At 37.1% G+C, this 144,179-nt stretch overlaps 2 protein-coding genes across 4 annotated transcripts in view; one reads left to right on the top strand and one right to left on the bottom strand.

Annotated features, from left to right (window-relative positions):
• Positions 1-46,492: 46,492 nt before the first annotated feature.
• On the bottom strand, positions 46,493-108,075 carry GABRA4 (gamma-aminobutyric acid type A receptor subunit alpha4). 3 transcript variants are annotated; one of them, XM_035004413.1, is made up of 9 exons: positions 108,047-108,075; positions 107,456-107,574; positions 93,129-93,196; positions 91,912-92,132; positions 91,663-91,745; positions 89,000-89,143; positions 88,001-88,153; positions 81,491-81,750; positions 46,493-47,026 (listed from the first exon to the last, which is right to left on the bottom strand). In XM_035004413.1, the coding sequence occupies exons 1-9, from the start codon at positions 108,073-108,075 to the stop codon at positions 46,493-46,495; spliced, it is 1,611 nt and encodes a 536-aa protein (XP_034860304.1). The 3 variants fall into 3 exon arrangements, with proteins under 3 accessions (XP_034860304.1, XP_034860303.1, XP_034860305.1); XM_035004412.1 differs by having other exon boundaries at positions 107,979-108,064; XM_035004414.1 differs by lacking the exon at positions 88,001-88,153.
• A 33,160-nt stretch (positions 108,076-141,235) lies between these two features.
• GABRB1 (gamma-aminobutyric acid type A receptor subunit beta1) overlaps positions 141,236-144,179 on the top strand; it is a 380,597-nt gene continuing 377,653 nt past the window's right edge. Inside the window, exons 1-3 of the mRNA XM_035005044.1 lie at positions 141,236-141,539; positions 141,705-141,796; positions 142,215-142,282. Coding sequence (XP_034860935.1) covers positions 141,460-141,539; positions 141,705-141,796; positions 142,215-142,282 — 240 coding nt within the window. The 5' untranslated portion in view covers positions 141,236-141,459. The remainder of the gene's footprint in view (positions 141,540-141,704; positions 141,797-142,214; positions 142,283-144,179) is intronic.

Raw genomic sequence — 144,179 nt, 5'->3', positions numbered from 1 at the left:
ATATTAAGAAAGTGAATTCAACAGTACATTAAAAAATTATTCACCCCAATCAAGTGGGATTATTCCTGGGGTGCAAGGGTGGTTAATTATTTGCAAATGAATGTGATAAATCACATCAATAAAGGATAAGAATGAACATATGATCATTTCAATAGTCACAGAAAAAGCATATGACAAAGTACAATATCCATTCATGATAAAAACCCTCAACAAAATAGGTTCAGAGGGAATATATTTTAACATAATAAAGGCCATTCATACAAAACCTACAGCTAATATCATCCTAAATGGGGAAAAACGGAGAGCTATTCCCCTAAGGTCAGGAACAAGACAAGGACATCCACTTTCACCAGTTTTATTCAACATAGTAATGAAGTCCCAGCCACAGCAATCAGACAACAAAAAGAAATAAGAGGTATCTACATCAGCAAGGAAGAAGTAAAATTTTCACTTTTGCAGATAACATAATACTATATATAGAAAAAGTGAAAAACTCCACCAAAAAACTGCCAGAATTGATAATGAATTCAGTAAAGTCCCAGGATACAAAATCAATGCACAGGTTTCTATACACCAATAATGAAGCAGCAGAAAGAGAAATTTAAAAAACAATCCCATTTACAATTGCACCAAAAACCCTTAAGATATCTAGGAATAAACCTAACCAAAGAGGTGAAAAACCTGTACTCTGAAAACTATAAAACACTGATGAAAGACATTGAGGACAATAACAAAGAAGTGGAAAGACATTCCACGCTCATGGATCAGAAGAACAAATATTGCTAAAATGTCTATGCTACCCAAAGCAATCTGCACATTTAATGCAATCCCTATCAAAATGCCAACAGCATTTTTCACAGAACTAGAGCAAACAATCCTAAAATTTGTATGGAAACACAAAAGCCCCCAAATAGCCAAACCAATCTGGAAAAGAAAAGAAAAGCTGAAGGTATCACAATTCCAGACTTCAAATTCATTATAAAGCTGTAGTAATCAAAACAGTATAGTACTAGCACAAAAACAGACGCATAGATCAATGAAACAATAAAAAACCCAGGAATAAACCCACAATTACATCATCAATTAATCTGCAACAAAGCAGAAAAGAATATCCAATGGGAAAAAGTCTCTTTAACAAAAGGCATTGGGAAAACTGGACAACATGCAAAAGAAGGAAAATGGACCACTTTCTTAGAGCATACACAAAAATAAATTCAAAATGGATGAAAGACCTAAATGTGAGACCTGAAACCATGAAAATCCTAGAGGAGAACACAGGTAGTAATTTTTTTGAGATCAGCTGTATCAACTTCTTACTAGATATGTCTCCTGAGGCAAGGGAAACAAAAGCAAAAATAAACTACTGGGACTACATCAAAACAAAAAGCTGCACAGCAAAGGAAACAGTCAACAAAACTAAAAGACAAGCTACAGAACTGGGAGAAGATAGTTGCAAATGATATATCTGATAAAGGGTTACTATCCAAAATATATAAAGAACTTATACAACTCAACACCCAAAAAACTTAATCCAGTTAAAAATGGGCAGAAGACATGAACAGTCACTTCTCCAAAGAAGACATACAGATGGTCAACAGACACATGAAAAGATGCTCATCATCCCTTATATAACATCAAGGAAATGCAAATCATAACTACAATGAGTTATCATGGCAAACCTGTCAGAATAGCTAAAAGCAACAACACAAGAAACAATAGGTGTTGGCTAGGAAGATCTCTCTTGCACTGTTGGTGGAAATGCAAACTGGTGCAGTCACTGTGGAAAACAGTATGGAGGTTCCTCAAAAAGTTAAAAATAGAACTACCTTATGATCCAGCAATGGCACTACTGGTTATTTACCCAAAGAATACAAGAACACTAATTCAAAGGAATACATGCACTCCTATATTTATAGCAGCATTATTTACAATAGCCAAGATATGGAAGCAGCCCAAGTGTCCATCAACTGATGAATGGATAAAGAAGTGATATATATATACAATGGACTATTATTCAGCCATAAAAGGAGTGAAATCTTGCCATTTACAGTGACATGGATGGAGCTACAGGGTATTATGCTAAGCAAAATAAGTCAATCAGAGAAAGACAAATACCAAATTATTTCTTTCACTCATACGTAGAACTTAAGAAACAAAACAAACGAGCAAAGAAAAAAAAATGAGAGAGAAGTAAAGCAAGAAAGAGACCCTTAATTGTAAAGAACAAACTGATGGTTACCAGAGGGGAGCAGTGAGGAGGGATGGGTTAAATAGGTGATGGGGATTAAGGAGTGCGTTTGTCATGATGAGCACAGGGTGCTGTATGGCAGTGTTGAATCACTATATTGTATACCTATAACTAATATTACACTGTATGTTAACTGGGATTAAAATAAAAACTTAACAGTAATCGTAATAATAAAAAGGAGCATATACTTTAGAAATCAGAGATCTGTGTTCAAATTTTGAATCTTACATTCACAAGTTCTTTTTTTTATATTTATTTTTTATTATGTTAGCCAACATATAGTAATACATCATTGGTTTTTGATGTAGTGTTCAATGATTCATCAGTTGAATGTAACACCCAGTGCTCATCACATCATCTACAAATTCAATGCCCTGGAGAAGATTTTAACTTCTCTGAGCTCTAGTTTCCTCATCTGGAAAATGGTGCTCAAGAAGGGGAATAAGTAAAGACATTTAATTAAATATGATAACCTAAGTGGTCTGTCTCGTAGCTATAGCTATTATATTTTACATGTTTAATGACATTTTTATACCCTCAATTCCTCTATCTGACATTTAGGAATACATACCTTTTTTCTCATTTCTATTTCAGGAAGGCAATTCCTCACATATTATGTCAAGAGAGCAGTTCTATAGCATAGGGTTAAGGAGATAAACTGAAGTCAGAATGTCAGAGTCTGTGTTCATGTCTTCACCTCTTTCTAGCTGTGTTACTTTGCACAATTTACTGACTTACTCTGTGTCTAAGATGGGGATAGCAATGCTACCTAACCCATAGAGCTTTGGTTAATTAAATGTTAAGTTAAATAAAGTAGAAAGCACTTAGAATATGACAGAAGCTCAATAAATTTTGCCATTATTTGTTAGTAAAGGTATTATCATGCCCTTCATTTAAAACCACAGTCAATTCTGTTTGTTGAATTATCAGGGGAAATTGATATCCAGTGGGTAAATGGATTAAAACACTATAAACCATAAAGAGAAAAATATATTTACTTTCAGATTACAATTCACTTTGTGTCTCGAATCAAATTGAAGTAAGGCTTCTCTTAAGTTTATGAACTTCAGCTTATCGATCTCTGTTTTTTTAAAGCATGGACATTTGGCTTAGACTTCTGTGAAATCTAAATCCAATGCATAATTTATAACATATGATCAAACTCCAGTATTTAATTTTATGTTTTATTCAAATAAGAGCAACATATCTAGGAGGGGGAAAAGGTCAGAATTCCCTTAAATTCATGACATTTTTAAGATTCACAACATACTAAAGTCAAAGCTGAAGTGTTCTTAGTTGCAGTGAAGATACAAGAAGATCCCAAATGAATGAAGTGATGAGTAGAATTTCACCACTGAAATCTTCACTGGGGATATACTTTTTCAACTGCAACATCTAATGTGCAAAACTAAAAAACAAACTGACAAGCTGAAAGCAGTCTAGTCTTCATTTCAGATTTCATTTCTGAAACTACCAAAGAACATATGGCCCGTCACATTGATTCTTTGACGAATATTTTTTGTTCCAAGGGCAGAATATATTCTCAGGTATTATCTATCATATTTCAAAATCAAGTTTATGCTTTGATATGTAGGTTTTATATAGTCCCTGATGCATTTTAAAAGTATACAATTTTTTTTGTCTGTGTATACCTAAATATGATGCTTTAAAAATACCCAGAAAATCCTAACTTGGCCAAGTATCTGCAAATCTAGCACATTACTAAATATACTTATTAAAAATACTTCACGGGCACCTGGGTGGCTCAGTCAGTTGAGCATCTGCCTTAGGCTCAGGTCATGATCCCAGGGTCCTGGTACTGAGTCCCGCATCGGGCTCTTTGCTCTGCGGGGAGTCTGCTTCTCCCTCTGCCTGCTGCTCCCCGTGTTTGTGCTCTTTCTCTCTCTGACAAATAAATATTTTTAAAAATAAATAAAAATAAAAATACCTTAAATCTTCCTTTTGTTTCTAGGACTATGGCTGAGAACTAAAACTAAGTTATTCAGTCCATGTCCCTGCCTATGGGTTAACTGCCATAGTGCAGAGATACCTTCTGCACATGTGTTCCTAATCATTCATTACTAATTCTTTTTTTTTCTTTCCTTTTTTAATGGGCATCTTTTAGATTTTCAGGAGACTCACAGAACAAAATAATTACTGAACAGGGAGATCAATGAAAGGCATTTTAAATCCAATGGCAAGTGCAAAATATTCCATTTTAATGTTTCTTTCAGAAAATGCACTGCCCCCTCATTTTGCCTGCTATCTTCTAGAGTCACTTTTAACCTTTTACTTTTTTTTATTTCCCTGTGTCCTCAGTTGTCTTTGGCAAGAGCTCAGAGTTTTTCCATATTTTCACTCTTCAGTATAATACCTCAACTCTAGGCCGTGAACACTTTTAGCTCATTTTTAAACTGCCTAAAAGAGTTTTTCCTACCTCTAAACCACACTACAAACATCCTCTAGAGTAAACTTTCTAAAACACCACTTTCATCATGTCACAGTGTTGTTCAAGATCTTTCTGTGGTTCTAGTAACACGGGAAAGAGACCACACTTCTTATGCTAACGGGTTCCCAGGACCGGGAAACAGTATTACATTTTAGTTATCAATTTAACCTCCTATGACTTCCCAGCATACTGTTGCTCCCATCAGGATGAATTCCTTTCATTCTCCATGTGTCACTGCTTAGTCTGTCTCAGTGATTTTCCTGATGTTCATCTCTTCTTTTTTTTTAAGATCATTTATTTATTTGACAGAGAGGGAAGGGGAGAGAGAGCACACAAGCAGGGGGAGAGGGGGAGGGAGAAGCAGGCTCACAGCTGAGCAGGGAGCTCGATGTAGGACTAGATCCCAGGACCCCGGGATCATGACTTGAGCCGAAGGCAGACGCGTGACCAACTGAGCCACCCAGGCGCCCCTGTTCATCTTTTCTTTTTCCCTCCAACTCTTCAGCTGTCCAAATCCCATCTATCCTCCAGGACAAACTGAAGTGTCATAAATCCTATAAAAAATTTCAACTTCTCCAGCCCCAAGTCATATTATTCTCTGAATTTACATTATACTTAAACCTTCCAACTATGTAACTCAGTGAATAACTCAGTGAAGTGTACATGCTGCACTGCATTGTTTCTGTTTTGAACTATTGCTAGTCCAGGCAGATCATAAGCTGCTTGAAGTCATAGAATTCTCTATTCTGTTTCCTATTATCCACTGTGCTTTTTTCATTGCTGAAAACACACTAGATACACAAGAACACAAAGTACACTCAAAATGATAATTAAAAAAAAAGTTTACAAAATGCAATTCCACTACTTGTACTATTACCCAATGATTGTCTAAGAAATGTGAATGGGGCAAAGCTATGTGCTATGTAAAAGATTAAAGATCAAATTTTCATAGCTAAAATAATAAATATACTCGATAGTAAGATCTAAATAATCTTGTGGTGACTCTCTTTATGAAGATAAGAGGACCACCTGATTTTCAAAGTTCCAAACACAGGTTTCTGTCCTGCTCTTTTAAGAAAAAAAGCTTTTTGACTTTCTAAAATAGAAATTACAAAAACATGCAGGGGAGAGCAAAGCAGACCTATCTGCCAGTTGTGAGAGGGGACCCACAAGAACCCAGAACAGAGTATCGGAGTCCAAATTAGAGGAAGGAGGTGGGAGGTAGTCACAGAGAAAGGCTTCCTGTGACAGATTGTCGAAGTCGGAACTGGGTGAAGAAGGCATCCTCAAGGAAGAGCCAACTGGAGTGAGCTGTGAGTTGGGAAAGCATCTAAGCAAGAGAGAGGAGGAGAAACCTAACACAGGCCCTCAAAACAAGCAGAGGAAGAAGTGATCCCTGTGGAAATGTGGCTTGACATCAGATGTCAGCACCTAAGCAAAATGAGCAGAGCATCCACGCAGGGATGTGGTCTGATACGAAGTGTCAGAGCTCAAGCAGCTGAGAAGGATCTTCAGGAATGTAGGCTGGTCCATCAGGGAGAATCAAGATCCCAAATGGAGTAAAGAGGACATTTATAAGTTAGGAAAGCCTAGCACTGGGTATCACAGTCCAAACAGGGTGAGGAGATATTAGCATAGTGCAGAGGATCCTGAGTGAACATCCACATGTGGAGAGTCAGAGTTGGAAAAGGATAAGAAGGGCATCTGTGTGGGAGAGGAGTTGAAAGGGAACACATATAAGATAATGTATTTCCTGAGAGAAATTTGGAAGACAGGTTTCTCAAAATCAGAGATGAAAACTATAGATATGAAAAGGAGAAAACTAGAATGAATCCTGTGGTTTGGAACTGCTATTGGTTGTACTAATGAGAACTTATGGTTTTCACTACACAGAGAGAAGTAATTATTGACATGATTGAGTGTGTGTGTATTATACATATTTATATTCCCTAGATCTATCCACTGTAAGGCCTGGAAGCAGCGTCACTCCAAAAGCTATTGGTATATACCTAAGTCCTGGGTTTTAGCTTCTACCATTCTCCATTAAAAAAAATTAGGCTACTTCAAGAAATGGCTGATTCTAGGCCTGAGACAAAGAAAGTTTAAGATAAGCTACAAGTATCTGATATGGGGATATTAATATACAAAATATGTAAGGAACCCATACAACCTAATAGCAAAATAAAAATAACAATAGTTAAAAACAACAACAACCCATTCAGTCATTTTTCAAAAGACATACAAATGGCCACCCAAGAGCCCCAGGTTCTTCTTATTTTTGATAGGCAGTGGGAATAAAATCTCTACTTTAAACTTTACTTTTTGGTTTTGGGTTTTTTTTGGCTTTGTCTGTTTACTGGGGTATACTAAGTATATAACATTATGTAAGTTTCAGGTATATGACATTATAATTCTATATCCATATACACTATAAAGTGATTACCACTGTAAGTCTAGTTACTTTCTGTCACCATACGGTTGACCACCATCACCCATTTTGCCCACCCCTCTTGTAACCCCCTGCTTTCCGTATCCACGTTTGTTTTTGTTCTATTTTGTTTTTTAGATTCCATATATGAGTGAAATTACACGGTATCTTTCTCCTTTTGGCTTATTTCATTAAGCATAGTACCTTCAAGGTCCATCCATGTAGTTGCAAAATATCAAGAGTTCATTCTTTTTTAAAGCTAAGCAGTATTCCATTGTATATACACCACATCTTCTATGTCCATTCATTCATCAACAGACATTTAGGTTGTTTCCATTTCTTGGCTATTGTAAATGATGCTGCAGTGAATACAGGGGTGCATATATCTTCTCAATGAGCATTTCTGTATTCTTCAGATAATACCCAGAAGTGGAATCGTTGGATCATACAGTAGTTGTTATTAATTTTCTGAGGAATCTCCATACTGTTTTCCAGCCTGGCTGCACCAATTTACATTCCCACCAATAGCATATGAGGGTTCCCTTTTCCCCATATCCTCTCCAACACTTAGTATTTGTCTTTTTGATAACAACCATTCTAGCTAATGAGGTGATCTCATTACGGTTTTGATTTCCATTTCCCAAATAATTAGTGATGCTGAACATTTTTTCGTGTGCCTCTTCTACCTTAAACTTTTGATTAAAAAAAAAAAAAATCGGGTGCCTGGGTGGCTCAGTTGGTTAAGCGACTGCCTTCGGCTCAGGTCATGATCCTGGAGTCCCGGGATCGAGTCCCGCATCGGGCTCCCTGCTCGGCAGGGAGTCTGCTTCTCCCTCTGACCCTCCTCCCTCTCATGCTCTCTGTCTCTCATTCTCTCTCTTGCAAATAAATAAAAAATCTTAAAAAAAAAAAAATCAAGGTGCATTATATTTGCATACTTGACGCTGAATCCTGGGTAAGGTTAGTACCAATCTGGGGCATAATTAAATCAAAATCACATCTGGATTAAATTTTTCAACTCTAGAAGAAAATGTTTAATCACATGAAGAACATTATCAATTCCCTTCAATTGCTTTAAAAAATCCAATTGTTTAAATCAACAAAACCAAAAGGCAGCCTATGGAATGGGAGAAGATATTTGCAAATGACGTATTGGATAAAGGGTTAGTATCCAAAATCTATAAAGAGCTTATCAAACTCAACACCCAAAAAACAAATAATCCAGTTAAGAAATGGGAAGAAGACATGAATAAACACTTTTCCAAAGAGGACTTTCAGATGGCTAACTGACACATAAGATTTTCAACATCACTAATCATCAGGAAAATACAAATCAAAACCATGATGAGATACCACCTCAACCTGTCAGAATCACTAAAATTAACAACACAAGAAACAACAGGTATTGGGGAGGATGCAGGGAAAGGGGAACCCTCACGTACTGTTGGTGGGAATGCAAACTGGTGCAGCCACTCTGGAGAACAGTATGGAGGTTCCTCAACAAGTTAAAAATAGAACTACACTATGATCCAGAAATTGCACTACTAGGCATCTACCCAAAGGATACAAAAATACAGATTTGAAGGGGTACACTCTGATGTTTATACCAGCATTATCAACAACAGCCAAACTAAGGAGAGCTCAAATGTCCATCGACCGATGAATGGATAAAGATGTGGTGTGTGTATAAATATATATATGGAATATTACTCAGCCATCAAAAAGAATGAAATCTTGCCATTTGCAATGACATGGATGGAGTTAGAGTGTATTATGCTAAGTGAAATAAGTCAGAGAAAAGACAAATATATGACTTCACTCATATGCGGAATTTAAGAAAGAAAACAGATGAACATATGGGAAGTTGGGGGGGGAGGGAAATAAACTATAAGAGACTCTTAGAGAACAAACTGAGGGTTGATAGAGGAAGGTGGGTGAGGGGATGGGATAGATGGGTGAAGGGTATTGACAAGGGCACTTTTTGTGAAAAGGACTGGGTGCTGTATGTAAGTGATAAATCACTGAATTCTACTCCAGAAACCAATACCGCACTGTATGTTAACGGAGTAAAATTTAAATTTTAATTTTAAAAAAATTATTTTTTAAAATCCAATTATTTTCCTCATGCTTTCTTAAACTATTTTGTAAATTTGATATTTTAATATATGGCTTGACCATTTGACTTAATTTAGAAAATAATCTCTCCAATGTGGTCCTTTTCAGGATCCCCATCTTTGCACATTATATTTGGCATGAAAATTTTCTCATTTAATTACACTGCCTGAACATCAATTTAAAATTCTTATCAGGGTCTGTCTTAATCCATTCGGGCTGCTACAACAGAATACCATAAACTGAGTGGCTTATAAACAATATTTATTTCTCACAGTTCTGGAAGCTGGAAGTCCAAGTTCAGAATACCAGCATAGTCAGGTGGACAGAAGCTCTCTTCTGGGTTGCAGACTTCTGTTGTATCCTCATGTGACTGAAGGGGCCAGGGAGCTCCATGGCACCTCTTTTATAAAAGCAATTAATCTAATTCATGAAGAGTCCACCCTGATGACCTAAGAATCCTCCAAAGGCCCCATCTCCTAAAACCTTCACACTGGGCATTAGGATTTTAACATACGAATTTGGAAGGGATGCTAACATTCAGACCATATAGCAGGGTCTCAAAATTTAAATCAGCTTTCAGAATGAGGTTTCAAGCACTACTATCTTTTTTTCCTTCCTGTATCATCCTGGAATGGGATGGATCATAACTAGTATGGAGAGTTTGAATTCCTGTCCTTGCTCTGTAAGTATCTAAAGTATAAAATGGTGATTTCAGTGTTATACAGTAGAAACCAGAAGAGCTGGGTTTGAGTCTTCAGTTTTCATAACATACTACTGGATAAATTATATAATATTTTGTCCTCAATTGTTCCTAAGTATTGCTATTCCCACTTTAGAAACTGAGAAACCTGAAGTTCAAAGAGATTTAATAATTTGCCCAAGGTCAGACAGCTAATAAAACAGTCATGATTCAAAACTATATCTACCTGTCCTAAATGCCTGTGTGTGCGTTTTTAAAAAAAAAAATTTGTTCTATAATGACATCCTTAATTATTCTGTTTAATAGAAGGTTCTAATCCAAGTTATCTCAATTTTTGAGGTAATGAATACATTCTGTTCAGCTATGCCTTCATTTTTGATATCAGATAGTAGGACAATATAACGTACAAACTTTTCCTTCAACAAATGTATAATCTAGAATAAAATCACCAGTGGGCGCCTGGGTGGCTCAGTCGTTAAGCGTCTGTCTGCCTTCAGCTCAGGTCATGATCCCAGAGTCCTGGGACTGAGCCCCGCATCGGGCTCCCTGCTCTGCGGGAAGCCTGCTTCTCCCTCTCCCACTCCCCCTGCTTGTGTTCCCTCTCTCGCTGTGTCTCTGTCAAATAAATAAATAAAATCTTTAAAAATAAAAAAAATTAAAAATCACCAGAAACTGGGGCTTGATAACACAGAAAAAAGATTGCCCCTTTTTTCCCTCCATTTGTCTCCATATTTAAATCTTCCCCTGGAAGTAGAACCTGTAATATATCAGAAGACATGAACTGTTGGAGAAATTTGATTTCGAGTCATGTGCCATCATCACTGGCCTAGTCACAGAAAAATAGCACATAAAGGTCATCTAAATGAGGCTTTTCCTAAATTGGGTTCCAGATGGAGAGTTATTTTTCATATTGGAATAAATGTATTGAATCAACCACTGAAATTTTCACCATGCAGACAACGTCTCAGTTTCTATAAGCCCACAGTAAAATAAGATTTTCAAAGATTAAGGGTGAAAGGTAACAATTTAGGGACAAAGGCGGACTGATAACATAGAATGAGAATCTGCACTTGTCCCAGTGACCATAGAGAAATTGCCAAAGACACTACTCGACTTCAGGTGACCCCAGGGAATTGAATAGTATAAGTAGCAAGGACCGGCTAACAAATGACCCATGTGCCAGATTCCTTGTTATGTAGTGCATTATAAAAATCATTTACTATGGAATGATATGAAGAAAACAACCATGGAGACTATGAAAAGATCTGTTCTCACAACAAATATAATTATCCGTCCTTGGTGTCCTTATATAAATTATAATTATTCACATATTTGTATATTACAATGAATATAAGTTCAGAAATGCAGTTTGTTTTGTAAAACTCCAAATGGCAAATTTAGTTACTGAAAAGGAACCCTGATTTATAAATAAAAATGTCAAGATATAAACCAAAACAAAAATGAAATTAAAGAAAAAAGTAACTAGGGGCAGCTGGGTGGCTCAATCAGGCGTCTGACTCTTGATTTCGCCTCAGGTCATGATCTCAGGGTCATGAGATGAAGCCCTGCATCGGGCTCCCCACTTAAATTCTCTGCTTGAGATTCTCTCTCTCCCTCTCCCTCTGCCCCTCCCCTCCCCCCAGCATGTGTGTGTTCTCTCTAAACAAATTAAATCTTTAAAAAAAAAAAAGTAACTAAAGATGAAGTTATTTCTCAAACAGGAATAGGCAGTATCCTATTTTCAGCCTCAGATAATAAATTGGTGAAACCAAAAGTTCAATATGGGGAAAAGCCTTTTCACAGATTTAAGGAACATTTGATTAAAGAATAAAGAAAACTCCTATGTGGGAACATGAAGGAGTCCACCTACTGGACAGAACTGTTAATTGATACAGAAAATAAAATCACAAACAGGTGTTTTAGACTCTAAGCAGAAATCTCAGCAACATGAAAACAATTTTTTTTTAACAATTAGCATTATGATTCTAACAGGAGGCAGGAACACCTAAGTGTGCCCCACATCTAGAAGGACTTAATACAAATCCAACTGAAAGGAAGGAAGAGAGGAAAAGAGAGGAGGAGGCAAGGAATGAATCCCATCTCTTCCTAATCTTCCTGTTTCATTTCGTTCATTTTTTTTTTTCCTGAGAAGCATTTTGGGAGACAGATCTTCATGTGATTTTCTAGAACACTATGTTGCCTAGCCTAAGGGTATTAACAAAACGAACAAACAGACAAAGGCAACCAAACAAAAAGCAAACAGACTAAGATGCAAAACTTCATTCTAATCCTGGCCAGTTTGACATGTGTGAAAACCAGGAAAGGTTGCCTTATATCCTTCATCTGCACACACTGCCTACTATCTAGGGCTGGCTCAAAGGCTTCCTCTTAAATTATGTATATAAAACTTTATAAAGTAAATATCCCTTAAGATATAAGGCAATGAAGCCTTATCTGGCAATTCATACCAAGTAGGCAAGCAGTCTCACTACTTGACTCTTCCCCAGTTGCCTCACCCCTGCAGAAGTAGGAGACTTTACCCTGCAGGCAGCTTGGAGAATGAAAACAAAGGCAGGACTTGGCCTAGGCCAGGGATTCCTCTGCCACCTCCTGGATAATCGTCCCTCCTACCAGGTATATCTGATATATCAGGCCAGAGCCAGTAGGCTGCCAACCCCTGCTGAAGGCATTGATGCCCAAAACGGAAGGCCTGCTTGCTGTGCTGACACTACTCTTAATGACTCAAACATCTGGAAAACAACATTGCACAGTGACTATCAGAACTTCCCTGATAAGCAATAACTCACATGCTGCGTATTGTGCGTTAGAAGCAAAATGGGAGTAGCAAAGTGATGTCCCTTAGAAGGTGCCACAAGAATTTAGTGCTTTCCTTTGAGGCAGAGACTTTGGTTCTCAGAGGGGTGCCGTCAGGTAATAGACACTGCATCCCACCAAACTTCAATGAATTCCTTTAGAATTATAGGAAACAAGCCACATTTAAATCCTGGTCTATTTCCAGCTTGTTAACACCAATGTTAAGAATTTAAGTATTATTTTTAAGTAATAGGTTTGTTTCAAATCACAAACACAATACATAACAAGTCAAGTAACAGTGATGGACAGGTTATTGTATTTCTGAAGAGGACACATTACTACATTTCTTCTTGAGTAATTATACTGCCAAGATACACCTTCCCTATTCATCTCTTGTTTATACTTCCTTCAATTCCCAATTCTATCTCTTGCCCTAATCCCTCACCCTCAATACCACCAATACCACAAAGCAAGCACCAATAGGTTTTTTTTACAGTAAGTGGGCAGCTACTTATCTGTATTTTCTAGTGTTCCCATAATGATGATATATCACTTAATTAAACAAACCTGGGGGGAAAGTCCATTTGGTAGAACTAGTTAAACCATCCTTATAAAAAGTCCCCCTATTTCCATCACCAACTATGCTTATTTTTATTTTTAAGATTTTATTTATTTATTTGACAGAGAGAGGCACAGCAAGAGAGGGAACAACCATGACCTGAGCCGAAGGCAGATGCTTACCGACTGAGCTACCCAGGCGCCCCACCAACTAAGCTTATTATCTACCTTCTCTTCGGCTAGGACTTAACATCGTCCTTGTTAGGTCTGGCCTTGGATCTAAAAGTGTGGTCCTATTAGAGACTGCCACCTGTTCCCTAGATTTAGGTTCTGTCACAAACGGTCTCAGCTTGGAATTCTTCCCCATATTCACCAGGCCTAACATCACAGTACCCTATCACTTTTCTTCAAGTCAGGGATACTTTCAGACACTTTAACACTCCTTGTTTTACTCACCGAATTCTGTTTCCCAATGTTGCTTTGGTGCATCCAAGCAGGCTAGGTACTGTGTGTGTGTGTGTGTGTGTGTGTGTGTGTGTGAGAGAGAGAAACAGACACAGAGAGACTAGATCAAAGGACAAATGTACATTCAAGCACAAGGTAATGGTAACATAGAAAGAGTGAAGTCTAATTTTATGTGAAAAGCATGCCTTATGAGTAGTAGTTAATGAGGACAAAAGTCAAATCCCCTCGTCTTTTTTTATTAAGGTATTTTAGGACAGGAGCAAAGGGCTCTGAACACAAATACTGCTCAATAAATATTGTTGGCTTACCCCAACTATGTAAGCACATACACATGCCCACACACTAAAATAAAACTGGTATCATGATGTTAATAATGGATGATTCTGAGGAGTGGAATTTTAAAAAACTACTACTCTGCTTTTTTCTGCAATATTTTTTTGTTTTTCCAATATTTCCTCATTAATCTAGTATATGTTACTAGAAAAAATGACTTATACAAAGGAATAAATGCCAGCAGCATGAGTGCTAGGAACTTTACCTAAGCATGAAAACCTCTAACTGCACAGTCAGCTGAGCTCAGCTCTAGAAATAATGATCTAGCTGAAGGCAGTAGGACAGCCGACTTAAGCCCCCACTACACAGAATCTGGAATGAGTCCTGAAGCTTTATGTTACTGTGGTGTGTTTGAGTAGAAAAGCAGCCTAAGTCTAGGTCTTCCTTAATATGTGGCATATTTTCATAATCACAGGGACTTGGCTTTTATTCTAGTACAGATTAGCTGCTAAAAGCTGGGTCTGGCAACGGCCTTGAAACTAAAATGAACTTGACCATGGATATACTCCCTTTACCTATCCCAACAGAAGGATGCTGCTCTAAAGCAAATGGAGCCCCTAGGACATTAATAATGCCTTCTTCATTCATTCACTAAACATTTACTCAGTGACTACCCTATGCCAGGACATTTTAGACTCTGGGAATATAAAAGAGGAACAATCAGACCATGTCATGTCTCATGGAGATCTTATATTCTACTTGGAGATAGAGGCAATAAACCAAGAGATAAAGAAAAATAAAGGAGAAGGGTGCTACTTTGAGCAAAACAGGCAGTGAAGTTTTCTCTGACAAACTGACACTTAAAGAGAAACTAAAAGAAGTTCAACAGTAAATCATATGAACATTTGGATAAAGATCACTATGGACAGAGAGAACAGTAGTTCAAACACCGAGGTGGAGTCCTTCCAGTGTTGAATAGCAAAACAGTGGGAGAATAGTGACTAGGGATAGAAACTAGTTAGTCTGGAATCAGATAATATAAGGTCTTTAGGCCATAGTAAGCATTTTCGATTTTACTGAGTGTGATGGGAAATCATTAGAGGGTTTTATTCAGAGGGTAATTGCATTTTTACACTTTAAATGGATCCTTCTGACCACATGTGAAGTATAGCTTAATGGAAGCAAGAACAGACATATGGGTAGGAAGATAAAATAAGACTCCAGGCTAGAAAAGATGATGGCTTGAATGAAAGCTGATGACAACAGAAATGGATAGAGGTAGTCAGATTCAGAATAAATTTCAAAGTGTAGAACCAACAGTTTTGCTGATGTGGGATGTGAAATGAAGACTGGCGGGATGACGTCAAAATTTTTGGCCTGTTACCATTTACTTGAAGAGGAACACTGTGGGAGAAACAGATGTGGTACAGAAAAATCAAGAATTCAAGTCTGGATATGTCAGGTTTAGGTACACAGTTAGATATGGGTCTGAAGTTCAGGGGAAAGATTCAGGTCACAGAATCTGGGGAAACTTTAATATAAGGATAGTAATTTAAAAACCACCTAGAAAGTGAATGTATCTGAAGAAAAGGAAGTGTCCAGGGTCAGAGTCCTGCGGTATTTCAACATTTAGGGTCAGAATGAGGTAGGGGACTAATAAGAGAGGACTGAAAGGACAATGAACACAGAGAGATAAAAAAAAAAAGATGCCCCCAAAGCCAACTGAACAAAGTGTCTAAGAGAACGCACTGTGAGTAACACAACTATAAAGTTTCCTTGTCTTCTCTCTGATCGCAGAGCCCTGCAGGAAAGACATTAGCTTACATCAAATTTAAGTTTTCCCCATCCCTTTGAAATGTATGTAGTAAACTAGTGAATATAATGCCATCCCATTATGGGTTAGTTTGTTTAGCCCTCTTGCTTCTTCCCCTTCTTCTCCAGCTTCTGTCACTAGCGAATGACACTGGATTTACAAGCTAAAGAAACCACAGATTTTTCAGAGTCATACGTCCTAAAAGCTGAGTTTGACTGTGAGCAGTTTGACTGTAAAACGAAATTAAATCGCAGGCATGTTATTCTGATTCAGTGAAAACGAGTCTCACATGTAAATAAGGTCTCTTTTGTTCCAGCTCTGTGCAAGGGACCTCTTATATGTATTTGTTTATTTCCTTACTTTCACCCTGTTCAGTTAAATTTATTTTTAGCTATTGTTGGACATCATTCAGGAGAGGCAAATACTAAGGACTATAATCGAGTATAACCCAAAGGTTCCAAAGAACAGCCTACTTGGGGCGCCTGGGTGGCTCAATTGGTTAAGCGACTGCCTTCCGCGCAGGTCATGATCCTGGAGTCCCGGGATCGAGTCCCGCATCAGGCTCCCTGCTCGGCGGGGAGTCTGCTTCTCCCTCTGACCCTCCCCCCTCTCATGTGCTCTCTCTCTCTCATTCTCGCTCTCTCAAATGAATAAATAAAAAAATAAAATCTAAAAAAAAAAAAAAAAGAACAGCCTACTTAACACATCAGTGTCAAAGAAAAAGCACCTTTCCTCCCAGGAGAATCAGATTCCCTCTTGTTAACTCCAGTAGCTTGTGAGTCTTCCTGACTTTGGTATTACTTGCAGGGATTATTGGTATTACTGTTATAGATTATAGTATAGACTAAAAAGAAGAGCAATATCACAAGTGTTCTTTATCAGACTTCACTGATATTGTTGCAAATGTTAGTGGGACAAATCTATCAGGAATGTCACATGAGTTAATATAGGTAGACAGTACAAGTGTACATCTTTTAAATCAGTATCATGTATCTTTATTTCTTGATGGAATTTATGATGCATCTTAAAATAGGTATTTACTGGCTTGCCATGATAGAGAAACTGAAGCACACAAGGGCATGCATTCCTTGTATATGAGTTACTTTGGGGACTTGCCATCAGTTTGTACAGAAGGCAGAGCTCAGTGCACTTAAAGAGGTGATTTACTCAATGGGGCCTGACTCCTTCACCCCAAACCTTGGCCTTCTTCCTCACATCCAATTTCATTAGAAAAAAATGACTCATAAGGAGACAAAAATCAAAAGCTGTCCCACATCTTCAAAAAATAAGGACCAAAATAGGTCACTGTATCCCCAGACCACTAGCTATTTTGCTAAGATTTTATTGTTGTTGTTGTGGAAATAAGTTTTTCATGGATAAATAAGGTTGGGGAATGACTAAATTTTTTTTCTAAATTTTGTTGTATTTGTCATTTTTAATGTATAATTATAAATATTTACTTTCTTACCTAAATTGATATACATAGCTTCCAATTTTTTATAAAGGGCCCCCCAAATTGTGTATGCTCCTGTCTGCACCAAACCCTCAGTTCCCTGAGGTAAAATGTATTCATTAAAATCACATAGCTGGAAAATGATTATAAGTGGACTTTGAAGCTAGGGCTGTTTGGGCTCCAAGAGTTATTTCTATAGCACCATTACCACCTTCATCATTTAAACCTCAGTGCAAATGAATTTCATCTTCTCTTGAAAATAAATAATTTTGAAGAAGAGAGAAAATCAATGACGATTTTAGAGATAAGGATATTATCAGGCACATAAAAGAGGCTAGAGGTACCTAAAGATAACCTACTCCCACTTCACAATTTTGCCTAGACGTGTGCTATTAGTCTCGTGTTATAGGGCTGGCTAAAAAAAGAATTACTCATCAAAGCTACAACAGTATAAACTTTTATTTTGTCCTTACCCTTGCATTTCTAAAAATTTGACTATGGTTTCACAATTGGCATGCCCATGAGATTGTCTGATTGAGAAAAAGAAAAATCTGCCATATACCCTTTATTTATGGAAATCTCTATCTCAGAGGTACCAACCTACTTTTATTTTTGGATGCCTTGTATTATCGTGGTGGTTGTGCTACTACCGGCAAATTGCACACCCAATTAATAAAATAATTGAAGCTAGCATTAAGCATGCTAATAAGGCTGCAGGATTATTTCCTAAAACAATTACACCAGTAATGTAAAACGGTTACAACAGGCAGACAGACAAACCAATTATACTTGATTTTTTTTTTTTTTTTTTTTTTTGGAAGATTCACAGTAGCTCTGCTATTAAATAAGCTGGTGGAAAAGCCTTCCTCTGGGGACTATTTTCCTAATTCATTTCATACCATGCTAGCACTGACAAAGAAAAAAATGGACTAAAAGTACAAGGTTCTATAGTAGGAGTAAACTTCAACACACCTAATACACAGTTAGGGCAATTGAACATTGTATTTTTTGCCAATAGCAAGCAACAGGCACCTTTTTGCTTTTACTAATGCAGCTCAGCTGATATGAGCAGACAGAATTGAAAGAACTGAAAGTGCTTTATCATTCGCAGCCAAATTTCAATTTTCTCTTTCAAGTACAGTTGAATGCATTTTCTTTGCAACCCAAAGACAGAAGATCTTGATTACTATTGCAAAAATAATCTCAGCCTTTGTGTGAAGAATACAGGGAAAATAAATAGTCCCTCTGGATGATGTGTCAGCCTGTGAACTTACAAAACAAGATATATTCTTAGAGGTAGGAAAATTAAATTAAGGTGAAATGGTACACCCATTAAAATGACAACCGAAGGCTTATTTTTGTAGGCCATAGCTGGCTTCCCAATTGTCCTTTGTCCTTAGCTTCACCCAGGCGCACAAACAGAACCAGGAACAAACAGGGTCAAGACAGGGGCAAGTGTCTGGAAATACAGGTCCCTCAGACTATGGACCCTGCCATGCACTGCTACTCTTTTGTAAAATTAAGATTCCAACTCCCTTATCCCCTGCCTTCCCCTACCACCACTCTTATTTCAAGTCTTTAGGCAGAAACGAAGTTGGTATCTCTCCATATTTCTTATTTTCATTCTCGTAAACACTATCAATCCAACACCATCTCAGTTGGTGTCTGAAACAGAAGAAGGCTAAGCATTCACCCAAGTTTTAGGAAAAGCTCTATTTCTTGGTGTTACCTTTGTTTGATCCCCACTCAACAGACAAACATCACCTGGGATTCTGCTGAGAAACAGAGTAGTAACTGCCTGCAGTAGCAGAAGACATAATATAGGAACTAACGCATTTTTGTCCTCTCAAGTATTCTCTTTCCTCAGCACTGCTCTCCCATCACCGCACACACTCCTACCCTCCCCACTCTACTGCTCAAATTTAATTGTCTATTCACAATTCAGCTGACAAATCACTCTGCAATAATGGGTGACAGTGGTTTAATGTGCAAATTTACATGGATATAAGAGTTCAAGCTTCCCAATTTCACACCCCACCCCATCCTGGAAAATACTTTAAACCAAGAGATTAATGCGGATTTCTCAGACCTCATTTTCTTTCACCTCCCATCAAAATCTGGTATAGTTAACATGTTGTTTAAGCCCTGACAGTTGGGTTTTTTGTAATTCAAGTGCCCGACTTAAGTTCTCATTGATGAGGCACAGGCTTCAATGCGACATGGCCTTCAAAGACTGTGATCTTGAACAAACACACTGTCAGCCACAAAAGTAAAAGAGCCAGGCCACTCCCTAGGCTTCTTTGTTTGAGAGATCTTGGCTGATTTCAGTAACTATCCATTTGGGCTGCTTGTTTTTTCTCTTCCTGCACTTTATTTTATTTACTTATTTTTTTTTTTTTTAAAGATTTTATTTATTTATTTGACAGAGAAAGACACAGCGAGAGAGGGAACACAAACGGGGAGTGGGAGAAGGAGAAGCAGACTCCCTGCCGAGCAGGGAGCCCGATGCGGGACTCGATCCAGGGACTCCAGGATCATGACCTGAGCCGAAGGCAGTCACTTAACCAACTGAGCCACCCAGGCGCCCTCTTCCTGCACTTTAAATTCCCACTCCTATCTTGTAAATTCACGAATAAACAGCTGGAGAAACCCTAGAACCCCCACCCTCAATCCCAATAAAAGCAGAACCCCAGGCCCACACTATCTTCCTCCTTCCCTTCCTCCTCCTCTCCCTCCTTCCCCTCCCCCAACTTGACCTTGCTGTGTGACCCCAAGTGTGCCATGTAATTTACAAGACTTATAAGTAATAAACCTTTTTTCAAAGTTTCCTGATGGTTACTGCAGAGGGCATCTTGCAACCATAATAAGAACCATTAGGGCCAGTCCAGCCACAACACTGGTTATGACAGGCTGAGACTGGCATACACCACCACCTTAATTTGACATTGCTATTTCTTCAGCTTCCCTAGCTATACCGGCTATGTTCTCTGACCCTCACCTCTCTGTTTTTCCTCCTAAATCTCTTTGAAGTATTTCTCTAAAATCTCTTTGGACTTGTAACTCAGAAGGTTTACTCATTCTGGTAACAGCTATCACCTTTAGACTGATGAATTCTAAACTTTTATCTCTTAACTAGAATTCCAGTAATATATGTTCAATGTCTATACAGGGATTTTTCTTCTGGATATAGTCACCAGCCAATACCCAAATATGCATAAAAATTAATTTGCTGCTTTCCTTTCCAAATTTATCTTTTTTTCCGAATCCTTAAGTTACCTCTAAATTACCTCTCCCTTCCATTCATAAATTAAGTCTAGAAAAACTGTTGATTCTTCTTTTGAATTCTCTGTTCCAAAGGCCAAAATTAAATTACATGTTCTCATCATTTATTGCTTAGGTTATTCCAGTATTTCCCTAATTGTTCTTCCTGACACAAATCTCTTTCCATTCAATTTACCAATGACCAATTTTCCTAAAATACTGTTTCTCATTCTTTTGCTTTCCTGTTTAAAAACTGTGATGATTCTACATTGCCCGTAGCATATTATCTTAAACTCTTTGTTCTAACCTGATAGGTTCATTGCTGATGGCATATCTCCTTCTGTTCCCTAATTACAGAAGTAACTAATGAATCACAGTGTACTTTAAAATTATCTTATAAAATCATGAAGAAGGGTTGTTCCATCACTTCTTGTTGATCACTGTATGTCACTAGAAAAAAAAGTTCATTTTAGTTTCCACCCCTGATATACTATTTTCTCTCTTTACTTCATACAAAAAGGTCCAACTCATGTACCATATCCTCCACCAGATACTATCAGTACTTCAACCTACACTGACCCTTCAAATACTGCAGATTCACAACATTCTGTAGTATACTTCATCTGAAGTAGCTTTGTCTTTCCAGTTAGGTATATAGTAACTTACCTGAAAAACCATCATAGTTTTAAACACACAAATTTAAAAGAGTTTGAATCCTTATAACTAGAATCTAAAAGATGAGTTATGAAAGGCAGCAAATAAGAGATTATCTCCCAACTACTGGGTTTAGCTACTAGTAGAGAATAAAGTCCCTATGCCTTAGTAGGCATAAAATCCATTTTTATAAAGCTCTGGAGAAAATGGAAACCTAAGGGCACTTCAGGAGGCACGTGTGTGTTTGTGATATATGTACATAAATGTATGTGGGGGGGGGTACTCTTTTACCAAGGAAGGTAAATAATTTGTGAGCTAAATAGCCTTCTATGAGGAAAATGCAGACTCCTCTCTGTAGATTTCAAGGCTCATGACAGACAACATCCAACCTAAATTTTAGCCACAAATTCATTTCATAAGTGAAATAAATAAGTATAGAAGTAATTTCCATTTTATTCTTTCTGCAACATGGACACAGGCATTTTTTAATATCTTAAAATAATAAGCATAATTATTATTACAATGAGGATCATTTGTGGAGTGTTTGCTATGCCCCAGGCATAGTATTAATATCTTTATTCAGCAGAAATGATAAAAATGATATCATCAGTGTGTAGGAAAATAAAACAGTCTTGGATTTTTCATTGTTCCTATCAAAAGTCCAAGCCTCCTGCAACATGAAAATGTATTTAAAGTTAGAGAATCTTTTCATTTCTCCTAGAAAATATTTTCATATATTACAGGATTGAATCTGTAGCCATTTCTTCCCCAAATTAGAGTGCTAACTGCTCTGATCCAAAAGGATAAAACTTACCTTCCTCGAAGACAAAAGGTTACATTCTGGGACAGGTACCTAGGTACCGGGTAAAAGTGCTGGGCAGACTATTTCTAGGTATTCACATTTCATGAAGGAATGAGACCCAGGACTTGGAGACATCTCTAGTTGTGAGACACAGACACACAGAGCTATCTGAATTCTGGGGAGATCTTACTTACAGACCAAAGTATTATAGTTAGGAATCAGGCCCATAATGTTTCCAGTTTCAGAAAGGGAGAAAGATAGCTGCCTCCTTACCGCATAAAAAGCAGGGAAAAACTGTTTTTTCATGTTCTTCACCTGCGGAGAGTTTGGCCAGTTGAGTAGAAACACTGATCTAGCTCTTATTGTGTCACCACAAAGGTAAAGCTGGAGGCACGGATGGTGGTGTTTTTATTATTAAAGAAAATCTGTCAGTGATACAAAGCGCCTCGTGTATGCCTTCACAATAAAATAAAGATGAAGATCTCTAACAGAAATAAAACTTTTTAAAAGCTCCCTAGAAAATGGGCAAAGAACATGAAAGCCAATTCACACAAAAATTCAAATGGCCCTTCAACAAATGAAAAGATATCCAACTCATTCATATCTTATTATGAAATAATAAAAATTAACACTGAAAAAACATTTTTCACCTACAGACTAGCAAAAACCTAAACATTTCTGTTAATGAGGCTATGATGAAGCAGAGTGAGAAATGGTAAGAGTCTTACGGAATCTGGCAATATATAAACAATACTACATACCCACTCATATTTGATTTGGCAGTTCAACTTCTAAGAATTTATACTACAGAGACACCTGCCAAGAATGACAAGTATATATGTTTATTACCACACTATTTGTAATTGCAGAAAAATGGAAGTCACCCAAGTGTCCACTAACAGGAGACTAAGTAAACTGTGACACATTCACATAACACTATTAATACTATGCAGCTGTCAGAAAGAATGAGAAGCTCTCTATATACTGGTATGAAAATATGTCCAGAATATGCAGTTAAGTGAAAAAAAAAAACAAGGTGCACTGATTAAGTTCTTTTCTTTTGTAGAGAAAGGGAAAAAATTAAGAAAATTATTCATATTTGAATTCATTTGCATTTTAAAAAATGACACAAGAGGCATATATAGTATAGGACCTACTAAATCATTTACCTAGCTAGCCTAACTTGAGCCAGACTGCCTGGGTCTGGTCTCTGCCATTTACAAATCAATTAACCTCTTTGGGCCTATCTATAAAATGGGAATTATAGGAATTCTTACATAATAGGGCTGATACCAAAAATAAATGGGTTAACATTTGCAAAATACATAGGACAGTACTAGGCACTTAGTAAGTATCATAGAACTGTTTGTTAAACAACTAAGTAAAATGTAGAGTAGATAGATTTGTCAATGTAGAGTTTTTTTATATCACTTCAGTTTTTATTTTTATTTTTTTTAAAGATTTTATTTATTTATTTGACAGAGAGACAGAGACACAGCGGGAGAGGGAACACAAGCAGGGGGAGTGGGAGAGGGAGAAGTAGGCTTCCCGCAGAGCAGGGAGCCTGATGCAGGGCTCGAACCCAGGACCCTGGGATCATGACCTGAGCCGAAGGCAGACGCTTAACGACTGAGCCACCCAGGTGCCCTCACTTTAGTTTTTAAACGGTTTTTGAGTTTTGGCTATATGGTTCAAAAACAGTAAATGAATACATAAACTTAAGAAAACTGGCCCTACCCCATGAAGTGTAAATATAAGCCATTCTCAGATCTTAGATTATTCCCCAAACACTCTGTTTTTAGAAACCAGAATTGAATGGCATCTAAAGGAATAAGGGACCTGGAAATATTTTTAGTTTCAGCTTCCCTGGAATGCTTGTCAGTTTGTGTGAGTAGCAGACTCCAGAAAACTTCTATTAAAACATTAATTCTGACACTATAGATTCATCATATCTAGGAACAAAATGCACTTAGCATACTGCTGTTTCTCTCACAGAATGACACTTGAGACATTCCTGCCTTCCAGAAAAGTTTAAAAGCTTGCAACCAGAATCACCAAATTTTATTTGAAGTACAATATTTTCCTCCGCAACGTATTTTAAAAACCTCTTCGTCTCCAGTCCCTCCTTTAACCCCCAGTTTCTGGCACTCTGGTACTGCTGGAAGTGGATTCTATCTTACGAAACAGGGGCTACTATCTTCAGGAAGCAGGTATTTTCAATCCTATGCCACAAGTGGCTCTTTCCACCATCTCTTGTTAGGGAATTGCAAAGCTAGTGAAGCCTGCCTCTTAGAGAGGGTTTCTCGCTTATTCCATTTGTTTCGGCTGACAAATCACTCTCAACCGATTCCTGAACTGAAGCCGCAATTGATGTTTCTGAAGCCTGAGTCCCTAGAGGCCCAATAAGAACCAATACCTCTTCAGGTGCTCCTCTGGGCACTGTCTTTCATCATTGAATTGTTCAGACCTTGAGTAGCATTTTTTTCTGCTACATATTTTTCTGCAGCAATGAAATATGCCTCTAGTTTTTATTTTCTTCTATTCTCTTCTACACTTTTCAGAAAGTTTTCATTTTTTAACTATTTACTGTTTAGAAAGTTAAGTTTCTAACTGCTTAACCTGCTATTAATTTGGTCTCTTCTCCAAAACATATAGGATTATTGCTGATTGCTAGAAATGAGTACTTGCCTTCCTTTTTATCTCTTTTAGACATTAGGTTTTTTTCCTAAAATAATCCTTTATTTCTTAAATTCCAGAATCATCTCCATCAACAATAACGAAATCACTCAATTCTGAGTTTACTAAAGCATCTACTCTTTAAAAAAAAAAAAAAAAAAAAGTTCTTGGGCGCCTGGGTGGCTCAGTTGGTTAAGCGACTGCCTTCGGCTCAGGTCATGATCCTGGAGTCCCTGGATCTAGTCCCATGTCGGGCTCCCTGCTCGGCGGGGAGTCTGCTTCTCCCTCTGACCCTCCCCCCTCTCATGTGCTCTCTCTCATTCTCTCTCTCTCAAATAAATAAATAAAATCTTAAAAAAAAATTAAAATTAAAAAAAAAGTTCTTTTTTTCCTTCTCCATTACCCTGGGATGTGTAATTCGACACAGGAACTTTTCTCCCATCAGACTAGCATTAAGCCCATCCAAGCTTGGACCTAAGTTATCCTCTTGCCTGGCTCTTTTCAATATGCCCCATCTTGCCGAAACCTGAGTCCTAATTCCTGGGCATGCTCCCTCTAAGCACAAACTATACTTCTATACAAACCTACAATTACTGTATCACCTTAAAAATCACCTAATGAGGAGCTCCTGGGTGGCTCAGTCGGTTAAGCATCCAACTCCTGATTTCAGCTCAGGTCATGACCTCAGGATCATAGAATCAAGACCCCTCGCAGGCTCCAAGCTCAGCCGGGAGTCTGCTTGAGGATTCTACCCCTCTCCCTTGGCCCCTATCCCTTCACACCCTGACAGACTTGCAAGCACTCTGTAAAATAAATAAATCTTTTTAAAATCACCTAATGATACTTTGTGTATTCTACAGGTCTTTCCCAATCTCTAAGATGCTGTTCTAATGCCTTTTATATCACCCCTTATCTGTGACCCCTCAATAGTTTCCTGTTTCCCGACTCTTTCTGAAGGTATTATTCCATTTGATATCCTGCCTCTTTCTCTTTTTGATTACTTTTACACCTAGGCCCTTATTTCAATCTAATAGCTGAACACCTTTCCCTTTTCCAATACTCTGTTGAAGAGAATTTAGATCCCTTTGAATCTCCATTTCTCTTTCACAGATGTCTACTTGAACTTCAAATTATTTTCTGTCACCTTTGTCCCATTCGTCCCCTAGTTTCTCTATTTTCTTAAAGTTTTATTTTCCTCCAGCAAATTGTTTTTTGTTTCCATTCTTCCATAACTCTGTATTAACCTGAAGCACAAGTTTTAAACTACCCTAACACCTTAAACTCCAAAGCGAAATCCATTATTAGAGCCAAAGCATTCCAACAAGCCCTTTTTCGTTTGCTTTCTAAGCCACTGTTTTTCCAATATTTTATTAAGTTGTTTTTCATCCTCAATTTAAGAAGGTATACGCCCTTTACAGAAAGGGCCCCAATTCTTCTTTAATTTGATAGCCATCAACCTCCTACTATGAGTCTGAATCTCAGCAATCAAAAGTCCTAGTCAGACAATATGGAATAATCAAATTCAGAGCCACCTGCAATCAAAAGGTAAGAGCACCGTTTAAACCTACAGACAAGTCATGTGACTCCTAGATTCGTCCTTCCAACATTCCTTCCCTTGCCTCTGAAAGGGGGTCAAAACAACCTAAGAGTGGATCATAATCTGAGAAGACTTTCTACGCCGCCAGCCGAGGCCTGGCACTAAATACTTCCAGCAGGCACTGCTGGATATAGTATGAACACCAACGCCTAAAAAGGGCTGGTCCATGAAAACACTCGCTTTACAACCTAAACTTTGTCTCAGACAAGGCTACGTAGGAAAAAATTACGTGTTCAGTTTAAGGTCAAGCAGTAGCAACTGTTTGACTAGGATGCTTTAGTAAGGACGTCTCAGCACCCCTAGTCAAATTTTGCTTGCTGCGTCCCTCAAAGGTTGCCTGCCTTTGCCTACTGCCGAAAGCATGCTGTTTACTTTTACAAAGCCAACCACTCTCCCGTGGAAAAACTGCCATAAACTGTAACAGTCCACTACCACCGAAAAGATGTGGTTAGTGCCTTGTCCAGGATCATCAAAGTTTAACACCTCCCACTTCAGCCATGCCAGAAGCATGCCTGAAGCTTTCTCCACGCTCTACAACACAGAATTCCTTTTTCATTTTCTCTTTACTCCCACTCTGTATCCTGGATGTTGGGGTGCGAGGAGATTCCGATTCGTAATGCCTCTCTTTTACCCTGAGGGAACTAAGAGCAAAGCGGCAGGGAAACCAAAATATTCCTTTATAACTGCTAAACAATATACTGAAGACCGTGGCTGGTATGTTGCAGGTTGACTGACCCTGAACCCCAGCATGAGACTTACCAACGACGCCACAGACGGCACCGACGCCACAGCACGCACGCAAGATGGCGCAGAGGTAAATCACCCAACAACGTTTCAGCCCGGAGGGGCGGAGCTAAGAGGGCACTTCCTCTGAGCAGCTCCTCCCTAAGAGAAAAGGAAAGGGCGGGGCACAAAGCTAATGCCCGCTTTCCAAATTGACCAATCAGATCACTGATTGCCACCACCGCCACAGGAAGAAGAGACAGAACCGTTAGGCGTGTGGTTCTTACGTGTGTACCTCCGCAGTGGAGGAAACTGCTTTGGGAGGTAAGTGTTCCCGCTCCTCACTGTAATCCAATCTCTCATGTAGAGACCTTTAACTTCCGTGTCACAGCAATCTTTTGGCAAGCTCACTGGCTCTTTCAGATACATCTTCATCCCAGTTGGTCACAAGGGAACTTGGAGTTGCCGGTAACCGCAAATCGAGCTGTTGTAGTGTACCTCACCCCTCCTAAACGTGCCAACTATGTGTGGACAATATATTATATGGTAACCGTATAAGATATTGTCCAAACTAGGCCACTTGAAAATAAAAGGAGAATATAAAGTTAATTACGATTATAAACTTTATATTGGTGGACTTATAAATGGTATAATTCAAAATTCATTTCATAAAATGAGATTACTTCTAAAAATTAAAATAACTGCGTTCAAGCAAAAACTTTAAAAATGTCTTTATGTTGATAAGATGAACACTAAAAATAACGGAATGATAATTCTTGGCACATATTAATGTATTTTAGAGTTTCAGCCTTAATTGTCCGTAACACTGGGTCACTAATATTTTTCTGAAAACTACATTTTTAATATGGAATTATTGTTGTTTTTAATTTTTTAATTGTTTTCTCAAATATGTATTTTATGTTTGATATATGGGAAATTTTGACACCTTCAATTTGCTCTTCACTGTAGATTCTATTTTATATTAAAGAAAATAAGCTAAGAAATTACACTAGACAGAAAATATCCCTTCTGTTTTTTCATATTGAAGTATAAATTTTTCAGCCCAAATATTTTCACAAGTACTATCTTTTTTTGCCTCTATTCAGAGCACCAGTCTTCAGCAAATATTTGACCTGAGCTTCATCAAATAAGTTTTCTGTTATTTATGATTCTTTTGAAGGTTTTGTCAAATTTAGATGATGCAAATTAGAAAGCCTTTTAAATTTAATTTTATTTCTCTAAAAATGTAAATTTATTCAATTATAATGGGAGATACATCAAAAAATTTCTCATATGGGTTAAAATATTCCAAGGTATAATTGCAGAATTTCAAGGTTAAGTCTTACATTATACATCATCTAAAATCCAATTGAATTCGTTAAGGTTATTCCTTGATCATGTAGGGGTAAATTTAAATGTCTTTCTGTGTTGCAGTCTTTTTTTCAATAACTGTAATCTGCAAAAGCCTCAAAATCTGAATTTTATCAGCATAAATTTTTTGAATTGTTTGATTAAAAATTTCTAAATGATTTTTAACACAATGCAACAAAACTTTATAAATTTTGTTTATAAAAAGTTCAGTACCTTTGTAGACCATTTAAATTTATTTACAAAGTGTATTTTTTAAAAAACAAATACTTGCACAATTTTATTTAGGAGCAACAAAGAAAACACGTGCTGTTATGTTTGAGAATCTTTTGTTGTTGTTGTTGGTATTCAATTCTAGTTTTAGCACAAAAAAATTTATAGTTTGAATCATCAAACTTATATATAACAATTTTATGAATTTTCATTATTACAGTTTATATGTCAATTGCAGTTTGGTTGGATTTATGAAATATGTGTACCACACAGACAATTATAGTTATTCCATAGTTTTCTTAATTTAATAAGAATTTATTTTTTACTATGATTAGACTCTATCCAATTTAAATTCCTACTAAACTATGAATAGTTTTATTTTAAATATAATCCTTTAAGTACTAGTAAATAATATTTACAATAATAACAGATATTTTACTTTCAAAAAATGAATTTTCAAGCTTCAGTTTGGTTTCATGAATGGAACAGAAAAATATAAAAACACTAAGTTATTTAATTGATTTACTATATGAAGTATTAGCTAAAAATGATAAAAGCTGGCCTTATGTAACAGCCATCATGACAGGACATACATGCACTGAAAAACTTGGGATTAAAAAGAGGAAAAACTAATTATATGAATTGTAATTTATTCTAAAAGAAAACTTCTGTTTCACAGAGTAATATGTACATGTACTTTCTGCAGCCATGGGTTAATTTCTTATCTCTCCATACAGTCCTCTTAAAATAACAACTAACCTTTGCAATAGATACTGATGGTTCTTCTGTGGGTCTATGTCTTCTGGTTTTCATAGTGATATCATTAATGTTCTCATGGTGATGATAAATATTGACACTTTTACATATTATTTATCAACTTTCTTGAAAACAAAAATTTAGTATGTAAAATCTCATTAACATTTTCCTTTGGCATCTTAGGCCTAGAGGCCCCCTGCATCTGAAAGCCCTGTACATGGACCAGACCACAATTGGATGATACCCCAAGTCAACAGCAGGGGGACCAGCAACAGATATGTTGCCTACAGCCCTCCTAAGACTAAGAGCTATCTTTCCTAGCTATCCTGAGTTGCTAGTGACCCAGATCATCTTGCCTTATTAGTAATTGTCTTGTATAGTACTCGTAATAGAAAAATGTTGGTTATGTTGGATCTGGAAATACCAGGACCAGAGATAATCTACTGTTGGTTGTCTTTCAAGTTTAACCAACTGTTAACATCAGAATTTTGTTTACTACATACTGTTTATGCATTTTTAAATGACATCATGGCAGAAGACAGAAGCAGAAGGTCAAGATCTAACAAACTCACCCTGGTATATTTTAGTATAAACATAAAAATTAATTTTTCAACAAAAATTAAATATCTGAGCTACTGTATTGGACAAGATGCCAAGAAATAGGATATACATTATTTTGTCTGGCATGCATCTGTGAGCCTGACACCTTTAGCACTCTCTAGATGAGTGGAAGCAAGTTCCCTCTGAGACAATCTTCTGTAATGCAACTGCATATATTTCGTTTACTTCCCTGCCTTTATAGCTACATCTAACTACACATATTTTGTTCACTCACAAAGCTTAATCTCAGAAGTGAGAAGGGGCACAGTGTGCTTAACTCTCTTCTCATAATTCTGTCTCCTCTATCTCTGAATAGTGATCACTCCACCCCACTTCTTAGTTTAGATCCCACTCAGAAATCCAAGCTGGGGAGAAGGGGAGATTGGAACCCTCTAAAGAAGATTTTGTCAGTTGCCAGATTGGTTCTTTTCTTCATAATGGATTATGATGAAAAATTAAACTTGAGAAGAGGAAAAGCAGTAAAGATAAAAAAGATGAGAGGTACACGGTATAAGGTTCAGGGAGGCATTTATGGAGACTTTTGGAAGCAGGGATATGGAAGTAACAGTGGAATATGGGGAAATGGACAAGACGTAGAAGGAAGAAGTGTTAAGAAGTGTTTGTATTGTATAAATATACTTTATAGTATCTAAATTAATTTATCTATTTGGAAGTTGATTTTTTATTGCTTTTAGATGCTGACACCATACTTTGTGACCCTATGATTTCAATAGGGTAAAAATAGAACAACCAATGGAATTTAGGATAAAATTTCGTAACATTATATGCCCTGATCAGGAAATGTTTCAAGCTAAAATAATTATCTAGCTATATTAGCACTTATACAACATGTTTGATCTATGGTACCAGCCTACACAGCCCTTCAGCTTGACCATCTTCATGATTTTTTGAGAGGCTCTGCTTTATGCTTCCTGGCAAATTTTTGGTTTTGTTCCCTTTTTAAACTAATGGTTTTCAGGTTATTTGACAGAACTGACATCTCCATTTATTTCTAAGAACTTCTTGCTTAAGTCTCAATTTGTGAAATTGCATCCCCAAAATTAAAATTTCCCTTGTTTCAATTTCCACTTATTTGACTCAATTGCCAGCTCACTATCAGGCCTGGAGTAAATTAGGTAAATGAAGGGACAATAAATGGGATGGTGTAATATCAGCTGAAAGATATGATATCTTCATTGTCACAATCCCAAAACTCAAAGTCCCGTTACTTGATTGTGTTGCTATTTTTATTTTTATTTTTTAAAGATTTTACTTATTTGACAGAGAGAGAGGGAACACAAGCAGGGGGAGTGGGAGAGGGAGAAGCAGGCTTCCTGCTGAACAGGGAGCCCGACGCGGGGCTCGAGCCCAGGACCCTGGGATCATGACCCGAGCCGAAGGCAGACGCTTAAAGACTGAGCCACCCAGGTGTCCCTTGTGTTGCTATTTTTAGCTAAGGTTTAGGAAGAAGCTGGTCTACCCTGGTCGTTCTTTTCCCTGGAACCTGAATGACCTCTAATTTTTACACTCTGCTGACAGAAACATATGTGACCCAGTTCTCTCAAAGTCCTGTTTCATGTGTTATAAATGTAGAGATATATATTCTCTATAGATTTTATTGAAGGATAAATGATTCTTCTCCTACATCTTGTCCTCTGGATTGGTGTTTGACTATTAGGTAGTAACAGTGCATACAACCGCATAGCAAATAACAGGTGAGAGGGAATAGTTTCAACTATTTTTCATAAACTGAAACTCTGTATTGATTAGAAAGCAAATTATGCAAAAACCTTTTTTTTTTTTTTTTTAGTATCTCAGTGTGGATACTCTAGGGCTGATACAGCTAAATGGCATAGAGGTTTTCAACTACTAAGAAGGCATGAAATGTTGACACTAAATAGGCCACGAGTAATGTTAATACAGGTGCAGATTAGAGGTGGCTACAATTCTTTGACATTCCTCCTATTGAGAGGTAAAATCTGTGTTACCTCTACTTGAATCTGAGAGGACTCTGCAACTACTCTGACAAATATGGCACTTGTGCCGAATTTGTGACAATTTGTAGGATGGGCACTTAAAGACTTACCATTTCCACTTCCTATATCTTAAAACGCTTGCTCTGGGGAGAGCCAGCTGCCCTGTAAGAAATCTGATCTAAGAGACTTTATGCCATGAGAAATCCCAGGATAGCCACGTAAAGAAAGAAATTCTCAAGTAGCCACCATGATTTGCGGCCCTCTCAGTCCAGGCATCAGGCCTGTGAGTGAAAACACATTCTTAGGACTCCATCCTCATCTGCTATTTGACGGCAACTGCATAAGAGACTCCAAGGGAGAGCTACTCAGAGGTGCCAACAGAACAATGAAACAAACAAATAAGTTGTTGTTTTAAGCCACCAAAATTTGAGGAAGTTTATTAAGTAGATCAGACATATTTCCGCCCTCAAAAGAGAAAAATAAAGAAATACTAACTCTTAAATAAGATTCAACTTGCATAAAGTCTCCTATCCATACAATATTACCAGCATACATCATGTGGTTTTAAGAGTAACATGGAAACATTAAAGGTAAAATAAAATACTAGATTACATGTAATCTGTTCCTGAAGTGCTTATGGCCAGGAATAGTTAGGAATTCCCAAAGAGAAGGCATGTTAATACAAAAGCTACAAAATTGAAAGTATTAATTTTGCTTTTACGCTTTATATCTTCAGAGACTTTCTGAACTTCCTCTATCTTTACTTTCACAGCGTCTTTTCTATCTTTAAATTATTCTTCCATAATAATATAAAGATCAATTTGGATTCAAAGGAAGTCATTTCTTGCCAATCAGACATCAGGTAAGAGAAATGGTTTTAGTTTTGTATTTATATCCACAAAACCAACAACCGTGGATAGGGGTGGCTAGAACAGCAACAGCAATTTATGTGCACAGTAGAATTATACTAAGTATCTATGTTTCTGGGCAAACAATTTGGAAATAGGAACAACAACAAGCTTAAATACATACCACATTGTATTAATTGAAAAAGACTCATCATTCTGTCCTCTCCATTATCTAAACTTATTTTCTGTCCCAAGGTTAACTTTGAGTCGTACAAATTTGAAAATTGATCTAGAAATAGTGCAATGGCATCCCTGCTTTGTAAAGTATTTCATTTCATTGTACTCCTTGCCAACTTTAGAAATCATTGTGGAACTTTGTTCAAAATACCATTGTTTCATTTTTTCTCACCCTTTTATTTCCTTGATACCATATTTTTCTTCCTACTCTCACTATGGGAGGGAGTCTGGTACAGGGTAGCATGCCATTAGCAATGCACTACTATACTATTACTAAAATAAGATTTTCTTTTTTTTTTTTAAAGATTTTATTTATTTATTCATGAGAGACAGAGAGAGAGAGAGAGAAGCAGGCTCCCAAGGAGCAGGGAGCCCGATGCGGGACTTGATCCCGGGACTCCAGGATCATGACCTGAGCCGAAGGCAGACGCTTAACCATCTGAGCCACCCAGGCGCCCTCAAATAAGATTTTCATAGAGCAACAACGTAATGTCAATTCTGACACTAGTGGAAACAATTCTATCCCACAATTACTTATCTGAACATTTGTTTCAAAACAATTTGTATGATCTGAGTAAGTCATGTTTTGTAATTCAAAGCATGATTATTGTCAAAGAATGACAAATTTATTTGAGTACTTTAATGACAGAATTTCTCAAGGGTATAAAGAGGAGTTTTCAACCATACTATAGTGTGAGGCTGAACCTTTTTATTTTCTATATATATATACATGTGTATATATATACATGTATATATATATTCTCTTATCAAGGGTATGTGAGGAAAGCACAGTCAAGAACCATAAAGTTATATTTATTATTTAAAAATATATATACAATCTTAAAACAACTTTGAAATATATACATCTGAATCCCCCCTCCAATTTCTATCAACTAAATGTCAGAATTATGATTATAGAGTCACAATAATACCTTCAGTTGGAAGCATTAAAAGTGGTTGTTTTGGCCATAGTACACAATCTTAAATTGGAATTGTACAAAGTTATTTGTTTTGCCTCCTTCTTTTAAATAATTAAATATTATTTTACCAAATGCATAAATAAACTGCAGGCTGTTGTTGGCATATTGTCCTCTTTGACACTCAACTAAATTCAAATTGCCCAATAAACTAAACCTACGTGTGATCTCAGGGTCATGAGATAAAGCCCCACATCAAGCTCTGTGCTGGGCATGGAGCCTGCTTAAGATTCTCTCTCTCCCTCTCCTTTTGCCCCTCCCCTCCTCCCCTCTCTCCCTCTCTGGAAAAAAAAAAAAAGTTAAATAAATAAATAAATAATAAAAGAAAATAAACCTACAAATTGACAAGCACTATGTTAGGAACCTCAGTTTGTCATCAGACAATGGGCTTATTTATTTTAATCTTCTTAAACTTATAAGACTGAACTTTTTTTTAAGATTTATTTATTTATTTATTTGTCAGAGAGAGAGAGCACAAGCAGGGGAGCAGCAGGGAGAGGGAGAAGCAGGCTCCCCACTGAGCAAGGAGCCCAACACGGGACTGGATTCCAGGACCCTGGGATCATGACCTGAGCCGAAGGCAGACACTTAACTGACTGAGACATCCAGGCATCCCAAAATTGTGAACTTTGGATCAAGGAGGATAATCTATTCATTTTGTGCCCAAATATATTCAATACATATTTTATTTATTTTACAAATAAAAAACAGATCTGTTACCATAATTTCATATGAAAGATATTACAAAAGAGTGGTAGGAGAAATGGGAAATTGCCATGGATTAATTCTGCTAAGGAAAATCAGAGATGGCCTCAGTTAGCGGAAATATTAGTGCTGTGATTTATAGGAAGTTGTCAACAAGACAAGAGCAGGAAAAAGGCAAGTGAGGCAAAGGATTTAGCTTGAAAAAGCACAAAGAGAATTTCAGAGAATGTTCAGAGCATTTCATGTAGTCCTGGGTGGTTAGATCACAAAACAGATGGAAGGAGAGGATGAAGGTGACATTAGAGTTGGGTTGTGTTAGGCCCTGAATGTCAGGGTAAGGAATTCCTTTTTTATCCCAAAAGTGATGGAGAGCCAATAGAGACGCTAAGGCAAGTGTGAAATGCACAGAAATATTCTGACATCAGCGTGTAGAATGGGTGGGGCTGAAGAGATGAGACCAAGGAGCTGGAAATAAGGCCACCACTTGAGCAGAAATGCAAGGAGTAATTGTGTAATGGAAAATGAATTACATATCACTCAGCCTTTATGAGGAATGCCAACATTTTAGATCTGCTCTTTGAGGGATGTATTTGAATAATTCAGTTAGCACAATCTCTACAGGGCATTTTCAATTCTATGTATGGTTTATTCTTACAGTGGTCAGAGGTATTATTCAATTCACAATGCAACCTTTTCCAAAATAAAGAGTAATAGCTTTTTACCTCATATTTGCTTTTCTGCTAAAGGAAACATTAGACCTAGTCTTACTTATGAGTGAAAAAAATTTTGTTCTCATTTATGGAAGAGTATTATATATTATATGATATATTGGTCTGAAAATTATGCACTTGAAAATATACAAAAATAAAAAATATATACAAAAATAGAATGACGCCTTTACCTTTTCCACTTTGCAGGCAGGAGAGAAACGGATTTGTGTTCTCTCCATAGCACTGGTAGGGATACCATAAACTATGAGGGAAGGAGGGGTGCCTGGGTGGCTCAGTCATTAAGCATCTTCCTTCAGCTCAGGTCATGATCCCAGGGTCCTGGGATCAAGCCCAGCATCGGGCTCTCTGCTCGGCTGGAAGCCTGCTTCTCCCTCTCCCACTCCCCCTGCTTGTGTTCCCTCTCTGGCTGTGTCTCTCTGTCAAATAAATAAATAAAATCTTTAAAAAAAAAAAAACTATGAGGGAAGGAGTTTTGATACCATACCACATTATGTTTACACTAAGGACTAGTAGGCAAAATGCAGGCAACTGAAACCAAGGAAGAAATAGAAATGTATCAGAATGTTGGAGTAATGTGCCAATTGAGATGTCTCCCTCTGTTAAGAGTACATATGTATCAGTCTGTTTAGTTTTCAAATGATAAATGCACGTGGGGCATCTTGACAATAGTATTATTCCACAGCAGATATATGGTCCTTACTTAATAAATGATGCCACTGATTAGCATTTATCTTAACACTAAATGATACAGATTCATGAATCCGTTTGCCTAGAATACCAAGCTGATGAATGTTACCCTGAAGAGTTTTCAAATGAGAACATTATCCAAGCCAATGTTAAATAGATAACATTATTTTATATTTTCCAGAATAAAAAGAGAGGGATACCATTTAAGTACTCACACGATGGATGTTTATTTGACTTTAAGAAAACATAGTCTAATATAATGGTAAGACTTTCACACAATTTTTCTTGTGAGAGAAATTAATTTTCAGAATGCACAGGGGATGATAATATAGGTTAGGTAACATTTTAAACAAGTTCATGATTATAAAACCACCTCAGTGTTTTTCATAACCAAGCAGCCAGCAGTGATCTCTGGCTTCCAATTAGTCAGAAAGAAAATTAACTTTTGACTATTTTACTTCTAACATAACATAATAAAAAAAAAAAAAGTTGGTGAAAAAATATGGGAAAAAAAAACTATTCTACTTCAAAAATGAGCCATGCAGAAATTATTCACCAATGATTAAAACAGATGAAATTAGCATAATATAAACAATTGAAATAATCCAATTTGAAAAGTCATAATACCTCTACATGTTCCATTACCTTATTTTTCCTACTTCTCTATTGATACTTGTGTTTGAGAATAGTTTTTTTTTTTTATATTTTGACTTCATCTTTCTTCTACATTATTCTACGTTCTGTATTATCAATATTGAAAATAAAAGGCAGGCACTTTCTATCTAGTATTCAGTTCAGTTGGAAACAGGATCTGGTGATCAGTGAGACCTATAGAAATTAAAAAAAAAAGCATATCAGAAATCATTACACAACAAAGGTGCTATATACTTTAAATACTAAAATTTTAATAGAAATGTTCTCATAGGAGTAAGGAATTGCCTTTAGTTTGGGCTGCTATAGCAGAATACCATATTCTAGGTGGTTTAAACAACAGAAATGTATTTATCACAGTTCTGGAGGCTGAAAGTCCAAGATTGGGGTGCCAGAGTGGTCAGGTTCTTCCAGGTTGCAGACTGTCAACTTACCAGTGTATCTTCAGTTGGCAAAGAGCAGAGAGAGGAAGCAAGCTCTAGTGACTCTTATGAGGGCATTAGTCCTATTCCTGAGGGCTCCACCCTCATGACCTCATCTAATCCTAATTACCTCCCAAAGGCGCTATTTCCTCATACCATGATATGGGGGTAGGGTTTCAACATACGCATGTTGGGGAGACACAAACATTCAGTCCATACATGAACAAATACAATTAAATATGGAAGGGACTTAATATGTCATAAAAATGAACAACAAAAAAAAGAATACTGCATGTACTATGTAGTTTTTTTTTAAGATTTTATTTATTTATTTGATAGAGAGAGACACAGCGAGAGAGGGAACACAAGCAGGGGGAGTGGAGAGGGAGAAGCAGGCTTCCCACTGAAGAGGGAGCCCGATGTGGGGCTCAATCCCAGGACCCCGGGACCATGACCTGAGCCGAAGGCAGACTTAGCTTAATGACTAAGCCACCCAGGTGCCCCTGTGTATTTTATTAGTATGTACTCATACAGGAATGTGTGTGTCTAACTGGGTGTGTGTTGTGGAAAATCTGTCAATTTTTTTCTTTCAGGTACATTCACTTTTTTAAAAGGTACAAATCAAAAGCCTGAATTTTTCTTCAGAAAACAGTTGTTTCAGAACAAGGAGGGTTACATTCAAAATATTTCATGGTACATTATAAAATATAAAAACAAAAGCAAAACTTTAATTAAAGGCATCAGAGTGTTCAAAGCACTTCATCTCAACAAAATAAATACAGCTACTATGTTGAGCTAGATATTGAAAAGCATAAGCTCACATATTTTTATAAGTTAACCTCATTCAGCTTCTCAGACATTTACTTTGGTCTCACAAGTTAGAATTAAGTCATAGATTGCTCTACTTTATTCATTTTGATGCATCAGAATAAAAAAAGGCATATATATACATTTGATACCCCTTTGATCAATCAAAATCACATATGTAAGGTTTTCATTGCACCACATCAAATATAATGGGTCCTATCACTTTCCATCATCCATATCACCCACAAAGAATTTCCTGACCATGAAAACTTGGCAAAACTACAATCTGGATGATGGTATTGGTCATGCAGGGAACTAGAGGTAAGTGAAACCTAGGAATACTAATGAATGAGGCAAGGCTTCAAAAGTGAAATATCAGGGACGCCTGGGTGGCTCAGTTGGCCAAGCCTCTGACTCTTGGTTTCGGCTTGGGTCATGATCTCAGGGCCGTGAGACTGAGCCCTGTGTCTGGCTTCATGCTCAGCGGGGAGTCTGCTTGAAATTCTCCCTCTCCCTTTCCCTTTGCCCCCTGTCAAATAAATAAATAAAATATTTTTTAAAAATAAGTGAAATATCATGTCCAAAACAATACTGTGACCAATTTAAAGGAAGTATATTTATAAACAGAAAAAAAGTTCTTAAACCAAAAAATTCCAAAGATATTTAAGTTTACTGTTTTAAATTTAAATAGAAAAAAATGCATTAGATTTAATGTTTGTATTTTAGTGATCCCAGAGTTTAGCTCCAACACATTTATCTTAAAATATAAGTATCTGTGATAAAATTTTGTAGAAATTTAAATCCTTTTTATTTTAAATACTCATCCATTAGTGAAGAACTGAAACCTGAATTCCTGCGGATGTTATGCTCAGATATAAATTTTTTTTAAGAAGCAAAGGAAGTTTATTACCACGAATAATAAGTTTAGCTTTGAAAAGCAAGAGAAGTTTGCTTAAAGGGCATTAGAAAATCATTTTCTGATGAATTATTTTAAAATACTAAACCAATGTTTCCACCTTTTTAAAACAAATTGCAAAAATGTGGGGATTAAAGAGTATACTTATCATGATGGAAAAACAAATAAAATGATGAAAAAACAAATTTGCAAAAATAAAATCATAATGACTATGTGTTCTTTACTGTAACATATTGTGGCAATAATCTTAAATAAAATAAAATCATCAGTTTCAGGGGGTCAAATGTGATTTCTATAAGCTCAGGAAGTATGTACTTTGTAAGAAAACTGTCTTCCCATGAACTGAAAACATTTGTATCTCATCCAAATTTTAAACGGTTTAAAATAACTTGCTTTATTATTTGCTATTCTGATTGAGCAAGAATAATAAAGCTCAAGGCATAACAAATTTAGTTTTCATGATATGATGAAATATGCATTAATATTTTTCTTTACTCCCATAATGAGGAATATTTTTAATTGTGTAATTAAACAATTTAAAATTATTCAAAGAGCAGGCAGGTAAGTTTTTATTCCTCAGTTTGTGCAACACTACAATTGAAAAACCAAACAGAATACTTTATTCCTTCTTCAATTCTCAACATTTCTAGCATAAAATTGTTAAGGAGTTTTCATCATTAAAGGATAAACCAGTGGAAAATTTAACCTCCTATTTACTACGGCCATTCAATGTCTTATAGCATAAAGTATGGCTTCAGCTGAAAACTGGATTTTGATTCATTTTCTGATAAAACTCCCTTAAAATTATAAAACCCTATTTCATCAACCAACAATAATTTTACATATCTAGAAAAATGAAAGTTCTGACTTATTGTATATTTGAAGTAGGAAATGGTATACATAATCAGTAAAATGACAACAAACATGCTCCACCATATCAGCAAACATCTGCAAGGACGGAATACAGCATACCGTTCACAAATACCGGAGTGAAAAAAGAATATGTCAGTCAAAGGTTAATTGCAATAATATTTATTTCCTACTATTATAATTTCTTTTTCTCCCCTTAAAGGGAAATGTATTCTATCAACTGTGTTATCACAGATTTAATCCAGGTTTCTTACCTGATTCCAGTAACACCTGATATACAAAAGGGAAAAACCACAGAGCTTTGGTTGTCAGCAAAAGATACTCTGGGCAACCCCCGGCGTAACAGAAATACAAATGATAGATGGTGATTCAGTTGAAGATGGTGAAATAAAAGCATTTACAATTCACCGTTCTCCTATGAAATCCTTCCAAAAATAACATAAATAATGAAAGATTGAAAAAAAATACAAAATGAAACCACATCTGTAATTATAAGTAATCGACAACAAACGGTGATAAATAGCTTTTGAACAGGGACACATTTTTGCACTAATGGAAGAAATGACATGCACTGGCACATATCTTGGAGAGGATCTAGATTTCACTCCCTCCCGAGACATTCTTCAAAGACTGTTCGAAGCCACCATGAGATGGAAAGAGGACAGGCAAGAGATAAACAAAGTCTGTCTTTATAGAATTCCAGGTACATATCCCCAAATGGTGGAATATGGAGATAAGGAAAAAGTTGCTGATAGACTGTATTTGATAGTTGTGAAACCGCGTGCTGGGTAAAACAGATGACTAGTGTGAACGCGGGAGACAGGAGGAAGGGGAGAAAATCACTAGAGTGCTAACAACACCGAGAAAGGAAAAGTAGGAGGTTTTTACACCGTGAGCCACGTGGAACACCAAATGTCAAAAACAGAGAAAAGTATGGTCCCTGGGCAGAAGTTAAAACAGATTTGGGGAGGTGGGCTTGAAATCTGAAATTTAAATAGCTGCTGTGGGCTGCTCTGATTCATTCCCTGCCACTTCCCACATAGAGTTCAGTAAATAGCTGGCTTCATTCAGTGATTAATAGAAAGAAATCAACCTGAAACACAGGCAGAGGAAGCAGAACACAATGAAAACGCAGGGGGAGTTCATACCAGAGAAAAAAATTTTTTTCAGGAAACAGACGAAAAGTTTATATAAAGAGTTATTTGTAGTCTCAAATTACAGATATGATCTCATTAATAGGAGAGTGAGAGGCTCAAAGAAAAGATAATGTTTTAATAGATTCTAAAAATAGTAGAAAGAAATGAAACAAATGACATGGCACAGAAAGCAAGAAGAAAGCAATGGAAAAGAGTAAAACCATTATGAAATCAAAAATTACATTAGAGGTTACAAACTAGAATAAACACAACTGAAAACTCACTTGGGTTATGGTTAACAAGAGTTGACGACAAATTTATAAATACAAAAGTGATTATAAGAAATATTATATATAGTACAGAGGCAAAAGAGATTGAACATAATTAGCACTTAGAAAAATTATTTAGACAAACTATAGGGAAAAAGCTTTCCTGCAATAAAGACTGAAATGTGGAACAAAAACACACAGAGTCCCCAGAATCTCTTGCTTTATTCAACACTATCTAAATTGCAACAATCTCTCCAGTTTTACCCTAGTATTTTTAATCTTAAATTTAGACAAAGGTAGAGTCAATGTTTTTTTTTATTATTTAACAATATTCATTTATGAAATATTTGGCTCCTAAATTTATAAAACTGCCTTTTAAACAATCACTCACTCTACTCTTCTATACAACCATATCTATACAGAAGTATCTGGCCTGATATTCATGACATATTAACATTTTCTTGGGGGTGGGATTTTGAGATTGTTTTTAAATTTCTGCAATGCCTATCTTCATTTTTAACAATTATGTATCATTGTAACAAATGACAATGAAGTCATTGGGATTTAAAAGAAGAAATGAAATGCCAAGATTAACTGAGAGAGAAAAGAAAAATGAGACATCTCGATTCTTGTATGATCTCCAGATTTGTGGCCCTCTGTTCCATAACTCATACAGCAATCAAGTGAGTTCTCTAAAACAGAAGCATAGCATATTCATTTTCATCTTACTATCTTGCAAGATCTTCAATAAATTGCCACTAGTCCAGGATCAAGTCCAATTTCTTTAGTAATTTACACAAAACTCTCTAATCCAGCTCCAGTAGGTCTTTCCAACATCACCATCTTTCACTTCCCTGAATTCACCTTCCCTCCTACTGCTTGGAATAATTTGTAGTAAGAGTTCTTCATGCTTCAGGAGGTGGTAAAAATGGGCTCTTGTTTGTTTGTTTGTTTGTGGAAGTCAGCAGAGGGGCTGAAACTCCAAATTATTCCATACAATTCAGTTCAAAATCATCTCTGTGAAGCCTTCCCTGCCATCACTCTTTTTCCTCCTCATAAACAAAGTTATAAAATTACGTGCATCATTTTCCACCCTCTGTATCAGTGCCAAGCTGAACAATATTAAAGCCTGATGCAAAAGAAAAAAATATATGAATACTAATCTTATATTTATTTAAAATGTAGGTACTTTGTTAATCATAAATTTTTGTGTGAATTTTGATTTTTAAAAATATTCCTTCATAATATTATTTATCTTGATTACTAAGGTTTTTGATGCCCCTCTATATTGTTTGTGTTTTAGGTGAGGGTTCACTCGTATCACCCTAGTTTTAGTCTACTCTGTAGTGCTGGAGCACTTATTACACTCTATAGTTACCTTGTCTACACATCTATTATCACTACCAGACTGGGACCACATAAAAGGAAAGGAACCAGTTCCATTTCTCTGTGTATATCTAAAAATGAGCATAGTACCTAATATGGAGCAGGAACCCAGTTAGTAAGGATGAATAAATACCCAGAAAAGAGAAATAACCAAATTCTTCAAAGAATAAAATCTTCCACAAGGAAAAAAAATATCTAATCTAAATGGAGATGGGTGTTTTTTTGTTTGTTTGTTTTAGCTTTGTTTTCTTAAGGTTAGGGAACCTTAGCTTGAGTCAAGTCATGAGCTTAAAGTAATTAAGCAGTGAAAATAAAATCAGGTTTTTTTCCCCATGAACATCTATTTGTGGCACAAAGTTTTGCATGTATCTATTCTAAAAAATGCCTGTATTTAGTCTACTATGAGAATCAGAAAATATTAAAATTAAAAGAAAGCTTAGGTAATATTTAATCCTCCCATCCTCTTAAAAATAAGGAATCAAGCCTAGCAAGGTTAAGTGACTTCTTTAAAATCACAATAGAGTCAGAACTTGAAATGAGGTCATTCATTTCTCCACCTGGTGTTTTTCACTGGAGGTTACTGACCATTCTAGAAGAGGGGACCATTGGAAAACAGAGAGTGAGGAGTGGGGATTTTTTCTAGGTCAGGCAGAATTGACCAGCTCACGGGTAAAATAAACCACAAATTTTTTACTTATTGCTTGAAACATGGTCACTGTTAAGGTGAAGTGATTGAAAAATGACCTTTCAAAGTTAATTCTGGCCCCTTGCTTTTGTCTTTGTCACCCGCCTCTCTGTGATTCATTTTCATCGGTAAGAGAGTGGCTCTACTTTACGCCGACTCTAATTCAAGATTTGTGGGGTGCGATATAAAAGATACACTATTCGAATACTCTGTATATGAGCAAATGCAAGTCATTTTTATCTGCAGATTCATCATATAAATACACTATTATACTCGGTCATGCCTGGAGTAAATTGGAAGTAATTACGTATAAGGTCCAGCTTGGAGTTGAAAGCTAGGATATAGATACTGGTACTGAAAAAGACAGTTCTGAATTTCATCTTTAAAAGATAAGACATACATAGTTACCATTCTCAGCCAGAATTATTCTTCACAAATTGTCAAGCCTTTGAGCTCTCCTAACGACTCTTGTAAGATTTGCTAATAGTAAAAAGTGACTGGTTCTTCACAAAAGTGTTTTATTTAACATAGCTCTAAGTTATTGGGAAGACAGCAATGATGACCAAAATAAAAAATAAAAAATGTAGCCATGACTTGATTTGATGAAACTCAGTTAGGGAAAATAAACTGTGCGCGATTATTATTATTATCACTTTGTGCAAATGAAATAATCCTTTTTTTACTAATGATTAGACTTTCTGGTCAATTTATTCTTCACATTAACAATTAAGAATTCCTTAGTTTGCCCTTTCTCTTTATTTGGCCACCGGATTTATTTTAAAATCTTCCTCATATGCAAAGAAGAAAACTATAGGTTCACCTGGATCCCTAGGCTGCAAATCTAATATCATTAATTTTTACCCCTTTAAAATCTGTAAAATTTATAGGAGAAGAATTTCTTTTTTAAAAAGTAAAGAGGGCGCCTGGGTGGCTCAATTGGTTAAGCGACTGCCTTCAGCTCGGGTCATGATCCCAGGGTCCTGGGATCGAGTCCCGCATCGGGCTCCCTGCTCTGCGGGGAGCCTGCTTCTCCCTCTCCCACTCCCCCTGCTTGTGTTCCCTCTCTCGCTGTGTCTCTCTCTGTCAAATAAATAAATAAAATCTTTAAAAAAAAAAAAAAAGGAAAGAAGCCAATAAGATATTTCTTAAGAATAGGCCAATGGATAAGCAAGGAGTATATTCCTCAGGAAAGAAATAAGGTCATTTCATTGGAATAATAAGCAATCATAGCTTCCAACAATAATTTCAAGCATTGTCCTCAAGGCTAGAAATCTACTCACATTCATAAAACAACTTATGATAAGCTTTTTTGTACAAGTACTCTTTATTAAACATATACATATATACAAATTTTATTTGGCCTCATTTTACTAGCATCAATTTATAAGTGAGGACTTGGATTGGATGATTTTAAGAGCATCTTTCAGCCTTAAAATTGTTAGTGATTCTAGGACATACCTAGAGTGATAGCCAAAAAGGAATTCTCAGATATGACTCATAATTAATATTTGGCATTTGCACATTTTATAGTTCTCATATACAACCATTCCAAGGCAATGCAATAACTGAAAAACTAAAGGCAATGATTTAATGTCATTTCTTTTCTAAAAAATAAGAGATTCTGCTTAGAAGGTGGTCATTTTTATCAAAACGTTCCCCCAAACATCCAGAACACATTCATTCACACAACCCAGATCAGGAAGAAAGAAATATAGAAGAAAAATCTGGAAGCAACACAACAAAAAACTAGACCTAGATTTAATGTCATAAGACAGCTGCAAGAAATTCAATTAAGTTGTTAAGCCTACGTAATGAAAAAGAAAAGTTAGTACATGAAATCCCTGATAAATTCTTTACCAGAGTCAGCAGAATCTTACCCCTTGGCTATGATCTTCCTTCTTTCCTCCATTCCTTTGCTGCTCTTTTAATTTTAAAATACTCACCTTTGTATGAAACCGTACAAAAATTGCCCTCCCCCAAAACATTTAACTTCCCAGAAATACAAAACTACCGACACAAAAACTTTCCAGAAGATTAGCATTTCACCAGCCATATAGATCTATGTTGGGAAAAACATCTAAAAGGCCTTGTATTGAGTTCCTAATTCTGATGGTTTAACGGTTCTGATCAAATTCTATCCTACTATTCTGATCAAATTTGAGACAGATAATTTATATGATCTTATAATGCCCAGATTTCTTCTCTTAGGTACACAGTGCTTCTTATTTAGAGAACAATCTGTACACATTTTCATTATATTTTGAAGTCAATTGCTGAAGCTGTGCTAATGTGTTACCCTCTATAATATAGGAGAAACAAATATTTTCAATATGCTCTCAGACTCTAATTTCTTCCATTAAAGAATGCAACGTCCTCTGCTAGTTTATGGTTCGTTAGCATGCACTGATTGTTCTACTATTCAAGTAATAGCGTAGGTAAAGGTGAAAGAGCTTTCCTAGAGAGACAGTGTCTAGCTTAATGCCTGGAACACAGTAGGCTCTGAATAACTATGTGTTAAAGAATACATAACTGAATGAACTACTGTCGAAAAGAATTCATACGATGAGTTAAACTTTGGCTCAAAGCACAGATTTTCAAGTCAAGTGTTAAGTCCTGTTTGGCCAACATAAGACAGGGAACACATCTTCCCTGGTCTCTGTTTTTGTTTTTGATGCAGCAGAGGTTTCACTCATTGGTCAGTATTTGTTCTGTTCCATTTCCTTTTAAAAATGTTTCATTTAACAAGAAAAGTCCTTTCCTTGCAGATACTAGAAGGATCTCCAAAGGTCACCTCATATGATATCCGATAAACAATTCTGATTAAGGACAATGCCACTGGGAAATTTAGGGTGATTGGTTGATATTCATAGTGTATATGAAAAAATGTCGTAGTCTGTTTTCAAATTTCAATGCATAAGTATGTACCACGTCCCTCTAGTAGCCCTATTTCTCTCGTCCCAACTTTCCAGGATGGTCTGCAATTCATCTAATTTGAATGCTGAACTGACTCTATTCAAATCATTTTTCTGCAATGAAAGATGGCTCACTCTCTCTTCACTGAGGAATGAATTAACTCTCCCAATAACTGGCTTGAATTTTTTAAATGTAAAAATTACGTAGACTTTTTATTTTAATAAAGAACAATGATTTATCTTTAAAAACATTTAAAAAGGCATTCTGCATTAAGTTCATCATCTTTTAGGAAACTACTCTAGCAACACAATTACATTAGACTTTCTGATTTCTCCATAGTGTCCTTAGATAAATAAACAACCCAATAGACCATGTTAAATGCCCCGAATGTTACTGGAAAGAGAATGCGGGCATATTTGTCTATTTTGCTTGTGCCGGATCCAGGCGGTGGTGGAGCAGAGGGAGGAGTGGTGGCTGACAACTTCCCGGGAGCCCCTATGGTATTAACGGTGGTCTTAATTCGCTCCAGTCTCGATCCGAACACACGGTGGGTAGAAGCAGATCCAACGGAAGCCTGTTGGGCCACAGACCCAGTTCTACGAGGAGTAGAAGGAGGAGCAGATAGAGGTGCTCTTGCAGCAGATATCGTTTCCGCTGCATTTGCATGGCTGAATGGGTTTGGACTGGAAGCTAAGTAAGACTTCGATGTGGCTTCGGAAGATCCTTGAAGAACTGTGGAAGATTTGCTCGAATGGTTTCCCACCTCAGTTCTGTTGCCAACATCAGATTCAGAGTGAACTGAGGCATTTGATCTTTTCCTCATGTTCAGACTGGCATTTGTGTTCTGAAAGGGTATATTAAAAATTACATTGATTATGTCATTTTATGTGGAAAATTTAAAAATTTAAAGGGATCAAATAATTAAAATTCATTGCTTCTATAAAATAAGCTGTTATTAATATGCTCTAGCTACTCAGCTTGATGTAAAAGCTTAAAAATACCTAACTAAAAAAGAACATGAATGTATTTGGAACACTGAATCAAAAATCTTCTACTTCAAAATATTGTCCACTTTTATAAGTAATCAGAATTTTAATCTATAGAAAGATTTGGCTTTTAGAACTATAAACTAGACTTATGCTTGATTTAATTTTAGGAGTCCATGATGATAGCAGTACAACTTCTTTGTTCAGTTTTATTGTAAATCATATTCTGTGACAGGTTGTATACCCTTCAGTGAGTTTTACATATGTTTTTTTTATAAACAGGAGGAACCTTACTTAGTCTTGTGCACAGAATAACAATAATAACCATGCATATGTGCACGACATTCCTTAAAAAAAGGAAACTCCAAAACCTTAAATTTCCAAATCCCTGAAATTTATTTTCATAATCTTACATAGGCAATAACACACATTATTATAAAATCTGGAAATCCTAATGCATTTTATCTTTTCACCACAATAACAAAAATGCAAAGGAGCATTAATTTTAAATAAATGTTATATTAGACATATAAACAGCATCACCATACCATTGAATAAATATCTGAATTCAAACCATTTACCAAGAAAGGGTGTTTAAATCAAAATGGAACTATTTTCCATCAAATAACTTTATGTGTAGAACAAGACTATACTTGAATACAGATGCATGATAAAGATTAAAATTAATTCTCCTTATATTCTGGCAGGCATGATAAATAACTGGATAGCTAACTATAGATTGTCCATGCTAATGAAGGAAAACAATGCTCAAATGATTCCCCAAATAGTCATGTCTGTCTTTAGAATATACCATGATTTTTTTATAAAAACATTTCTTCCTTAATTATGTTTATCCTAAACTACTTTAGGATAGTTGCCTTCTATGCCCTCTCCCCTTACCATTTTATGAAATAGATGGTAAGTGAGGAGATGAAGAAGGAGAGGAAGAAGACCAGCGCACAAGTGGCTGATTAGAAGGAGCCAGCCTACAGGAATATCACAGATAAAATCATATACAATTGACTGACAGCTCATTTTACAGAGACATGTTTATTCTACAAATATAATCCTTTTTCAAAACCACACCCATCAAGTAGGCTGAAAGTGTTTAATCCGTATCTAATGTATTTGTGGATTATGACTTCAAATTTGCTAAGTAGAGAAAGAATAAAAGCCTCACAAAATATAGAGCCAAAGTAAGATCTGAGAGGTTTAGGAAGTATTCTTTATGTCAGTCTGGAGTATTCTTCCAGGCAGGTTCAGTTGAACTCATGAGAAATTGTAGTCTAACATATGGCACCTAATCTTGGTGGAGACAATTGAAACCAAAATTGACATCAACATAAAAGCTGAAGATACCATTATTTACCCTGAAATTTTCCTCTACTAAGCACATTGTAAATGTCAATTAATCCTCAGATTTTGAGTCCTTTTTTACAGAATGGAATAATAGTTAATCGATTAACATTAATTTTGAAATGTCATACACACAGTGAAGAATATAGACAATAAGGTATATCCACATTTAAAGAGTTTACACTATCATTGACAAGATTCATACCCACACACATGATTCAATCAAAAATACAACAAAAGTAAAATATAGTGAATGTCAAACTAGTAAAATGCTCAATATACTAAGAAGAGAAGGGAAGAGAGGAATAGCAGACCAATTAAACAAGCAGGAAAGAAACATATGTCTTCAAATATAATCTTATATTGCATACTGCTTTCTTCCACAAAAAGTCAGGCTGCCCGTAATCTTTAGAAACTCATATTTTTCCCAAAACTAAATTCTAAGAATCAGAGGCTTCCACTTCTGGCCAAAATGGAGTAAAAGGGACTAAATTTACTCTCCTGTATGAAATGACAGGGAAAAAAAAAACTGGACAAAACATGTGAAGCAATTGTTTTTTTTTTTTTTTTTCAAAGATTTTATTTATTTGAGAGAGAGAGCACACAAGCAGGGGGAGGGGCAGAGGGAGAAAGAAGCAGACTCCCCGCTGAGCAGGGAGCTCAATGCGGGGGTTGATCCCAGGACCCTGTGATCATGACCCGAGCTGAAGGCAGACACTTAACCAACTGAGCCACCCAGGCACCCAAAGAAATTGTCTTTTGAAGACACTGAGCATTAGACAACATAGAACCATAATCCTTGAGAGAAAAGAATCAAACTTGAAAGCATTTCCATGCTGTAGAACAGGAAAGGAGAATCCAGGAGAAATATGACAGATTCCCTGAATTGAGGACATGAGCTGAGAATCTGGGGAAGTCAAGGTGGCTAGCATTTATAGGAAAAAGTAACAGGCAAGTGTATGCTAAAAAAAGTGAGAGAGAGAGAGAGAGAGAGCACTCCAAAAATCTGAAAGAGTCTCCATTGACTATTTTGCTAAGCCCAGATCAGTTTATGAGTATGAAGCACTACCCAAGGCTGCAAAAAGAACCCCCTAAAAGAATTGGAAGAAACAGTACCTGGAACACACAAAACTAGGGATAATGCATTTTCCCACCAGCCAGACTGTAAAATCTCACCATTCGTGTAGCGTTTGGTAGAGTACAAAGAAGGACCTTGCTTCAGTAATATGGAATAATTAGCCCTAACACAGCTCTAGAGTCCTGCTGAATGAATTTTAAAAGTAAGAACTGAAAGGGTGAAATTAACTCTAAGTGACTTAGGTAGGCCCCAGAAAAAAGCACAAAAACATTTACAGGATTCTGTCTTCTTTCCCTCTAGGTCTGCAACTTTCTGCAACTTCCTGAAATCCCAACTGTGAATCATGTTCTATATCGTTGATTAAATACAGAAATTGCAACAAATTTTCCTCCTCCTCCATATTCATATTCATGCCCCCTTGTGATATGAATGTCCCACTCCTGTCCCATCAAGAGATGGAGTTTATTTCCCTACAGGCTTCCTTATAACTTTCTCTGGCCAACAGTATGTGGTGCAAGTGATGGGTGTGTCATTTTGTCTTAGCCTTAAGAGTTCTTGCTTGCTTCCACTCTCTCTCAAAACACTGCCATCAACACCACTAGAACAAGCTAGGACTAAACTGCTAAAAAGATCCTTTGGAGCAGAGCCAGTCATCCCAGTGAGGCTATCCTAGGTCACCCAACAGTTAGCTGATCACTAGACACATGAATCTGTCCCAGCTAAGAGAGGATGAACTGCCCAGCCAAGCCTAATCAAGATCAACAGAACTTCCCAGTTAACCCATAGACTTGAAAGCAAAATTAAATGTTTATTGTATGCCACTGAAATTTTGTACTTGTTTGTTATGTAGTATTATTGTGGCTCCAGATAACATATATAGTCCAATTAAATCAAGGGTCCTAACAGAAGATACTGCCAAACTTACTGTGAGGGGGCTAGTTCTCAAACATTCTGGGGTAAGTAGAAGGCTGACCTGCCCAGAATTCATCGAAGACCATTAGGAGGCCCTGTTGCCTAACTCCACATACTAGTTAAGGACCAAGATATTTTGCCCTTTATAATCCATTCTTAAAGAGTAACAGTATTTTAAAACCAGGAGAAATTCTAAAATTCCAGCTCCTCATTTTAGGTGTAGAGAAAAGTAAGAACATAGAGGTTATGACTGGCTTGAAGTCATACAGCAAGTTACTTACAGAGGGTTTTGCCATGTTACATAGCCTCTTGATAAACAAATGCGGAGGAGCCATTAAAGAACTTAATGAACAACACCTATCTATTTGAGGCAGCTAAGCACTCGTAATAGTTACGTACATTGTTAGAAACTGATTAAAGACTTGGAAATCAGAAAAGAGTACAGCATGTCCTTTCAATGTCACAGTGGGGCACTGTTTAACAAGTCCACCCAAGGATTATTAAGCTTGTAGGGAAACTTACTTGAGTGTGATTTTGCTATTTAATATTGGGTTTGAGGGCAAACACCATGAAGTTACGTGTTAACTCATAGCTTCCTGTCCAGTAGGAAAGACCACCAAAGGTTATGTTATGGTTTGGTTGCCCTGTAGGATATTAATCACTTCTATATCATACCTAGTATTTATTGTAGTACTCCATTTTTTTAAATGGCTATTTGTAATCATTAAGAAGATTTTGAACCTGTTTTACCATTTATGTGGTTCCCTCGTTAATTAATGAGCTGGATAAAACTTTGGCAGATGTCCATTTCATATTTGTATGACTTCTCTTTTTGATGGTTTGAAAATTATGTTCTGACTGGATATACTATACATTCTCACAACATCTACTATTAGACAAGTTATAAATATCAAAGAAATTAAGCATAGACTTGAATATACCTGGAGAAAGAAAGCGATCCCAAGCCAAAGAGATAGGATCCATCTAAAGTGATTGGAAAAAAAGAATCAAAGAAGCAGGAGACTTCATGAAAATGGAGGGAGTGGTATGAAGTGTGCCACTAGGATTACCATTCCAAAAAAGATCAAATCTTTTTATTCTTGGTTTAAAACTATTAGTAAGCTTCTAGAGTACAAATACGATCTTATTAATCACTGTAGGAGAATGCACACACCAGGCACCTACTTCATTTTTTAATATATTTCATTGAAACAGATATATTATGGAATCAAGATTCTTTTTCAAATTAAAAAAATTGAAGAGAAAATGTCAAAAATCTGGCATCCAGATAACCATTCCTTTGTTGATGGGGCAGATTTTTAGAATATTGCAGGCAGTGCCTAAGTGCATGTTACCCTGATGCAATCCTAAGTCTGACTAAAAATGCCTAACGAGTCTCAATACTCTATATATCAGAACCCACTTAAAGGAAAGCAGAATTAGACTGATTTGGGGCTTAAATCTTTGCTTTCTGTCAAGTAGCCAAATGATAAGATATTTTGTACTGATGTCCCAAAGACTACTATGTAAAAAGTAGTTGTCATTTTCCATGGTGACAAACCACAAAAGAATTGAAAAACCTGCTGGCCCACGTGGCACAGGATTCACTAGGAATACTATTCACACAGACCTCGAATTTTGGAAATTTGGAATTTTGTGTCAGAGTGATGCAATGTTGAGACTTGAGTGGCATCATCAGTATTCAGCAGACACGCGGTGGTTACAAACAAGAAAAGCACCTAAGCTTCATTTGAATTATAAAAAATGACTGAGTTTGAAATCATTTTGTCACTAGTCACAATAGCCCAAAGCAAGGAAACTGGTGGGATAGAGACACGAGGTGGCAGACTCAAACATTGCCAACAAATGAAAGCAGCAATGGGCAAACAGGAGCACATCCAAGCAATTCGTCAATCATGACTGTGATCTGACACAATTTCCAAAGAAGTATTATCAACTGCAAAAAGAAAATTCATCTCCACTTATTACTCCAGCAGCAGTGAGATAAAGTGACTAAGATGAGCTTTGCAGAATACACGTTACATTCACATTGCTTGCTTGAGAAGCTAATGAAGTTTAATAAAATGTAATTTAACCCTTCCAAATTAAAAACAAACAAGGCTAATAATGAACAGGTTTTTCCTCTAGAATATCAATGAGTCAAATATTTAAAAAAAAACCCCAATAACGTAAAAACATTTATTCCAGGCCATTCTGACAGGACTTCAGCCACACATCTTATTTAATAAGGAAACAAACAAGTGCGGTAGAGCAGCTGAAACTGATCTCCAAGGTAATGATTTACTGAGGACTATCAGTAGTGTTTTTAGAAAATGCTACCACATAGAAATGAAAAACATCCCCTCCAAATAAATATGCTAAGTATTTCATAAATAGTTACCAGAGGACTCAATCATACATTGAACAACAAAATGTATAAATGAAAATGCTGAGTTCTCTGTTTATTGTATTTCATTTTCTCCCAATGTTAGCATTTAATTCAATGTTTGTATTTCTATAAGCTATGAAAATACTACTTTCAATAACAGGCACTGGGATAAAAAAATTTATGTCTTCAATTTGAAATTACCAGAGAACAAACCCCTACAGAATTTATTCATTTTGTCTTTACAGGTTTAGAAGCCGAAAGTTTAAAATATCAGGATTTCGTGAAGACATGCAATGTGGTGGTTAATTTTGTTTCATAGCGATTGCTAGTGCTTCTTTTTATTTGCCAGTTAAATATATGGCTCTAGCAGAGGAAATCTCTTTGTCCCAGCTTTCACTAGTCAGAGCAGAAGCTCTCAATTTGATCAAGTGAACTTGACTGAATGCTACTGCAATTGCTCTGAGAACCGCATTCACCAATGCTCCCAACATAACCCTGGAGACGGTAGAGGGCAAAGGGCCCTCTACTCATTTTATCCAAATGCAAACACAAACCTGGATGAATCTTTTCTTGCTTATTAATGAAAAGCAGCATTATAGTCATTCTAGGTGTTTATAAGAATAATCTGGGGGGCCACTGGGGGAATCAGCTGGTTAAGCATTCGACTCTTGGTTTCGGCTCAGGACATGATCTCAGGGTCGTGAGGTTGAGCCCCATGATGGGCTCCATGCTCAGCAGGGAGTCTGCTTGAGATTCTCTTCCTCTCCCTCTTTCTCTGCCCCTACCCTGCTCGTAGGTGCACGTGCGCTCTTTCTCTCTCTTCCTCTCTCTGAAATAAATCAATAAATCTAAAAAAAAAAAGAGAAAAAGAATAACCTGGGAGCTAGTTAAAAATTCAGTCTCTGGCCTATTTGCAGGAAGCCTTATTTATCAGTTATGTTATTGCTAATCATCAGAAATCAGAAATTGGGAAACACTGGCTAAATAATTAGGATTATGTACCCCCAAATCAGACAGACCTGGATACAAGTATTGAATTTGCCTTTTACTAGCTGTGAGATATCGGGCAAGTTATTTGACCTCTTGAAACTTCAAAAATCCTTGCCAAAACAGGAGTAACAACGGTACCTTCCTCATAATGAATAAATAAAATAATGCATGTAAGGTACTTATAATGTCCAGCACATAGTAGACATCAAACAAACATTATATAGACATAATCCAGCAGAAGGCAGATAATGAGATTCTGTCCCCAAAAGAAAAAGGTATATCACTCTTTATAAATCCCACTATGGTAAATAAACTTTTAGAAGATATTTTCTGGGTTTCTATAAAAATATGGCCACCATTTCTAATAATCAGAAAGGTGAAGGAACACTGAAGCAAGGGACAGTCTGTGGTATAAGAGGAAGTCGTCCAGGAAAAGGATGTTGCTGGCTGAAATGAGAAATAAATATGAGGAAATATAAAATGCAATACAAAATTAAAATGTGTATTTGACACAGTAAATGGGAGAATTAACACTATAGTAAATCCTGTAACTTGTGATGTAAGACAAATATAAAAAGCTCTTCTAGGAAGAAAACAACAACAGCAGCAGCAATGGTTAACTTTTGCTCAGTGGTTCTTCTACAATTGGCACTCAGCTAACATGCTTTTAACTAATTAGCTGCCCAACCATATGTCATACTCCATATAGGAAAAACTATAGCCACGGGTATTTCAATGTGCAAAAATGTTGTGGGTTATATAACAAAGGAATCTCATGTATTAGATCACTGGTCTCTTTCTGGAACCTTCCAACTGTTAGTAAAGTCCAAAAACTAGTCATCGGGGAAACAGCAAAGACTGGAGGAATTGATGTAATCCAACCTCGAGGAAGATATTCACACCACGCTATGCCATGAAAAGATACACAGAACATTGGCTCAAAATGAGAACTTTGGCAACCTAGTTTGGCTGGCCCACTTTCTAAATGTAATGGAATATTAAAAAGAATTGTATCTGTGGATATATTGGTTCGGCACTATAATATCACTCTCTTTTCTCTCTTATTTCAATTACAGAAGTCAAAAGGACTTTCTTCCACATTTAAGTTGGATGCAGGAAATGGGGCAGTGAAAGCACTAGACTTGGGATAGTAGAAGGCAACAAATGTCAAAGAAGGTAAAATAATCAAAACATAAAGAGGTTTGAATCATTACTATAGACTGAACTGTGTCCCACTCTAAATTCATATGTTGAAGTCCTAACCACCCACCCTGGGGCTGTATTGGAGATAGGATCTTTAAGGAAGTGATTAAGGCTAAATTAGGTCATAATGATGGAGCCCTGACCAGATAAAACTGGTATCCTTATAAAAGAAGAGACACCACGGAGCTCTTTCTCTGTGTCAAAAGAGGATACAACAAGAAGGCAGCCATCTGCAAGCCAGAAAGAGAGCTCTCACCAGAAACCAAACCTGCTGGAATCTTGATCTTGGATTTTCTAGCCTTTAGAACCACGAGAAAACACATTTCAGTTGTTTAAGCCGTCCAATCCATGTTATTTTTGTTACGGCAGCCTGAGCCGACTAAAGCAATTCTCTAACTTCCATAAAATTAAATTGAAGGCACATATATTTTATGATTTTTAAAATAATGAATATTAACTAACCTCATAAGAAAAAAATAAATAAAACCTAAACAAACTTGCAGCTGTCCCTCTTTTCAGATTTTTTCTTTGTTTCTAGTCTGTTCTCTTCTCTCTTCTCCACTGAGTATACCTTTCTTTTTTTTTTTTTTAATTTTATTATGTTACGTTAATCACCATACATTACAAAGGGTATTATGCTGAGCGAAATAAGTCAATCAGGGAAAGACATGTATCATATGAGCTCACTGATATGAGGAATTCTTAATCTCAGGAAACAAACTGAGGGTTGCTGGAGTGGTGGGGGTGGGAGGGATGGGGTGGCTGGGTGATAGACATTGGGGAGGGTATGTGCTATGGTGAGCGCTGTGAATTGTGCAAGACTGCTGAATCACAGACCTATACCTCTGAAACAAATAATACATTATATACTAAAAAAAAGAAGAAGATAGTAGGAAGGAAAAAATGAAGAGGAGGAAATCAGAGGGGGAGACGAATCATGAGAGACGATGGACTCTGAGAAACAAACTGAGGGTTCTAGCGGGGCGGGGCTTGGGGGGATGGGTTAGCCTGGTGATGGGTATTAAGGAGGGCACGTACTGCATGGAGCCCTGGGTATTATATGCAAACAATGAATCATGGAACACTACATCAAAAACTAATGATGTGAGTATACTTTTCTGATAACCCCAAGTCCTGGATAGAGTTAAGATACAAGACATACAGAGAAATAGAGATGCCTTTGACAGGAATTAAGCATTGGTCTCTTTGTAATATTCTTAGTTGTTCTTGATGAATACAAATACTTTCATATATACCAGGGAACATCTACATTCTCTTCCTAAACTGTCCCAATTGCCTAGATATAAGATTCCTCCAGGATACCTTTTGAGCTCCTTTCATCTTCTCTTCACTCAAATCAGAGGAATTTGGTTAACTGAGGCTTTTATTTATCCTTCTAGTTTAGACTTAGCTCCAGATCCTTCTTAACAACCCCATACTTTTCCCTAAATATTTTTTCCTCTCTTCCTATTATGACTCTAATGTCTGACTCTCTCTCTTTCTCTCTCTTTCTGTGTGTGTGTGTGTGTTGTGAATTTCGGGGCATTTATTTGTTTAAATATTGGGAAAATGTCATTAATAACATAATTTATAATTTTTCTTTTCCACATTTTATATTAAGATTTTTTTTAATCCTTAAAAGTAGAGTTAATATATGTAGATATCTGGTTAAACATTGCAAAAGAAATCTTTCCAAGTTTTTAAATCCCTGACTTGGGTGGCCAAATGAATTTATTTTTCAAAGCACGCCCATCATCCTATGGAAATGATTTGCTTCAACTTCAAAATATTCAGAAAATTACATTTGAACTTAGAAAACATTTAGACACTGTTTTTTTTCTTCCTATAGACTTGATACAATTTGATCATAATGAAACTGTGCTATGATAAATACCCACCCAGAAGGATTCAGGTTCATGCCAACCAAACAGGAGGCTGATATACCGAGTAGTCTGAGTCACAATTTTATCTACATCAGCAAAGGCAACAAGAGCACTATCCAAAAAGCAATAATTTCTCAAGACCAGCTACTCAGTAGACTTCTGCTAGAAGGAAACATTTCAAAGCTCAAGCATTATCAGTTACATCCCTTTGTAAAATCATAGCTATGCAGTGTAAGAAAGCCTTTGATGAGCCAAGAACCTTACCTAAGACAGCCTGAGTTTCTTTACAATATTAGACAATGTTTGCCTACTGAATCTAAACATTTATAATAGCTTCAATAGATTTACTTTTAGGAAAAAGAGTTCAAGTGCCAGGCTTCCTCTCCTGTTGGAAGTGAGCAGTAGAAGATCCACAATTCAGCTCATAAGCAATAAAGGACTTATTAAAGACATTGATTCACCCCATTATTAATTTGTCCAACATATATGTATTGAGTGTCCAATTTTTCAAGTTATTTTGCTGAGCATTGGGAGTATGGAAGTGAAAAAAATACAGTCTTGGCAACTTCTCTCAGGAATTATAGAAAAATTATAATAAACAATAAACGCTATAAAGGAAAATTAAAGAATTAGGGAGTACATTACCTGAGAAAGCTTCTTTGAGAAAGGGAGTGAAACCTCAGGGATGAGTAAGCCTTAACCAGGTAAAAGAGGAACTGTGGGGGAAAGGAAGGAAGTGCCTTATGGTAGCGGGGACAAATTCTGAAGATTTCTCTCAGTAGCATAAGGATAGGAAGGCTGAGAAACTTCCTTGTCAGTTAAAATTTGAGATCCCTTGAGGATGTTCTAAAATCTTCCTTTTCTTTTCTTCCTCTTATATTGTTTTGAAATGGCAATTAAGGCAATGCTTTACATTCAGGGCTACTCTCACATAATTAATGTCTCATACTAGGACTTGCCAGATGGAGATCATAAATCTCCACCAACATCTCTACAGTGTATTGAGTACTTGCTAAGGACCAAGTACTACACTAAATGTTTTTCACAAATAACCTCACATATCTCCTGCAACCACCGGGAGCTAGTATTAACATTCTCAGTTTTTCCAGTGAGGACACTAAAGCCTAGAAAAGTTAGGTACTTCTCCCAAGGTCAGACAATTAAAATGGGTCAGAAGCATGATTTGAATTCCAAACCCACACTGTTAACCACTTCAGGATGCTGCCTACAACAGCAAATGCATATGTTAATGGGACTGAAGGGAAGCAGAAAAGAATTTACCTGAAATATGTCCCCAAAACGCAAAACCAGGTGAGTGACAATGCTAAACGGTTTGGCTTTTCAGAATTAATTTTATTGATATTTATTTGGTTTCTATCATAAGCTAAACACTGTACTATGCTTTGACTCACAAAAGAATCTTTCTCTGATTAGTCCTTCCTTTCCAGTATATGTGAAAATTGTTCTAGAGTTCTTACAGGTTCCTCTTTCTCCCATTCTTCCTTATATTCTTCCTATTCCTTTGGTGCTCAGTTGTCATAATATGCTTATAGACATTACTCTGTATCTCAGCTATCCTGTACATTTTGAACTGTTTTAAAAATGAATCAATATTACCCCTCAAAATCTCTGTCTTCTTTATGATGAAATATTTTGATGATGATCTTCTGCAAGAGGGAAGGTTTGCCCCAACTTTCTTCCACAAACTTTCTCTTAAGTTAGAATATAGCACACAAAAGATGTTTAAAATTTTACCATTCGGGAATGCAAGCCGGTGCAGCCACTCTGGAAAACAGTATGGAGGTTCCTCAAAAAGTTGAAAATAGAGCTACCATACGATGCAGCAATTGCACTACTGGGTATTTACCCCAAAGATACAAAAGTAGGGATCCGAAAGGGTACGTGTACCCCGATGTTTATAGCAGCAATGTCCACAATAGCCAAACTATGGAAAGAGCCAAGATGTCCATCGACAGATGAATAGATAAAGAAGATGTGGTATATATCTACAATGGAATATTATGCAGCCATCAGAAAAACACGAAATCTTGCCATTTGCAACAATGTGGATGGAACTGGAGGGTATTATGATGAGTGAAATAAGTCAGTCAGAGAAAGACATGTATCATATGATCTCACTGATATGAGGAATTCTTAATCTCAGGAAACAAACTGAGCATTGCTGGAGTGGTGGGGGGTGGGAGGGATGGGGTGGCTGGGTGATAGACACTGGGGAGGGTATGTGCTATGGTGAGTGCTGTGAATTGTCTAAAACTGTTGAATCACAGATCTGTACCTCTGAAACAAACAATACATTATATGTTAAAAAAAAAAAAAGAGGATAGTAAGAAGGGAAAAATGAAGGGGGAGGAAATCGGAGGGGGAGATGAACCATGAGAGACTATGGACACTGAGAAACAAACAGGGTTCTAGAGGCAGGGGGGTGGGGGGATGGGTTAGCCTGGTGATGGGTATTAAAGAGGGCACGTACTGCATGGAGCCCTGGGTGTTATACGCAAACAATGAATCATGGAACACTACATCAAAAACTAATGTAATTTATGGTGATTAACATAACATAATAAAATTTAAAAAAATACCACTTAAGTATATGATATGGTAAAGCCGAAACATTTCTCCCCCTGGTGCATAAGACACTGCAATTTCAACTTTAACTGTAACCCAGAGAAGGTATCAACATAAGTAGTAGCTCTAGTTTCTGACTTGAGAATGATTCTTCAAACATGTAATTATCTACAAGTAATTAAAGATAATGAAGTTCAGCAATCCATGTGCCAAATTATGTATAAAGTTAATGTGTATACACATGTGTGTCTAGTAAAAAAGGACTCACTGAGCCACCGATTGTGTATGCTCTTATATTTCCGAAATCAATTCCTTTCCCTAGTTTTAATGACTGGAAGCACAGGCAATTGGTCACAAAGCCTATGTTGAATTATCCTTTTAACACAATTCATTACAACTTTATTCCATCTCGGTAAAACAGTGCATTAAGTCAGAACAAATTGATAGTGTACCATGACACCACTTGGTAGCTCTTACATTGTCAAACAGACGACCCCCCAAATTGCTGAAGCCATTTAGATTTTCTCCAGGAAATAATTTGACTTGTCCTGAAGAGTAAGTACCATGCTATCAGCTATAGTTTCCAATGGGGCATTATCAAAACCATTCAACATTTAACAAGGCTCTCATGCTGAAACAGCTGTTCATCCAAAGTGAAAATCTTAAAACTTGCTCTGAGCTTAGATAATCTTACTTGAGCTAGAAAATAAGGTATTAGACTATTTTGCATGTTCTACCACTTTATGACAAGAAAGACAATTTTGCACTTCAGTAAAGGCAGATTGCAAATTTAGCATGAATTGAACCAGTAGCTGAGTTGCAATTTATGGTAAATGGCTCATCAGCACATTAATGTATACCACCAAGATAACCACTTCAGCCAAGCAGGCCAGAAACTAGATGGCCCAAATATCTGGTAGGAAGCAAGAAAAATGTGCCCTCTAAAAACATCTATAAAATGAATCTTAAAGCCAAAAGCTACCAAATATCTATCTTCATTATCATTCTTATTGGCAGTATGTTAGAAGTTAAAAACCAAAGTCAGAACCATAGGTTCTGAAATCAGGTAGATTCAAGTTTCCATAAGGGTAAGAACCTGCTAAATACTAGTTATGTGACCTTGGGGGATGTTACTTAGCCTCCCTGTGCTTCAGATTTCTCCTGAGTAAAATGAGGATAAGAACAATAGTACTTAGAGTTACTGATGGGGTAGTATTCATAAAGCACTTAACACTCTACCTAGAACACAGTAAGCAAACAGTACTTGTTAAATATTAATATTACATTGTTATCACTTCATATTCTAAAGCATAAATGTGGCTAGTCCCTATGAGGTAAAATATTACAATATAAGCTTCCATTATTTCTATCCTCAGATATTCACTGTATTTTTTCAAAAGAACTAAATATTAAATGAATATTGTACACCTCAGAAAGTGTTGGAAATATATGGGAACTACATTCTGTGCTCTGCTCAAAATTCATCTTATTTCCTATTTCTAGATGGAGATAATCAGCTCCATTCCTTGGAGCTATGTTAAGAACGAGCTAAAACCCAACTTGCCCAGATCTGTCAATTGCAGGAAGAGATAATTAAAGGCTCCTGTCTAAAAGGTCTCCTTCTGGGCTGATGGATGTTTGAAGAGAGACATAAAAATCAGGAATCCTGTGATCTGGGTCTACTTAATTATATTAGCATTTAAAAAAATATTCACACTTTCTCAACATATAACATACTAAAATTTTTCTTATATTACGAAGAAGAAAATGAAAATATCAACTTCCTCAACTCCTCAATCTTTTGACCCCTTCCAGCTACTGTTCTTTCTATCACTGCCAGTTTAGAGAAAAACTGTCTACATTTACTATTCCTGATTCTTCACCTGTCATTTACTCTTCAACCCATTATTATTTTATATCCTGTCCTACCTTTCCCTTAAAACTCTTTGTGGATTATCTCAACAGGCATTTTTTAAAATCTGTGTCTTACCTACTAACTCAGTAGCATCTAAAACTGTTAATCACTTCTTCCTTCTTTAAATTTTTCCCATAAACTCCACAGTCTAGTCACGTTCCCCTTAGCTTTCTTAGTCTCTGATGTGGGATTCTCTTCCTCTGCCTAATTCTAAGATGCTATCTTTCCATAGGGTTCAACTCTCAGACATCTCAATCTTTGGGTAAATAAGCCTGTCCAGTGGCTTGGATTACCACCTTTATATCAATATTATAAAATCAATGCCTACTTCCCAAATTTCTCTCCAACCTGAAGACCCATATATTCAGGAGGCTATCATTCAGATACACGAGAAGCATACTAAGATTTTAATTTATTCATTCGTACGTTCACTCACTTATTCATCCAATTATTCAACACATGTTTATTGAGTGTTTATTTATATGTCAGGCACTGTTCTTGGCTCTAGTGATACAAAAGTGGAGGAAAGGCCCAAAATTCTTACCCTTATGGAAATAACATTTTTGTCTAAAGTCAAATCTATATACAAATTTATTCATATCCAATGAATCCAAGGTACTTATCCCTCCAAACACATCCCTCCTGCTGTATTCTAGATCTTAAAGACTGACACACTATCCAGCTAGCTATACAAGCCACAAAACTTCAACTATTCTTGCCCACTTCTGCCTTATTCTTTTCTGTCCAACTTCTCCAATATTTTTCCAATATGCCTAGTCTTCACAGCCTTTGTAAAGGCAATCAACATTTCTCACCTGGTTACTGCATAGGCTATTAACATTCTCAGACCTAACATGCTTATGAGTCTTCCCTCTCTCTACTCTCCACTAAAATAATATTTATGCATTGTAAATCTGATCACATTACTTCCTTGTTTATATTCTTTCAGTTGGCACTCTACTGTTTTCAAGAAAAAACTTAAATACTTACAAAGCATAACACTCTACATTATCTGGGCCCTGCCTCCCAGTCCAATCTCATCTTCCCTATTATTCTCAAACCCTCCTCATAACGATCCCAGTTACTCTAGTGTAGCATATGCTATTGGTGCCTTGTCTATTTTTATTTGGTTTACCCAGACATTACTCCAGACAAGATGATGGCTTACTGCCTTTCTCTGACTAAAGGGTACTCTGCCTACAGGAGGTTGATCTGGGGGAGAGGGTTTGACCAAAAGCTCAAGAAAGTTAACATCCCTTGAGTAATCCTAATTAACAAGAGACAAAAAAGTTGGTAAATAAATATCCCACTTCTTTGTCAACCAGTGGGACAATTCTGAGGTGTGTTCCACACATACTCTGAGAGAATCTCTAGATGATTACACAGTGGTAAATCTGCTCATTAATCATACTTTACTGGATTGTCTTATTTTCCATCTTAATTTCCTCACAGCACTTCTTGGGATCACCTCAAAAAGTAAAGTGCTTGCACATAAATCCTTGCAGCAGAGTTCTGCTTTTGCGGAAACCCGATTAAAACGGAAACTTGGCCTCTAGCAGGATGTCTTCATTTAGTTCTACAAGTATCAGCTGTATTGTCTTGCTTCCAGATCTTTGTACATACCCCTCACTGCCTTCTTTCCTCCATCTTCTTTGCCTCCCTTTTATGTTTTCAAAGCTAGTACTTAGCTATTGATTCCTCTGAGAAATTCAATGTGACCATCCACCACCATCATCAGAATACCCCACCACAGAGATGCTAATCTGAACTGTTGTATCTTCACACAGCCTTCTAGGTTTTTTCCTAGCCTAGCGTGTAGCATACTGTGTGAGTGTCCCTTCCAACTGTGGATTCCTTAGGGCTGCAGGGTTCTTATGTTTTCCCTTTCCTACTAACTAGCACAGTACCAAGCACAAAGAGGTAGTCAATAAAAACAAGTCAAATGAATAATAAATAAATGATGAGCAAACGGTATTGAAATAAATCAACAACAAAATCATTCCCTCCTGTACACTCGGAACAGCAAAAATGAGTCTCACACAATGTGTCTCAGGAGATAAGTAGTTGGCAAAGCTACATAGCCAAAAGCAGTGCATTTAAATCCACTTGGAAACCAGATTACAGTCATTTATTCTATCCAGATTATACTTCCTGGGCTTCTACAGTAGTTAATGAACTGTTTAATGAGTCAGTCCTGTAATATTAACTGATAACCAGAATTAAACGTCTTTCCTCTCCCATTTCATAATCTGCTTATTTAAAAGTAGGACTGGATGATTGCTATTGGGCAGAAGAGCATCACCTTCTGGATCAACCTTCCCCTTCCCCTCACCCTCTGCGGCTACACAGGAGAAGCATGAGGCTCACAGGCACCAACCTGCCTCTACCCCAGGCGCAAAGCAATGGGAAACGTGAGTCTCTCCTTCCAGCCAGTTGAAACATGTAGCCAGTGGCTGAAATAGCTTGTTTAACAAGGACTGGATTTTTCCTCTCAATCATAGTTCTAAAGCTATCAGTTATTGAAAAGCTGATTTTCAAAGCACACACTAGAACAGCTTTTCTGTACAGCTGCAGTGCTATTTAAATCTTCCATGAATATATCCACAAACCCAAGAAAATTCTAAGCTGAAATACTGCTCTTAGAAAGGACATAGTAAAATAAGACCCTATGGGGGAAAAATCCAGGAAGTGGAATCTGGTCGTTAATTTTAATATTGAAATGATAAAATCAGGCATATGGTTTCTACTCCTCCAGGCTGGAAGAACACTTGCAATCACTATTTGGAAGGTCAGCCTAAAAGGTTCTTTTGTGAGACTCTTTGGTGGACAGTAGCAGTCTGCCTCCCACTTGTTCTTTAACGCGCCTCGGAAGAGTGGATAAATGTCCCACCTTCTGCTGTGGTGAGGCTGGAAGCTGATGTAGAACAAGCAGTAAAGGCAGTGGTTTGGAGACACTAAACTGATCAATGGGAGGCAAGATCATTCTTGGAAATTACCGATCCTGTACCCAAGTTTCTGCTCCACAGTAAATGTCAAGTCCTTATCTGCCATGCCATTGTAAAAGAATTCCCAGTACCAGTCACTATTAGAAATATTTTAGAGCCATTCATTTGGAGGCTGTTGATGAAAACCAGCTGACACTATACCTAAGAAAATTCCCTGAAATCACCGACCAAAGAAAAGCCATGATGAGAATTGTTCTGTGTCCCATCAAGTATTATGCAGCCCTGTGGCTCACATCTGCTATCTCTGAACTCCCAGTATAATGGGATCTTCAGACCAGGGCCAAATGAATGCTTGCTAAATTATGGATTCACTTCAGATAAGGAAATGCCATGCTATCCTATGAATATGCCAGGATGATTATAAGAAATAAGGCAAAGGGTGCACACAGCCTCAACACCTAGCACAATTCCTGGCACAAGATGACACTCGACAATGATTTGTTGAATTAACAGATAAATGAACGTGCATAAGCTGAGATTCTGATGTTTAAGAAAGTCTTACTAAACACCAGTATATTCAAAGTTCCATACAAATGTCTTGAGTCATCATGTGACCATAAAGCATGAATAGAAAGCTCAGCAGGGCCGAAGAAAATTTGGATCAAGTCCATATTCTAAAGCATTGTGGAATTAATAAATGAAAATTTAATGTCATTTTGAGTTTTTGTTATGCCATGGAAATCTGCTGGCCCCTTGGTTTTAAAATAATTTTCCAACATACTAAAATCAGAACTTTTTTCCCATGTTGTTCTTTCCTTTGTTTCCATAGGAAACAGTGACTTCCAGGCATCCGAGATGACACAACATAGATTGCCAAATTGCATGCCACCCTGCAGTTGCCAAGGAGATAATGTATGTCATCCCTACAAATAACATGTTGCTCACGCCTTCATTTCCTTTATCTAGCTTTTTAAGATATTCTTTGCCTGAACGAATTCAGATAACGTTCACTGGCAACTGATGGAAACATTCCTTTTTTAAAAATGTGTTTACCCCATTCCCCCAAGACACTTGATAGCATCACACATGCCGTCTGTGGAAGGTCTGAGCATATTTTATGCCGATTTTGGAACCAGTGATTCAGCAGTTTTTGCTGGAAAAAAAAAAACATGCATCCTGAATTCTGTCTGCTTGCATTCTAAGTAAAGGTTCAATTAAATCCACACCTGGCACTAACATATTCCAGTTTGAAATGGTCTACCACAAAAGCAGCTGAACTCCGTTTAATTTACATGGGAAGGAAAAGAAGGAAAAGTTAGAGCAAGCAAAGGGGGGAAAGATGGATAGAAGGAAGGAAGAAAGGAAAGGAGGGAGGGAAGGCAGAACAGTGAGAGGAAAAGAGGAAAACATTTACTGAGCACCCACAGTATTCCAGATTAAACATCTGTAAGATAAACAGAATTAGAGAAATTAAAGATCTTGGCTAACATCATCTTACTAGCAAGAGGTTGAGTCAGTATTTGAATTCGAGTATATCTGACTTTTTAAAAAGCATATGCTTTCCAGTTATCGAGTGCATAACAGATCCCCCCCAAACAGTCCCTTTCATGGCTTTGGAGGTTGACTGGGCTCAGCTAGGCAGCTCTCACTCAGTGTCCCTTGGGTGGTTTTAGTCAGAGTGGCTGGGACTGGAGCCACCTTGAAGGCATCCTCATTCCCATTTCTGGGAGTTGGTAATGGGGTTGTCAGCCGAAACACCCTCCCTGTGATCTCTCCATGTGGCCTGGGCTCCTTACAGCATGATGGCTGGGTCCCAGTAAGGGGTCTCAGGAGACTCAGCCTCAATGTCACATAGCACCGCTTCTTTGGGCTCACAGCCCCCGTGCCCCAACCAGATTCAAACGTGAGGGAACAGACTCCATCACATTGAAAGAAATGCATGGCAGACGACCAGTGGGGGAGGAGGTCTTCTCAAAACCATCTCGAAAAATGTTTTCTGTCACAATATATTTTTTGCAATACCCCAAATGCCTCAAGCCTGAGATCCAGGCTTCAAAGGCTCTCTTTATCTGGTTGGTAGAGTAATTGGTGAGGGAACAGTTAAAATGCTCAGTTTTAAAAGAGGAGGAAAGCAACTTTTAATGTCAGCTTGATGAATTGTGAAAAAAAAACTGAACATTGAAATTAAACTTTGGAATGAGTTTCTGATTAATTTTTTTGTGTGCTTAGCAGAATCCCTTTTTACTCATGCGTTGTCAATTTTCAAAGCATTTGGTTATCATAAAAACTAACTCTACACTAAAATTATATTGCGGCATACTCGTACATAAGTTAGCACTATATAGAATTACCAAAAAGTGCTTGTATCTAATTTAGCTTTTTTGTACTTTATCTGATTTTTAATCTAATTATCTTTTTGTACTTAGATAAATGGGAATTTCCTACATGAATTATAGGTTATACCTGCTCAACATGGGGCATGCATATGTAGAAATAGTAACACCAAATGAATGGCTGTTACAAAGGGTAACATAGTCTACGTGGAGCTATGTTCTTGTCATCTTAATCTATCATCTATCATGAATTTATCAGGAGGCTTCTGGCTGATGTCTTTATCTTCTCAGCCCTCTTTAAAATTGTTCTAATAGTGAACCTACCTAGGCCTACACCATGAGATCATCCAGGTGATCCGAAACAGCCATAAACCCTCCATTGACCATCCAATTTGTATTTTAGCCATTAAATCACATTTATTTATCCTCTGGAAATCTATCAAACTATTATCATAAATAAAGAGAAAGTAAGATATTAATGACATGAAGAAAGAACACCATGGAGTAAACATAATAATCAGATGGTGGAGCACATTCAAACTGGGGAAGAACATTGTGGTGAGCTAGTGAAAAAGCAACAAATTCTGTCTCATTGCTTACACTGCTGAGAGTGTATGATTGTGCTTACTCTACTGTGCTAGGAAATTGGTCTGGAATAAACATATATAATGTACATATTTAATGTAGCTATTTCTGAAATGATCAGCTCTATCATGAATCGGGCTGTACTACACAGTGCTAAATCAGGTCTCCCGAGCAGAGTACCATAATCCCAAACAACAGCAGAGTTCTTTCCTTCTTCCTAATATAAGTCTGGCATATGCTCTCATTCAGACCAACACATAAGATGAAATCTTAGGGTATCCTCAATTAGGGCTTGGCAGAAAAAAAAACAAAAAACAAAACTGAAGTGCTTAGATAACACACAAGGCAATGACAGCAAGTGCATGGAAGAAAGGACCTCTTATTCAGTATTTCTCTTCTTATTTTCATACTTCTGATTTCAACCCACATGTTTGAACTCCAAATTTTACATCTCTTTGTATCTTGGTTTTGTTTTGTTTTTCCACCATGAGGAAGACCATTTAATAACAAAATTCCTGAGAATAAAGCAGTAGTATTGCTCTGTCTTACATGAAAGAACAGTTGACCTGTACCTTTTACCAACACTACCTCAAATGAGGAGCTGCGAGCCTTTTGACTTCGATTTTGTGTGTCTTGGAACTTAGAAACGTCATAGTGCTATGCATACTAATACTGTGAGTAGCTAGCTGCACTTACTGGCTGCAAAATGACTGGATAGTAACCAGGAAGTTAATTGTAGCCAATAATTACCTTAAATTGCCTCATGAAATTCTGAAATCCCCTACTGATTGTAATTTTAACCTTTAACCCCATTATAAGATGCCAATTAAAGTCATATATATCTAGATTATAATTTGAAATAATTAACTTAAATCCTTTAGCAAATTTTCTTTGCTGGAAAACTGCTTTTTACATTTCCTCCATTGTTAGGGTGACTATCTAGTCTATTGGTCAAGCCAGGACATTTTTGTCCCAAAAAATCCTAAAATGGGTAGACCACAAGGGCAACAAGCAAACAAAGTCAACCTACCCGTTATACATTAATTGAAAAAAATAATAAATAAAAGTTTCCAATTTGCTAGGAATTTGAAGATCACAGAGGAAAAAAATGTATGTTTCATTCAATATATGATTTTAAGTCTTTCCATATTCTATCTCAATGACGCTTCAAAACACTTCTTTGAAGCATTTTTAGTAATGAATTTGATAAAATAAATTTGGCTATGGGGCAAAGGATATTACCCATTGCAAATGTGCAAAAATGAACGATTTCCATAATTTTGAAAGATGAGTGCATTTCATAAAAAAAAAAAAACACTGTGGGAAAATAAGTCTAAGAGAAAAAGAACTTAAATATTGGAAGTACTAAAGAGAGATTCATTTTTTAATTAACCAAAAGCAAACAGGAGGGGCGCCTGGGTGGCTCAGTTGGTTAAGCGACTGCCTTCGGCTCAGGTCATGATCCTGGAGTCCCGGGATCGAGTCCCGCATCGGGCTCCCTGCTTGGCGGGGAGTCTGCTTCTCCCTCTGACCCTCCTCCCTCTCATGCTCTCTGTCTCTCATTCTCTCTGTCTCAAATAAATAAATAAAATCTTAAAAAAAAAAAAAAAAGCAAACAGGATTCACCACATAAAATCTAATTCTGTTTTCTGAATCGCTCAGGGATACTAATATAACTTCTGTCCGCAAGTCAAGTCCCCATTGACCATAATCTATTTCAGTCCCGAAATGTATTCTTGTTCTGTGGATAATAGGTAACCTCCTTGGTGCCATTTTTAGATCAGCCCATCGGCAAACGTCAAGCAGAAAGCATGTTAACATTTTTCAGGATCAGCTAAGCCTTTAGCAAAGTGAGTTTCTTGCTTGCAGAAGCAGGCATAGTGAGCTAAACACAGGGGAGAGTGCCTGTTGATGCGCTATGTCTGGACAAGCCTTAGCCGCTTCAAGCCAAAATAAAATAAATAAACTAACAAAACAATCCTACTGGGAGTATTAAGACGCCCATAGAGGATAGGTCCCCATCAGCCCCCAGGCACACTGAGTACAGGTCCAAGGTTTTGACATTCTCAGCTCCAACCTAAATCTTTGTCTTGAAAACAAACTACTACATTTTAAAAATGCTAACCACTATAATCACTAGGACAATTTATTTCTAATTACCTGTTTTGCTGTCAAAAAGAAACAGCTGATAAAGGAAATTATAAGTCCGATCTAGGCCTCATCTTTGCTTCAAAAGACTGTTTTTGACTTTTTAAAATCATTTTTAACCAATATAAATAGTATTTTCATATGGTTCAACCTAATAAAAACTGGCTTTTGTCAAAACAAATCACAGGTGCATTTGGCTAGTGAAGGTCAAGTGCTCAGCCCATGCTCTTCATTCATCACTGCGGTCACATTTTTTTAGTGACAGATCTGCTCTAAGAATATAACTATCAAATTACTATAGGGTTGCCCAGCTCTTACTTGCTTTCTGTGGAAACAACTTTCAAGCTCCACAAGGCCTCCTTTTCTTACCTTCCAAGCAGGACACCCTTCTCAGTGCTTCTCCATTCAAACCAGTTCTCAGAAAGGTATCGATTATATCCTTTTTTCACACACAATCAAACAACATTTCCTTGTGTTCCAGGTGTAGCCTGAACAGCACAGTTGAGCATGACCGTCACTTCCAGCTAGTAGCCTGTCTACATCAGGAGCCAGAGTAACCCAAACAACACTGAGTCAAAGGCACAGCCAACGAAAGGGCAGGGATAATAGTTGCTTCATATGAGATACTTCCAAAGAAACCAGGTGGTTTGGGGTCAAGAAAAGAGTCATGCAGATTTCCTTCAGTAATCCCCAAAGTCAGTGTGGGCCTTACAAAGTAAAAAAGCAACACCGGAATGGCCATATGGGAGTTTTCTCTATTTTTGTTGTCATCCAGGACTCCTCCTTCCTGTCACTATTATTATTATTATTACAGAGACCACATTGCATTCATTCATTCTCTGATCCATTGACTCAGTCAACATTGAATTGGCATTTACTGGATGCCAGGCTCTGTGCTAAATATTGGTCTTAAAGTTCATATTCTTAAAGACTTAAAAAAAAAAAAAATCCACCCAGATGTTCACAAGTGTTCATAGTTGGTTAAGCTAGAAACAATAGTATGCCCATTTTGTATGTGAATAGTTGGCTTTCCATTCCTTGGATACAGAGTCCATACCCTCTTTTGCCACATTCTCTTTGAAAATATCAACCCTCAAGTGCCGAAGACGCAGCTGAAGAGAAAGTACAGATGTACTAAGTGATGGGGATTCTTCTTCCGTCATATAGCTGCCTTTCATTTTAATAGCATAATTTTGCACTTTCAAGGGCCCCCCTAATGTCCCCATTAAACTGATTTGGCTTAAACTTTTTCAGGAGGTAAAGAGAGAAAGTGCTCACAGAAAAACTAAACCACACCCTCATCCTCACACCCCCATTCCTTTCTTTGAAACCCCTAAAGACAGCTTTTTCTCTGACTATGGAGCCCACAACTGTTTTCAGTTAGTCAAGCAAAAAGCAAGTAAAAATAATCTTTAACCAAGTTTGTTTTAGCCAAATTTCCCCCAAAAGAGAGAGAGAGAGCTTGAGAGAGAAGCCAAAATCACTGGACTGCGTGGTTGGGAGTCATGAGACTGGAGAGAATAAGTAAATTCCCACGCTAGTCATCACTATGACCATGTTGGAGTTCTAAAAATTGAAGTCGAAGTACAAGAGAGAGAAACTGAGAGAGAAAGAATAGCACCTTGCAGAATAACTAAGTAAGAGGGATATGAAAATTCAGGAGGCTTTGTGAGAGAATAAGATGTGTTATTTAGGCAACAAAGCTAGACAGGGTAAGCATCTTGTGAAATCTGAAATTCTAGAACAGAAAACCATATCATGCCATACAATCTGAGTAGAAACTGCCCTCTCCTTAAATTAACCAAAATACATAATAATCCTCTACCAGAGATTTTTTTATGCATAATATCCTCTAATTCATTTAAGTGAAATGAAATAAGTAATACGCAAACTGATAATTCTTGAAACTTCTAAAACATCTGAGGCTGAGTGAAAAGCTAGAGATTTAGCTATGTATATTATGTTGTGAGAAATTAGTCCCTCAAAATAGCAAAAGGGAAATTGGCAGCTTAGCCAAATAAACCAGAAGGAATGAATAATCTTACATAGTAGCTTAGGGAAGAGAATTTGCTGGAAAATGTAGCTAAACATTGAGGGAATTTGTTTCAAGCAGCTGTAATTTTTGAAGCTGATTTTTTTTCCCACTCTTAAAAGAAGGGCTGGTTCACTCATATTACTAACATAGATGGAAAAAGATCACCGAATTAATAAAAATTGGAAACACCATTTAAAAAAAACCTTTTAATAAAATTTCACTGATGGAACTATGTGGTTCCTTCATACATTGCTATCCCTGGCAACTGAGCCTATATCTCAGTTGTATGAGGACTGAAATCAATCAGTAATTATTTCTTGAGCACTTGCTAGGTTCTTAGCAAATTTGGGCCAGAAGTGCTGGCGAAATAATGGAGTAAATGGAGAAGTAATAAAAATTCCAGTAATATGGTAATAGTTTATTAGTCGTATAGCAATGCTAGAATGATCCTTAGGCTGGTCCATGAATATCACAAACCAAACTAACGGTATTTACAGTAATGAGCTAGCTCATTTCCTTGCCATTCTCCTGCATCTGCTGCCCATCGGTAAAATACACGTCACTGCCAGGCTGAGTACTCCCACCGTGCCCTCTCAAAGATCAGGATGTTTCTTCACAACATTCCTTGATCCCTACAGAATATTTGCTCCTCTTGATAATTTACATCCTTATACTCTGCCACCTGACATAGTACAAAATTCATTTAGGGCAAAAACTATCTCTTGAACTTGTTTACAATTTTCCCTACAAGCTTTAAAACAATTCCTCTGAGCATATGTTTTAAGTAAATATTGTTAATTAAATATATCAACACATGTAAGATAGGTTACTTCAAATAAAAAATAATAGTAATACTTTTGAATGTTTTTTTAAATGTTTAAAATGCCAAATATTGGGAAAACGGTGGACTGCTCTAAAATTTGTTGAAATGACTGTGCTAAATCAATTTATAATTTTTAGCCTTGACAAAATACCCATGTGTTTTATGCAAAGCTGGAGATTTGGAGTGTGACTAATTTTCTATGATTTTTGGCTTCTATGTAAACGAAACTACTAGCTAATGGACAGGGCTTATTTATAAACAGGATAGAGTTCCAAAGTATGGCTTACACTTCCAACAATGTGAACATTAATACAGCCTTCAGGAAACCTGGAATTGGGATGGGGAATGAGTATGTGGTGGTAAGGCACAGCTGAGGGTCAGCAGTGGTGCAAGCAGGTTCTAACTGTGGGGCAACAATTCCTAGGGGTTGTAAACCTAAACTTTGCAGCCAGATTACCTGGATTTAAATCTTGGCTTGGTTACTTAGCAGCTGCATGATTTTGGATAAATCACTTATGCCTCTCTATGCTTCAATTTCCTCATCCGTCAGCTAGAATGAAGATAGGACAGGACTGCTGTGACAATTATATGTGTTAATATATGTAAAATGCTTAAAATACTCTCTGGTACTTGGTATAACAAGGTATCAGTTGATTGTTATTGGAACAGTATGATCTTTACTATAGAGGTGAGCATAAAATTCCCTGAATATTTATTTTGATCTGATTCAATGAACCCAAAAAGAACCATCCTCCTTCTAATCAGGTTTACTAAAGTAAGCACATGTTAAAGAATATAAAGCAAGCTGGCATTATTTATAGAGAGTAAATGAGTTTGTAGGAATGTCAATTTTTCAATTAGAAGGAAATTTAGGGGCACCTGGGTGGTTCAGTCGTTAAGCATCTGCCTTCGGCTCAGGTCATGATCTCAGGGTCCTGGGATCGAGCCCCGCATCGGGCTCCCTGCTCAGTGAGGAGTCTGTTTCTCCCTCTCCTTCTGCCCCTCCCCCTGCTCATTCTTTTTCTCTCTCTCTCTCAAATAAATAAATAAAATATTTTTAAAAAATTAGAAGGAAATTTAGATATAATCTTGCCTAACTTCACCATCTAACAGAGGAGTGCAAACCCAAACATTGGCTTGTGTGATTAAAGCTACACTGGAGAACTGAGAGTAGAGACACAATTCCTTTATGCCTCCTTGTTTTCTCTAGTGAACTGCAGCACCATGCACCTGAAAGTCTCCAAAACATCATTTTCCTCAACCATAAAATTATGTGTATAACAACACAACAATTCATCCTGGGACTCACTGTAGAAATTAGAGATATCCCATATAAAGCAACTAGCACTATATATTATATACATACACACACACATATATGGTAAATACACACACACACATCTATATGGTACATAGTAGACAGTAAAAACAATGATAATGATGGTAATGACATGCGATGTCCCCAAATTCCATGTACTACATAAATACATTTCACAGCTTCTCCCTTTGCCATGATATTTATAAATATAGACCACAAGAAAATAAAAGAATGGATTTACTATTAATCTATATCTATACCACACACACACACACCCCCTACCCTTATAAACCAAGGTTTATAAGATGCCTTACTTTTTCCTTGAACACTGGCTAATATATCTAGCCTTCCTAATACAGCATCAAAATTATGGCATTTCCCATTCTGGAGGAAGAAATAGACTACATATTTCATTATGATGCTAATGTTGGCATTTTTCTTCCCATGCAATATTATTACCAATAATCATCCAATATGCACAATATGGTTTTGATAAACTATTAAAACTGATTGCTTCTCCTCCTTTTGTCATTTTGAGTGATGTCCCTTAACTTGTCACTTTTTGCATTTCAAAAAAATAATGTGAAGTCTCAGTGTAATTCTCTGTCATATAACTTATCACTACCCTCTCTGCTTCTCCACAGCATTCTGCACATTAATCATCATTTAATTATTTGAAATTAATCATTGAATGTTGGTCCTCCCTACTATCCTCATATCTATGAAGGGAGTTAGCACAGTATTTCTAGCATACTGACACTTAATAGGTATTTCATAATATTCATAAATATAATAGGTTCCCAATATGTAATTGAATATAGAGATTGGTATTTCAGCAGACAGGTCTGAGGTAGCAGTGAAGATTCGAGAGTAATTTCCCACTACTAAAAGTATGCTTGCATTAATCTAAAACCAGGACTCAAGACACACTTCTATATACTAAGTATACTAACTCACAAGACTACTTACTAACCTCTCTCCTTCACTAGACAATGCTCCTTAGTTTTGTCTTTGAGTCCTCAGTGCCCTGCATGGTGACAGGTGCATAGCAGTTGCTTGGTAAACACTTGTTAAATGACTAGATTTGCTCTCAAGGATTAGCAACATGACAATTTCTCATGAATCTACAGAAGACAGGTAACAAAACTAAAAGATAAAAAATGTGGCTGAAAATGAAACATAATTCTGTTATTCTTGACATAAATCATACCGTTTAGTAATTGTGCAATTAAGCAATTACTCATTGCCTAAAGAGCATTACTAACTAAAGAACATTCTGTACTGAAACAAGGTATGGGCTTGGGGAGGTACAATTTATGTAAAATTTAAAGAATGTCATTAAACTACTGTCACAAACACATGTAAATGTCAAGTGAACTGACAGCACTTCTTCATGTCCTTTTTCAAACTGCCAAGGAAAGAGATTTTTAAACTAAGAAATGAAAGAAATATGGACAAATGGAAAAACGAAAGTTTTCTGTGTGTTAGCTTAAACTATTTAAAGAACAGCATTTCTAAGAGGAGTTTTGAGAATGATTAAAATGAAAATCTGAAACTGACCTAGTTTGTACACCCTGTTGCAAAGGAATGAAGCTTGTGTATTACCAACTGCTAGGAAATCATTGTATTTAACACTGATGTTGCTAATAGTCATTGACATCTGTGTAAGTGATATGATTAAAATGACCAAAGGAGAACAAATGAGGCTTTCCTCCTAATGCACAGTTGCATTTGTGATTTACTGAGATTTTTGTTTTGTTTTATCTGTTTCAAAGCATCCCTCTCAGTTCTTCATTGCTGCCCACTAGCTGAGTTCAACTGTTAACAGTGTGTCTCAGAATGCTAAGACTGAATATTCGCTGTTCTAGATGCTCCCAGCGACTCAGCTCTAGCTCACTACGTAACATCTGTTTGATGTTCACATTTACTTTGGTGAGAAAGAATTTTACATAAAATACAATTGTTTTTGGACACGGTTGATATTTATGTAATTTCAGAGGCACCACATTTCCCGTTGTCCAATTCCTAGAGTTGACTCATTATAATCCATCAATAAACTGTAACTATTAAACACCATTCAATGTGCTGTGTGAGGAAACAGAATGAAACCATAATCACTTTTATTAAGGAGCTCGCCACCTAAGCTAGGTAAATATAGCAGTAATATATGAAACAATTTACTTATGCAAAATACTTCAGGATATTATAAATGATAAATTTTGTGATACATAGTTTAAATGTTGAAGATGCTTCAAGAAATAAAGGATAATAATAATCACACAATTATTTACTGGGCATTACACTTGTACTATGTACTTGACACATACGATGTTATTTAACCCTCAAGATAAGCCTTTCCAGTAGGTTCCATTAGCACCCCCATTTTGTATATGTGAATCCCTGAGACCATGTCCTGGAGATCCTTAAACCCACTCAGAATGAGTCACACATGGGAAATAAGGCTTGAGTTTGACTTTGAAGAATGGATAGTAAAAAAGGAGATTCTCATGAGTGCACTTAAATTATTGAATCCAAGAGGCACCTTGAATTGTTTATATATTTATATATCATCTTTTTCTTAAGACTCTAAGTAGAGCAAATAGCTCTTTAATTTTACAAATATCCTTGTAAGAATCTACAAACATTTTAAAATTGAGAAGTCCAGGAAGAATAGTTACAATGAAAAGGAAACAAAGAAATTAGGTAGATGGGAAAGGAAAGGTATGCAGTGGAGAAGTATGCATTTGCAGCTTGAAAAAAGAAAATCATCACTATTGTGGGAAGGGAGAAAATGTCCTGCTATGGAAACTGCCACTATCTAAACTTGAACTAATTAGCTTCTTTTTTTTTTTTTTACTAATTAGCTTCTTAATTAAAGGTGGTTCACTGCTCTTCTCTGTTCTAGAGAATGATGCCACTACCATCTCACCCTCCATTTCCATCACTCAACATTTTTAATCCATCATTAAGGCTTGAATGTCTGCAAAAGTTCTTGTTAACTGACATGTTAAGAGTGTTCAGAATATTTTGCTATTGTCATTTATTTATAGAAATATGAACAAGACTGTTGGGCTGATCATTTTATGCATGTATATAATATACACGTTCTACTCTCTATTCTTTATAGGTATATCATAAATTAAATACTATAAAACAGAGTTCTAATAAAAGAGAACAAGTTCTGCATTCAGATACAGCTGAATTAATTTAAATATTGGGTTTACCATTTCTTGAGTACATCGCTTAACAACTGCCAACCTCAGTTTCTTCATTTGTGAAATAGTTATCATGACCTTGAAATTAAGTAACGCATGGAAAGCATATCACATAGTACCTGACACAATTTAAGAGACCAATTAACTTTAGTCATTATATCACTGGATTTTTTTCACAAGATACAACATACACTCATAAATGCATACTTTCTAACTGAACAAGGACTGTAAGATATATTTTCAAATGATTTTTTAAAATATGATTTTAAGAAATATTCCTTTTTTTAATAGTTATTTATTTTCTAAACCAGCCTATTAATCCAAATCACCTGCATCAGTGAGAGAATAGATACTCTCAAAAGTAGTAAGTATATGGAAGGGTACAGCCCCAACAATGAAGCTTAACTCAAGTGTTGGAAGGATAGAATCAAAGGCAGAATTAAGGTAATGCTGAGTAGAGAAGCAGAACAGCTGCTTTGCCTCTTGAGATGCCCAAAGACATATTCAAGCTGCCCACAGCTGCCCTTAGATTCTGCCAATCCGCCTTTTCTCCTCACTTCATGAATATTCCATAAACCATAAACATTCCAATTCCCAAAGAATACAAATGGTCACCATAAACCTTTGCCAGGCCATTAACAGTCCACAGGTCACATATGGTGACAATGAATCAAACCACTAGGTACCTTACCCAAAGGACTTTTGAATTACCAAATGTCATGTAGACTCTCAGGGCAATTCCAAATAAGGAGTTTAAGCACATTTTAAACAAAGGCAGCACCATTCAAATAAGTAAACAGCCATACAAGCTGGAATACATATTTGAATAAGCAAATTTCAGCTGTCTGATTAGAATCTCTACTGAAACTCCAAACCTTATATATTCTTAGAATATTTCCTTCCAATAATATGTTTTAAAATTTTGCTCTTAACACAATCTTTCCCCTTCTAAATTTCCTTCTCCCTATCTCTTTCTCTCTCTCTCTGTCCCTCCCCCCAAATCCTCCCTCCCTCTCTCAATTTTAATGTGTTCTCAACCTTCAAAGTTGAACTTGATACTGAAGCCATTCACTGACAACTGACACTCCAAAGCCAGCTATGCTCTGGTGGGAATCTGGAGTTAGGAGGATGGGTGAGCTAACCTATTAATCACTGTCTTTAGAACACACATAGTCTTCAAGTAAACTGCTGTGGAGATCTGAGTTATTATACATACATAGTCAAACATTGTAGAGGACATGAAGCCTCTGATGTATATTTTGACTAGATTTCTTTCCCACCCTTAAATACTATGAATCTATGCCCTCATAAACAAATTAATTTTCTTGACATTGGGTTATGTCATTTGCACACAGGTTGTGCCCCATCCTGCCAAGAGGAGTTACTGAATCAGAGTGGACTTAGCCCATTGCATTTGTTCAATTGAGATTTACTGGCAATGGCAACAGTTCCATCCAAGAGATACGTTTAAAGGAGCGAACAGAAGATTATCGGTCCTCTTCCCACCTTTGGACATTAGCTTTATTCTGATTAAGTGGTACTTTTAAGTATTTATAATATTCCATTACAGCACTAGTGCAAGTTCACTTTGCAAAAAAAATGAAAAGAGAACTATAACAACTCACTATAAATAGAAAAAATATGTATATAATATGTCTCCAAATCCAGAATCTCTGGACTTCAGCAATCCTGGGGTTGGGAGAAGTTAATAGCTACATGGGAGAGTCGTTATGTTTTTATACTTTTCAATGTTATTAGAAAATCATTAGTAGAAATATGTTGTCTTAAAACTTAAAAGTTAATCACTAGTGAAATAAAGATATGACATATAGCTTCTAAAGTCCATGAGAAAATAAAGAATAAGGAATTTAGTAGTAAAAATATATTACAAAAGTTAATATTAAGAAAGAATACAAAAAACATTAAAATCAGACCAAAGAGAATTCAAAGGAAAAGGTATTACATGGGACAAAAAAAAAGGTTATTTTATGATTAAATACATAGACTAATATGAAAACAGAGCAGTTATGAATCTTTAGGTGTTGCATATCGGAGTATCAAAGTGTATAAAACAAAAAAAGTCAAAATATGAAAAAAATTTAACACAAATCTCCTATCAGTGGGAGAACTCTCTGTGTCTTTCTTGGTGTTTGAAAGATCAAGAAGACAAGAGGTGATTTATTAGATGGATGAAATAATAATGTTTTAAGTAAAATTGATTTAATAGCTACAAATCAACTTCTTTCAAACTGCCATCAAACGTTTATAAGCTTTTAACATAATTCACAGCACAATGAAAGTGTGAATAATGTTTACATTTGTGCAGGTAACATTTCTGAATACAATGTGATACAACTAGAAATACAGTGGAGTTAGATAAACAAGTCAAATCCACTTTCGAAATTTTAATATTATCTTCCAAATAATTCTTAGCTTATAGAGAAAATCAGCCATGTAATTGTTGAATATTTAGCAAATAATTATGATAATATGTATCAAAAGTTATGAACTATGGCCAAAGCTGTATGTAATACAGCTCATTGCAATAAAGGAATCTTCATTATTAAATAAGAAACAGTGAAAACAAATTAGAGGAACTAAACTCAAGAAACTAGAAAAAGAGTAACGTAATTAACCTGCAGAAAGAAATAAAATAAATCACACATCAGTAATTAGAAAACAGAAGCAGTAAAATAAATAAATAAATAAATAAATAAATAAATAAATAAATACCCAAGACTTAATTTTTTTTTTTTTTTTTTGGAAAGGAGCAGTAAGTAGAATGTTTCTACCAAGTTCTCAACACAACAGAGCAAAGCAATTAAAACGACAATCAAAGGCAGAGGGGGCATAAGTTTATCCATAAGGAACGGGAAAGGAATAAAACTGCAGATAATCATTTTTTTTCCCACTGAAAAGAGTGTACAAAATCCTTTCTAATGATTTTGAAAATCTTGTGAAATGGGTTCTTCTAGAAGAAAATGTAAACTATCAAAATTGACTTAATGGGAAGGGCAGTAATACCCCTACCTGCTCACATGCTCTTCTTGGAGAACCAGTGCCCAGAGCTCTGCAAGAGTTGTAGACTGTTGAACCCTGACCAGTTAATTCCCGCGGGCGTGAGCATCTAACCTAATCTGTTCTGCTGCCATCTTCCTGCGGAGGAGGACGTCCCACACCACCTGCCTCTCACAACCCCCAGCACGTCGGTCCTTCCTCTTAGGGGCTTCAGCTCTACCACCACTACCAGCCCTACCACTGTCACCATCTAACACGCCACGTGTTTCATTAGTTACGTTCTTTAAATCATCTGTCTCCCTTTCCTCATCCTACACGCTTAAATGTAAGCCCCACAGAGCAGGATATTTGCTGCAGGGCAGGGCCGGGGATGGGGGTATGTACACTGTGGATTCCCAGCCCATAAACAGAGTCTCTTGCATGGTTGGCATTGGATGTGTATTTGTTGAATGAGTTTAACAAAAAAAATAAAGGAATGAGTGAATGGTTTGACAAATAAGGGCATGAGTTATTATCTACAGACAATAAAGTTGATCATTTATATATACTTTGATTTGGGCAAAAGAGTGTTAGACCACAACTTGTGGCAACTACAAGGCTCTGGATTAGGGACCACAGACACTTGTCTGCTGATTCAAGAGGAAGCTGAGTAGAGTGAGATTAAGAAAGAAAGAGATAGTGGAGGAGGAGGGGGAGATGGAGGCGGGAGAGGAGGAGGAGTAGCTGTCCGTTTGCTTACCTGTTTTCACATGAAGATCTTGCTATTTTTGTACAACTGGAGTCCATGAGGAAAACGTTACTTTAGAACTTTTTTTCTTTAATCACAGAATCACTGATGTGCCCAACGTAAATTACAGTAGTCTTAGATTTTTACATCCTCTTAGGTCTGTCCCTTTAGGACAATAATGCTTCATCTTTGGTGTACGTCAGCTACAACTATGGGTCTTCTTGTTTATTGGTTTCATTTCCTTGTTTAATACAAGGGCTCCACCAGGCCCCATGGGATAGTTCTAATGTGGGATCACGTCAAGAACCACTGCTTTACTTTGTTCAATGAACTCCACTAAAATGACTGATCAACCCACTCAAACTTATCCACAAGTTCCTCTTAATAGTAGACATCAGATTTTTCCCCAGTCAAAAACTCTTAATTCTGGGGCGCCTGGGTGGCTCAGTTGGTTGAGCGACCGCCTTCGGCTCAGGTCATGATCCCGGAGTCCCTGGATCGAGTCCCGCATCGGGCTCCCTGCTCAGCGGGGAGCCTGCCCTCCCCCCTCTCATGCTCTCTCTATCTCATTCTCTCTCTCAAATAAATAAATAAAATCTTTAAAAAAAAAAAACCTCTTAATTCTGACAGGAGGTTTCAAACAACTAGTTCCACATAAATCTAGCTCATCTGGACCCATTTGATTTTTAGGTCATTAATCATAGTTTTAAAGTTTACATTTACAAGTGTCCTTTTCTATTTTTCTGGATTTTAAATGACTTACAAATTATTATTGGGATTTTCGAATTCTCAGTGTTTCCCCTGGCAATGCAAATCTGACCAAAAAGCTGAAATCTTCAACTGAAGGAGATTAAGTCAGATACCTGCAGAGGTGCTTCGGGAGGCTTTTCTCTCTGCACGGGAGCCACTGGTATTTCCTGGAGGGCTTTTGAGGACTTCCTTTTGGCTTTTTCCATTTGAATATTGGTAAAATAATTGACAGCAGCAAACTCAATAAGGGCGGAAAATACGAAAGCAAAGCAGACGGCTATGAACCAATCCATGGCAGTAGCGTAGGACACCTTGGGCAAAGAATGCCGTGCGCTGATGCTCAGTGTGGTCATGGTGAGGACTGTGGTTATTCCTTCAGAAGCAAAAGAGCAAAGAGACAAAATGCTTTACCATTACTTCTATGCAAACAAACCAACAAACCTCGGGACTCGGAGGGGGAGGGGTAACAAAGTTCACAATATCTCAAACCATCTTTGATGGAAGAGTCAAACCCTAGGGGTTCAGTGAAATTATCACAGGTTTTCAAGTAAGAGACAGATATCATTAAAATCCTTCTAATCGTTGGCTCAGTGTGACTTGGACCAAGTGAGGAAAACTCATTGGGCTTCATTTGATACTTACCTATTGGGTTTGCTATAAAGATTACAAGTATATGCAGCACCTATCATATATTGGACTGGTGTTAGTATCTGAGCCAACATACCTGAGAAAGTCAACACATACACCTAACAGGAAGTGTGACTCATGAAGCACTGATTCTCAACCAGGAGTGAGAGGTTGATAGCACCGTCATTTGGATCATCAGAATTTCTGGGATAGGCATGGCCCATTGCTATGGAGAATCGTGACCAGAAAAATCATGAATCATAGATACTTATAACTGAATATTACCTATTGAATTAAGATAATAATAAAATAATAATCTAGTTGTGAAAGAGCTTCATTTATAAAAAGCAATAGAGGTATATTTCTGGAAAAAATAGATTTCTAGAATAATTTGGTTTTAAAAATACTGGACATCTACCGTGCATCAGTTTGTGGTAGGCAGGAAAATCTTTGCAACAAGAATAGAGGTACTTCTCTTTCATCAATAGGTTTCTGAAGAATATCATCTCTGGGGAAGCCTTCTCTTCCACCTGAAAAAAAGGTTAGCCCCCATTCTCAGTGGAAAAATTCCACTTGCCACTGGAGCTATAGAGAACTGTTATTTAAGGATGCTAATAGTTGTCTCTTTGTGTATCTTTGTCTATCTGCATATATAATCTATGTTATCTAGTTAAGCTTTGGAGATTTCTGTGAGAATTTACTATATCCATTTAAACTCATTCTAGGGGCACCTGGTAGCTCAGTTGGTTAAGTCTCTGCCCTCAGCTCAGGTCTTGACCCCGGGGTCCTGGGATGGAGCTCTGCATTGGGCTCCCTGCTCAGTGGGGAGTCTGCCTCTCCCTCTCCCTCTGCCGTTCCCCCTGCTTGTGCGTGCTCTCTCTCTCTATCAAATAAATAAAATAAAATCTTTAAAAAAATAAATAAAAAACTCATTGTATATAATGTCCAGAATTGTTCCTGAATTGAAGATGGTGAGGATGATGATGATGATGATGAAAAAGGCACCTAAACTATATACTCCAATCCATGTCAATCCTTCACCAAAAGCCAAATAATAACATGTCAAACTGAAGAGATAGCGAGCCCCATGCAAGACTAATAGAATAATAATATTTGAAATTAGGGAGAAATTATATTGTCTCCTCAACTCAGCATTTAATTATATTCTGCCTTGTTCCCTAATTGTTCCATGCATGTAGGCCTGTCTCCACAACCTAATTTAGTGTAGCTTCCTTGAGGGCAGAAATGTCTAACACTGCTTCAGGATTTACCATACTTCATATAATGCTGGATACATGATAAATGCATAGTAAATAAAAACTCATTTTTTCACCTCCTCACCAATCCATTTCTTCTCCAGTCCCTTCTGAATTGTCAATGTTTAGAAAATAAAAAATTAGAGCAACTGTGCAGTGTATAAGCTATAGATCTTTTAAAAATATTCCATAAACTCTACAGAGGAAGAAACTTGAGGATTTGGTTGTATTCCCTTTTTAAAGAAAAAAAGTGTGATGTTTTAGAATTTATTCATCTAAAACAGATTTTTAAATGTTTGCTGGGTCAAATATGGAGATATTGAAATAGCTACGAAAATGGAGTACTGTGAATTTATTGGACTTCATTCCAGAAAGAAATCCTAAAACTTTTAGGTCTCCATTTGATCTCAGAAAAATGGCAGCATTCCCATACTGCCTGTGAGATGTAAATTAACTGAAAATTCTAGCTACAAAGTTTGAAGATAAATCAAAGTTTTTCTTCTTATTCATAAAAATTAAGGTTTAATGGCCTATTAAGAATTCAAAACTGTTCTACAACTTCTTTGTGTATATTTCCTCTACTATCACAGAAATTATGCTGAAAGCACTTGGAAATAAAATGTGAACAGTGCAGCCTAAATAAGAATACTACTCAGAACTCAGAATAATGTGATAACCAAAAAGGAAAACTCAAACTCAAATATAAGCGATTTAGGATTTCTCAGGTTGCTTTGAACATTTTTTTTTTTTGGTACCAGAACAATTTCTCCTGCAGACTTGAAGTAGTGGTCTTCATCTCCTGCTGTCATGTGAAGAAATTCCCTTATCAGTGCTAAGCAAGCAGGATATTAATGCAATTATTGAGCCTTGAATCCCAAAATTACTTCCTGATCACTAAGGAGGGTAGATCACCAAGTTCATGAAGATGTTAAATGATGCTACGGACATAAATGCAAAAAATATGTGGCCACTTTCCACTTCTCTTTCACTGGTTTGAGTCAATTTGATTTGAAAGTTTGTAAAAGAGCCCTTCAAATATTATGGTTCATATCTTATGACTGTTGGCAAAGTTAGGCAAGTAACCTGTATAAACAATTGGCTAAGTGTTGCCGTCCTTTTAGACAAAAAATTTTCTCCACCTTGTGGTCAAACTTAAAGAAAGCGCTAGCATGACAGGAATGTGCTTCTTACAGCTGTTTTTAGACAGAGCATTTGGTTAAATAAACACCAAAAGAGTAGCAAACAGAAGCCAACCCTTCAGATAAGGAGACATGCTTCCTCTGCATCTAGGAAGACAGTGCATCTGCTCTAAATGGCTTAATTGGCATCTACCCTGAAAACATTTCAACAACCATAGAATTTTTTTTGACATGTTCAAGTATTGATGCCAGTACCTGCTTTTATAATGCTGAATATGTACCATATTGGCTGGCCCAGGAGCTGGGAGAGGACGTGTAAGAGTAGGCTAAGACTGTGCTCAAGAGTAAATTTTTGGCTGGCCACTCCAAGAAAATGAACTAGTAATGATTTAGATATGCCAGCTGGCATTTACTCTGGTTTAACATTTTACTATACTGGAATAATTACAAGACTTAAAGGCATACAATTTTGCAGATAGAAGGCCTTTGGAGAGAATTTATCACACTCTGCTTTTCATATTTACACTAATTAATTTGGGGGGGGGAGAAGAGGAGAGTCTATTTTTCCATGATCTCTAGTGACATCCCTGATCCAACATATACTCTCCCAGAGTGAAGAGGGAAATGAAAATTAGGGAAAAGAAATACTAGTCCAAAATTAATTTTTTACTTAAAGCTCATATGCAATAGATTGCTAATGTTCCCCAAATACTTAAAACTTAACTTCCTTAGGAAAATGCCATCTCAGTGCCTCAATGAACAGTTTAATAATTACCATTCTGATACATCTTAGGTCTTTGAAGACTCAATTGTTGTGCATAATTTCCCTGGTCAATCAAAACCAACATCTTGGCACACGAGCACAAGATAGGCAAATGTCACAGTTCAAATGGAAAAAGCTACCCACGAATTATCTTCAGCACACATCCATCAATCTCACTCAGAAGCTCTGGAATACTCCACAAATGCCCACATCCTCATACTTCCTGTGAAGACAGAACGGCAGAGTAGAAATGGCAGGGTTCTCGAAGTTAGACAGAAATTGTCCTGGGTCCATCATTTGTAAGTATGTGACTTTATACAAGTTTCTTGATTTCTTTGAGTTATTTTCCTTATCTGTGAAAAACTAATAACACCTACGTTGCTGAGTTATTGTGAAGATTACATAAGATGGTAAATCTTATCATCATTATTAGTAGTACTACCAGTATCCTTGCTACATGCCACTTAATTTCCTTACAGTGTCTTAGCTGTTGGAGATGTTGGTGGGTACTAATGTAATCAATGTTATCCTTCTCCACACCACTGGAAATTTCTATTGTTTGGGGGACAAGTGAGATAGTACAGTGGCTACCGGTTTGTATTCAACCAAAAAAGCTTTTGAAGCTTATCAAACAATCACAATAGCTATAAAATACAGGGGACATTCATATTATAGTATCAAGTAGTGATTCTTGGTAGATGGTAGCACGGACTATTATAATAATAAATACTTAAATAAAATGTATTGTGTGATAGGCTTTGTTCCAAGTGCTTTATCCAAATTAATTCAGTTTAATTCTCATAGAAACCCTATGAAGTAGGTACAACAATTCATCCTGTTGCAACACACGAGGAAATGAGCAGAAGTAACTCATTGGCGGTTTACAGCAAATCGGTGGTAGACCTTGTGGTTAGAACCGAGGCTGCCTGGCTGCAGAATCTGTATTAAGACACTATTGCCTCTTCATCAGATGCACAAAGGATGGGTCAATATTTTCTGCTCTAGATAGTCTTTAAGGTCATGGAGAAAAGATGATAATATGTGTATCAGCGGTTTTATTTTTATTTTCTGATAATAATTCCTGAAATATTGGTATGATTTGTGCCAGGGAAAGTGAAGGGAGTTTGGTCTGTGCTCAGCCTCCGCAGGGACTTCCTGCCCCGTCAGGCTGACTCTGAACGTGATATGTAAAGACCCAAGTCTACTATACACACTAGATGAGGTAAGGAGCATAAAGGACCTAGCAGAGTGCCAGGTATTATGCAATAACAGTAAGTGTTTTCCTTGAAAAGCAATTAAAAATCAAGGAAGCCAAGTCGCAACAAAATAAATCTCCTCCATGTGAGAGAAGTACGAGAGAGAGTAACGAATACGTACTAAGTGCACCATGTGCCCTGGGATAAGTACTGAAAATCAGTCTAACTCCTCACCAGTCTATGAAGGAGAGATGCATTAAGATGGAGATGTATACGGATGGAGAAAATAAGTGCCAGATTCCGGTTTCAAACCCCAATCTATTATAGTCCCAAGCTTAGATTTGTTATTTGCTCTTTCATTTTTACACCCATTTTTATAGGTAAAATTTATTCAACACTTGCAATGTGCAGTTATTCTTTAATTGAACCCTCACAACTCTATGAAGTAAGTAGTGCCATGAGACCCGCTTGCTGCCCTCCTGGGGTCATACCCTGCCCCCAGCATTGACCCTTCTGTAATAGTTTCCCCAGTAGGGTTCTTGAGTAAACCTAAGATTAAGGGGGGTGGTGCAGATGTCTATGGAAAATTTCCTCATGTTCAGAGGCATTGAGGACACTAAAACACCTGATCAGTTCTCTATAAGGATGGGGAAGCGGGATGAGAAGTTCCCACTTCCCCCAGTTTCTTCTCACCAGCATCCCTCCTACTGTTGTGTGAAAATGGATATTATATCATGGCTTTGATCCTACCAACTAGAAAAAGCAAAGGAAGAGTAACATCTCTTGTGAGGATTGTACCTCCAGTCCAGACCAACTGTGAACATTTTCCCTCTTATCCTACTACTGAATGCTTTTGCTACTCACCATCAATAGAAAAAGAATAGAGAAATATGTTAAATTGAATAAATACCATTATAACAAATTGTATTATTCAAAAGCATGGCTGATATACAGAAGACTTGTTCACAGCTAAAAATTTAAAACTGATGTGCTCTGGACCTCATATAGTTAAGAATATGATATATAGGAAGCCACTATAAAAACAAAAAGAAGAAAATATGCCTGTGTTCAGAAAAGAAAAGATGGAGATAAAATATAACAATGAGCTAATCAACTAAGCATATAATGCCATCCAACTCGATGCATTTAAACCACTGGCATTTTGTTCCTCTTCATTAAAAGGTAAATTATTCTAAGGCTTTCATATTCATTCAGCCATGACTTTTATTTGTTTTATTTTAAGTTCCCAGTGCATTGCATTTTAACACCTAGATATGATTTTAATTCAACTACACAGCATTAAGGTAGGAGCCCAAGAATATCACGAAAAGTGAAATCATACCCAGATTCCCACCTGGTCTGATCTGCCTGGTCTCAAGAAGGGAAATACGATGAGGCCCCAAAGGAAGGGATAGCCTACCTATATCCCCTCAAACCTTATTTGTATTGGCTGGGTAAAAATGAAAGTTTATGAAAAAAAAAGAAAAAAGAAAGAAAGCTATGTGATTCTTTTCTCCATACAGCTTGACATATTACTGTTTAATATTTTCTTAGAAAAAAAATGACGTCTAAGAGCTATTCCTGTGCATCGTGATCAAAATATAACGCAAACAAAAATACCCACGAAATGAATTGCACTTACCAAATACAGTCCTAGCTGGAACTGATTCCTTGTTTATCCAGAACGAAACTTGAGAAAGAATCACTGTCATAATACATGGAATGTATGTCTGAATCATAAAGTAACCCATCTTCCGTCTGAGGTGGAAATAAACTGTCATAACAATATATTCACCTACAAATAAAACACGAGGAAAATGTATTATTGGTTACGCAGGCAATTAGTCAATGACTTCATAATCATATTTCAGACTAACAAACAGTATTTCAGACAAAGAATGATCTGTTGTGCATTGCAAGCAAGCTGAGAAACATATAGCTCCTAAGGAGGAAATGATATTGAACATCATTACGCAGAAAAACACTTTTGTTCTATATAGTGGTTAAGCAATTTAACAAAATTAAGCTACAACTTTTTAAAAATTCTTGCAGTGTTTTCTATTTTAAAGATCTGGTACTGTGAAAGCGATTAGCCTTCAATTTCAGCATTTTGTAAAAGCAGAATTTAGACCTCACTTTTATGGAAAATCACTAGAAAAAATGGAGATACATACACTTGAAAATCTAAAGCTTAATTTTGGAAAGAATTGAAATACTCAGGTATACGTTACATATACATATATGCTTTGAGAGAGGCTGTCTTACTGCCTTAGTTTTAGGAAAGAGCTGTATTTCTAAATGTTATACATATGAAGAAAAATACAAAGAGAAACGTATAACATAGAGCCATTTATAACATCCCTGAGTTCAAGCATCTTTTATGGGCATTTAGACAAAAATCTAAAAAGCTAATAAGGGAAACAAACTATAAGATTTCTGGGAACTATTGATAAATATTTTTAATGTGACATCTGAAAGCGACATATTAAGAAAGTTACTTAGGAAAGCTGTGGCCTTATTCTCAGACTGTGAAGTCCAAGATTCAGAAGACTCAAATCCCAAAACGTGGTTTTCAATCCCACTTGCAGGCTAGAAAATTAATGCCAAGTAGCATATTGACTTTAATCGTTAAGCATCTCACCCGTAATGGACTTGATAGTTTCACTTGATACAGTTTGCCCCACCAAGTCATATTGGACTAAGCTGGAAGACTCCTTTGGAACTTCCACTGATTTCTCAGGACCTTTTGTCCAGGTATAAATCATCTCACTCTTCGGATATGCATCTGAATGAGAGCCCAGAATGTGATTAGACTTAATGGTCCTTTTTCATCAGGACTGACGGTCAACACTTAAGAATATTACACATGTTCAAGAAAGATGGAATAAAAGGAAACAATAATCATTATGATTTACTCAAACATGCTTAATATTTAGAAAACTGTAGAGATTAAATGAAAAGCCTTGCAACTCAGCATATTTCTTGTTTTTATGTCAAAGGATTGGAGAAGGAGAGACTAAAACTAAGGCAACTTAAATGTTATATATGCATCAGTGCACTTGGATGTGCTTCCATACTAATAGGATAAGCAGTTGAAAAACAGAAATCATGCTCCTCCACCAAAAAAAAATATTTCCTCCCACTCTAACTCAATTCTAATGCTTGACCAATACTGACTTCTTCCATCCCAAGGCTGTTCTGCCAATTAGAAATGTACCAGATGCTGTCTATAATAATACAACAATAAAACCCAAACCCAAACCAAATCCTACTGTTGGGAGAGCTCTTCCGGGGTCACCTATTCCAGGCTGCCTCTGGGCAACACCCATGTTGTTTGGGAACCATTCTGCAGGGACAACTGGTTCTGCTGTTCGTAAAGCTCTCCAGGGAGTATAATTACACAACCAGTTCCGCTACCTTTCAACTCTTACAATCAGGACATTTTCCCTTCCGTCTTCAACAAATCCCTCCCAGCGGCAATTTAAGCCCATTTTCTATTATTCCGTGTTGAATTCGAATGGAAGCCAGCTGCTTGCCTTACCAGTCTACCCACAACAGATAGCTTGGCTCACACACAAGGAAGCCCAAAAGAACCATGATGAATTGGTTCCCTCCACAAACCTTCCTAAAATGGCTAGAGCACAGTAGGTCCTCAGTGAAATTGCTTAATTCTACAAAGGAGCTGATACCTAGGGAAATCATTTTACAAATGATTTCACAAAACGAACTCTTAGGCTTGTTTTGCCATTTAGCAGTAGACATTTAAAAGACCCCGAATACTATGTTCCTGCCCTTGATATTCTAAATCAGGTATCCTTCTCTTGGCTATTCTACCTTGATAAAATAACCTTGCTCTTAACGATTCAATATTTCAGGCAGGAAATGGGGGCGTGGGCAAAATGGGTGAAGGCAATCAAAAGGTGTCTCTCTTCTTAATTCCTAACCCCAAAATTCAACTTCCAAAGAGTGATTTCTTTATTTAGCACAAACCCTGATTGAGTATCAACTATGTTCAAGTCACTAGGAAGAGTGCTGTGTATGGGAACCAGAGGGGGCTGCATGGGAAAGAACTTCCCATAGATAAGAACTATCTTGGGGGAAATTTTAAATTATTACAGTACCAATGGGTTTTAATTCTGCCCCCAGTGAGATGGCCCTTTCTGTCTGTGTATTTTTTTTTTAAATCTTCTCTCATTAAGTCACTGGTTAGGGAGCAAATGACTCTCTCTAGAATTAACTTAGCTCACTGAATACTGTGATTACTAGGGGTTGTAAAAGAAGGGTGACAGCCAATTCTCATCAAGTTAAGCAGTGAGCAATGGTAATAGCAGGCAAAAGTTTCACAATCGGTATACTAAGGATCTGAAGCAATAATAAAAGCTAGCACCTATTTTTGGTAGATTCTGATTGAATCAAATATTTGCGGCAGGCCTTAGAAGAAGCAACCTCATTTTTCTGCCATCTCAGAGAAGGAAGCTTAGGGGAAAAGAATTCCATATTCTTTTCTACCTATTCATTTCACCTTCTCGCCTTTACTTCCTCAAAATATGCCCAATTCATCTACCTCACAACTTCTCCTCTAGTACCATCCTTGTCTAAGCCACTGCCATCTTTGATGGTACTAAAGCAATAGCCTCCAACTCTTCTCTGCGTCTACCCTAACCTCCCTACAATCCATTCTCCATAGAAAAGCTGAAATGAAGTTGTAAAATGTCAAAGAATGCCAAATCCCCTAGTAAAACCTTCCAAGGGCTTTCTATAGCATTTACAATAGAATCCAAACTCCTTAACGCTGTCTGCAAGGTGATATATTATCTGGCTCTGTCTGTGTATCAGCCCATAGCTCCTCCTATGCTTTCATCATGCTTCAGCCACTTTGATACCAACAGTGTAGCTGATATTATCCAGCCCTTGTCATTTCAAGAAACCCTGAAACTTCTCTCACTTTTTTTCAAATCTGCCTTAAAGAAGACTGCTTGTAACAGACACTGTTCAATTACTCCCCTCCCCGTTAAAAATCCTTTGTACTTTCTTTGTTACACCACCAACATATGGAGTCCAGGGGTCCCTGAATTTCACCACTGACCACCAACCTATTATTAATGAGTCAATCTACCTAGGCTATCTGTACAAACAGATTTTTGGTTTTTGGAAATGGGTTGAAATAGTCTCCTCAAAGTCAAATCTTAGAGAGTTGTTGTCATGAACAATGATTTAAATGGATTATGGGAATCGTGCCCATATATAAATATCAGCTTGCATTAGGTAATAATAAATTCTAACAATATTTGTACTGTAACTTACAACTTCCAAATTTCAAAGGGCATGCATGACCATCCATGGGGAAATCCACCAATCTCATGGGACACTCTGCACTTATGGTGAGTCTAAAGTGGAAAAATACAATTAACATTAGCTCTCACTTTAAAAATGATTTTATGACACCTAAAAAGAGAAGGATGGAAAGCAGGAAGGAAGGGCAGAAAGAGGGAAAAAGGGAAGGAGGGAAAAAAAGCATAAAAAGGGAAGAAGGAAAAAGAAAAAAATGACTACCTCATTGTGTATAAAATAGTGCCATTTCTCATAATTCTAAAAAGTTTATTTGGAGCTGTCATATTATGTGAAACAGATTTCTTTCCATTCCTGAAGAAAGTATCAGGGGTCCATACTTTTGTCACCATCATATTGTTCAATCTCAAAATTTCAATGGGGCCATCATATTTTAGTCTTTTGTCAATCCATGTCTGTCTGAAGAACACATCCATTGTGTATTCCTAGGGAAGTTAGTTTGTGACATATTCAAATCACAGATGACTACACATAAATATGCATTAAATTCTAGCCTCCTTCCCACTCATTAAAAAAAAAAAAACTACCCAAATAAAAACAAAATTAATAGGAGCAGAAATTTTCTTAAATCAATAGAACTAAAAGATTTTCAGCAATTAAAGCATGTTATGTCCATCTTGATACCTTAATCTTCTACTTTATTAGATAAGTAAATTACCGTACACATGAATCATTTGAGAGTAATTACTATAATTTAATAAAATTGCCAGCATCAGGTAATTACAGCTGTACTTTAGACCAGGTAGCAAAATTAGTAAGTGTAACAAATATCATGGCATAATTGATCATAAAATTGTAGGCATCTCTAAGACAAAGTAAAATATGTAAAAAGTAATTTTATATTCACAGAATTTATTAAAGTTAGCCTAAGAGCCTCGGGTCAAGGAAAAAAGTAAAGTTGGCCCTTTGATTTTTAAACTACATATATTTAATATTAGAAGGCACAACTGAATGGATGAATTCATCCTGATCAGGTGTTCTAACCTCTTTAAGCATGAGAGAGAGGTAGGGCAAGAAGGGGTTGGGGTGGGGGCAGGGAGTGAGCAATTGGGCCAACATGGAATACTAAATGCAATTAGGACTACGGTATAGTTTCATACAAAAACTAATTACACTCTTCAATTTTCTCCTCTTCAATAATTTTCTAAGAGAAAAAATTACTACATAAAACGTTGTGCCATGGAGACTAGTAATAGGAAAGTTTTCTTTGTTGAGAATAATTCCAAACCAAAAAATATTCAAATGTTAGAGATGAAATGCAAATTCAATGTCTTACTCCTTATAAACTTTTGAGATTAATTAGGCGGTTCTTTGACTTTCTAGCTGTGTGTGATTAACAACAAAATAAATATTAATTGCCCTCTCTTCTGCATGTTTACTTCCAAACCTCAAGAGGTACACTGAATTTCCCAAATACCTACCATTTCAACATCAGAGACAGGTCCAAAGCTGGTGACATATATGTCAGTTTTTACTTCTGTAACAGGACCTAGTAGGTATGAAGTAAATGAGTGAAAAAAATTACCAATTTTATAGGCAAGGAGGATAATTAAAGAGTAAACACAGATATGATATATCATGTTTTTATGGCATCTTAAATTTTCGGTGAGATAATGCATCTCTCCAAAAATAAAAGAAAATGTAGACAAAAGAACAACAGAACCAGAAAGCTGTGTTTATTTACAGGCAAAACAAAACAAAACAAAACAAAAACGCACCCCAATTACTTAGGGAAACCTTGTTTCTTCAAAAATACATCACCTCCGGGCACTGTTATGACAGGCAGTGCAGGGAACAAAAGCTTTTAGCCTTTGTAATTTTTTATAGTCCGTCATCTGATTGGCCGTTAGTAAAGAAGTGAGCTGTTAAAAAGAGGAAACGTAGCCACAGAGTGAGGAGATAAACCATAATAGTTGTAAGGGATGCATCTTTGGAGAGCTGAGAATTCTGGGAAATAATTTAAGCACAAAAAATGATTCATGTCACCTTTAACAATAGGCAGACCATCCACTGGTGACTGAAATCAAAGATAAACTCTCCTACAAGTCAGACCTATTCACTTCTTGCCACCTACTAGCCATTTGATCTTGGGCAGGCTATTGAACCTCTCAAAAGCAGCAACCACAGATATAGGCAAGACTGTTGATAGGGATCAAATGAACTTGCTCATATGAAACCCTGAACACAGTGACTCTCTTATAAGAGTACTTATTAAGTAGTAGTTTCTCTTTGCTTCTGATAATGGCTGCTACTGACATTCTTTCCCAGGCCTAAATAAGAATGGTTCAGAAACAAACACATAAGTTTGCTTGGCAGAAGAAAAAGGTGGGTGCATCACGACAATGAGGCTGACACAGATTTTAGACAAAGGAAAAGTGCCACAATCTGGGCTTAGCGTGGTGCTTAAAATAAGGAATTGTGGAATTTATATTTGGCTCTAACACTTTTTAAATATATGATCTTAGTCAAGTCATGAATCCTGATAGGTAAATGTTTTAATGAGTATTAACTGAAATGACTTGTCCCAGTCTCTAGAATATAATGCACTCAATAATGATAGTAGTTATTATTATATATACCATTTTTTATTACTAATAAAAATAAAAAATTGTTGCCCTCTTGAACATCATTTCCTTAAATGATGGTTTATACCACTGTTTGGCTAAAAGTTAGATACTCCATACTGGAAAGAATAACATCTGTTATCAAGATGGACTATTTCCTTTGGATACTGGTTGGGCATTTGGATTTATGCCGAGAAAAAAAAAAGACAAAGAGCAGTTGGTATAGCTTAATGCCCTAGGTCTAAAGTTATCCTCATAAAAATGAATCAGAATATTTCTCCCTGTATAGGACAAAGACTGAGCCACAGGAAGAAAAATAGTTTGAAGGAGAACGAGAAAATTCTTTCGCAAATAAGTATCCTAAGAAAAATATATCTTTGTAAGTATAGTGAAAGAAAAAGTATAGATGAAATTGATCTATCATGAGCTTTCATTTAAAAAAAAATAACACGTCTGAAAAACAGAGAAAATAAGTGTGAGAAGTTAGTTGACTTTTTATTTGAATGATCAATTGTAAACAACAACAAAAATATGATAGTAATAAGCTCATCAAACCAAAATGTTTCAGGAATAGATAGGCAATCCAAGAAGATGGTAATGTGTGTTGAACTTTAGAAGATAAGAGCTTTAACTCAAAGTGGTTCAAGAGTGGGACAAATCACTCTGCTAGTTTCTTAAGAACAATTATTAAAAGCACTAAGTTACTGCAAGTCAGAGCAAGGAAACATAAGTTACTTAGAACAATTACGGTTGTATATGTCCTGACAACTGAACCATTTGTTTGACAAGATTCTTGAGAATTCAAAAGTTACTTTAAAGATCAATTTAGGGCAGTGGTTTTCAAACTTTAACTGGATCAGAATCACCCAAAGGTTTGTTAAAGTACAGAATGCTGGGCCTCACCCTAGCCCTGCTGATTTAGTAGGTCTAAGGTGGAGCCTGGCAATTTGCACTTCTAACAAGTTCTTAGGTGATACATTTCACTTTATTCTAGTTTACAGACAGTGTTCATCTGATTTCTAGAATAGTATTTACCAAACTATGTCCTGTAAAATATTAATACCATAAGTGTTCTATGGGAGTAAGGGAAGCATAGGAGAGGAATTAGGTCAATGCTATTTTTACTTACAAATTTATTTTAAGGGGTTTAAGGGGTGTGGGGTTATGCTAATTCTTGTAGTTACAATGATTTTTATGATAATAATGGGTATTTTCAAATTCTTACATAATACTTCCTTAAAGATTCTTGAAAAAATATTTGTGTCCAGAATTACCATCTTAGTATTGGTTAGTTTGTTTGTGACATTATTCAGTATTTGCTTTATATAATCATATAGGTCTTTGAGATTAAGTGAGATTCTAAAAATATATGATTGGTAGAGGGATTTCATTTGGACATTCACTCAGTAAACATTAACTGAGTGAGAACATGCTGAGGGTCAGTTTCCATACTACGCCCTGGTGCTACACTGGTTAACAAGACTTAAGAGTTCCCTGTCTCACTGGGTGTTATATGTAAGTAATACATCACTAAATTCTATTCTTGAAACCAATATTACACTATATGTTAACTAACTAGAATTTAAATAAAAATTTGAAAAGTAAAATAAAATTAAATACAATAAATAAATGAATAAATAAATAAATAAATAAATAAATAAATAAATAAATAAAAGAGTTCCCTGCCTCAGGGAGTTAACATGCTATTAGAAGAGTCTGAGTATAAATAATAAAGAAATAAGTTAAATGGAAGAATCTCTTCATTCATAAGAGGTACAAAACAGGCTGGTAATGGAGTAAGAGCCTGGGAAAGCCTAGATTTTTGAGCCACTCTTCAAAGCCGTGACTTTTAAACTCAGACCTGGAGGGTAAGTGTGAGCCATTGGAAGAACAGAGATAATTGCCATTCCAAGCATAAAGTACTTCAGGGTAAAAGCTCAGAGGCAGGAGAGACCTTAGTGTGTTCAGGGACTAGAAAAGAGGCCAGTGAGGCTGGTACAAACTAGGTAAGGAAGAGAATGATAAGAAATGAAAGCCACACAAACAGAATGAAAACCAGAGTCAGTGGGCAGAGACCTACCCATGAGTCCATATTCTTAAGGGGCGTCCTTTTAAGCAACATTCTTAGAATACACATTATAGTGACAGTTGTTAAAACTACACGGAAAAGAACTTGTAGAAATCCCGCTGACAGATGGGCAACACATAGAGAGGTTGTTATGGGCTGAATGACGTTCTTCCTATATTCATATGTTGAAGTCCTAACCCCCACTACCTCAGAATATGACTGTATTTGGAATTAGGGTCTTTAAAAAAAGGAAATTAAGTTAAAATGAGGTCATTTGGATGGGCTCGAATCCAATGTGACTGGTGCCCTTAAAAGAAGAGGAGATTAGGACACAGAAACACACAGTAGAAAGACCATGTGAAGATAGAGAAGATAGCCATCCACAAGCAAGGGAGAGAGGACTTAGAAGAAACCAAGCCTACTGACACCTTGATCTTGCTATTGTTTAAGCTACTCTGTGTTTTGTTATGGCCGCCAAACAAAACAATACAGAAATACAAAAGAAACAATTTTCCTCTGTTCTTTCCCAAAGTTTTCTCCCCCTGATATTCTGTACAGCTCTGCCTTAGGCTGTGAGGAAGTTTGATTTTTATCCCTTAATCATTGGAAGACCATCAAGAGTCTGAAGTAAGGAAATTATATGATCTGAATTATATATTTTATAAAATCACTCTGGCGGTTGTATGGACAGTAAATTATAGAGAAGCAAGTGTAGAGGAAGGGCTCTTATAAAAGGCCACCATACCAGCCAAGTTGAGAAATGATGATGGCCTACTAGGAATGAAGCAGTGGGGATGGAATGTTAACAGATCAAGGGGCATGCCAGTGTGTCACTGCTCGCAGGGAACAGGTTTTTTTCCCAAAGAGCAAAGAGCAGAGATATAATAATTCTATTTATTGAAGGCCTACCATGTGCCAGGCGGGATACTAGCCTCTTTCCATACACTATTTCATTTAATTCTCACAACACCCTCCAAGGGTGATACTATCATGATAATCTTATGGATCTGGAAGCTGAGCTCACAGAGTTTAAGTACCATATGCCAGAGCCAGAATTATAATTCCCTCAAGTAAGTTCTAGCTTTACTATGCTAATGATATCATTAAATAACAAATCAATAATTAATTGCTTATATAATTTTCTATCTACGATATAACATGCCATATCTAAATTTCCTAAACTTTGTTTATGCATAGTTTCTGAACTATGTTCTTGCAGCTCTTTCTATGCCTTTGTTCTTATCTTATTATAGCCTGTTTGAGTCTGTCTTTCTTCCCTTAACAGCAAAGATGAAATCTTAATCCTCTTTGAAGTTCCCATGCTTTGCACATACTAGGGGGTGAATAACTATGTGTTTGTGTTCTTAATAGCATCTCACCAGTGATTTAAAAACTTCCCAAAAAGAAAAATTACTTGGATTCATTTGTTACACCAGTTAAGCTAAAAATATTTCCTGATTAAAGCAGCAAATGTGTCTTATTTATATTTGTATCCTTTCCCAGAACTAATCTCAAGCCTTAAATGTAATAGGTTTTCAATAAATCAGTTTTCTATGAATAATGGTCGCTATGTAATTAAGAATAATTCTTAGAGACGCTTCCTCTAACTCTACTGTTTAGGACGTTCAAATCAACCTTACTAAGAGCATAATTACATAGAAACCAGATAATTTGGGGCTTGGAAGGACTTCTCATAATGTTATATGCATTTGTGTAACGTCAAAGACATATTTTATTTTAAAAATCCTACTTCTTTGGTAATAGGGAAATGTTTTTTAATCCCCAAAATGTAGTTGGCATTTTGCAAGGCAAAAAAAGTGATTTTCAGTAGTGTTTGAAAGACAGAGCCAAGACTACCAAGATGAAATTCAGAGGAATATTCCCATCTTATTAATGAATCTAACTTGGGTGGAACATAGGAAAACTATTAACAGTGTATCAGATGATTTTCTACTGCTAACTTTACTTCAGCTGTACAGACCTGGTCAAAGGATATAATGATTTAATTTCTTCTCCAATAAGAGTGTCCAATTTGCTGTAACACCAGGAGAAAGACCTCAGATATTTTGCTGATACTGAAACATGTCAATCCTTGTTCATACTGTGTCCCCAGCTACCCACTTGAGGACATATTTCTGGTTTTTCAGCCACCTAAATTCATGCATCCAGCTACATCCTACAAAACACATTGTTTATAAAAATCAAGAGGCTTAAAGTACTTAGGACGTACAATAACAACAAGGAATCTTGAGTCATATATTTAAAGAAATATCTAATTTTGTTTGTCATAAAATAATACAGAAATGCTAGCCTTCTTACAGAGTAAACAGAGAAGAGATATCCATTGACATCACAGAGAAAACAGAGAGCTATCAAGTTTTACTTAAATGACATTAAAGATTAGTGCTTCCTATGTCCTAGGATCCTTCTATCAATCCAGGTCAACTTTTTAAATGATTGAAGTACTTAAATATATAAGAAGAGCGTTTTAAGAAACAATGAAATATGGGCAAAAGATGAAAATGTTCTTCACAGAACGAAAATTCTTGTAGGCAATAAAGGTTTGAAAAGATGTTCGACCACATTAGAAATCAGGAAATTCTAATTATTTCACAATCAAATGCTATTTCAAGTATTCCATACACATATACAGACATATATATTTATGTATATATGTATGTACATATCCATATATACATATTCATATATTCCATATAGATGTATGTATATGTATATGGTTGAAGGTTTTGTGGATCCTGAATCTCATATTCATTGTAAATGAGAGTTTGAATTTGTAAAACCACCACAGAAAACAGTTTGGCATTATCTCATCAAGTTGAACTCCCACTTACACTAAGATCCAGAAAAATCCATTCCTGGATATATATGCAAAAGAAACTTTTGCACATTTACAGCAGGAAATTTGGGCCAGAATATTCACAGCAACACAATCTTGGAAATAAGCAAAATGCCTACTGCCAACAGAGAAGATGAATAAACTGGTTCCTATGAAGTGGAAATATCACACAGCAGTCAAATGAATGATCTATAGCAATATGCAACAGCAAGAATGAATCTTAGCAATACAAATTAAGTGAAAAAAAAAAAAAAAACAACACCAAAAGCTAATATATAACATGTTCAAAACCATTAAATTTTTGTATTTGAAATTTAAAAAAAAATAAAGTTGAGCTAAAATAATATTCAAAGGAAAACTATGAAATCATTTAAAAAGGACTCAGAATGGTGGTTTCTGTGGGTGGGGCAGACAGGAAGAGAGGATGAGGGAGACTCCCTAGCAGGATGAAAGTTGTCATGGTTGTGCAGTTTAATGATTGAACTGCTATGTTTATGATATTATAATGAATGAATGAATAGATGGGTGGGTGGGTGGATAAAAAGAAGGTTACATGTGGAGCAATAATGAGAGTAATTGTTAAACAAGTATTATTAATTCAGAATCCAATTCTGTACACAAGAGGCTTTTAAAAAAAGAAATACAATAAAAAGGCCTAGAAAGTAATATAATGCAAGTTGATGTCTTTTTCACCGAAAAGAAAACTAACAACCCAGTGAAATATTATCTCCATAAAGTTACTAATAGCCTATATCTAGATTTTACAGTGCCTATCTGGGGAAACACAAAATATACTTGCCTTAAAGAGAATGCAAATATATGATAGTGACAGTACATCTTTTTTGCTAAACCGAAAAAATAACAAAGTAAATTTGTGTTCTGGGTTCTGTAGTCTCTTACCTTCTCAAGGCGTCTTTCTTTCAGTTATCCCTTCCCTCCATTGTAATATTACATTATCCCCTACTAGATTATTCCAGTCGTACACAGATGTATTCTGATATTTCTAATCTTAAAAGAAGCAACCTTCCCTCTTTCTCTTCCCTTTCACATTTTGAACTTCTGGAAAAAAAAAAAAATCCATACACATTGCCTCTAATTCTTCCTTGTCTATTCACTCTGTCATCTATTGTAACCTGCTTTTCATGCTCAGGAGCCACTAAAATTCCTTTCGTCAGTATCTTTAGTTTTCCCTATCTATAGCATTGTTTCCACAGACTTTAAAAAATAATTTAATTTCTCTCATTTTTAAAGAAGCTCTCTTGATCTGACTTCTCCTTCCACTCACCACCCCATTTCTCTGCTCCCCTGTAAAAATATCCAGAGATTCCTCCCCCCGATCAGACTTTCACACCCATCACACCACCAAAGCTGCTCTGTCAAAATCACCGAAGAGGTAGATATTGCTAAATGTAGTGATGAAAATCTTAAAAAATAATAATAATAAAATAAATGTAGTGCTGAATTTTATGTTCTTATCTTTCTCAATCTGTCAGGAACATTAAGAAGTAAATGATCAAGCCCACCTCCTCTTTTTACTTACCATCCAGTATGCATACCCTGAGATTCTCCTCCTACTTCAAAGGCCACTCCTCAGTCTTCCTGGGACAGAGATTCTTCCCAACTCCCCACCTCTTAACACTGGCGACTTCAGACTTCTATACCTGTATCTCTTCTATATCATCCTTAATCTCTTGATGGTCCCTGTAGTCTTATGGCTTTAAGTACCATATATATTGACCTACCAATCATCCCTGCTTTCCAGATTCATCTCCACTTAATGTCCAATAGGCATCTCAAACTTAACAACAAATTGTTCATCCATACCTCTAATCTGCTTCTGCCACAGTGTTGGCAACTCTATTTTTCTAGGTGTTCAAGTCAAAAACTTTGGAATCAGACACCTCCCTTTTTCTCACACTCCACATTCTAGTTGTCATTAGTGGACTAGCGCTTTGAAACATAGCCAGAACATGATCATTTCTTCCAACTTTACAAGCTTCACGCCTCCAGCTTGGTCAAGACGTCCATTATCTCTTGCCTAGTTAATTGTGAAAACCTCTCTGCATTTGCCCTTGACCCTGAGCGCCTTTTGTCACTACAGCAACCAAGGTGAGTCTCTGAAAATTAGGCAGTTCAGCGTTTGCCCCCGTTGGAATCCCTCTAATCACTTGTGATCTGACTCAGAGTAACAGCAAAGTCTTTACCAGGTTGCAAAGCTTTACACACCCTCATCTTTGTATCAGACGAACCCCTTCTTACTCCTCAGTCCTGTTAAACTTGACTGCAGTGCACTGACTTCCATGCTGGGCACTTTCACACATAGAGTCTCTTCTAACCCAAATGTGGCTTCTGCTTTTACCGACTTAGGATCATTGCTCAAAATATCACCTCCTCATTGAAGTTTGTCCTACTACTTTCGTTAAAAGTGCAAACCCTCCCCTGCTTTTTAATACTCCATAGCAGTTATCGACTTCTGACACTCTATATTTTACTCATCTTTGTTGCTCATTTTCTGTCTTTCACTAAATTGTCAGCTCATGAAGGCAGGGAACGGCATCTCTTTTGTTTACTAATGCATTTCCCGGCACCATCCTAGAATAGTGCCTGGCACATATTATATGATTAATAAGGAGTTGATGAAAAGTGAATGAAATGAAACATCTCCACGTGGCCAGCCTTATATTACTTAATCTTAGAAGAATTTGAGAGGCTTCTCATCCCTCCTTCCTAAGACATTCCATTCTCTTGACTTCTAGAACTTCACACGCTCCGAGTGCCCGCCTATATCACAGTCATCCTCCTCTGACAAGTCTACATTTTCTGCCCTTCCTCAGTTGTTAATGTTCCTTGAGGCTTGGCTCTGGGCTCCTTGCCCTTTCTATACTCTTCTCTAGGCATCTGTTCTCATAGCGTTATATGCTGGTGACCCTCCTGTATATCTCCAGATAAAACTCTTGTCTGATATCCCAGTATGTACAACCAGTAGGACTCCATATATGTATTTTAACACTCTTAACATCTCCGCACCTGATTTCTTGATTTCACCCCCATCTCTCTTCTCCCTCCCTCCCCTTCTCTCTAATTTAAAGAGAGCCATCCTCTACCCATTTTCTTAAAATAAAAATCCAGGAGTCATGTTTTACTTCTCCCTTTCCTTTACCACCCATATGAAATCCATCACCAATTTTTTGTTGAATTATACCTCCAAAATATATCTCAATTTTTCCACTTAAATCTATCTTTACTACAACTACCACCTTATAACAAGCACCATTAACTTAATGAAGAGAACCCCCCACCCCAGAAAAAACTTTTTCATTGGTCTCCTTGCTTCCAATATGGCTCAACCTCTATATCTAAGTCTTTCTTTTTATTATGCAGCGGCCAAAGGGATCACGTTACAATCTGAGTCACACCAAGTCATTCCCTCCACCTAAAAAACTCCAGTGGCTTCCAGGTTCACTAAAAGAAGGATCTAAACTCTTTTACAAAAGGCCCTGAATGCTCTGGCCTCTGCTTACCACAAAAAACTAGTCCTGTGAGATTCTTCCTCTTGTTTTCTTACTACCTTCCCAGAACTCCTTTCACCGGACTCCCTTCACTGTCTGAATCACACTAACTTACCATCTACCTTAGAATCCTTAAACTTGCTTTTTCTTTGTTTTTTCCTGCCTGAGAACAATTTTTGCTTACCTTTTCCATGTGTGTCCCCCTTAGGGCTCAACTTACAAGATTTTCTTCACCACTGCATCTGAAATAGATCCTTTACTCAGTTAATTCTCTATCTTAGCATATTATTAGATTGTTCCACAGCATTATCTTTAATATTTTGTTATTTGTATCTCTCTACACTGCTTAGCTATAAAGTTCACAAGGGCCTGTGTCTGATTCAGAATATCTTTACAACCTCACCTTGTTCCTGATACATAGTGGTCTCAATATCTATTGGTTCAATAAATGAATGCATAAATGATAGTGACAAATCAAAAGAGAATGAAGCTTTCTTTTTCTGTTGCCCTGTGGATTTGTGCTCTTTTTCTCTACATATTTTAAAAAATCTATTCTCTGTAGACATTCAGTTAATAAGGCTAGCACATGGTTAGTGCATTAATGTAATTTTAGGTTAGGATATAGATCATTTGAAAACTTTGCAAGAATATTTTTATTTGTGTGGGAAAATTATTCCAAATTTACCTAAGGGTATATACTCCTCCATACTTGCTTTTCCATTTTAAAATGTTATTAAAGCTTTAGAATAAAAGTTCTCATTTCACTCCTTTGGGGGAAATGTAGTTTTGCTTATTTTAATAACCTATTTAGGAACAAGAAGGTATGTTAATGAAAATTTCACCCTTGGTAAACAGAAGGATGTAAGAAAGCTTTAGAAGTGGATGTAGCAACAGACAAGCTGCCTAGTCTATTAGTGGCCTGCTAGTAGTTTTAGAGTTCTTGAGCAATTCATTGGAACTTTTCTCAGCCTCCCCTCTAACATAGGGATGATGCCCACCCTGCTTATCTCTTCGTGTTGTTATGAGAATCTTATTAAACATTGTATGCAAAAAGGTTTCCAAACTGTAGAGGACCCCACTAATGTGAAGTCCCAGCTATGTTGGCGAGCAACCTTGCAAAACTGACCTAATGGTCTGTTCCCATTTCAGGGAGGTTGTGGAAGATGATCTAAGGCAATTATTGTTAGTTGAAGTATTTATTATTCCAGATCATGTGCCTCAAAAGATTGAAATGTACAAGGGTTGCATAATCCTTCAATAAATGGAAGTGGTGAAGGGCTGGCTTCCTAAGCTATCTCCTGGTGGTTAATACCTTAGCTATGCATTTTTTTTAAGATTTTATTTATTTATTTATTTGGGAGAGAGAATGAGAGAGAGAGAGAGCACATGAAAGGGGGGAGGGTCAGAGGGAGAAGCAGACTCCCCGCCGAGCAGGGAGCCCGATGCGGGACTCGATCCAGGGACTCCAGGATCATGACCTGAGCCAAAGGCAGTCGCTTAACCAACTGAGCCACCCAGGCGCCCCTTTAGCTTTGCATTTTTAAGATGGCGTAGAACAGTGTTGAAAGTGGCTATGAGCACAGGGGAATGATTTTCTAGCTCCTTTGTGGAAGGGCTCACTTGTATGCCACTTCTAAAGGTGCAAGCTACTTCAGGATGACAGCAGACTGATTTGTCAGAGTCCAAAAGAACTATACCCTTCAAAAGCCCCAATGTGGCTTCTCTCACCACGCTTCCTTCCTTCTCTTCTCACCTTTTCCCCTTTTCTTCTCCAATGGGAGAACGTGGGAGACAAGGGAGAGGAGACCCTGGAGGGATGAAAAGAAGAGAACGATTTCAGTTCCTTTTACTTCCCTGTTGCAAGCTGTGCCGTGGAGTTAAAAATATGTAATTTAGTTTCCAAATCTATTCCAACCCCTGCCGGCCTACTGAGCAATCACAAACCATCCAATTTCAATTCAAATCTTTGCTTTTAGCTTTATTTTAAATGGAACACAGCTAAGTTGTATAAACAGATATAAAGTAAATGCTCTACAAAGAGCAGAAGTAGGATTAAAGGAACCAGGAAGTAAATCTGTATTTATAGCATACTGGTCAAAATCTGAATTGTTTTCATTTTATTTTTAAAATACCAAACTTTCCACAAAGTATTGAAATGTCAAAGAAGGGACCAAACTTGTGGTATCCAAGAGTCTGTGCTAAGAATGTGTTTTCTTATTATTTTCAGTGATGCTCATTTATAACATCCTGTAAACAGATTGCATGGTTTCTGCAGGTGAGAATTGCTATTCCCCTGTCACATTTGGTATGCTATGCAATTACAGAGAATGACCCATTTCTAAAAAATGAATCAACTTTACCACAAATATTTATGAGCATAGCCCCCAAAAATTGTGTGATATAGTAAATCTTTAATGATAAAGCAACTGCTAACACTTGAAGTGAGGTGAATTCAACGTCCTCCCAAAAAGCTATAAAAGTGTCTCCAGGTGGGTAATGCAGATCACTTGGCAGTGACATGTAGGATGACTAATAATGCCCTTGAGACATTTCAGCAATACTGCAGCTAGCCAAAATCTAGTAATGGCTTACATAGATGGAGTTCATTCATTTTTTTGTCTATATAATATTATGAGAGAGGGTAGTTGGTATAAAAGATGCATCTACAAAGGATTCCCTCTTCTTTTTGAGTTATACTTGTATTATAACCACCTGGGCAGATATTATTTTAACTTTCATCATTTAATAATAAAACCATATCATCTCAATTTTTCACCTTAATTTATGTTCAGGTACATCAATTCTCTAATAAATAAACTCGTGTGATTTGATATTTCTGTTATTTTTTTCTTTACTTAAAATGTCATGTTTAAAATAAGTCCTCTTTTATTGATATAATATAGTCTTCAATGATATCACATCATCTGAAATATCCTCCACAGAATTATTTTTTGGATATAAAGTGATGATTTCCCAGTCACTTGTGAAAGATCTTGCATTGATAAATGATTCACTTCTGCAAGGAAACCTCTTTTCAGATTCGCATGAAGGCAAATGCCGTGCTGAGCATCCTACTGCTGGAGAGGCAATGTGAGAAGAACTAGGAGAATCTTTCATCCTTCTCATCCACATTTATCACTGTCAACATGCAAAAACTCAATTAATACCCTCAATGACCCCCTATAACCTTCTCAATAAAATCCAGAAGAAAAGTTGGAATCAGAAGACCTGATTCCAGCCAACCATTAATATGTTATGTGTCCCGGTATAAATGACTTTCCATTTCTAATCTTCAGTGTCCTCATTTGTTAAATGAGCAGAAGCAGACTAATCAGCCTCCAAAAAATCATCCAGTTCCACTCTCTCCTCTAATTCTATTTTACTTCTGATAATTCTTTCAAACCTGAGACCATGTCTAATTCTGTCCTCTTTCACGGGACTGTCCTGCTCCCTTTCCCTTTCTCCATTCTCTCCTCATCCTATCTCCTATACGCTCTCAACAGGAAGCTTAACGTGCCCTGTGCTGCTAATATCATGTGATGCTCGCCACGTAGCATCTGATGTCCTCTCAGTCTTCATGGGTTTGTCTCTTAAATATACAACCTGACCTGGTTTCACATCCTGCCCATGCCACTTACCAACTGTGAACTCGAACTGGTTACTTAACTTCCCAAGCCTCAATTTCTTCATCTGTAAAATGGGGATAGTAAGAGCTTACTCTCAGTAATGGCTATAAAACGCCTGGTATATATGAAAATTCAAATAAGTAAACACAATATTAGTGGTTATTATTGTTACTACTACTACGACTAGAGACTCCTTTAAGATAGAGCCTGCATTTTGTTCAACTCATTTCCCGGTGGATAACTAGCTCAGTGTAGTTGGAAAGAACATGGACTTGGTAGTCAGAAGACCTGAGCTGACACTTGGGGTGAAGTCATGTGTTCTCTCTGAACTGGACTGAGCAGGTGTTTGAGGGTAAGAATTGTATCTTGAGATTCTGCGAACACAGTGCCTAGCACAATGCTTGCCACATAAATTCTCATTATATAAGCAAAGGGAACATGAACATGCAAAAGAGCAACAGTACTGCTAATGGATGTGCCTCTATTATAGTCATTATAAATACTTAAGGAAGAAATAAAGCTGAAACACATCTGACTCCAAAGTCTTAGGAGGGAGGTAAATGCCATCTCCCCAAATAAAATAAAAATTCATCCCACTGTGGAAGAGAACAGGGAAGGACTGGGTTCTCTAGCAGAGCAGGCAGCTTTGTGCCCCAGATTCATGTCCTAGGTAGAACACAGTGTCGAGGTTTTGGCAAAGGGACAGATACCACGTGGGAGGACAAGGGACTTCGGATCAGTTGCCTCAAGTGCAACCTGCTCTGAGCAAAGTGGCCAGGTGCTGGGGAAGTCCACTCTCAGGGCGCAGCTGGGCAACCGAGCCCCAAGTTCCCATTTTCTATTCTTTCCCTCCAACCTCCCCCACCCAGCAGTCAGGTCCCGGAAGGTAATTAGTGTGGGGGAGAGGCAAAGCTTCTGAGTCGGCAGGGAGATGGGAAAGTACTGGTGGGGGCGGTCTTCTTGTCAGAGGTCTCATCAAGGGAGGGGGGAGGGAGAGAGAGAGGGAGAGAGATTGAGAGAGAGATTTTTCATTTTTCCACTCGAAGCATACCTAATGATACACAGACAGGCAGACCGAGAGAGGGACAGACAGGACACACTTGAGCATTTGAAATCGTTCATACCCCCAAATCCAGGACGCAGCCTGTTGTCATAACCATCGAGTAAGCTGTCCAGGATGCGGGTAAAATTTTCCGGGCATAATTTCTCCTCTTTTTGGTTCTGTCCTGGGGATTCGTTTAAACTGCGAACGCAAATAAAATTAAAAAATAAATAAATAAATAAATAAAAAACACGGCAGAAGGGGTTGTTTTAAGAATCGATCACAGAACAGGTGGAAACAGGTTTATCTTCTAGGGAAAGAGTCTCTTGCCCCAAGCAGAAGGAAGCAGGTCTGAAGGATGGGGGGCAGAGAAATGGTCAGGAAAGGCGCACCCTGTGCACACGCAGCCCAAAACCCATACTCTTCTTGCACCCGGTGCCCCGTCTGCTTTCCGCCTCTACTCGGTCACAGAAAAGCCCAGGTGCGGCCCCTGACCTTACAGCGGAGACGGGGGGTCTGGTTTGCCCCGGGAGGGGCGGCGGCCGGCGGGGGCCCGGAGCTGGCCACTTCTCCACCCCTGTCCCTCAGGACCCCGGGGAACTCACCAAGCCGCCAGGCACAGGAAGTGCAGGAGGGCGAAACTGACCCGGGAGGACGTAGCGATCGCGGGTACCTTCTTGGCAGAAACCATCTTTGCAACATGCCATACTTTAAGCCTGTTCACGTTTCCAGGCTCTCAAGATGCCCTGAGCAGGGTGCGAGGCGAGGGCAGAGGCTCTCCGCGGCGTGCGCACACTCGCGCTCACACTCGCCCGCGCTCACACTCGCCCGCGCGCAGCCAGCCCGAGCGGCGGTGGGCGCGTGTGTGCACGCGGGCCAGGGGGAGGCGGAACCTGCCTTCCATCGCCCCCTCCTTTTCTCGCTGAGCTCCCAATGTGTATGGAGAGCTATGTATACCGCTCAACACCCTTTCGTGCCCGCACCGTGAGGCTTCCGAGGTTAACATCGGCGCGCTTGCACCGAAAGGCTGAGCAAGTTCTTTCCAACCTTTAACTCTGCCCCCCGCTCCACGACCGCCATCCCCAACCCCAAGTGGGTCCCTGCCCACAGCATTGCTTTGCCTTCACTTTTTTCCCTCCTGACCCCCCTCCTTCCTGCTGGGATTTGGATTTCACCAATGAAGTTCCTCTCTCCTTAGGCTGGTTGTTCGAGGACCTGTTTTGCACCCATTTTCAAGGCTGGAGGTGGAGAAGGAGCTGGATGACTGGAATGGCGGGGCGTGGGGATGGGAAACCGTGGTGAGGACCAGGAATCAAGTATGGACAGAAACAAACTTTGGGGCTCTTCCCTTCAGGTGCTTGGGGAGGGGGAGGTGGGGGGGGGGGGGCGGGAAAACAAAGAAGATTCTTCCCTCCTGAGAGGGGTTGCAATTCACTGGACAGACTGTCCCCAAACTTAGAATGTGGCCTTGAGCTTCATTCTGTACTCAACGCATTTGCTAAGCTGCTGTTGTAAAGATACCAGATTCATTTACTATACTCGTTCCTACCTGGCACACACTCTCAGCTTTGCTGCTGCATCCATTGCTGGAGAGGAGAGGAAAGGGGAAGGTGAGGGACATCTGGTCAAAATCACTTTCTCCTTTTGTGACACTGGATGCTCTTTTATAATAGAGCTCACTGACTTCCAAAGGTTGACCACTTTAGGAAGGAGGAAATGTTGGCTGGGGAGGGGGAGAGGAGAGAGACAGAAGAAAGACAAAATGTGAGGTGTGTTTGGGGGGGGGGGGGGGGAGAGGGATGGAAAGACAAAATGAAGCGGAACACCTCTTAGTTCACTAATGGATTGAAAGGGAACACTAAACACTACATCTTTAGCATTTTGTTGAACAGAGATAAGCACTTTCAATAGACCTTTTTAAAACGTAAATTATTGGTTTTCTGGGGGAAAGTGTCTTTCACATTAATAGTGATGCATGTGCAAAGTTGCATATGATGGACCAATGACCTAAGTAATTTCCAAAAGTTTCCCTGGAAACTATCACTACCAATAACTATATTCTGTTTAGAACTTCCATGGTTTGTTCAAATTTTGTTGACTGGTGGGCTGATTTGATACGAAAACAATCAAACCAAGGAAATTTTAGAGTTTTGTTTATTTTTATTTGTTTGTTTCAATATCCTGATTAAAATTTTCTTTGCAAAGGGGAAACCTTTCTGATTGCCAAAAGTACATAATAGCAGAGGTATGTACTTCCATGATATTCTATATTGTTTCCTTCATGTCTATTATACTTCACCTTAATCTCATAGGTATCATTCTTCTCTAAAAGATCCTTTGAGGGTCTGGGCTGGATAATTATTATTTATTTGTATTTATTTTTTCTCTTATTATAATACATGGCACATAGTACAAAGATAATAAATATTTATTGAATGAACAATTAAACAAATTAATAATTGCTTACTCCCAGATCCATCCTAATTAATTTGGATGAAATTCAAGCTTACTCTCTTGGGAAAAAAAAAAGTGAAAATATTAGTGTACTCCCGTATATGCCATGAGAGCATTTGTTTTCATAATTCTCCACAGAAAAGCTGATAATACATCATATTATTATTATATCACATTATATTATTTCTCCAGTCTTAATGCTTTCCTATACCTTCTAGAACCCAAATCAGAATTTCCTATTTTTCTTTCAATATCCATTTAAAATATTATATATGTATATATAATATATATCCAAATATCTCCTATATATATATATATATATATCCAAAAAATAATGGCTTTGGGAAAAGAGGTTTAATTATTGTTAAAGATAAATTATTTTTAAAATTCTAATTTTAAATATGTGAAACTAATACCTTCAAAGGTATAAAAAGAAGATTTCGCCTTTCAGTGTAGCTACTTCCAGTTATATTTTTGTTAACTGATGTATAGTATGTAAGGTCAACTGAAGATAATAGTAGAGATATATCATTTTATTTTATTTCACAGCCTTTCATTTATGTTATGCTTGATATTACTTAAAGAAGTTATATGTTGGAGACACATGAAAAAGTGCTCAACATCGCTCGGCATCAGGGAAATCCAAATCAAAACCTCAATGAGATACCACCACACAGCAGTCAGAATGGCTAAAATTAACAAGTCAGGAAACGACAGATGTTGGTGGGGATGCGGAGAAAAGGGAACCCTCCTATACTGTGGGGGGAATGCAAGCTGGTGCAGCCACTCTGGAAAACAGTATGGCGGTTCCTCAAAAAGTTGAAAATAGAGCTACCATACGATCCAACAATTGCACTACTGGGTATTTACCCCAAAGATACAAATGTAGGGATCCGAAGGGGTACATGCACCCCAATGTTTATAGCAGCAATGTCCACAATAGCCAAACTGTGGAAAGAGCCAAGACATCCATTGACAGATGAATGGATAAAGATGTGGTATATATATATATACATATATATATGTATATATATATACCGGAATATTATGCAGCCATCAAAAGGAATGAAATCTTGCCATTTGCAACAATGTGGATGGAACTGGAGGGTGTTACGCTGAGCGAAATAAGTCAATCAGAGAAAGACATGTATCATATGACCTCACTGATATGAGGAATTCTTAATCTCAGGAAACAAACTGAGGGTTGCTGGAGTGATAGACACGATAGATCGATAGTAAAGAGGGCACGATCTGCATGGAGCACTGGGTGTTATACACAAACAATGAATCATGGAACACTACATCAAAAACTAACGATGTATGGTGGTTAACATAACATAATAATAATAAAAAAAAGAAGTTATATGTTGGGTGTTCCTGTCTGAAATCTTTAAAAAATGTATTTTTGTTACTATGAATTTAAAGTAACTCCAACATAAAAAAATTACAACTTACTGAAGTTACAAATATCATTAAGTATGCTATTATTTTTTATATAAACTTCCATCCATTGTGACTCAGATTGTCAGTGAATTCTTCTGATTGCCTATATATAACTGTGCAGAAATATGAATGTGTTAAAATGATACCTATTATTTCCTTATTTATTTATTCTTATTTTATTATGTTATGTTAATCACCATACATTACATCATTAGTTTTTGATGTAGTGTTCCATGACTCTATTCAGTACATGATCTCTTTAATACCCATCACCAGGCAAACCCATCCCCCCTACCCCCTCCCCTCTAGAACTCTCAGTTTGTTTCTCAGAGTCCATCATCTCTCATGGTTTGTCTCCCCCTCCGATTCCCCCCCTTTATTTTTCCCTTCCTGCTATCTTCTTCTTCTTTTTTTTTTAACATATAATGTATTATTTGTTTCAGAGGTACAGATCTGTGATTCAACAGTCTTAGACAATTCACAGCGCTCACCATAGCACATACCCTCCCCAATGTCTATCACCCAGCCACCCCATCCCTCCCACCGCCCACCACTCCAGCAACCCTCAGTTTGTTTTCCTTATTTAAAGTTAATAAAAGTTTCTCATTGCTATGTTTAATAGAGTTTGAATTGGGTTCAAGTGCACAACCCCCAAACATCATTATGTTAAGCCGGCCACATATTATAAATTTATCACAAAGGCTATCTCTGATATGGTGGGATGCAAATAACATAGACTGCCCTACTCCTGAATTCTTAGGATGGGCACTTCAGAGTCCACATGCCTCTGAAATGCCCTAAAAATTAATACAAAACTTTATATTCAGGTAACAATGTGCATTTTTCTGTGAGGCTTTTCATAACTTTCATCAGATTTTCAAAGGCTATGGAGAACTGTAGTACAAGCTAGTGTTTTAATATAAAAGATAACATAGATAATAGAACAGTCAATCAAACAGGTGAAAAACATTTGTAACTAAAGTGTAAAAACATCTCTGTCCTGTTTGATAACCTTATTCATTGCCAGTTTCCATAGACTATTATGTAGATCTTGAACTCCCTTGAAGGCCCTTATTGAAGGCATCTACTGTCAATTTATCAAACATCCAACTAACTTGGTACACAAAAATTGGGGGTAGTAATAAAATGAATTTGAAAGAATTCAACCTGTTTTTGTTTCCAGTAATTATTTCCCTTAATTGTATTTGTGTACGTGTGTGTATTTTCAGTTTCTGAAAAAAAAAAATACTACTATCAAGTGACAGATTTTTTTTTAGCATCTAATAGTAATGATTAGGAGGGAAATTCATAGGTTACCAATAGTGCCCCAAAGTAAACTTGTTAAATTTGCTGCCAAGTGTCTATCTTATGATAAATAATTCTTTTCCCCTCAAACACCCTAAGTTAATTTTCCCACACTGGAGGCTAGAAGTCCAAGATCAAGGTGTCAGCAGGTTGCTTTTTCTGAGGCCTGTCTCCTAGGCTTATTGATGGCATTCTTCTCACTCTGTCTTCTCATGGTTTTTTCTCTGTATGCATGCATGTTTGTGTTCAAGTTTCCTTAAAAGGACACCAGTCCTGGTGGATCAGGGTTCACCCTAAAATCCTCATTTCAACTTAATGACCTTTTAAAAATCCCCATTTCCAAATACAGTCACATTCCAAGGTTCTGGGGGTTATGACTTCCAACTTAAGATTTGGGTTGGGAAGGGAGGCACAATTTAGTGCATAACCCTGGTGATCTTCCCTCAACTATATTTAAAACAAAATTAGAGTAATATACATGCAATGAGTTTTAACATTCGTTGAGCCATAAAGGCATTTTTGACATGCTTATATCAGTAGTAATAATGATGATGATAATAATCTTTAGTACAATAATAGCAATTGTCCTTTATTAATAGCTAATTTCATTTAAATCATCAGAAAAAATATTTATGGTTAGATATTATTTTTCTCTTTTTATAAATAAACTGAAGCTTAAATATGCTAAGTAATTTGTTCATGATAGACCAAAAAATAGGGAGGTCAAGATTTTATTCTATTTCCCTGGAGAACTACTCGGATAAAATGTAATTTTGTTGTTGTTGTTTTATTTGACATATACATACATTCGGAAATGATCACCACAATAATGTTAGTTAATACATTTATCACCTCACATAGTTACCTTTTTTGTGTATGTGTGGTGAAAACACTTAAGATCTACTCTCTTGGGGTGCCTGGGTGGCTCAGTAGGTTAAGCATCTGCCTTCGGCTCAGGTCATGATCTCAGGGTCCTGGGATTGAGCCCCACATGGGCTCCCTGCTCAGCGGGAGCCTGCTTCTCCCTCTCCTGCTCCCCCTGCTTGTGCTCTCTCTCTGTCAAATAAATTTAAAAAATAACCAAAAGAACAACAACAAAAAAAGATCTCGTCTTTTAGCGAATTTCAAGCACATAATACAGAATTGTTGATTATAGTCAATATGCTATACTTTATATCCCTGGAACTTATTCATCTTACAAACAATTGAAAGTTTATACCCTTTGGCCAACATCACCCCATTTCCCCCACCTTCAGTCTCTGGCAACAACTTTTCTATTCTGTTTCTATGAGTTCAGCTTTTTTGGATTCCACATATCAGGGAATTCATTCAGTATTTGTCTTTCTCTATCTGTGTTGTTTTGTTTCAACAGTTTTACAGGACTAATACAACTAACTTGGAAAGCATTTGGCAATAATTAAAGTTGAACCTGATTATGCCATCTCATGCCTGTTTTATAGCCCATAGAAACTCTCAAACATATGTGCAAGGAGGCAACTGAAAAGTAGTATATTGTTTGCAATAGTGGAAAATAGCAAGAAATTAAATGTCCTTTAACAGGGAAATGGATACACTGTATTATGGTATAAATGGAGTACTATGAAATGATTAAAATTAAGGAAATCAAGTATATGTCAAGAATGTAAGATAAATAAAATAAGCAAGTGGCAGAATAATACCTTCAGTCAAATATCACCCATACAAAATTTAAAACATGAAAAATAATGTACTTGCTTATGGGTATATATGCAATGATACATAACCCACATGAAAAAATAAACACCAAATTAAAGGTAATGGGTATTGCTGGGGAGGAAGAAAGAGGAATGGAATAGGGAAAGGAAATTGGCTACTTCAATTATTTAAGTAATAAAACAAATATGACAAAATCTTAAATATTGACAAATCTGGTGGTAGGGACTTGGGTATTCATTATATCACTTTTTTTTACTGTTCTGATCATCTACTGCTGTATAACAAACTATTACAAAACTTGCTGGCTTAAGACAGCAATTTATGATGATCTCTGTGTTCATGGTTTGACCAGGCTCATCTAGTTAGTGGTTGTCCCTGGAGATGCCTCACCTTGTTACAGGTAGATGGGGGCTGGCACAGTAGCCATCTGAAGGTTTGACTGAGCTGGCCATTGAAGATAGCTTATTGCTTCACATGACTGGCACCTTAGCTGGGACTTATGGAACAGTTGGAGGGTTGGCTGGATATCTCTCTGTCTCTCTCTCTGTCTCTCGCTCTCTTTCTGTTTCTATCTCTGGCTTCCCACTTAATTAGCTTGGACTCCTGACAACATGAAGCTGGCTTCTCCAAAGCAAACATTTCAAGAATTAGGCTGAAGCTGTAAGACTTCTTAAGAATAATAAGTCTTGGAAGTTACAGAGTGCCACCACTACGGCTTTCCACTGGTCAAATCAAGACAGGAAAAAACCAGATCTGTGCAGAGGAGATACACAAAGATAATATTGCTGGGAGACATGGTTCTTGGAAGGCCATCTTGGAGGACTAGCTATCATACATATTTTTCGGTATTCCTGAAATACTTCATAGAAAAATCAAACAACATTTTATAGGAGTGGTATGACTGTTAATTTTATGTGTCAACTTGGCTTGGCTACATTACACAGATATTCAGTCAAACATTGTTCTAGATGCTTTTGTGAAAGTATCTTTTAGATGAGGTCAACATTTAAATCAGACTTGCAGTAAAGTAGACTACCCTCCAAAATGTGGATGGGTCTCACCCAATCAGTTGAAGGCCATAATAGAAAAAAAACTGACCTCCCCATAGGAAGAGGGAATTCTGCCAGCAGACTACTTTCAGACTCAAACTGTAACTCATTCCAGGTTTCCAGTCTGCTGTCTTATCCTACAGATCTTGAACTTCCAGCCTCCATTATTGTGTAAACCAAAATAAATGAATAATCCCACCCTACTCACCATTAGTTCTGTTTCTCCAGAGATCCCTAATCTAACACAAGTGGTAGAAGAATATAAGACTATTTCCTGAATCTTTTGGATATGAGTAAAATTTGATGACTCTGCGGGGGCGCCTGGAAGGCTCAGTCGTTAAGCGTCTGCCTTCGGCTCAGGTCATGATCCCAGGGTCCTGGGATCGAGCCCCGCATCTCTCATAAATAAAAATAAAATCTTAAAAAAAAAAGATTGTATTTATTTATTTGACAGACAGATAGCGAGAGCAGGAACACAAGCAGGGGGAGTGGGAGAGGGAGAAGCAGACTCCCCGCCGAGCAGGGAGCCCGATGCGGGGCTCGATCCCAGAACCCTGGGATCATGACCTGAGCCGAAGGCAGACGCTTAACAACTGAGCCACCCAGGTGCCCCAATAAATAAAATCTTTAAAAAAAAAAAATTTAATGACTCTGCCCATTTAACAAGTTAAAAGTTTTCTTGCCTTTCAAATACCACTGAATTCTTCTGAAAAAAGTGGTATGAAATTATAATAGAACCCTGAATCTTAAGTTACAACTTATTGTCATTGTTGCTTTTAGGATGCTTTTTAGATTTTTGTGACACAAGTAGGGACTCATGACCTGTGAACATTTATAAATGTTGAACATACATGAGTCATTATTTTGGTTCTAAATTAATCACTCTATTTAAGTCTTATTGTTTTGATTTTTTTAATGAGCCAAATAATGCACGCTCATTATAGAAATTTTGAAGAATACAAAACAATATAGCAAAAAAAATGAAACAAATTATGTGCAGTACAATTATTCAAAGAAAACACTTTTAAACTCTTTTTTTTAAAAGAGGTTAAGCCTTTGAAGAAATACTACCATTTGCTTTATAAGCGTGGGAAAAACAATAGTGAGTTAACATACTTAGCAATTAAGTAAGCCCAAGAAACAACGATGTGAAATGTATTGTTTATTTTATGTAATTTTATTGCATATATTTGCACTGGATATTTTTAATTTTATCAATTTTTTCACTTCGGTATGAAGAGATTCCTACTTCAAATATATTAATAAACAAGAAAAAAGTAAACCTAAAAACATATTTATTTTCACTAATCATTCTAGACACAAATATTATGGTCTTTCAAAATTTTTAAATAACAACATCCTTTTAAAGAAAAGCCTATAATGTATTTACATGTCTTTTTTAGTATTTTAAAGTCCTTAATACAGAACCTAACACACAAATCAGGGTCGCACAAAGTAAGTTGCCAAAATATCACGGATTTACAGTGGCCTGCTGTCAAACCAACACAGTGTCTGGAACTAAATTTTCCATACAAACCTGTGAAGCCTCAATGGGACACAGTGGTAATATATTTGATCCTCAGAAGACTATGAAGCCAGACTGCTCTTCATTACCATCTGGTGGCTACTGTATGGAGTGGCATTAAACACAATTTTAAAAGAGAGTTAAAGGAACTGAATATCATACTTAAGAATAGAGAGAAGAACCTCAGTATCTATCATTGATGAATATTAAAAATGCATGAGGATAAAGATCAAAGAAAGATTTGAAACTTTTCTTACAATAAAAAAGCATATCATAAAAAGTTATTTTGGAAACCAGTTACAATGGAGAGAAGTCGAACGTCTGGCAAAAATGACTTACGAATAGCGTTAAGACTTTCAAAGCACATCTATTTGCTTTATGACAGAAAAAGACAATGCAATTTTTTCTTCTAGTGATATATTAGATGTAACCATTTTTTCTGTACTTACTAAATCTTCCAGTCATCCATGTATATTCATACAACACCTGTCAAAGAAATTCCCTTTTCCACTTTTATCAACCTGGCAAACAATTTATATAGCTTTAAAATTTTAGCTTAAATGGTGCCTCGCTTGAGAAGTCTTGCCTGTGCTCTCCTAAGGGTTCTGCTAACCATCTCTACAGATTGTTGATGCCTATCTGCTGATCATTTGTGGAACGGTTTCTTTCCGGCCTGTCCGAGTTTCTCAAGGGTAGAAATGGTGCCTTATGTATTCTTATAAGACCCAAGTTCAAAGCATTTAATTTATGTTTAGATAAGGAATTAGTCTATGAAATTCATTGTTATTTAGGAAATTTAAACTAAAGGAAACCTCTGACATTTCAAGCTTAACAGACAGTAAAGTGAGGACAGAGTTAGATTTTAGAGAAAGTAAATGTCCATATTGACCTTTTAAATTTCCCACTTCCATCATAGAATTGCAAAGCCAAAATAGAACCGGGGAAATCGTCTAGTTCTGCCACATAATTTTAAGTATGAGACTGAGGCTCAAACAGAATATATGACTTTCTCATGTTTCTGCAGTTAATAACTACTAGATTCAGGATTTGAATCCCTGTTTTCTGATTCTCCATCACTGAGATTTTTATGCCACTGGCTAATCCCTGACTTCTCTTAGGAGAAAACTTAGTTCCAGGGAATGGACTTGAAGTCTAAAAATTAAAAGCCTTTTTATGACTCTTAATTCTATACTTGATCCTTGACCCAGCCTACATATATTTACAGGCAAGTTAGAAAATCACTAATTATGTTATCAGACAATATATTTTAAAAATTTTAAGTGCTTGAATTTTATGCCAGTAGGTCTAGGAATTTTCCCTAAAAAAATAATAAGGCATGCATGCCAAGATTAGGAGCACAATGAGCAACAAGGCAGCATTATTAGTACTTTTGATAAAAAGATAGACTCTTGGATATAATTTCTAGAATGTTTTGCTATTATGAGATATACTTTAGGGCTGAGTAGGAGGTTTTTGTGATGCTCTGAACACACTTTGTTTTTTAACTGCCTACTCTAAGTTGAGGCCAAACCCATGCGACACCACTGTAAGAACAGATCACACAGTCTCTTGGAATGTCTTTTAAAAAGATATATTGGCTAAAATCTGGAACCAATTTTCTTCTGGGAATGTGTATTTGATGCCATATCATCCAGTTTTTTCAGCATTAGAAATTATACTTCTAGGGGAAAAAATGCTTTTGGCATTTGCAGTCTTAACATTTATAATTTCATAGTTTTGGCATTTCCACAGGTCTCTGGCATGTACTGATTTGTAATTTCTGCTAAGGCATAAATATAAATAGTGGGTGCTGGGCAGTCACTGAGCTAGAGAGAGTAAGCTAAGGGCGTGCCTGGGCGGAGGTCAAACACAATCTGGCTTTGTGGTTCCCAGGGTTAATGTCCCACATGCAGAAACTCTCCTGAGGTGAAAATAACTAACTAACTAACTAACTAACTAACTAACTAAATAAATAAATAAATAAGTAAATGTGGTTCTTGATGAAGAAATCATCCAGTAAGATTTTAAATTTCCTGGAATGCTGAAAAATGTAGCAAACTTGCGGTTCGAGTACAATATCTGAAAAGGAATCCTTTGATACTAAACGGAATAGGAGTTCAAGAGAAGGGGAGCCTGGGTGGCTCAGTTGGTTAAGTGGCTGACTTTGGCTCTCAGGTCATGATCTCCGGGTCCTGGGATGGAGCACCACGTCCGGCTCTCTGCTCAGTGGAGAGCCTGCATCTCTCTCTCCCTCTGCCCCTCTCCCTCTCTCTCAAATAAATAATTAAAATCTTAAAAAAAAAAAAAAAAGGAATTCAAGAGAAAGTAGTGAGGCAGTGAAAACATTTCTGTATTCAAAGAGACTACCAGCGGTCTATCCTAGAGTCAAATTTGTAATAGCTTTCTGAAGATATAGGCACTGAAGATGTCCTTTTTATTATTTTTTTTTTCACTCACTGAGAACATTACTTCTCCCTCTGCAAGTTCCTGGGATCGAGGCCCACGTTGGGCTCCCTGCTTGGCGGGGTGCCTGCTTCTCCCTCTCCCACTCCCCCTGCTTGTGTTCCCTCTCTCGCTGTGTCTCTCTCTCTCAAATAAATAAATAAAATCTTTAAAAAAAAAAAGTTACCTAAAATTTGGAACGCCTGATTTGGGGATACTTTAGATTTTACGTTTTTTTTCAAGCCACCTAATAAAGATGCAATGATTTCCTTTTGTTTTCCCCTTGCTTGATATCACCCAACTATCTTTCTGACCCATTTTGATGTTCTTTGAGAATGGAATCTCTTCAATTGAATTGTTTACAACAAAATTATAATGATAAATGTGTTTTTCCTTTTTCCTTCCCTATCAAATTATGGCTATAGACTCTGACTTTAGGTTGGTATTGGCTTTTAGAAATTTTATAAAGCTGCCTAACATTCACAGATGGACCCCTCATTATGTTGTACTGAAAAAGTCTGGCTCTTGGGAAAGATATTTAACATATCATAATATTATTTCATTATTCCAAAATATATGTTCCCACAAAGTTCTTAGTAACAAAAAAATGAAAAATGTACAAAAAAATACCCTATAATAATCATAAAGATAGAACTCTCTCCTTTTATGAGTCTGGTACATTTATTACATCTATAATTTGCCTTACATCATGAATACAAAATTACTCTAAAATCAAATTGCTTCACTTGCTTTTGATTACAATGACTTGAATTATGATAAAGTATCTATCCTATAAGCAAACCATTTCTAAAATAAGTAATTATAGAAGCCAAGCATTGAAACACATTTTATGTGGGTTTGGCATAAAATTCAATAACTAACATGTTTTCAACATATTTTGCTTTGCTTGTAACACAAAATTCTGCCATATGTGAACCCAATCAGGAACACAGAATAAGTGGGACAAATAGAAAGTGTAGTAAGATGATAGATTTAAACCCAAATATTCCCATAGTTACATTAAATATGAAAGCAAATATTGCAATTGAAAGATAATGATTGCCAGACTGAATAACAAGATAAAGTTCCAGTTTATATCACTTAGAAGAGACTAACTTTAAATGTAAGGATACAGAATTCTAAGGTAAAGTGTACCCCCATGTTATCAGATAAAGTAATTTTAGGTGCAAGAAGCATTATTAGAGAGAAAGGTGAATGTTTAATGTTAAAAAAAGATGTAAACTTACCAGAATAATATAAAAATTCTGAATTTGTTTGCACCTCAATTCATAGCTTTAAAAAAACACTATAAGAAACATTGAGAGAACTGCAGAATATGTATTCTTTTCAAATGTCATGAAACATTACTCCCAAGTGACCACGTGCTGGGGTTTTAAAGCAGATCAAAACAAATGCGAAGGGATTGAAATTATAACAATTGATCACTGTGAAATTAATAGAAGTTAATAATAAATAGATAACCAGAATATCTTCTAGAGAATGGAGAAAGGTAGGGGGAGATAGAACAAGTGGCCGGGGACATAGGTGGGGTTCAGGTCTTGGGGACGCATAAACTGTACTTCTGAGGCACTTTTATCCTAACCTAGCATTGGGAGAACATTAAAAGATATATATTTTAGGACTGATATAATCAAGTCTGCATTTTAAAACGTCATTCTGGCTCCAACTGTGGTGATGGGGTTGAAGGGAGTGAGACTGGGTAAAGAATGGTTTGGAGTGCTGTAAGAGACTCTTAATCATAGGAAACAAACTGAGGGTTGCTGGAGGGGAGGCGGTGGGGGTGGGGTAACCGCGTGATGGGCATTAAGGAGGGCACGTGATAAAATGAGCACTGGGTGTTATACGCAACAGATTAATAACTGAACTCTGCATGAGAAACTAATGATACACTATATGTTAACTAATGGAATTTAAATAAAATAAGTTTAAAATAAAGAATGGTTTGGAGTGAGGAAAAATCTAGAGGCAGGGGGCCAGTTAGGGAGTGCTTACAATATTACAGGTGAGGGTGGTTGCCTGAAGTAGAATAGTAGTAGGGAAGTAGAGGTTGGAAATAAATGGAAAGACTAGAGAGATATGCAGGTGACAAGATAGGCATTGTTTGCATTTGATGACAAAAAAATGACACCCAGATTTTTGTTTTGGTTCAATGCTGGTTTGTGGTATCATACAGAATTCCGCTGTGAGGGCAGGGGGAATTTGAGATAGTGACCAGAAGACATTCCAAGGGATTTATATAGTCACACTGGTTCTGAACAGTGTTCTGGACCTGAAATGTACATTTGAGCATTTGAGATTATAAGTGGCAAAAGCATGAGATTGTACAAAAAAAAAAAAAAAGAATAGGTAAAAAGCTTATGGTAGAATCTAAAGAATCACAACTTTTAAACTTCTGATATTGACTATCATTTGGGAAAAAATAAAATATTTTGTCTTTTTTTAAGATTTTATTTATTCATTTGTCAGAGAGGGAGAGAGAGCACGAGCAGGGGGAGTGGCAGGGAGGGGGAGAAGCAGACTCCCCACTGAGCAAGGAGCCCGATGTGGTACTTGATTCCAGGACCCTGGGATCATGACCCAAGCTGAAGGCAGACGCCTAACCGACTGAGCCACTTAGCCGTCCCAAAATATTTTTTCTTACAGCTGAACTTTTAAAATACCAGTATTATAAAATATTTACTCTATAGGTTTATTCATATAATTTTAAGGAATAACACCTAAAATTAATGCATTCAACATTTTAATCAACACCATCTACTAAGCTTAATATGTGTTCAAAGTAGTATCAGTTTTAAGTTCTTTAAGGAGAAGAAAAAATAGAACCTGAGAGTTAATGAGTCCAATTATACAAATCATGGTTAAGGTAACTGACAAGAGGCATATAAAATGGGTGGCCATGAGGATCCTGATGGTGTCAGAGGTCATATTCCTGTAAGCATACCAATCCATGTAATTGAGGATTATTATCAGTAGTGCTCTGGAATTAAACTTTAGAAGTGGAAGTTTCAGGGCTGGTCCAATGGAGAAGAACAAATGAACCAAGAACATCATATATTGGCCACAGAGTGGTTGATATAGCACAGATCTCTAAACTGGACTAAAAAGAAAGTAAAACCAAGAGAGGGTGATGGCCCCCATTTAGTAAGCAACTGTAGATTTCATCCAAATTCAGTAAATTTTTAAAAATGGATGTGTGTACTTTGAAAGCTTTCTTTTAAAAAACTCTGCCAAGCCGTTTTCAAAACAAGGCATTTAGATGGGCTGTCCAAGCCCTTGCAGATAAACTAAGAATTCTTTCCTGCCACAGCTGACATTTTAACCAGGCTTCTGCTCATCTCTGGTAAATGTGGCTGTTCTGTGCCACATTCTCAGCCAGGCTTAGCTTTGGTACATATTCAAGAAGCTTTCTCAATGAGTGGAACACACTGTCTTGACCTCCCTTTGATAAGTAACCAGGCAATGTAGCAGGAACCACATTGGCATTTCCCTTCCAGGAACCCCACAAGCATCAGGTTCATATCCCTGCCTCTGACATAATGGCTGCAACAAAAATCAATTCTTGTTGGTATCTCAAATGATGAACTATAAGAAAAAGAAGTACTTTGGTCTGGAAGTATTGATGAGGTTAAAAATCTCTCATTTGGAAAAATCCAAGGCAAGATCATTTAAGCAGCACCATTAGAACACTCTGGGCCTAGACTTCAACTTACTCTTGCAGTTTATATGGTTCTGAACTTCCTCTCCAGTTGGGACTTACTCCCTGAAACTCAGTCTCTCTCTCTCTGGTAACTTAGACTTGAGTCCTGTTGTTCTTCTCCTTGCCTAAGGCTGGTGGAATCCTCCTATGCAGAGCTTCCAGATTCCTGCATTGTAGTTCCCCTGTTTATAGATTTCCATGATAAAACTCTCCATATGTCAACCTGGATGTTTAATTGCTGCTTATTCTTCAGCCTCACAGGGGTGTGCCCTGATCATCTGCCTGACATGCTATTCTTAGTGTTAGATTTCACTAAGATGCTTGGTGTCAGTCTTAGCAGATACCAATTTGTCAATTACACTTCCTGATGTCCATCTCCTCCTTTCTGAATCTGTTTGGTTTTGTTTTGTTTTTCTGTCCATGTCTGCCCCAAAGCCTGCTTCCACTACCAGTGTCTTCTAGGATTTACCACCTTATTGTTGCCTACTACGCTGCTATTCTTAGCCCTTTCCACTTGACCTCAGCTGACTAACATCTGAATAGCATACTGTTGTTTCCAGAACTGAATTAGCAATGGAGTCTGAAATAGAATGACTATTTCAACAAGTGTCAGGACTCACAACTCAGCTCACAATCAGTTGAATAGGGCCCAAAACTAAGACATGAAACAGTGGACCTTAGGAATTAAGTCTTTCTTTTCTTTTCTTTCCTTTTCTTTCTTTCTTTTTTTTTTTTTTTTAATGTTTAGGATGTGATTAGATGATCATGTTACTGGAGCAACAAACCATAATAAGATAAAGCCAAAAAACTAACTAGACCCTTTTATAGAGTATGACAGCAGAAAGAACTTTTAAAATTACCTAGATCAATTCCTTGTTTCCTATTCCGGTGTTCCTTTAATGATTGCATAGCAATTATGGTGTTGCATCCTAATGAAGGAAATATGGTAAGCAATGCTGAGATAATTTTGTTAGTTCAAGTAACTATAATCAGTTGAAATATTGGCTCATTTACCTGACACCATTTATTGTAGTGAAATGATCATGCCATCACCATATTTTATTTTATTTATTTATTTGAGAGAGAGAGAGCATGTGTGCACACACATGAGTGGGGCAGGGCGGGGAGATGCAGAGGGAGAGGGAGAAGCAGACTCCCTGCTTAGCAGGGAGCCTAACACAAGGCTGAATCCCAGGCCCCCAGGATCATGACCTGAGCTAAAGGCAGATGTTTAACCAACTGAGTCACCTAGGCACCCCCATGCCATCATCACATTATCCTTAATATGTAGCAAAGTTCCTATATCTTCTTCCTCAAAGCTGGATATTATTGGCTCTGACCTCTTTTAATTCTGGCCACCCCATTTCTTAGCTGTTTGCCCTTGGAAATATCTTTTTACTACTCTGGGCTCCATTTTCATCATTTGCAAAATAAGGACAATGATAGTGCCTATTTTATAGAATTGTTAATGAGGGTTAAATGTGTTAATACATGTTAAAACAATTCAAAGAGTGCCTGGAACATAGTGAGCACCAATAAAGTGTTAGCTATATTAATAACTAACACATTAAATTTTTGAAGCTGACCTTTTATTTTTTTAACTCATTGCCACTGATGGGGAGAAAGTCTTTCTACAGCTGGAGGTAAAAATCTTAAAAGTGTTAAAACATTAGGGAGTTAACACATTGGTGAGAATAAGTTTTAGTCAAAATGAAAATGAGAGCATTAGACAATTTGCAGTTTCCGTGGTTGATGAAGTTCAAAGGCCAAGTACCTAAAAAATGAAATGCAACTGAGTGGAGAAAGTTAACAAAAGAGGATGCTGGAGGCCCAGAGACAAACTTCAAAGACTTTCCAATTTGTTGCGGGAGGTCATCAAGAGGACATGACCACCAGCTGACCTGTGAACTGGACCAAGGCAATCAGAGGCTCCTCACTCCACCCTTGTCTTTGGAATTGTCTTCGGGATTGTCTTCCATCCACAGTCCTCACACAAGGATCCATTAACCGTAAGAGAGCAAGGTTGTTGAGACCATCTGTACTCAATACTGACTGAACCCAGGTAAGGCCTCGGTATAAACTTTTAAGATTCTGGCCAGTTGGGAAGTTCTGTTCATCTTGCTACTACCCAGGAAGGGAGCCAACTTGTGAACCAACACAGTTTTGCCCAAGACCTCACCTTCACATTGCTGCTGCAGTATCCAGAGATGTAATCAGGGTACTTCTTTCCTGCTTGATTGTGCAGACACACATGAGCCTGCAGCTAGACCGAGGGGGCTGCAGTAGGCACTGAGCCCAGCTGTGAACTGCCTAGGCAGCAGATACTGAGAAAACTGGCAGCAAGGCGGATGTGGGGCCAAGCCGAGGAAGTCTGCATTGTGTACTGCTTGCCTAGGGCTGAAAACTAGGTACGGGGATGGTGAGAGTAAGGTGCTAGGTAGGGCCAAATGGTCATGCTTGACTGGAAAGCAGAGAAATTAACGGATGCAGGGACCAGACTGTTCCCAGGGAGATCTGTTTGTGGGCACGCATACCTGTGCTCCATGGTGAATATGTTCCAGCTTGTGGTGGGGTTTACGAATTTGACTAATCCCTGCTTCACTTTGTATTTTCCAAACTGTTCTAACTCGGGGGCAGCTCATATGTTTATACTCTCTAAGTAAAATGTATTTCTTGGCAAAGGAAAAAGACTTCTGTTTTTCAGGTTTTAAGATTTGTGCTTCAATCTAATTCTACACGTTTGATGAATATGCACAAATACCATCCCCAGCTACTCACAATTTATAAACTTCTATCTAAACTCCTCCCAATCATTAGAAGTCGACTTCTTAAATATTTCAAAATAGAGGGGAAAAAAAACCCCAACAACCAAGAGTGACTTAACATCCAGGAGCTCCACACTCAGCTCAATTTAATTATAACATTTTGTCAAAATTGATTCAGAATTTGTTTAATAAAAACAAAACATTAGGGATACAATTGAAACTTCCAGAGTACTCCAACCCAACACAGAGTACTTTAAAAGTAGCCATCACATTGAATTTTGTAGAGCTCTTTTCCTGCATATTTATGTGTTTTTGTTACATAACTATACAAAGTAAATAATATTATTTATCATGCCTTTAGTATTTTCATATGTAGTATCATCATGCAATTTACTTTTTATATTATACATTGTTTTTGAGATTATTCATTTGTATACATTGTCATGGTAATTAACCCTCACTTCTATAAAAACAACAAACAGCTTAATAAGATGAAGGTTTATTCTCCCTCCTGTAAAGTCCGATGTGGTTTATTCATATAAAATCCTGAGTAGATTTTCTCCAACTGCTGACTCAGGGATCTGAGATTCTTGCATCATATGGTTCACTATCTTAGCTTTCTGTCCTTCTTAGCCTCATTGAAGTAGGAAAAAGAAAAAAATAAAGGAAAACACACTCGATATTTAACCATCTTGGCCAAAAAGTAACCCATAATATTTCTCTTGAAAACTGATTGCTTGGAACATGTCATGCAGTCACTCTAACTGCAAGGGAGTTACTGAGATGAAAAAAAAAATTTTTTTAAGATTTTATTTATTTATTTGAGAGAGAGAGAATGAGAGACAGAGAGTATGAGAGGGAGGAGGGTCAGAGGGAGAAGCAGACTCCCTGCCGAGCAGGGAGCCCGATGCGGGACTCGATCCTGGGACTCCAGGATCATGACCTGAGCCGAAGGCAGCCGCTGAGATGCAAAATTGACACCACATGGTTTCAGAGCATTATTTAGAAAGTGTTACCATTAATTGCCTGCTTTCATTTGTTGAGATTTGTGTTCTTTTTATCAGTATACTACTATATAAACAGTGAGTAGGCATGGGCTAGTTTTGCAGTATGTTTACTCTTTCTATTAATAAGAATATAAATTGATTTTTTTTCTATCCATTCATACAGCCCTTGTATATTTTGATTCGTTCCATTCTTCGTTTATTTAAGACATATGTTTGATCTCCTAGAATATACCAGGATTTTTGCTGTATTCTATACAGATATTATTCTTAATGGACACAGACTAGCAGGGAAAATATATACCCAGCTAACTATAGAATTATGGAAAAAATGTTTGAATAGAGGTTTTAACCAAATGCTGCTGCAGCTGGAGTATTAGGGAGAACTACACTTTGACATTCTTAAGGTTGAAATGGGCAGAGAAGTACCACAGAAACAGAATTCAGCATATAAAAGGCTTGTTTCTGATTACACAGAAAATGGAAGCAGTTCAGTGTTTTAAACATCAAGGACATGGTAATAGGGGAGGAGTTCAATGAAGGAAAAATAACAGAAATAATCTAAGAGAGAGGGTCATGGTTCCCTATGTCCCGGTATAGCATATTGCCTTCAACAAAATATGAACCAGGCTGTAAAAGCCAAAGATTCTTTAAAAATGCTTCATACTTTCATATTCTTGGTTAGTTAGTGAAAAGCTAAGCTTGTTATTTCAATTATTTTTTCATTCCCATCATTAAAAATGTTCAAGGCTTTTAATAATGATTTAGTAGAAATTTCTGGAAAACCATAATCATTTGAATTGATCACTTAAGTGACATACTGACACTTCAGTGAATTACAAAATTGCTTAATAATTTTCTGAAGAAAAGAAAAATCAAATCCAGAAATGTTCTTTACCTTCCCCTAGAGGACAAAATTTCTATTATGCAGACAATTTAATGAACAAAATGATGCTCCTTGGTTGAAATGAGAGTAGAATCAGTTTTTGAACTAGGTGCTAAAATGTCAAACCTATTATTTTTATAAAATTTAGTCTTTAATAAATAGCATGGACTGTTTTGAAAGCAGAATTTGAGAATGTGAGGATTAATACTATGTTTTTTGACTGGAGAAAGGGATAATGAGTTGTTTGGAAAGAATGATGTTTTGAGTTAACTGACCTAGAAGTAATTCGAGGTCTGTAATTTACTAGAAGTGTAGACTTGTGCATGTCATAAGGTTTCTATGTATCTCACTATTTCTCACTTTAAAATGAGAGTGTTGGACCAGATTGTTAAGTTCCCTGCTTGTGTTAAGATTCAGCGAGTGTTTGGCATGTTTTTGATATGACATAACTGTCAGAGAAAAGAATTATGACTCTGGCAACTATGTGACATTAAGCACACCTTCAATGATACTTTCATAATCACAAGTATGATACTTTGCTGATGGTCCCATTCTTCATGTGTTTACTCAAACTCCCAAGGAAATTAAAAGTGAATATTTTCTTAACTGAGTACTGCATGCAGTATAACCAGTGAAATATTGAGAAAAAATGAAACAGACTTCCAGGTGAATTGTGCTGAGACAAATACTGTAGGAAGTCACCTAAGGGCTAAGCCCAAAGAAACAGTAAGAAACAAGTGAAAACAAATAGGAATAGGTAAAATAGGAAAGAGTAGCTTTAAACAACAAACAATCATCATCATCATCATCTTCAAAATCTAATGATTTATTCCTTCACACACATAAACACACAGAGACACACAGACGCGGGCTTCTTTTGAACCATTTACTGTGGAATATTGGCAAGATACTTAATTTTGAAGGCTTAATATTCTCATTATGATTGTTTTTTGACTAGCACATGACTAATCTTTCAATCAAAATTTTGCACACTCTTATATTAACACTGCTTTGGAGCCCTGTGTGTATTTATCCACAGATTGCTGAGGAAGTTCAACATTGTTTGAAATAACTGATTTTCTTTGAGCACTCAAATAATTTATTTGTTTTCGAGTCCTGTTTTCAATTATTGGCTTTTCCAAACTTGAATCTCTTACCAATTTTCCTGTTTACCCATGTTTTTATTTAATTTTTCCTTTTTATAAATATTGTTGCCTTTTCTTCTTTAATAGAGAATCATTTTTCACCTACTTTATCAATGAATTTTAATGTTTGCAGCTCTTAGCAATAAAACAAATGCCCAACAAAATAATGTGATAATACAAAAATTTTACAATATATTTTTCTGCGTCTTTTGGCTCATTCCTGATAATTTATGAAATTTATATACATCACTAACCATTAAAAAGGAAAACTGATTTTCTCTGAAAATAAGCTTTCAAGATCCTCCATTCTGATATTGAGGTTTAGGTCAAAATCCTAATGAGATCGTATCAAAGTCATTTAAAAACTGAAACACCCAAAATTCACTAATTTGGGAAAAAATAATGCATTTCTCATCTGCTTAATGGTAGGTTCACTGTGTCCTCATATTGGTTGACCTATCAGAAGTAATTGATACCATAATTGATCATTTCCTTTTCCTTGACATACTTTCTTCCCTTAGCTTTCAGGACACCAACTCTCCTGGTTTTCTTCCTACCTGCTACCCTTTCTCAGTCTCATTTTCTAGTTTTTTTCTAACCCAACCTCCAAAGATTGAAAAGCCCCAGTGCACCTTGGATTTCTTCTTTTCTTTTCTACCTATACCCACAATGTTGGTGAAATTACATAGTCCATGGCATTAAATGCTGTTATTAGTGTGTGAGGGCTGCCATAACAAAATACCGCAGATTAGGGGGCTTAAACAGAAATTTAGTTTCTCATGGTTCTGGAGGCTGGAAGTCCAAGATCAAGGTGGGGGCAGGTTTGGTTTCTCCTGAGGCCTCTCTCCTTGGCTTGCAGATGGCCCCATTCTTGCTGTGTCTTCACATGGACTTTCCTCTGTGTTCAAATACCCCTGGTGTCTCCTCTTCTTCTTCTTCTAAGACATGAGTCATATTTGAATTAGTGCCACGCACTTATAACCTCATTTAACTTTAATTATCTCTTTAAATGGCCTATCTCCAAATACAGTCAGACTGAGGGTAGGGCATAAACATATGAATTTGGGGACGACATGTAATTAAAGCTGATGGTTTTCAAATTTATATCTCTAGTCAAGACCTCTTCCTTTAAATGGAGTTATCCAAATACAGTTGACCCTTGAGGATCAGGGGTTTGAACTGCAGGGGTCCATTTATAAGCAGATTTATGTTGATAAATACAGTACAGTACTACAAATGCATTTCCTTTTCCTTACGATTTTCTTAATAACATTTTCTTTTCTCTAGCTTACTCTATTGTAAGAATACAGTATATAATACATATACAAAATATCTAGTAATCGACACTTTATGTTATCAGTTAGGCTTTTGGTCAACAGTAGGCTATTAGTAGTTAAGTTTTGAAGGAGTCAAAACTTATATGTGGATTTTGACCCTGTGGGGGTCTGAGCCTTTGATCCCAGTGTTGGGCAAGGGTCAACTGTATATCCAACTTAGCATGTCCAGAACTGACTCAGGTCACAAACACCCTTTCCCAAACTATGTCTCCACATCATCCCCAACTCTACCATCTGCTCAGCTGAGAGACTTTGGAGTCACCCTAAATTCCACTCTTTCCCTCACACACCACCTCCAGTCTGTCAGAATGCCCTGATAAATCTGGCTTCACAATATATACTGAATATGACCACTTGTCATCACCACCACTGCTACTCTAATTTTTCCACCTGGATTAGTGACATAACTCCTTCTACCCTTGCCCTCTAGCAGTCTATATTCTAGTACCTAGAGCGATTCTATTAAAAAGCTAGTCAGATCAAATCCTGACTTGTCCACAGCAAATCCTTCTGCTAGCTTTCCCTCTTACTCAGAGCAAATCTGTTAACTCTAACTCATCTCCTGTTGCTTTTTCTGCCTCTCCCTCTGCTCTAGCGGCACTGGCTTCCTTAAACACACCAACACATTCCCACTTCGGTATCTTTACACTTGCTGTACCCTGTTGGCAATGTTCATCCTCACTCTATCTACATGGCTCACTCCCTCACCATCTATAGCCTTTTACTCAAATGTCAATGAGGCCTTCCCTGATCATCGTTTCTAAAGTTTCAATGAACACATCTCTCCCCAGATTCTTATTTCTATTCCCTGGTTTGCTTCCCCCCACCCCTTATCACTGTCTAAATATACAGTGTACCTGACGTATTTACTTTGCTTATGATCCGTCTCCCTCACTAGAATATAAACTCCATGATGGCAAGGATGGATCTCCTTCTGTTTCGTTCACAGCTGTGTACTCAGTATTTAGAATAGTGCCTGATTCATATTAGACATTCAATAAATATTGCTAAGTTTATTTGTTTGTTTATTTATCCATTCATTCAACAAATGTTTATTGCATATCTGTTTTGTGCCAGACACAGTTCTAGATAAGGGATAGACATGGGTGAGTTAAAGAAAATGCTTCTTTTCCTCACAGAGCTTCAATTTAGTAGTTTTGTTGTAAGAATACATGCGATAGTAAAGAACAGAGAAATCTTAGCCACAATACTTGGCCATGTAAGGACACAGGAAATCCTTGCCACTAGGAATAGCAGTTATCATGATGGATTTGGAAATGGACATGGCAGGCATTCATGGCACCCCACAAGGATGGCAGTAATTTTGGCTTCTCTGAAGGTGTGTAGATCTTCAATCATGTGTGATCTTTTATCAAGTGTTTCACTCTTATTGTTACTCAACTCATCTCAGTGACTTCTTATTTCTGAGAAGAATTCTCCATTATCTGTTCACCAGCATTTGGATATCTAATTCTCTGTGCTCCACTTTTTCTCCAAGAAGCAGTGTACGTAGTAGTTAATAATACTGGCTTCGGGGGCGCCTGGGTGGCTCAGATGGTTAAGCGTCTGCCTTCGGCTCAGGTCATGATCCCAGGGTTCTGGGATCGAGTCCCGCATCGGGCTCTCTGCTCCTAGGGAGGCTGCTTCTCCCTCTGCCTCTCTCTCTCTCTGTCTCTCATGAATAAATAAATAAAAATCTTAAAAAAAAAAAAAAGAAAACAATCTGAAACTTAATTGTTAAAAAAATAATAATAATAAAATAATACTGGCTTCGGATTTTGACTTTGTGAGCTTGAGCCCTGGCTCTGTCACATCTAAGCTGTGTGACCAACAGCAGTTTTCTTCATACATCTTTTTTTCCTTTAAAAATGCTTGAAAAATGAAGGCAATATTACTAGAATCTAGAAATGTTAGATACAACATAGCATAATACATTTTAAAAGACTTAATATAGTGTTCGGCACATAGTAAGCATTAAATAAACAATAGCTTGGGGCACCTGGGTGGCTCAGTCCTTAAGTGTCTGCCTTGGGCCCAGGTCATGATCCCAGAGTCCTGGGATCGAGCCCTGCATCGGTCTCCCTGCTCAGAGGGAAGCCTACTTCTCCCTCTCCCACTCCCTTTGCTTATGTTCCCTCTCTCACTCTCTCTTTCTCTCAAAAATAAATAAAAAATCTTTAAAAAAAAAAGAAACAATAGCTTTTGTTTTTAATTCATCGGTTCTACTTAAGAAGTATGGCTTATTCAAAATATCTGTTCCTTCCTGTTTCATTGTAACCCATTAACTTTATGGCACCTTCTCTGACTCATAAATATTTAACTTCTGTACCTTTTGCCTATAGCTTCAGAATAATTTCTTAACATTTGCTTTTGATCTCACTGCATTTAACTTAAATATTGAAGAGTAATTATTTTACCTGTTTATTTTGTGTCTTAATTTCCTCTTTCTTGTATTGATGTTTTGTTTTGCTATAGTTATCCTTAAGTAATTCTTGCTGAAAGGATTTCCGGGGCAAAACTCTCAGTCCTTTTATGCCTAAAAATGACTTTAAATTGCCAACACAACTCAATGCTAGTTTGTAAGAGTAAAGAATTAACACTTCAAAGTCATGTTCACTCAGAATTTTAAAAACATTGCTTCTTTGATTTCTGGTACTAAATCTGTTGATAAGAATTTCTGATGCATTGGTTAGTAAATTTCTTTTTGTTTTTCTCTTGTTTATAAAAAAGAATTTCTAGTACTAAATTTACTGATAAGTATGACAAATGGTTCTCTTTTCTATGTAGATAATATGATTTTTTTTTTCCTCAGGAGAATTCTAGATTTTTTCAGTATCCAAGATGTTCTGAAAATTCACCAGAATGTGACTAATTAATGCTGTTTAACATTCAATGAACTTGTTCAATCATAGAACGAATAACATTTGTCATTTCTGGGATGTTGCTATTTCTTTAATTATTTGCTCCTCTCCTTTTCTTCTATTCTTTCCTGTGTACCTTCTACATCTCTTTTCAATGACATTTTATTTGTCATTTGCAACGTAATCCTGATAATTATTTGATTCTATTGTTTGGCTCACTAACAAAATCATCAATTGTGTCATTCAATTCATCTATTGAATTTTTTTTAAAGATTTATTTATTTATTTATTTAAGAGAGAGAAAGAGAGTGTCTGTGAGCAGGAGTGAGGTGTGGGGGAGGTAGAAGGACAGAGGGAGAGAGAATCTAGAGCAGACTCCTTGCTGAACACAGAGCCTGAAGTGCGACTCAATCCCAGGACCCTGAGTGGAAATCAAGAATCAGCGGCTTAACCAACTGAGCCACCCAGGTGCCCCTTGAATTTTCTTTTAAAATTTGTGATTACCTTTTAATTTCCTAGAAACCCAGTTTTGTTTCGTTTGTTTTTTTAAGATTTTATTTATTTTCTTTGACAGAGAGGGCGCAAGCAGGGGGAGTGGCAGGCAGAGGGAGAGGGAGAAGCAGGCTCCCCTCTGAGCAGGGAACTGGGTGTGGGGCTCCATCCCAGGACCCTGGGATCATGACCTGAGTCAAAGGCAGACTCTTAACCGACTGAGCCACCAAGGCGCCCTAGAACCCCAGTTTTTCATTTGTGTCCTTATTGACATTTGTTTTTGCCTAACAGTTTCTTCTTTTTATTGGCTATTATGTATCTACTTAACTCTTTCTCAAACTATTATGCTTGTTTTAAAGTAGTTACATTTCCCAAGAGGATTTCGTTTTCTCCTTGTGGAATTTCTTCCTCTTCTTCATGATGTTGATTTTCTTTAAGATTTGCTGACTTTTGATTATCTGTCTATATATTTTTTTAATTTTTTTAAAGATTTTATTTATTTATTTATTTGACAGAGAGAGATACAGCGAGAGAGGGAACACAAGCAGGGGGAGTGGGAGAGGGAGAAGCAGGCTCCCCGCTGAGCAGGGAGCCCTGAGCCGGAAGCAGAAGCTTAACGGCTGAGCCACCCAGGTGCCCCAAGATTATCTGTCTATATTTATGTATGAGGGTCCGTATTACAGTATTTCATTTCTTAAACCTAAATTAGAACCTTTCCATGCCTATGGTTAATTCATTTCTGATTCCAGGAGGCCTGCAACTTCCCAATATTTTACCCCATATTTATTCAGTGTTAATATATAATAGAAGTTACTTATGACTGAAGAACATTTTGTTGTTTTTTTTTTTTACTTAAAATGTGAGATGATTTAGGTTCTATCTTTAAGAGGGAAGATGGTTTTATAAGTTTGATTTCTTTACTCAGAAAATTATTACAGTAATTTTGAAATTAATGATTTACTTTGTCACTGTATCATTTCAGTGACCAGTCCAAATGTCTAGGTTTTCCAAATTTTCTTTCAAAACCCTCTTAAAATAATTGGAAGAGTTTTATTGACAACAAAATAAAAATGATAAGTTAGTAGTGTTTTGATCTCCATTTAGTAATAGTGAATATGTATTTAATATAGGGCAGAGAAAAAACCAGTTTTATTTTCCAACCAAATCTAATTTCTTCATCTAGTCTGGTTCCGGGTTAGCTAAAAGTTGGAACATCTCCCTCTCCTTGTCCTGCTCTCCCTTCTTCTCCCCCTAGAATCCCTCTAGTACTCTCACCACTGTAAACACAATCTATGCCCCATTCTCCCTGAAATACTACCATTTCCTTTATCACTATCAACTTCATGAGTCAAAACCTTTGTGTTTGTCACCTGCCCCAACTCCTCCCAACTTCTTAATTCCATGAATTGAAAGTCTAGCAGAAAGTATCAACTTTTTGCGGTGTCTTCCCTGACACTCCAAGGTTTTGTTAAAAAGAAAACCGCAGGCCAAAATGGAGTCACCAAACCAGGGCTTAATACCTAACCTAACTGTAGTTCCAACCTCCCCCAGAAATGTAGTCTTAGCTGGTAGGTCAACACCATGGAGGTAGGTAAACTGTCACAGGGGCCCTTTTCAACCCCAAAGGAAGCTGAGGTAATCCACCTCATAAAACCCCATCTAGGTCCCCAAGGGAAGATGACCTTGCCTGAAGCAATCTTTTCTATTCCTTTGCTAATAAAAGCCCCACACATCCTCCTTCCTATAAAAAACTCATTTTATACAACTTCTGGAGCTCCTTTCTACTTGTTAGGTGGGATGTTCCCTGATTTATGAATGGCTTAATAAAACCAACTAGATCTTCAAATTTATTGAGTTGAATTTCATTTTTTAACAATATGATGGAATATTCTTTTCTCATTTCTAGTATTTTTTTTTTGCATTATACACTGGTTATTTGGATATGTTTACCCTGATAAGTAAAAGATGAACAATCTTTTATTGTTGCATAGCTCTAAAAATATTTTTGAGTAAATAAATGAATAAGTCCCAGGGCTATATGTTTAGAGAGAAAAGTGTTCACCTGGATAATCACCTGGGTATTTGTAACACTTTTGTTATTTAGCTAATCTCAGGTACTAAAAATTTAGCCCATGAAACAAGTGAAATGAAAAGTATAAATAGTTTCTACTAAAAGAATAACAGTGAAATCTCTACACATTAACAAAGTGATGAGTGGCAACACTTTTAAATGATGGTTTAAAGCAATAACTCACTGGGAACCTTAATAGTCATTCTCTTTGATTTTGTGTGTACCCAGAGCATCACACTGGTCAGCCACAGGTCACAACACTACATGCACTTCCAGTTTTCAGAGTGACCCTTTATAAGATTCCGCTTGGGGAGCATAGGTCTGTTATGTTTCAAGAAAAAAATCTCTAATTCTGGCTTGTTCTAAAAACGCAAGTCACTCATAACATAGGATAAACTCTAAATGCATGTAATTACATAGAAGAATTTGCAAAACCATATAATTATCTCAATAGAGCTTTAAAAAGTGTTTTATGGCGGCAATATTTTTTTCATAATTAATAGTGTACTGGTAAAGAGTATAGACTGTCGTTAGACCCACCTGAATTTAAAATCTGTCTCTATCATTTCATTTTGTAACTTTCGATAAATTAATAAACTTTTTGTGTCACAGTTACTTCATCTGTAAAACAGAACTAATTATAGTATCACCACCTCAGAAGGTATTGTAAGCACTGAATATGTCAAGCGTTTAAAATTGGTAAATAATAAGCCTATAAAAATGTTAACTATTCTTACTAATATAGTCAACAACTTGGAATGTCTCTATTAATAAGATAGAGTATATGTTGTTGTATGTAAGTGTTGAATCAGTAAATTGCACACCTGAAACTAATATTACACTGTATGTTAACTAATTGGAATTTAAACAAGACAAAAAACATGAAATCACTTATTTATTTGTGTAGAATTCTCCTTAAAACAAGAAAAGAATATTCTTATAATCACTCCAAACACTGGAAATAGTAGAAATACTGGAAATAGTAATTTCAGAAGAAACTCAAAACAAGTATAATACAGGGAAAGAATAGAAAGTGAATTTGTTTATTTAAGATAATTTATAAAATTGTTATAGCATTAAGTTTAATTAAATAAGAGTAAAAAGAGGTAGAAATGTACTTGGATCTATTAAAGGACCTAATTTTTGTCCTCAAAAGTCCATGTTATCTTCTTAACATGAAGATAGCAGGAAGGGAAGAATGAAGGGGGGGTGGAAATCAGAGGGCGAGACTAACCATGAGAGACTATGGACTCTGAGAAACAAACTGAGGGTTCTAGAGGGGAGGGGGGTGGGAATGGGTTAGCCTGGTGATGGGTATTAAAGAGGGCACGTTCTGCATGGAGCACTGGGTGTTATATACAAACAATGAGTCATGGAACACTACATCAAAAACTAATGATGTAATATATGGTGATTAACATAATAATAAAATAATAATAATTTTTTTTAAAGTCCATGTTATAATATTTGAACAAGAAAAACTGAAAAACACAAAATCAAAAAGACATTTTTTTAGGGGTGCCTGGGTGGCTCAGTGGGTTAAGCATCCAACTCTTGGTTTTGGCTCAGGTCATGATCTTGTGGTCATGGGATCGAGCCCACACCTATGTGGGGCTCTGATCTCAGTGCAGAGTCTGCTTCAGATTCTCTTTCCCTTCCCCTCTGCTCCTCCTCCTGCTTGCTCACACCTGTACTCTCTCTCTCTCTCTCTAAAATAAATAAACATTTTTTTAAAAAAAGAAAAAGATATTTTTATATTAGCAGCTAAAAATCTGTTAAATAACTGACTATTAATATAGCCTGAAACACAAGACATTTCTTTTCTAAGAAAATAATAAACACTTAGGGAATAAATTCATATGCAAAAAATAAAGTGAGGCTATTTCCATAAGTACAGATAAAAGTACTACTTAAGCTACTGGTAGACTTACTGTAATATCAAAGTTATATAAGATTTTATAATTTTAATAAATAAATACAGGACTTAATCTATTAAAAAAGGGGTGAAAGCATAACAAAGGACATATAAATATTCAAAAAGTAGTAATAGTGTGGCTACCTAACCAAAATTCAAGGTTAGTTGATTTGAAGTGATTTGATAAAAATATATCATATTATAAATGAAAGTTTGTACTCTTTGACCAGTTATGAAATGAATAAATTCTGGAAGTACATCAGAGTTTTTAACCAATATTTGGCATTCTTAAGTTCTGCATATCTAATAGGTCTGAAATGGTATATCATTGTTTTAATTTGCAGTTCCTCATTTAGAGTGTCACCTTGTCCTTTTTTCTTTCTCTCTTAGTTACTTGTAGAAAATTTTTCTTTTTTGGTAAATACTTCATAATAATCCGTTCACAGATTCACAGTTAAATTTGCTGAATGGATGATCGTTTTTAGAATCCCCCTAGGAGTTATCAGTAGAAGATAATAAGAGTATGGATGATTAAGTATACACTGGCTTTCAGGGACAGCTTTAATAAAAAAAAAAATGGAAATTGAGTTGAATCTTGAAGGGGGAAGGTCTTAACTAAGAGGATTAGTTTGGAAAAGAAACAAGCAACTTCACAGAGGTAGTAACTGTTGATGTTTTGAAGCCATAAAAAAAACAAAAAAAACCCCACAGTGTGTCTAGGTTTGATGATTTTTAGGGTGTTTCAATTATTTACTTATTGTTTTTTATTATTTTGAATTTATTTCCCAATTAGTTCTAAAAATTATTCAAGACAGCTTACACACTATATATATTCAGTGCAACATATCTGTTTGTAAGTTAGTAAAGTGTGACAAAGGAAAATTAAATTTAGGATTCGAGAGCAGCAGGGAGAAATGTAACATAACAAAATGCAGGTCATTAAGACCTTACATAATGATTAAAGCTGAACTGTCCCTACAACTCTGAGATTCCCAGTAGCCAAAGCAAATACGGAAATTAATGAATTTGAGGATTCCAACCGCCTTTCCCAGACCAGGGTCTGGGAAAATTTTTCTCCCACAGGTCCTCATACATAAGATAGTGAGTGATACAGGGGGCTCCGTCCTCAATAGCATCCCAGTATTAGACGATATTATAAATATCTAATGACTTCTTGTAGTGTCCTTCTACGTAAAAGGAGGCATAATTTAAAAGCCAAATTTAGTGAAATTGATCCAAATTGCAGCATACTAAACATTAGGATTCAAGAATTTGAAATCACTCACAGTTTTCCTCAATTCTAGGATAAAATTTTGGCTCTTTTATAGACACTAATAAAAACAATCCTGGTTGTTATTCAAAAAGAATTTGGGGGGCTTATGACCAACTGGAAAACATATATCCCAATGAAAGCTACATAAGTTGAACAAGCAGTGAATACCTAACTAAATACTTCTTTTATGAATTGAATCTGGCTCGCAAGGCTACTATTTGCAACCTCCCGAAGATGGGTCAGTTGACAAATTTCATGTGGAAAGGGACTCTGTATGCTATCTTTTTCATTGTTGGGTCACCAGGTTTTAGCATAGTGGCTGTCACCTACCAAATGTTCAATAAGTATTTGAGAAATAAATGAATGAACAAATGAAGGAAGTAAACTTCCACAAATTTTGTTTTCTACAATGCAACGTTTGCAGAGTTGTGCCACATAGGGAGGTTCTATGCTTCAGCAAAGACGTGAAGCATAAGTAAATCTTTTCTTTTACTCATTAAAAGCAAATCCATATGAATTAATAAAAAGAGGTAGACTTGACACACTTTTCAGAAAATTAAGAAACCTGATTAAGAGTTATCATTGTCCCCAGAAAAAAATAGCCTCAGTGTTTAAGGTTGTTATGAGGCTCAAATGAGAAAATAAAGTTAATATATGTAGAATGTCAAGATCTACACATGTGTAAATGTTTGTACAATTCTTTGGTTACCTTCCAAAAGTCTTCATGTGCTGACCTTTCCAGCTATTTGATGTCTCCATTATACTTCTGAAAACTTGCACTGGTCTATCACCTCCTCTCCATGCTAAACACTATCTGACTTTAGTTCCTTTTGCCTGGGGCATTGTAATAACCCTTCTCCCTTTTCATTGTTTTCCCTGTCTCTGGTTTCTCCTTTTGGGGTCCATACTTCATAGCATAGAGTAGTCAGGTCCACGGATTGGAATGTCCATTCCATGACTTATTAGCTGTTTGATATTGAACCAGTTACATTACCCTGATTTGTTCTCAGTATCACTATCTATAAAAAGAGAATAATAATAATAATGTCTACCACATTTTGATTATTATGAAGGCTTAAATAAGATTTTCTATATAATGTGCACGATAACCAGCAAGTAGTCAGCAAGTGATAAACTCTAATTATTCTGATCGTGATAATTCTACCAGAACATTGTGTCTGAAACTGCCATCTGACCCTGACTATCCCTACTTAAAACTTCCAGTGATTTCTAGAAGCATAAATTGGCATAGTAAAGGATGTAACTTTCCCTATGGTCTGGCCTCAGCTTCTCTTGGCACCTCATCACCACTATCCCTACCTCTCCCCTTTTATATTCGGATCAGCTATTTCTGGGTTCAGCTATCCAAGTAGACCATAGCCTTTCAAGTCTCCAAGACTTGGCACAGGCTGTTCCCTCCTTCTGGCATACTCTGCCCTCCCCGCTCTTACAGAACGCTTTCTCCTTGTCTGGACACCATTATCTACCTCTCTTTGTAGTATTAACAGGCTTCCGGTCACTATATAAACTATCTAGAGCATACTGAACTTCCTTATATTTGTGTCCGTCTTCCTGACGGGGAGCCTGTGAATTTCTCTATGTCGGGAACCCTCTTTAAATCGTCTCTAAGTTCCAGAACGTTTAGAACATAGTAAATATTTAATATATACCATTAAACAAATGAACAAACTCCTAGCCAGAGCCTCCTGCCTAACATGTGCTCAATGACATTTACTGAATTGCACTGATTGAATTTAATATAATTTAAACAACTCCTGCTCCTACAGAACCCCAACCTATTTGCGAACAGAGATAAGACCCTCTGGGTGTTTCACGGGTCTGCTCCGGGCTACTAATGCGAGTTAATACATGGGCAATTTTAAGAAAGAGGTTTTCCTTACAAGAACCTAGAAAAAAGTGGGACTTGCGGCAGATGGCACTAGAAAAAGGGTTGCCTGCCCAGAGATGCTGCCTCATCGCTTGTTTCCCTTAAATCTCGTGCCTGGAGAGACAAGAGAGGGGGAGGGAAGAAAAGTGGGGGAGCGAGTGAAAAAGTTGGCTCGCCCCTCCTCATCCCCCTCCTACAGAGAAGGACTACACTAAGGCAGATGTCCTAGGATGCTTCCTGAGGGGACCTGATTCTTGGAGTCCTCAAATACGTGCTGAATGTCCTCTGCCCCTTCCCTTCTTCTCTGGCTCTCCTTCTCCATTCACTACCCGCCCCCCGTCCCCCCATCACACGAACACAGGCACACCCTGGAGACCAGAGAACCGCCCCGCCTCCACACTCTCAGTTCTAGGACCACCGTGACTGCCAACGAAGGATGCCAATCACAGGCAGCCTTAGCCAGATCCCTGGGAGTTGAGTAAAAAAAAAAGGTTGAGGACAGAGAGGAAATGAACATAGCAACCTCTAATGCCCAAAGAAACCTCAGTATGCAAATGCATACAGGATCCGGAGCAAGGAAAGAGCAGGATATCTCCGACTACTCGGAGGACGTGGAACACTACAAACAGGAACTTTAAAGGGAATGAAATCTGTTGCCTGTTCCACTAGGAATATTGTTTGCAAGGCACAAGGTGTCTTTTGGTAGTGAGCACCCTCTGCGCATGCGCAGGTCCTTTCGGGAATTACTGCCCTGCCGCCGACTAAGTTGCATTCCTTGAATCTTCGCAGGAAAGACAATTCTTTAATCAGAGTTAGTAATGTGGACAGTACAAAATCGAGAGAGTTTGGGGCTTCTCTCTTTCCCTGTGATGATTGCCATGGTCTGTTGTGCACACAGGTGAGCTGCAGTTGTTGAACGTCTCTTTTTTTCTTGGTGTTTTTCTTTTTACATGCTTGCTGGATCATGTAGCTTGTTATTTGGGGGTAAGGTGTGCTTGTCTATATTTATGTCTGCTCGCAGTTTGTGTTCATTTTGAATACGGTCCCTACTTCTTCCCCTCAGCGCCAATGAGCCCAGCAACATGTCATACGTGAAAGAGACAGTGGACAGATTGCTCAAAGGATATGACATTCGCTTGCGGCCGGACTTTGGAGGTAATGCTTCATCTTTTTTCAACCTGTAACCCATACATATCTAGGTCTCCTTTCCTGTCAAAGATAAATGTCAAAAAAAAAAAAAAAAAGCATGTCATTTCCGCAAGTGTGCGCTGCTACGCCCTACGCCCTGGACACACACACACACACACACAAACACACACACACACCGGACCCTCAGTCGCAGGTGGATGAAACCCCAGGCAGAGCCGACCTTCCCCCCGCCCGACACACCCTCTGCATAGTCACTGCATCACGCGTGTGCCCACACCTGTTTTCCTAGGCTGTCCCTTGCAAGGGGGAGTGGGGGATGGAGGGAGCCCATTCAAAATGTAGTAAGCGCAGGGAAGCCCCCTGGCTCTCCCCATCCCGTCGCCACTCTAAGGATATGTCCATAATGTGTCCCACCTTCCCGCAGGGCCCCCTGTGGACGTAGGGATGCGGATCGACGTCGCCAGCATAGACATGGTCTCCGAAGTGAACATGGTGAGTGGCCTCCCGACGGGCCCGCGGCCGGGCTTACGCAGATGTGAAATGGACGGGTCCCCTCGCCCTCTGCGTTTCATTGGCGGTCACTTCGCCCCGGCCCCGGGAGTCCCATTCCGAGTGTTCCCCACACTAACACACCCCGCCCCTGCTGCCCCTGGTTTGTATTTTCGACACACACACAGGCTACTGCAGTGTTCCGGAGGAAACGTGCTCGGCACTATTTGGGGAAGGACGGTGACTGTGGCGCCGGAGGATCGGGTGGGGCGGAGTCGGAGCGATACTTTAGCAGGGTTTCCTCTGGTGTTGCGATGCCGAGGGCACCATCTGCCGGCGGCCGGGCGGCCTGCACTAGGGTCCCCGGACCGTGGTCCGTAGCCGCCTAACCCGGAGCGGTCGCTGAACCCGAGAGCCGGCCCAGGTCCCGCCACCAGGCGCCCGAGCACACAGACACGGTTTCAGAGCGTGCCCTCCTTCTTTCCGGGCTCTAACACACCTTGTGGCGGGAGCAACAGGCTGAGACAACAGTTCGTGCTGGCTAATACGAAAGTGCTCAAGTCCGCTTCTGGGGAGGCTTGTATTGTTACATGTGGGGGTTGATGAATTTGTCGTCTAGCGCTTGCAAATTTAAGTTGAGATAGAACGGGTCGGAGTTATGGCTTTGCTTTACCCTAGAAACCTAAGCATGCCAGAAAAGCCTGATAAGTAAAGGGACGGCGGAGGGGGTGGGGTGCGGTAGTAACATAAGGCAATCCTTTCAAAAGGTTAACATTCTTTTATTTCCTTTTTTCCTTCTCCCTTCCTGAAGCTGTGACACAGCAGCTGTCATCTTCTCTATTGGCTGTTTCCAACCACTGTGGGGTAGCAGTTTTCTAGTTGTTAGAGTTTCTAACTGTTGCTTCTTGTAAGGCAGGGGAAAAGCCTGTTGCTTTTCTAGAACCAACCACCCAGGGAACAGCTAGATCTACGTGAGCAAAATGCCATTTTTGTTCCATTTGCGAAAAAAAAATATTGTGGCAGCAGAAATTTAGACAGCCCGAATAATTTAAAGACTAAAACCGTCTGGGATTTTGTCACTCTATAGCTGTAAAGGTTACTGAATTGTCATTTCATTTCAGTTCCTTACTAGTGTGCCGTTTTATTTTAACACGCTAAGGTTTAAGAATTCTTTCTTTTTTTCGGTTATGTCAGGGAAAAAATAAATATGTTTATAATCTATTGAATAGGATTAGAAGAAAAAGTCGATTAAATTTATATATTTTATAGCTGTAAATTTCCTTGCTTTAAGTAGCTTATTTAAAATAATGTCACTGATGGTTGTATTGGGAAAAGAAAAATAATTTTTTTAAAAAAATGAATGTACAGTGAATATTTTCTGACTTGAGAAGGATTTTCAACAGACTGACTTATTTATAATATTCTGTTCATATACATCTCACTACCACAAAGCAACCCGAAACCCACTACTTACAAACACTGGGGAATGTAACAACATGTGCACATACACAAATAATACCTCCTCCATGTCATTGCAACTGGACAAATTAGATAATGAATTAAAAAGTAGTCTGTATCATATAGATAAATGATGATAATATTTTCCTTTTCAGTCATTTATTATGGCACCTTGTAAGTACCCACAAAGATCATTTATAAAATGGGAGAAGATTCAGACAGCTCAAAAGTCAAACAGTGGTTTGCCAGTGTCCATTTTCTGTATAGGGTACGATGCTTTTCAGAATTTTTAAAAATGCATAATTCTGTTGACTATATTTACAAACAACTTCTGAGTTACAATGAGAAACCGAATTGAATAGGGAAGTTGCTATTAACCAAAACAACCACCATAACAACAAAAATGCTCTGTGTAACCAGTTGTTGAACTGAATTCATACAT

The sequence above is a fragment of the Mirounga leonina genome, unplaced genomic scaffold (assembly GCF_011800145.1).
Source record: "Mirounga leonina isolate KUSES-001 unplaced genomic scaffold, KU_Mleo_1.0 Mir_129, whole genome shotgun sequence".
Taxonomy (NCBI): Eukaryota; Metazoa; Chordata; class Mammalia; order Carnivora; family Phocidae; genus Mirounga; species Mirounga leonina.
This window is presented reverse-complemented; position numbering and strand designations above follow the sequence as displayed.

What these genes read in the sequence shown, in the direction of transcription:
- GABRA4 (XM_035004412.1), bottom strand. Translation starts at nt 108,064, where the DNA reads ATGGTTTCTGCCAAGAAGGTACCCGCGATCGCTACGTCCTCCCGGGTC. An exon ending in TTCCTGTGCCTGGCGGCTTG is followed by an intron (nt 107,575 to 107,978) that starts GTGAGTTCCCCG and finishes TTGCGTTCGCAG; the next exon opens with TTTAAACGAATCCCCAGGAC. An exon ending in AACTATCAAGTCCATTACGG is followed by an intron (nt 88,154 to 88,999) that starts GTGAGATGCTTA and finishes TTTTATTTGTAG; the next exon opens with GTGAATATATTGTTATGACA.